At 33.9% G+C, this 144179-nt stretch overlaps 1 non-coding gene and 1 pseudogene across 1 annotated transcript; one reads left to right on the top strand and one right to left on the bottom strand.

The window, feature by feature from the left end:
• Positions 1 to 24332: 24332 nt before the first annotated feature.
• LOC111719315 lies at positions 24333 to 131607 on the bottom strand (annotated as a pseudogene).
• Positions 76622 to 76730, top strand: LOC111719317. Its single transcript, XR_002769505.1, has one exon. It is a non-coding gene; the product is annotated as a U6 spliceosomal RNA (small nuclear RNA).
• Positions 131608 to 144179: the final 12572 nt, after the last annotated feature.

Genomic DNA, 144179 nt, shown 5'->3' with positions numbered 1-144179 from the left:
CCTTGGGGCAAGCTGGGTGTGACTGGAGCTTCTGAGTCCAGGAGGATTGAGAGAATCTTGGCTGATTGGGAACATAAGGCCCAGTTATGCTGCAGAGCCATGGCCTTAAGTGAGAAGGGACCAGCATACTGGTGAGTGCAGGGGCAGTGGAGTAGGGAAGCTTCTGGTTGCTGGCACTTGCTGGAGGGTGTTGCTCTTGGTTTGGGGTTCCAGATCAGAGGACAGAGCTGAAACACTATCTCTCCCACCCCAGAATAAAAAGTGCTTACACTAATAGTTTTTATTAAAAAAAAAAAAAAAAAAAAACTGGCAAAGAAGAAAGAACCCCACTTTAGAAACATACTACAGGAACAGGAAAGACTAGGGTTCATTTTTACAGGAAAACACTGAAGTAAAAAGAGCTTTTTCTCCAAAAAATAATGTGAAATAGCTCCCTGCCCAGAGACAATTTATAGAAGAACTCAAAAAATAATTAAAGAATCAAATGAAAAACATTGAGCAAAAAAAATTTAAAAAATTAAAATAAAAACCATCCAAGAAAAGCAAAAGGATTATGAAAAAAAGTCACCCAACTAGAATAAGAAATACAAAGACTTAAAGATGAAAAGAATTCTTTGAAAATTAGAATTGGACAAGGGGAAGTCAGTGAAGCTATAAGAGAGCAAGCAATAACAAAACAGATTATAAAGAATAAAAAAATAGAACAGAATATGAAACATAAGAAAAATGACAGGTCTGGAGAACAGATCAAGAAGATAAAATATAAGAATAGTTGGGCTTTCTGAAAGTTGTGACCAATAAAAAAGAACCTTGACACAATAATGCAATAGAAATAGAGAAAATCCACTGATCACCACCTCAACGAGATGCTTTGTAGAAAACACACAGGTACACTGGAGATACATTTAGAATTCTACAAGATTTATCAACAGCCATAATAAAAGATTACAGGTCCTGAAATCATATCTACTAACAATAAAAAAATAGATCTGCAGCCAAAAATATCACTTCCAGTAAAATTATCTATAATATTGAATGACAAAAAAAAGGATATTCAATGAACTTGCAGATTTTCAGGATTTTCTATCAATCAAACCGAAAGTTAATAGACAATTTAAAATATAAGAGCCAATATCAAAGATCAGTTTAAAGGAACTCATCTTGGACTTATGTTTTCTTTTTTTTTTTTTTAATTGGGAAATGTATACCATGTTTAAGATTGACATCAACAATAGGGCAACTCAAAAAAATTGGGGCAGAGTTAAGGTAAAAATAGTGATAATGTTATTCAAATGAGGTATAGAGGAAGAATAGACACAGATACATTAGAGGGGACAGGAGGGCTTGTAGTTCTGAAAACATGCTCATAAAGGAATGGGTTAAATAGGCAACATGACATATATGCTATGAAGGGTATAGCACCCTCCAAAATCTCTAAAGAAATAAGGGGGAAGAATGAGTAGACAGAGAAGCAAAGGGGGAGGGAAGAAGACAAGGGAAAAATCCATGTCTGGGGACAGGTTAAGCAACAGCAAGGCAAGTTAGGAACAGAATTAAAGCAAAAGGTCAGCAGGGATAGAAATGATATATATATATATATTATATATATATATATATATATATGTTTGTATGTGGGGGGGTAATGTGTGTGTTATATATGTGTATATATACATATATTTACATATGTACATATACATATATATATATGTACATATACATATATTTACTATATATATATCTACACACACACACACATACACACACACACACGCACACACACACACACATATATATATACATATATATATATCCACCTTCATATATCCTTTCTTAATTATAGCCTGGTTGGGGATAATGAGAGTAATGAAAGGAGAAAGAAAAGAATAAAGTAAAAAGGTGTGCAGCAAAAACAAAAGAAAAAATAAATAAAAGATAAATACTCATGAATATAATTTCTTCCACTAGTATATATATTTTCTTGAACTGATATTTGTTGTTATATGTTTTAAATCCTCCCTAATGTTCTGCTGGGCACATGACAATGTTTTCTTTTATTTCATTTTGTTTTGTATTTCTTTTCTGTTTTTCTTTTTTTTTTCTTATTCTATTTCTTTAAATAAAATACATTTGAAAAAATAATAAAGTATCCTTTTCTTACTTTTCTTTTATCCCTATCCATAGAGATTTAAATATTTGCATTGATGACCTTTCCAATATCCTAATCTAACTCCAGGGACCTCCTTTTTCTATATGTTTCTGGCATTCACTGAGATGGAGGCAACTCAGTCAATTACTAACATTTATTAAATACCAGTTATGTGCTGGATGCTATGCTTAGTGATAGAGATACAAAAAGAGGCAAAAGAGAGTTCTGTGATCACAAGCAATATAATAGATTAGATCAAGCTCATTCTAAATTCTTCACCTATGACATTAGATTTTAAGTTTATTTCTTTGGCAAAATACTCCTGTACTACATTTTAGCAAAAAATATAAAAAGACAGAGGAACATGATTAAAGATATTGTTATTGTTCATCTTTCAGTCTTAAAGAGAAACATATCATAAGTATGATGTCTTAAATTAAATTTAAGTGAGGCAGAGTTGAGCAAGATTATCAATTTAACTCTCTCCTCCAGAGTCATCAAAGTCCAGTGTTGAGATAACTAGTAATGGCCCAGTGAATGATCTTGGCCTTTCTAAATCAGCCCAAAGATAAACTTTATTTTTATTTTTATTTTTTTTTATTTAATAGCCTTTTATTTACAGGATATATGCATGGGTAACTTTACAGCATTAACAATTGCCAAACCTCTTGTTCCAATTTTTCACCTCTTACCCCCCCACCCCCTCCTCTAGATGGCAGGATGACCAGTAGATGTTAAATATATTAAAATATAAATTAGATATACAATAAGTATACATGACCAAAACGTTATTTTGCTGTACAAAAAGAATCAGACTCTGAAATATTGTACAATTAGCTTGTGAAGGAAATAAAAAATGCAGGTGTGCATAAATATAGGGATTGGGAATTCAATGTAATGGTTTTTAGTCATCTCCCAGAGTTCTTTTTCTGGGCATAGCTGGTTCAGTTCATTACTGCTCCATTAGAAATGATTTGGTTGATCTCGTTGCTGAGGATGGCCTGGTCCATCAGAACTGGTCATCATATAGTATTGTTGTTGAAGTATATAATGATCTCCTGGTCCTGCTCATTTCACTCAGCATCAGTTCGGTAAGTCTCTCCAGGCCTTTCTGAAATTATCCTGTTGGTCATTTCTTACAGAACAGTAATATTCCATAATATTCATATACCACAATTTATTCAGCCATTCTCCAACTGATGGACATCCATTCAGTTTCCAGTTTTAGCCACTACAAAAGGGCTGCCACAAACATTCGTGCACATACAGGTCCCTTTCCTTCTTTATAATCTCTTTGGGATATAATCCCAGTAGTAACACTGCTGGATCAAAGGGTATGCACAGTTTGATAACTTTTGAGCATAGTTCCAAACTACTCCAAAATGGTTGGATTCATTCACAACTCCACCAACAATGCATCAATGTCCCAGTTTTCCCACATCCCCTCCAACAATCATCATTATTTTTTCCTGTCATCTTAGCCAATCTGACAGGTGTGTAGTGGTATTTTAGAGTTGTCTTAATTTGCATTTCTCTGATTAATAATGACTTGGAGCATCTTTTCATATGACTAGAAATAGTTTCAATTTCTTCATCTGAGAATTGTCTATTCATATCCTTTGACCACTTTTCAATTGGAGAATGGCTTGATTTTTTATCAATTAGAGTTAATTCCAAAGACAAACTTTAAAGCAGGAGTATTTAATATATTTTGTATGCCATAGGTCCCTTTAACAAACTGGTGAAGTTTATGAACTATTCATAATAATATTTTTTAATTCATATAATAAAACACAAAGGATTTTTAAAAAGCAATTATTTGAGGATAGTGATTAAAAATAAAGTAAAACAAAACACCAAGTTTACTGACCTCCCTCAATCTAGATTAAGAATCTTTTAACTAAAGATTCCACTCATACATGATTCAGAAGTGAAGAGGAAGATTAAACGAGATTTACCTTGGATTCATTGCTCTTATACACTTTTCAAAATAGTTCATCTTCTGCTAGGTTCATAATTATATGGGAAAGTAAATGAATAAACAGCTTTAGAAAGCCAGCAACAACTCATCAGTGACTTTTTGTGGTTCCCTTCACATTTCCACTGTGCTTGTTTTGTAAAAACTTTATGGAAGTCACTCAGGAGTTCTTTAAGTATTACTGTGATATCCCTGGAGTGCTGGATATTATTTGTGGCTAAGCCCTAGACTGATTTAGAACCAGGACATTGAGTCCTTCAAAGAGGGTATCTGAAAGGTGATGAAATGTCCTGTGTATGTCTGAACTAAGAGCTACTTATCTGTTTCTCTGTAGCTAAACTCAATACCTTGTCACATGAGAAAGTTGCCCTGTAGCAGGTATCTTATATGACACTTCTCCTAACCCACATTACTACTGAGCCTGCTCTTAATCTTCATCATGGCTTCTGGTTCCTGGACTATTTATTGTTCTCCTAGTCTATCCTACAAGTTTACCTTCTTTCCTTATGACATCATTTCAATGATATCTTTTCTTGTCTTAGAATCTTTCACCATCTTGATCTGTCAAATTTCCAATTCTGAATAACCCCCAATATGTATCTTCTCCTATTGATTCTCATGTGTGCAACATTATTGGAGGAAATCACCAAATTCTGCTGAGTTCACTACAGATTTGTTCTATTTTACATTACTTTGGCCCTCATGACTGCATAAAAATATTTTGTTCACTTACTGACATTCTAACCCTTTTCTTCACAAAGACCATTTCAAATCATAAATCATCCACTCTGCCTCCAACTTTCTCAATCAAAAGATACCCCCACTTCCTGTTGCATTAAGAAGATTAACACATACAATGTGGCAGCTTTTTTCTGTACCATTTCTTCACATTGCTGATGACATAATTTTAATATAGAAACTCACATATATTCTTCTCCTAGAAACTATCATAGGCCATTTTTCTCTTAATCTTCAGTTTTTTTCAGTAATGTACAATAAAATGTTTACAATTATATATGATCACTATCAGAGCCAAACATAAAACTCCCATCAAAATTTAATCCTAAATATACAATACATACAAGTATTTCTAAAAGGTGATTACCTCTCCCTGGCCTATTTGAGCTGATATCCCGATTTGGAAAATGAGGGTGGAGAAGGAAAAGAGTACTGTTTACTCCTCTGTCCATCAGGCAAAGAAAGGAACTCCTCCACTTACCTTAAGCAATTAGGGACATTTTCTACAGGAAAAAAATGTAGAATTATACTGGTCTTTGCTGTTCTATCCTTTGAGAAATGAGTAGAAATTTCAAGATGATAGCCAATCATCCCCTGCTACTCCTTTGCCCACTGGGTAGATGGAGGAGATGATACCCAGAATACTACTCCATAAAATAGTGCATTTTTAAACTTTACATATTATATGTGGTTTATATACTACAGACTCTCATGTTTATAACTGTCTTTTTCAGGACTAGAGGCAATATCATGTCTTGTACAAATTCTATTCCACCACACAGGTGAATGGGAAGCATCCTTTATGAGGGATCACAGTTTTGAATCAAAGGGGTTCTTTCCTCTGAATAATGGAAATCTGCCTCAAAGGATATGAACAGATAATTTTCAGATGACAAAATTAAAACCATTTATAGTTACATGAAAAAATGCTCCAAATCACTATTTATTAGAAAAATGCAAATTAAAACAGCTCTGAGGTACTACCTCACACCTCTCAGATTAGCTAAGATGACAGGAAAAGATAATGATAAATATTGAAGGAGAGGTGGGAAAACTGAGACACTATTGCTTTTTTGGTAGAGTTGTGGAATTATCCAATCATTCTAGAGAATAATCTAGAATTATACTCAAAGGGCTATAAAACTGTACGTAGCCTTTGATCCAGCAGTGCCATTATGGGTCTATATCCCAATCTTAAAGGAAATCTTAAAGGAGAGAAAAGGACCCACATGTGCAAAAATGTTTGTAGCAGCTTTTTTGAGGTTAGGGAGTGGAGGCCCATCAATTGGGGAATGGCTAAACAAGCTGTATTACATGAAGGTAATGGAATATTATTGTTCTCTAAAAATGATGAAAACTGATAATAGAAAGGCCTGGAAAAATTTACATGAATTTATGCTTAGTGCAACAAGCAGAATCAGGAATACATTGTACACAATAACAGCAAGAATGTGTGATGATCAACTATGAAAAGTTTGGTCCTTCTCAGTGGTTCAATGATCCAAAGCAATGTCAATAGACTTCGGACAGAAAATGCCATCTGCATCCAGAAAAAGATGTAAGAAGACTTAATGTAAATCAACACATTCTGTGTTCACTTTTTTCTGTTTTTTAAAAAAATTATCTCCCATGGTTATTCTTTTTGTTCAGATTTTTCTCTCCCAACATGATTTATAAAACAATGTATATTAAAAATAAATAAACTTGCTACAATTAAAAAATGTAGATGCTGCACAAGGTATTTCTAACAGTGTAAGGAATCTTATTAAGTAGATAGGTAGTTCATTACTTTATAATCTGGACTTGTATAGTATAAGTATGTATATATATGTATATTTCTACTATATATTTGACAGATACTTCTTCCCTAAACCATTCCATGTACAGTCAAAAAATTTAATTTCTAAATTACTAGAGAATGTGATTCTAAATTGCTTAAATTTCTTCAACAAATGTAAATGTTGCTGTATTTCTGAAAATGACTGTTCAATAAATTGTTCAAAAGCATAATTACAGCAATCCCCCTCCATATTTCCATATTAGCAATATTGCAAAAGAAAAAAATTTAAAGGGAAACAAAATGGAAAGCTGCCCATTAAATCCAGTTAATGGCATTTTTTTCTTGGGTCTTTTTTCCTATTTTACTTTCTAATTGCAGATGATCCCAATGGTTCTGTCCTCTACTTCCTTTTTTTTTTTTTTTTTTTTGTACTTGTTCCCTAATCAGTTTCATTCACTGCCATTATTTCATAGTTATTTTATGTAAATTATCATATCTATCCCCAATCCCTCACATTTAGACTCATATTTCTGAACTTCATTCCTGACTTCTATACTTCTCAATGAGGATTATTGTTCTGATGTTTCTAATTTAGCACCGTCCAAACTGAATTCATCCCATTCCCTTCAAAATCCCACTACTTTTGATTGATGGTATGAACCACATCCCTAATCCCCAAATTCTGAAACTTCAAAGTTATTTTTTATTCTTTAACTTTCATCACTCCATAGTATAATCAGTTGCTCAGACCTAGACACTGAATTGTTCAAATATTTCATAATACTAATAATACCTGCTTTCTATTCCTATTACTCTCATGTCAGGTTAGTCATTAATTACTCCTCTTAGACTGTTATAATAGCCTTTAAATAGGTCTCTGTCCATTCTCTCCTCTCTTAAATTCACTCTTCATGAAGTTGATCTTTCTTAAACAGGACCATTTTACTTCCTCAATTCAAAGACTTCTTTTGGTTCTCCACTGCCTAATGGAAAAAGTACATATTCCTCACACTAGAATTTAAGACCAACTTTTTTAGACTTATTTAATACTGTTTCTTTGTCACACACATTTTAGCAAAAATGGACTTATTTGTTCCCCGATGACATTCTGTCTTACCCTATTTCTGTGCCTTTCACAAATTATACTTCATATTTACAAGATATGTCACTCCCATCTTCACCTTTTCACTGAAGCCCAGTACATGCACCATCCCTGCCACAATGTTTTCTTCCCCAAGACCTGGCCCCTTACTTCTTGAATTTTTCAAGCTTTGTTATTTAACATATTTTTTATACTTAACCTTTTTCTAATGTGCATTATTATTGTATACAGATAATACCTGCCCCAAATTCTAATAGACTATTTCTTTAGGACAGAGACTTGTTATTTTTGTATCCTTAACATATAGTATGTCTACATGATAAGCACTTAATAACTATGTGTTCCACTATGAGTGGAAATGTGAGTTTTCATGTTTGCTACATACCTTTCCAGCTTTATTAATAAGTCACAAGATCACTTATCATTTACATGTCTTTGGAGACTTGAACAGCAGTGATAGGACCAAATTTTTACCAAGGGGATTGGAAACTGGTAAGATGAATCAGTATAAAAAAACAGAAGCTTAGTATAACTCTTGAAAGACACTACTGTCCAAGACTTTCTGATATTTTCTGTATTATAAATTTAGGTTTTTCTAATAAACTCTTTTTAAAGTGAAGATGGTAGCATGGAGAGCAAGAAAAATGTTATTTATAATCAGTAAGATTTCTTAAGTGTCATTTGTCTATCCCAATTAGGAAAAATTCTGGAATCTTTTCAAAATCCTGGGATTTAGCTCTAAATGGGTTCCATGTAAGGAGATCTTATTGTACTTCATTTCCAGCTGTTGGTGCTTAACAAAACTAAGATACTCTTGGGTACAACAGATGGCCCAATCTTGGAATTTTAAAGAGTAGAATCTCCTCTGAAACTTTTACAACCCAATTCACATTAGGCTACTCACTCCTACCTTGTTTACAGTGTTTCATTATTTTTGTAAAGAATTCTAAATAGTAACTTTGTTCTTTGGTTTGGTATCTTTCAGGATAGTATAATGTTACTAGGTACTATTTATTAATTAATCACTACACTTTATTAATTCATGGTCCTTTCTCATTTCCCCCAATCTAATTTTGGGATTTCCTTATTTTTAAAAATGCCATTAAAAGGATTAAAATTTGAAAAATTTTAAGATGAATTCATGAGATAAGAATGCAGGTTCAAACAGTAGTCAGTACCTCAAGGGAAATGGGAGAAATCCTACTGGTTTGGATTTGGATTGGAGTCAGATGGGTTTGGATCAAACTTTGGGGGATGGAGTATGGAACACAAGCCAAAAAGGATTGACTTGATATAACCTAACATGATTTTTCCATCTCTAATTTCTGAGTTTGTGATTCTTGTGGGAATATTTCAACCCATAAAATGTGCCCTTTTTCTGTCCCTGGTAATGGCCTAATGAAATAAACACTCATAAATATATTAAGTTCCCAGAGATAAGATCTGAACATCAGCATCCTTTTACCTTACAGTGGATGGATGTTTTACCATCTGAGTATATTGGTCACATGACCTTTTAAAGGTTCCCTTCCCCCAACTGAAGGTCAGAACACTTGTCATTTGATTCTTTTTAATGTTTCAAAGCCTAAGTGCCTAGTAATTAAATAAATTTAAATTTTATATACTTTCTAACACTCTGCAAAGAGAAATCTATGTTTTTATCAGCTCTCTGTGACTTTAAGCTATATCTCAGAAAATCTGATGCAGAACAAGTTCTTCTTTTGGTGGTCAGTGTTATATGGTTATAACAGGTTTAACAGAGACAATGCCATGCTTCCTTTTTCACCAAAACTACATTTAAAAAGATACAACTAGACAAATAATGAAAGACATATTTTTCCTTCTTCATGAGTCTTCCTAGACAGTTAAGGTTGCAGGCATAGGGATAGTATGTCTGTTCATAAATAATTTTAGGACACTGAACAATGCTTTTCCTCAGTCCAGGACTTAGTATATCTTTCCTATTGATAGAGTATATAGGAATATATTATTTGTCTTATTTTTCAATTTTTTGGATGAATTGTCACTGTTTTATTTTGTGACTTTTACACTGAAAATCTTTCATAGGATCATAAATTAAAAGGCAGTGGTACTGTTTCTTTTAAACTTATGCAGAATTTAGGTTCACTTTTAAAATAATTAGAAAAAATGGGCTACAGACTCTTAGTACTTGTGAATTATAGCAACAAGAAGACTACCTTTACATAAATCTGCTACACACACACACACACACACACTCTCAAACTTAGTCCTTAGGGGAATCAGGATTTATCCTAGGTGGTCTTGGAGTTTTGTTTAGCTTTTTGATACTAGGTTTTCCTCTCTCACTCAAGCTAGAAATTTACTGACAACTTGTAATCCAGATACCAATTCCATTGTTACATTTTTCTTACCTGTGAAAGGTAAGCTTCTGGAGGTAGCCTGATGTCTCTTTGCCTCCTGGGAACTTACCATACTAACCATATCTGTTCCTGATAGACTTTTTTTTTCCTAATGTGATTCAGAATTCATGAAGTCAAATGATCCACCAGACTCCTACCACAATAGAGTTTACAGAAGTGTGCCACCATACTCAGCAGCCTTAGAGAATTTTTCATTTAGTACATAACCTGGAACATAATAAACATTAAATAAATTCTTATTTTCTCGGTCCCTCTGTCCCTTCCTTGCTCCCTCCCTGCCTACTTCCTTTTCCTCCCTCCCTCCCTTCCCTTTCCTCCTTCCTTCTCTCTCTCTGTTCCTCCCTCCCTTCCTTCTTCTCTCCCTCTCTTCTTCCCTCTCTCTCTCCTTTCCTTCCTTTCTTCTTTCCATCTTTCCTTCCTTCCTTCCTTCCTACATGGGCCCTTCCTTATGGGCTTAACATTGTTCTAAATTCATTGTCTTATTTGATCATCTTCTCTTCACCTATGTTTGTCATCATAACTTTTACCTTCATCAGAAATCATGCTCCATCTCTTCTCTATCAGTTTTTTTCCCTCTGATATATTCATGTTGTAGCCTTTCTATGGGCAGCATAGTACAATAGATAGAGAGCTGCCCTCATCAATAGGAAGCCCATGGTTCCATATAGTGACTATTTGATCTCAACCTATTCATTTAACCTCTCTTTGCCCCAGACAACTCTAAGACTTTAATTTGCAGAGTGTATGCTGATCTAAATTGCTAGAGGGACTTTTCTCATGGAAGGGTTCCCCATACTAATGAAATTACAAGACCAAATGAGGGAGAGGGGGACTAACACATAGAGTCTTTCTGATATGAGAAAACAATATTCTGCCTTACTCCGCATAAAAAGTCATGGTTTGATCTTCAAAATACCTGAATCTATAGTTCATTAAAGCTTTTTAATGAGGTTCCATTAAACAGATTTTCCATTATATTTTTGACATAGCTGAAGGAACTGAGAAAGGTAGTTTATGATGAGAGCATATCATTCAATCAATATTGCTGATTACTGTCATCAGTTTACCAAGAGCTAACTTTCAGATGTATGCCAAAATCCAAAACATGAGAGAAAAATGTAGCAGAGAAATTTACAGTATTTCCTTCTGACTTCATAAATCAGAGTTTCTAATATTTGTGATTTACAAGAATAAACAATGAGGTAATGGTCCACATTGTTGTCTGGGACCAATTTGGATTTAAAAGAGTGATGGGTCATGTTCAAAAATTTTAAGTTCACATTCTGACTGGATCTTTCCAAGATATTTCAATAGACATTTAAAGTTTATGACAGTCTTTGGACTTTAAAAATTGGTCCTAGAAAGCTCATGAGAAAATGATTTTTTCATGGTATTTTTGGTAATTCTGGTTCTAGTCTATGATATAAATGGAAGGGAATAAAGTTTCTCTAAACATTTCATATGAGAGAGAGAGAAAAAACAGAGAGAGAGAGAAAGAGAGAGAGAGAGAGAGAGAGAGAGAGAGAGAGAGAGAGACTGACTCAGACTCAAGAGCTTCATTTAGCCAGAAGTTTGTGGCACAAGCTGCTGTACTTCATGGACTCTAAAGAGGACAAAAGATTTCCTTCTCATTACTCTGTATGTGGTTTTACAAAATAGCCTTTCATCCCAGTGTGAGGTTTGGCTTTCTCCAGCCACTGTGACCACTTTTACCAGGAATCTTTATGAGAGTTTGCATCAAACACTCTATCAACTACAAAATATCTAGAACCTCCGCTCTCTTGGTCAGCCAACATCCCCACATTTGAGATGTGGTTTGGAACAAATTTATGCTCTTCGTTTCCCTCTCTCTACCCTTCACTGGATTTAGAAACACAAACATAACTTTTCTCAGTGATTGTTCAGTTATTTACGGAGGCTGATCCTATTACAAGGGGAAAAATAATATTCTACTTTGTGCAAGTACATAAAGGCTGGCTAGGTCTATGTAATTGTAGGTGAAATGGAGCAGAACCAAATACTAGAGCTACTTTGATTTGCTTAGAAAGGTGGTTGTGGTAATATTATATGTACAATAGAAATGGTGTTTACCTATCTTCTTCATTTACTCTGGTCATGTAAAGGACCTATGTCAAATTAAAGCTGACCAGATGTTTTGGCTTGATCTGATTTAGCCAGAATTATTGAAAGGACACTTTCTGACTTTTTATTTTCATTTAATTCACAGGAGCAAATACTAAATAAGCTTCAGTAGATAAAAGAGTTAATTTCTTCTTAAAGGTGTGTGATTTGCTAATATTCAAGTTCTTCCTTTGTATTATTTCAAAATATGTATGCTGGAATTGTTAATATCAAGTCTCTTTCTTTAATACTGTCCTTCCATGACTTCATGAAAAGCAAGGATGTCTTATGGAGGGAGAATAATGTGCTCCTTGCTCTGTCTCAAGGAAGGGACAGAGAACTTTTGTGAAAACCACTTTCCCTATTCTCCCAAAGGTCATATGTCAAGGGACATAGCCTGGGAAAGGGGAAAGGACATATGGGCATCTTATAAGGAGATCTCAACTCTGGAACAGTTTTGCTCATGCTATGATAGGATCCATAGTGGCTACTACTATTCAGGGCCTCAAATATTTGCAAACAGAAAATTACATAAAAGGTGCTTTTTGTAGTTCTAGCAGCTGAGCAATAATCCAGTGACTATCAGGAAATTCAGGCAAGGACAGAAGAATCTTTTATTGACCTCTTGTTCCCTCATAACTGCTTTCTGCCCCAGGCTCAGCCCTAGAGGATACATTTCTTAGAGTCTCTAAGGAGGAAAAGTTGGACTAGGGTCTCTATTTCTCAATTTCTCCTTATTTGAAGTGGAGATAAATTGATCCTTGTTAGTTATTCAGCAAATATTAACTTTTGTGATTAATAGTCAATTGCTTTCACACTATTTTGATGAATATTCTTTGCATTAACTTATACTCCACTCATTTCTCTCTGAACTGGCCTAAATTTGATATTCTCTTAACATTTTCAAACTTTTTTTTTTTTTTTTTTAACTTTACAGTCTTCACTGCTTTATAATTGCCCCAAGTTATTTTGGTAGAACAATTCATTTCCCTTGTTAAGTAAAGGTTTTAAAATTTCTTTTTATCTTGTCAAATAGTCACAAATGCCAGTCTTTCTGTCCACTTCTAATTAACTTCTTTTTCTTAACCCCTTAAACTTGTATTTAATTTCTTTTGTTATTGTTGTCATAATCTTAAGACATCAGAGCCTGAGATCATTAAGATCTTCTCTAGTTCCATTGTAGATTGTTTTTTGCTTATAGATATTTAGGGAGTTTTTTGTACATTCCCATTTATGTCTTTAGTTCTCTCTTATATTTTTAATCTCACAACTTTGTCATCTTTATTCTATATACACCCAAATTATGCACAATTTAAAACATGAATGAATTTGAAGCCTTTTAATGTCACTGGCCTTACCACCCAAACTTAAAGATCTTTATTTTGACATTCTTTTCCAAATCATTGATTACTGCTGTAAACATGAGGCCTCTGAAAACTATTCCCCATGGTGCCCCTTCTGGCAATTTCTTTCTATGTTGAGAAGGTATTATTTACTGCTAGTCACTGTTTCTTGTTTTGAGCCATGTTTTTGACTAACAAGTTATTTTGCTCTAGATGGCCTGACTTCTTACCTCAGGCAATAAACTGATTTTGAGCCTTATCAAATGCTTTTCTTTAGTAGTGTTCACAATCCTCTGTATTTCTCCTGTCTGACATGGAAGTACCACCTATAAGGACCTTTAGCAAATTAGTTAAGAAAGACTTCTCAGAAATCTGAAATGTCTCAAAAAAGATATATTATGTACTTTAAGACACTCTTTAAATAACCTCTACAAAAAAGTCTAAAATTATTTTAATGCCATATGTAGAGCACAGTGATTGTGATGAGAACATACTAGCAATTCTATATACTTGGTTATCTGACACAATATCTGGATTCTTTTGGGCAACTTAGTCCTCTTTGATTCAGTCTTCTCAAAAGCACATGTCTTTACTTGTTCAAACCACTTAAATAATTTTCTCCTTCTCCCTTAAAAAATCCACTACAAGACTCTTAGTATTTTGACTCAGGATATAGGTAAATTAATAACAACAACTGATTGAAAAGTAAAATTTGCTTTGTCTATACAACACAGACTGATGTTTTCTTTCACTAATACAAGTGACTCAAACTATTCTTTTGACATATCTGAACACATCCTTTTCAATTTTCCCATATATTAACTTTTCTCTGTTTTAAAATTTTGTTTTATTTAAAAGACAGAATAAGAAAAATCAAAAAGAAATACAAAGCAAAATAAAATAAAAGAGAACATTATTAAGTGCTCAGCAGAATATCAGGAAGGATTCAAAATATATAATAACAAATTACCAGTTAATAAGAAATTCTATTCATAAGTGTCCATCTTTTCTTTACTTCCTAGTAAATTGTTCATTTGTTCTCTGCTGTGCACCTTTTAAGTTCTTATTCCTTTCTTTCATACTTCTCCCAAGAACGTTATAGTTAAGAAAGGATACAGTTAGGTATACATATGTAGATATATACACCCACACAGCTTGCTCCTCCCCACATGCACATACACATATCTTTCCTGTACCTGTTGACTTTTTATTTTAATTCTATGCCTTTTCTTACCTTGCTATTACTTTACCTCTTCTTACCCATGAATCTCTCCTTTGTCTTCTTCCCTTATTCTTTGCTTCCTTATCTGCCCATCCTTCCCCTCTTATTTCTTTATAGATTTTAGAGGGTGCTAACCCTTCATGGTATATATGTAGTGTTGCCTATTTAACTTACTACTGATATGAGTAGGTTTTCAGAACTATGAGCCCTCCTCCCCCTTCTAATGCCTCTATTTTTCCTGTGTACCTCATTTGTATAACATAATTACTATTTTTGATCTTAACTCTGCCCCAATCTTTCTTTTGAGCTGCCTTATTGTTGATGTCAGTCTTAAACATATGGTATACATTCCCCATGTTTAAAAAATATAACCAATTTGTCCATATTGAGTTCCTTGAAATTGATCTTTGATATTGATTCTTATATCTTAAATTGTTAAATTCCGGTTTGGGTAATATAAAGTCCTGAATATCTGAAAGTCCGTTGAATGTCCATTTGTTCTCGTTCAATATTATAGATAATTTTTGCTGGATATGATATTTTTGGCTGCAGGCCTAGTTCTTTTGATTGTTAGTAGATATGATCCCAGGACCTGTGGTCTTTTATTGTGACTGCTGACAAGTCCTGCACAATTCTAACTGTAGCTCCAGCACATTTGAATTATATTTTTTTCTTGTTTCTTGCAAAATATTCTTTTTGATTTGAGATTTTTGAAATTTGACTATAATGTTCCTATGTGTTTTCACAAAGAATCTTACTGAGGTGGTGATAAGTGGGTATTTTTTTTTTTCTATTTCTACTTTCCCTTCATGTACTATCACTCCAGAAAAATTTTCTTGAATTATTTCTTGCATTATTGTATCAAGGTTCTTTTTTTTTTTTTTTTTTTTTTTGTTTTTTTTTTGGTCACAATTTTCAGGCAGTGTAATTATTCTTGTTTCCTCTTCTCTGGAACTGTTGTTTTTCTTATAAGATATTTTACATTCTGTTCTATTTTTTTATTCTTTATAATTTGTTTTGGTATTTCTTGGGCTCTCATAACTTCTCTAGCTTCCCCTTGTTCAATTCTAATTTTCAAAGAGTTCTTTTCATCCTTGAGACTCTATATCTTCTGTTCTAACTGATTAACTTTTTTTACCCCACAATCTTCTTATTTTTCTAGATGGTTTTTATTTTCTTTTAGTTTTTTTAGTTTTTCCTCAATGTTTCTCATTTGATTATTAAATTCTTTTCTGTGGTCTTCTATAAATTCTCTCTGGGCAGGGAACCATTTCACATTATTATCTGGGATAGAAACTCTTTTTTATTTCAATGTTCTCCTGTAAAAATGAACCCCGGTCTTCCCTGTTCCTATGTAAGTTTCTATGGTGAGGTTTTTCTTTACCAGTTCATTTTTTTTTTTAGTAAGAGGTATTAGTGTAAGCACCTCTAATCATGGGGTGGTAGATGGTGCTTCTAGCTTCATTTGAGCTCTCCTCTCTGACCTGGAACCCCAAACCAAGAACTCCAACCTCCAGCAAGTGCCCACAGCCAGCAGTGTCCTTGCCCCCCACTGCATTCACCAGATGTGTTGCTTCCTTTTGGCCCAGAGCTGTATCCCTGCAGCCCAGCTGGACCTGGTGTTCCTAATCAGCTGAGGTTCCCTCAGTCTTTCTAGACTAAGACTCCCAACACCTCACACAGTCCAGGAAGAGAAACTTTCTCTGGTTCCTGCTGAGACTTGAGCCAAACCCAGCTCACAGAAACCCTCCCCACTTGGTGTTTCTATGGAAATAGCCTGAAAGTGTTTGCACCTCATATGGCTTAATCCCAAACCTGGGGGCTTTCTTCAGATTTTCTTGGATTGTACCTGGAGGACCCTTATTCTGCCCCAAGTCTTCTTGATTTTTCATCAGTCTATGTTCACCAGATGTACAAATTTGTTCTATTTGTGGAAAAATTTTGGAGAGCTTGAAACTTACCCCCCTACTCCACCATCTTCCCAGAATCCTCCAAATTAACTTCTCTTTTATCATTTTATCAGAAGAAACAAAATAAAACTATATCTCTTCACTTGAGGATTAATGTTTATATGATAATAACAAATGCTATTAAAAAGTCTATTTCCCTATGGCTTCATTCCTCTCTTATAATGAATCCTCCTTCAGAGCAAAGTGCTTGAAAGAGTGTGTGCTACTTTTTTATGGATTATTTTCAATGTAGTATTCTCTAAAAAAGAAGTGAGAATCTGATTTTAAAAACATTTTCCCTTTCTTGTGCCCAAATAGGCATTGGTTACCATGTAAAAAAAAGAAATGTTCCACTCCCACCTCAACCTCCATAAATGTAAATGCAATAGGAAAGACTTCTCTATAAAATCAAGACATCAACAAGGGAAAAGTAGGTTCAAACAAGTCCTAGACACTTTTATTGAATCAATTAATCAACAAAGTCCTTAATTTGGAAGGAATGAAATGCTTTGATAATTGGATTAAATCAGACTATTCACAGAAAATGTATTAAGATTAGTGGAAACAATGAAATACATTTTGTCCTCTGAATGTGTATAAATGTATGTATATACATAGATACATACACATAAGTATATTATGTATACATACATGCATATACATACACAAATTGGTTTAGAATTAGGTATTCTAGCAGAAACATTTCAACACCTGGCTAATCTTTGCTTTGAAAAGTAGAAAGATTTAGTTATAGTTGTATAGTATCCTTAGAATGGCAAGTAGTTGATTGTAGCATTCATATTGGGATTTAGGAGACCACATAGAGGGACCAACTGAAAACACTTGAATCAGAGTTTCTACCAGAGAACAACGCCTCAGGGGAAATTCTTGCAGATTCTATAAAGGGAGAAAAATATTTATAATAACTAGAAATTCTATTTTCACATGAGCTTAAAGAAGCCTAAGCCCACTTTGACCAGGAACTTTGTGTGGAATTGTGGAAGAGAATACTCCAGGCCCTCAAGCCTTAAGGGTAATAGTAGGAATCTTATAAACATTTTCTGTGATTGAAGCCTGCCAATGGAAGTAAGAATTGGGGATATAACCCAAGAGAGATTGCTGGATGTGCAAACTTGTCTTGTTTGGCAGTCCTGGACTTCATGTTCCTACAGAGAATGGGGTAAGATTTTAAGGTGTTTAGAGCCATATCAATTCTCCTAAAATTCAACACTGACATGACTGAGGAAAACTCCTATTTGTAGTAGAAGCCAAACACAGTTAAACTGTAGCAGCAGTAGGTAGACAAACCTGTTCTTGATAGTGATGGTCCTTTGATACGAAATGGGACAATTTCTTCCCTCTGCATTCAGTTCATTTCTTCATCTTCAATTTCTTCTCTGCCAACCTTGCAATTTTGCATTTCCAGTCTTACTATTTTGAATTTCTCTCTATGGTCATATCATCCTTTATTGTCATTGTCATTTATTTGTATTGTTGTTATTATATAAGAATCAGAATGACTTCATCATTAGAGAGCCATAGGTAGGAAGATATAGTTTCAATTACATCTCTTATATATTTTGTGATAAATTGGAGTACATAGAGAAAAGTGTGTACAGGATGCTGAGGGGTTTAAAAATTATGCCACATGAAAATCATTTAATGGGATTGAGTGTGTTAGAATTTTGGAAAAGTATGCTTTTTCATACAAAATACTGGTGTTCGTCATTGTTTTCTCAGTGAAGCCTTTAAAGGAACGCAATTAGTGTTAAGATGCTCTCTTTCTCTCTCTTTCTCCCTCCTCCCTCTCTCCTGTTCTCTCCCCTTCTTCCTCCCATATCTCTCTTCTCCCCTCTCTTTCCTTCTTTCTCTCTCTCTCTCCCCTCTCTCTCATTCCTCCTGTCTTTCCTTTCCTCCCTCCCTCTATCTCTTTCTCCTCTTTTTCTGTCTCTCTCTCTCTCTCTCTCTCTCTCTCTCTCACACACACACACACACACACACCACCTATCTGCAAATCTAAACCTTGAGAACCCAGAGCATTTATTTATTTATGTCACATCATTATTCCCTTGTTTCTCCATAATCCTCCCAGTGTGATGAAATGTTGGTTTTAAACTCAAGATAAAATCACCCTTGGAATTTGCATATTAAAAGTAACTTTTTTACAGTTTTAATTTTCATTTTTGAATGAGTAGGTCAGAGAGTACCAGGAAAAGTCTTCTGGCTATTGGAACTAAATGAATGACCCATCATTTGCAATATATTATATGTAGAACTTTCAGTACATAATGAATGGATAGGATCAAATTATAGGTTACTGGAAAATTTTAAGTATATTGTATCTAGGATTGCCAGATTTTTAAAACGTGTTCCACAGCACAGATAATATTGACTGATGATATCGTGACGACAAATCATGGCAGAAAAGCATTTTGTCATGATTGTGATGTGTGAACCTCAGACAATCTGGATTCTAACTTGTGGCATTCTGCGAAGTATTTGAATTCTTATTTAAAGTATCCAGATGTCTAAAATGTAAGATTTGGGTAGCTTTTTATTTGTTAGTTTATATCGTTACAAGGGTTCATTGCCTTCTTCTGATTCAAGTCACTTTCAACTTCTGAAATACATATCACATCTTCAGATACCTATTTTATCTCTTAATGGCCTATGTTGAACTCTCTTGGCTGGGTCTTGGACTAGGATTTGGTTTCCAAAAATCACAACTTTAAAAAAAAGGAAAGTAAAAAGGAAAGGGGAAAAAGGATATTTTATTTTATTAAAAAACAAAGATTACAAAGTAATTTCTGAAGTTAGAGTAGAAAGCAGTAGATTTCACACACTTTTTGATCTTTCAAAATAGTCCTTCTTATTCTACTTCCACAGTATTCAATTTCCCCTTTCTGTGCTTTTCCTGTGCCCTGTGTCTGTAATAGTATCGCTTTTTATTTCAGTTTCTTAAAGTTATCATTATTTAATGGTGTCTCCCATTTGTGACTTTTTTGGCAAAGATGCCAAAATGGTTTGCATTTCCTTCTCTAACTCATTTTATAGATGAGAAAACTGAGGCAAACAGGGTTAAGACTTCCCCAGGGTTACACAGTAAATGTTCAAGGCCAGATTTGAACTCAGGAAGATTAGACACTCTCTCTACTGTACTAGGTGTCCTCAAACTCTTTGAGGTTTCTTTCTCTGTTCTTTCTCTTTTTTTGGGGGGGAGGGTTGGTATTCCTAGCACCTAGAATAATGTCTGTCTGTCTTTAGTCCACATTATCTGCAACATGGACTCTTTCTCTGCTATGCCACATTGCCTTTCTTTGTTTTTTAAAATATTAATTATACAAAAACAAATGCATTATCTTATCCATATAGTTACTTCCAGAGTCATGGTTATCATAGAATGAATGAGGGCACAGGCATTGCATGTGTATGTGCGCATATGCGTGTATGTGTGTATGTTTTATGGTAAGAGAGAAAGGAGACCTGCTATCACTGCTTCCCTTCATGGTGCTCTCCTAATTTGTATTAATCTGTACAAATGCTCCCAGGCTACAAGGTTCAATGTCAATGTCTTCTTTCCATGATATTCCTGTCTTTCCCCCAGATGCTGTCAACTCATGTATGAGCAAGATGAGAGTTTCAGGGAAATGAGTCCTCCCCTATCCCAGCATGAAAATACCAATGGTCTGTGGGCCATATGCTAAAAGGCCTCTTTGTCCCAATTATTTTTTGGCCCATGAAATAATAGCTTGCCTTCTTCTTTCTTGCCTTTTTTCATTATTTCCCTTGATAGTTTTTTCTCATGACGAATTTATAATTTTTCTATCTCTATAATGTAACCTTTTGATAATTTAATTTATATGGCATTGGATAAGTAGATTAATTTAGGTAATATTGTCAGTTTTGCTAAATTGATTCAGCCTGCCCATGAACAAAACTCTCCAATTATTTAGGTCTATATTTCCATGAAAGGAATTTTCCAGTTGTATTCATATATTCCCTGTGTGGTTGTTTTGGTAGGTAGCCTCCCTAACTATTATATACATTCTGTAATTATTGTAATGAAATTTCTTTTCAATCTCTTACTGCTGTGTTTTGTGCTATTATATAGAAATGTGAATTTCAGTTTTTTGTGTGTGTAACTTATTTTTGTGAAATTCACCTAAAGTTATTATTTAAATTGATTTTCTTATTGTGTCATGGAATTTTCTTGGTCCATTCTAATTTTTAATTAGTTTGCAATTTGGATAAGATTTTGGACTTCATGTCGTAAGCCATTAATTCCCTTTCTAAATTTTTCCTCCATAGTACCCAGTCCTTTTCCCATTTTGTCATCTAGTGCCCTCATTTAATTTACACATATTTAAAAAAAAAACTTTTTCTAGATTTCTTTTCAGAATTCTAAATGATATTGTGGCCAAACTTTGTATTTCTCTAAGATTTTGCTTGTACTTGCCTTGGATTTTTCTCCTTTACTGAGTCTATGTTTTGGGGATTCCTATATTAGAGGCAATCCCTAAGTTTTGATTTGATGTTAAAATGAAATAAGGTATTCATACATACATCCTTAAACACGATACAACTAAATCATATGAGGTGTTTTGTTGGTTTTTAAGGAAAATTTTATTCACCCATTTTGTAGAATGAGGTGGAACCTTGATAAATATTAGATAGGTCCTTTCGTGCCTTGGCACCATAAGTCCTTTTATCCTTTTTATTTGTATTTTGATTATATGGATGGGAACTTTGTGTTTGGGCCAGGCCTTGTATATTTCTTATAGGTATCTTATGCAATTTTAGCCTTTCTTAGTTGAGCTTCTGCCACTAAATTCTTTGGGTATTAAGTGTTTTATTCTTCAAAGATCATAGGCACAGTTCAGGACAGGTAGTTGCAAATTTTTGGAGGACTCTTTGCTGTTTTATCAGGGTTGATAGCTGAATTCTAAGAAGTTAGACACTCAGCTCCAGACTTATTGCTAGTAGAGTTTCAAAAGGCAGTGACTAAACCTAGATCTATCAGCTAGCTAGATGTTTCAGCAGATTCAGAGTGGCAACATTGAGTCCAGGGAGATGAATTTAAGATCATTTCTAGGACCAGACCAATATTAACTGTTTTGAGTCCAGGGGCTGAATTGATAGTCTTGACCCACCCCTATTCCTTTTGATTGTTTTCCTGTTGGTCAAATTTGTGACCTTGAGCTGGAAAGATGGCCAACCTTGGTTTTTCCTTAGATTTCCCCAATCACTACTTGACAGTCTTTTTGGATATTTTTTTGAATAGTTTTGAAGAGTGAGCAGTACATATTGTCTCCTATTCTTCTATCATCTTTGGTAATTTATATAGGGTATCTCATTTTGGAAATAATTGACTTAAAAATGGGTCAAGAAGAAATACCTGAAAGCCATGATTATTTTTTAAAAGAATCTAGATAGCATATTTCAAGAAATCATAAGAAAAAAATTGCCCAATTAAGACAACTCTAAGATACCACTACACACCTATCAGATTGGCTAAGATGACAGGAAAAAATAATGATGATTGTTGGAGGGGATGCGGGAAAACTGGGACATTGATGCATTGTTGGTGGAGTTGTGAACGAATCCAACCATTCTGGAGAGTAGTTTGGAAATATGCTCAAAAAGTTATCAAACTGTGAATACCCTTTGATCCAGCAGTGTTACTACTGGGCTTATATCCCAAAGAGATCATAAAGAAGGGAAAGGGACCTGTATGTGCCAAAATGTTTGTGGAAGCCCTCTTTGTAGTGGCTAGAAACTGGAAACTGAGTGGATGCCCATCAGTTGGAGAATGGCTGAATAAATTGTGGCATATGAATATTATGGAATATTATTTTTCTGTAAGAAATGACCAACAGGATGATTTCAGAAAGGCCTGGAGAGACTTACACGAACTGATGCTGAGTGAAATGAGCAGGACCAGGAGATCATTATATACTTCAACAACAATACTATATGATGACCAGTTCTGATGGACCAGGCCATCCTCAGCAACGAGATCAACCAAATCATTTCCAATGGAGCAGTAATGAACTGAACCAGCTACGCCCAGAGAAAGAACTCTGGGTGATGACTAAAAACCATTACATTGAATTCCCAATCCCTATATTTATGCCCACCTGCATTTTTGATTTCCTTCACAAGCTAATTGTACAATATTTCAGAGTCTGATTCTTTTTGTACAGCAAAATAACGGTTTGGTCATGTATACTTATTGTGTATCTAATTTATATTTTAATATATTTAACATCTACTGTTCATCCTGCCATCTGGGGGAGGGGGTGGGAGGTAAGAGGTGAAAAATTGGAACAAGAGGTTTGGCAGTTGTTAATGCTGTAAAGTTACCCATACATATAACCTGTAAATAAAAGGCTATTAAATAAAAATAAATAAATAAATAAAGTGAATCTGACCCCCCCCCCAAAAAAAGAAAAAAATTGCCCAACTCTATCAGAATAAGTGAGCAAAGTTAAAATAGAAAGAATCCACTTATAAGAAATTCCAAAAGGAAAACTTCCAGAATTATTGGATTCCATTGTGAGATATGGTAAGATCTCACAAGATTTTGTAGCTATGACTACAAAAGAGTTGATAGTATCTAATGCAATATTCAAAAAAGCAAAGGACATAGGCTTATAAGCATGAAAACATATAGTGAAACTGAGTATAATTCTACATGTGAAAAAAATGGACTTTCATTGAATATGGGTCTTTGAGACTTATAGATATGTTGGACTTAATATCTTCTGGGCTTCAATTTTCTGTGACCCTGGCTTCATAATTGTTCTTTTTTATCCATGACTTTTTAAACCCATTTACTTATTTATACAAATTTGCTCACTGAATTGGTATTTTGTATTCTCTTATGAAGAGAATGTTAGGTCCTTAAATTGGTCCTGATGTGTTATAGAGCTAGAGTCCTCTTGTTATTTTCTCTGGGTATTAAGTTTTATATTTTTTAAGGATCTCAGAGCTGACTAAGGCTAGGAGCTATAAGCATTTAATGATCTATAAGCAATATTATCTAGAACTTGGTGTTTTTATTGACTTACTGGACTGAACTTGATGACTTCAAGCCCATGCTTGTATATGCTGAATAGAGATGAATTCTTACTCTTTGTCCCAGTTGCTGCCCTAAGACATTATCAGTTAGATGAAAGACTCTTGCATATGCAGGGCTATAAATTTATAATATTCCCCCAAACATATATCTACTTCCAAACCACACATTCTAGTCCCTACTCTGGTTACTCCCCCATATCAAGTCAGAGGTCTTCTCTGAGATCATACAGAGAAAGCTGAAGACCCTATCCAGGAGTATTCTGGAGACAGTTCTAACTTGATTATGAAAACCCTGGTTAAATCAGAAATCCTGATCAAGGATAGGTGAGAGAGTCAGAACTATAGGTCCAGACACAGTTCACATCTGTGAGATGAATCCAATTTTAGGATGAAAAAATGAATCACTGTGTTTTCTCCTTGAATTTCCAAATCATTGGTCCGTCTGGTACCTTCTATCTTTGTGGAAGTAGATTATGCTACCTCTTCATCTGCAATTTTTGCTCTTAGTTTTCTTTGTTTCTCTGTGGCATATCTTCCATAGTGGTATTTGACGCTTATCCTTAGGGATGTTCCTAGCTGCTTCTTCTTCCTCTTTCGGTATTTACTGTGGCACCACCTATAAAAAACAAAAACAAACCCCACAAAAAAAACCAAAAGAAAACTACAAAAACATTTGAGCAGTTGCTGAAATAGTTAAATATCCTCTGCCAATTATTATGGAAGAAATATCATTAATTCATGATATTTATAACATACAAGCTTTAAAAATTATACCCTATTTTGGTATAGTTGATCTGTTAGTTTCAAACTATTAATAGACTCAAAAGTTTCATTTCAGACATAAGTAATTACTTAATTTCTCATTTTATTTAATCTTATCTGGGATTAGGAATTAATGAATTTCTTATAATTGCCTTGAATTGATCTGGCATACTATATGACTTGGAGTCAAGAGTATTGTTAACAAAGAGCAATATGAAACTCTTGCTTATGCTGGTGAGATCTATTTACAAATTTTATTACAAATTACAAATTTATTATAATACAAATCATTAAATGCTTATAATCAGCAAAGCACTGATAGCTGCATTCCATTTCATATACATTCTTGGTTTGCTTGCTTTATTGATCAGCACCAAACATATCAAAGTATTCAGAGCAAGCGTGGTACTGGTATTTCTGTTGTATTCTTAAATACCTTGCCTTCTTACGGTACTAGATCATCAAGGTAAACTGTCCTCCACTGTCTTCCATATTATGATGATCCTCAAAATAGTTTTAAATAGGGACATGTTGTAACCCTAAGCTGCCCATAGGTTGGGATGCTCACTTGGGATGGCCAGATCTCTACTGGCCAAAACTTTACCAAGGATTGTCCTATACGTTTAGAGATGCTATACCAGTCTAAAAGAGGCAGCTAAGTGGTTCTGTGGATAAAGTGCCAGATCTGAAGTAAGGAAGACTCTCCTTTAAGTTCCAATCTAGCCTCAAACATTTCCTAGATATGTCACACTGGGCAAGTCACTTAATCCTGTTTGCCTTAGTTCCTCATTTATAAAATGATCTGGAGAAGGAAATGGCAAATCACTCCAGTATTTTTTGCCTCCCCCCAAAAAACCCTAAGTGATTTCAAGAAGAATTGGACACAACTGAAATGAGTGAATAACTAGAAAACAATCTAAATACACTCTGGATCTCTACTATACATCATTGAAATTGGAATCTCCTACATTATCATTATAGACTCTTCACAATATGGACAATAGATTGGATTTTGAGGATTTAAAATGATGATGTTATCACTACAAAGTAAAAATACTTTATCTTATGTTTGGTGTACTTAAACATATACCTGTTCACATATATATATATATATATATATATATATATATACACACACACACACAAATTAACAAAAATTAAACAAAATACCAGCTACAATGAAATTATTATTTTTAAATTACTTGGTTGAATTTGGTCAAACAATGGATGGTAATTAGTTCCTTTGAAAATAACCTGATTAAAAAAGAACTCAGTTCCACTCATTCCACATTCATAATGAATATACATATCCATTTCTGTCTGTGAAGGTTGTGTTCATTTATTGTTTTATTTTTATTTATTTATTAATAACTTTTTTATTTTAAAAATACATGCAAAGATAGTATTCAACATTCACTCTTACAAAACCTTGTGTTCCAAATTTTTCTTTCTTCTTCCCTCTCTCCTCCTTTCCTTAGACAGCAAGTTACCCAACACAGGTTAAACATGTACAATTCTTCTAAACAAATTTCCACATTTATCATGCTGCATAAGAAAAGTCAGATCAAAAAAAGGAGAAAAAAATGAGAAAGTCCAAAACAAGCAAGCAAATAACAACAACAACATTAAAGGTGAAAAATACTATGATATGATCTACATTCAGTCCCATAGTCCCCTCTTTGGATACAGATGGCTCTCTCCATCACAAGTCTATTGGAATTGGCCTCATTGTTGAAAAGACCCACGTCCATCACAGTTAATCATTATATAATCTTCTTGTTGCCCTGTACAATGATCCTGCTCATTTCACTCAGCATCAGTTCATGTAAGTCTCTCCAGGCCTCTCTGTATTCATCCTGCTGGTCATTTCTTTCTTTCTTTCTATTTACAAGATATATGCATGGGTAAATTTTCAGCATTGACAATTGTAAAACCTTCTGTTCCAATTTTTCCCTTCCTCCCCCATCCCCTCCTCCATATAGCAGGTAGACCAAAACATGTTAAATATGTTAACATATATGTTAAATACAATATATGTGTACATATCCATATAGTTATTTTGTTGTACAAGAAGAATCGGACTTAGAAATAAGGTAAAATTAACCTGAGAGGGAAATCAAAAATGCAGGCAGACAAAAACAGAGGGAGTGGAAGTGCTATGTAGTGGTTCACACTCATTTCCCAGAGTTCTTTCTGTGGGTGTAGCTGGTTCTATTCATTATTGAACAAATGGAACTGATTTAGTTCATCTCATTGTTGAAGAGAGCCAAGTCCATCAGAATTGATCATCATATAGTATTGTTGTTGAAGTATAAAATGATCTCCTGGTCCTGCTCATTTCACTCAGCATCAATTCGTGTAAATCTCTCCAGGCCTTTCTGAAATCATCCTGTTGGTCATTTCTTACAGAACAGTAATATTCCATAATATTCATATACCACAATTTATTCAGCCATTCTCCAATTGATGGGCATCCATTCATTTTCCAGTTTCTAGCCACTACAAACAGGGCTGCCACAAACATTTTGGCACATACAGGTCCCTTTCCCTTCTTTAGTATCTCTTTGGGATATAAGCCCAGTAGTAACACTGCTAGATCAAAGGGGAGGCCCAGTTTGATAACTTTTTGAGCATAGTTCCAAATTGCTCTCCAGAATGGTTGGACCCATTCACAGTTCCACCAACAATGTATCAGTGTCCCTGTTTTCCCACATCCCCTCCAACATTCACCCTGGTCATTTCTTATAGAACAATAATATTCCATTATATTCATAAACCTTGGCTTATTCAGCCATTTCCCAACTGATGGGCATCCATTCAGTTTCCAATTCCTTGTCGCTACAAACAGGACTACCACAAACATTCTTGCGCACATAGGTACTTTTCCCTTTTTTATGATCTCTTTGGGATACAGACTCAGTATCTGCTGGATCAGGGGATATACACAATTTAATAGTCTTTGGGCATAGTTCCAAATTAGTCTCCAGAATGATTGGATCAGTTCACAACTCTACCAACAATATATTAGTGTCCCAGTTTTCCCACATGCTATCCAAGATTTATCATTACCTCAATATGTACTTTTAGAGCACAGAATATGAATGAACTCTTTTTGGTGAATTGTGACTAGATGATATATTATGGTGAGCTGGTCTGGCATAAAGATTAGAATTATTTACTTTGGGTAACAGAAGAAAAGCAATCTTCCTAAAGTGCACCAATACCTTTCCCACCACTCATTCAATCACTGTTACTTCAAGGACAGAATATAAAATCATCTTATCATATTGACTGTATGACACTACCTTTCTTGCTGTTCCGTATATACAGATTTTCCTACTTCATGCCTTTTCATTGTTATCCTTAGTCCCTGGAATGCTCTCCTTTCTTAGCTCTACCCAAATAAGTTCTTCCTTCAAGACTCAATTCAAATCCCATGTTCTGCATGAGGCCTTTCCTGGTACCTCCCTAATGATTATGTCTTCCTCCTTCTAACATGACCTCCCATTTACTCACACACTCTTTGTCTTTATTTTTTTCTTTCTTCTTCCCTCCCTTTCTCCCTTCTTCCCTCTTCCTCTCTTTCTCTGTCTCTTTCTTTCTTAATCTGTATCTGTCTTGTTTTTTCTTTTCATATAGGTATGGAATTGCTTACCTTTTGTCTTCTTTAAAATGTGAACTTTTAAGGGAAGGGATCACATATTTGCCTTTTTTTTTTATTTTTTGGTAATCTTCAGAATTTAGCATGTCACCTGGTACATAGTAGCACTTAATTAATGCTTGTTGATTGATTGACTGCCTGATAAAGTGAACAGAGAATGGGCATTGGGGTAAGGAAGATGTGGATTTAACACCTGCTTCTGATATATAATAGCTTTGTTGCTATGGGCAAGTCACTCAGTTTATAGATAACTCTAAAACTAGTCACAGACAATAGAACTTCATAGACAGAGGAGTTTACATATTAGGAACTCCTTATTGAAATCAAGACCAATCCTTTCATCCTCCCCCACTTTCCCCCAAAGAACATAAAGACATTATATTTATTTACTATGTATTGTACCATGCCTAATATTCACTATGCTGAACACACTGTGTTCTTTCAATATATATTTCTTGGTTGGTTGCAATAAATCAAAAGCTCTTATATAAGCACATTTAATCATTCATAAATTATTCCCAGCAAAAAATAGAAAAATAAATAAAACTGCAACCTTCAACCAAAATTATTCTAACATATGCATCTTTTATTTGCTTCCCATTCTTTGTTGATCTTTTCCAAGATTGTCTCTTTGTTTCTTTTCCTTTAATGTATAAAATCTCAAGACTTTTGAAGATATTTTGCTGCCATCTAGTATCTATCAAAAAAAAATCCACAATTTGAAGAATGCAATATAACTAACATATTGCTGAGATAGCAACTCTGTCCCACACTACATACACCCCCTTTGTGTCTCCAAGCAATGTGCATTCTTAAAGTGATAATGGAACTAAATTTGGAGAAAACAGGCCCTTAAGTTTCAATTTATTTGTTTCACAATCAGAGCCTCAAACTGAAGGGAAAATTATGCTGTAGTTTGATAAATAAAGCACCATACATTCAAACACAAAATGCAAAATGAAAACTTTCAGAACTTCAAATAATCAGGGAGCTTAGATTAATTCCATCAGTGGTGGAGATTTTTTTTTTGGTTGTTGTGGATTTGCTGTAGAATTTAGTATGAAAGCACTCTAACTAGTGACTGATTATATCAGTGTCTCTATTTCCTCTTAGAACACACATCTGTTGTTGTAGGGGGTTTGGGGAGAGGAGGGTGTGGTTGTGGTTATTATGGAAATACGGTAAAACCAAACATTTTAAAGATGAGAAGAAACCCACAAACAGTTGGCTTGCAAATGTTGTAATGCTTTCCACACCCAAGCCAAAAGAAAAAAAAAAAAAAAAAAAACAATAACAAAAAATAACAACAACAGGAAAAAAAAAAAAAACTGGAGCAGCAACAACAGCATTCCTGGTGGCCTGTGCTTTATCTATACTGAACACTGGGCTGCTCTTGTTAGTGAAGTGACTGGAGAGTTGTTTTCTCATTTTCCCTCTTTCTTTCTTTCTTTTTTTTTTTTAATTGTTGTTACTCTGTTTTGCCTGAAAGCTGCAGTATCTCACTGTTCATTATTCCCAGTTCAGTCAAACCCTGTCCAAAATTAACCCATTGCCTTCTGGAACTACTGTCTGATTGTATTTCTACCAAAGCATGTGATAAAAGACCAAACATGTATCTCTTCATTTTTTTTAATAAAATATATTATATATCACATATATATTCATAAAATTCATGTATACACACACACACACACACACACACACACACACATATATATATAATTCTTAATTGTAAAGCTCTGGTAATTAACTCAGTGATGATTTGACCATATTGAATTTTTAAAACACTCAAATAATTAATCCTGATTTGTCACAATAAAGAATTTTTAAAGAAACTGCAATTTTAATTTTTTTTGTTTTTAACCCTGCAGCAACATGGCAAATAAGTTCAAGAGAACCCTACTTATCTCAACTACAAATAGGATCTTGAAGAAATTATAGGTTAGGAGCATATCAACTTTAGGTCTCAAGTTTTCTGTTTTAATAGAATAATTTAAAGTACCCTTCTGAGACTGGAAGCACAAACCTATAAGAAGGGAAATAAAGTCAGGAAGGACTTCTGGAACTAGTTGTTCAGATCAGCATCAAGTTCTTCAGTATTCAACTTGAATTAAGTGCAGCCATCAATAAAACTATAGAAATGGGAAGGGGCTGTTATAAATTAATGATTATTTGCTGTGAGAGTTAGTGTAGCTGTTTGTACCACATTTTATTGTGATGCTTCATTCTTATTCGGTGCAACAGTAATTGGGTCTTAAACATGATAAAGTATCTTAAAGGCTGGGTTAGTAGCTGAGTAGTCTGCTGCAGGTTTTTAACTCTAAAGAAGGTTAATCAAAGCTAATGAATCTGTTTTATCCATTGCCACTGAGTTTATCAAAAATGTGCCACCAGGTGAAAGAATTAAAATCTGGATTGTTCATCTGTGACCATAAATACATTTTTGGCATAATAATTTTTGCTTGAATCTTTGGTTCTCAGAGTATATTTTGACTATTGCCTGCTATCTCAGTCCTGCTCTAGCATAAAAATAAAAATATATCTGATGAAAATTCAGGAAACCTAGTCATAGAGCATATAGGTTCTGATATTAGCAAATCAAGACACTTTGTCTTCAGAGTTTCAGAATGTCTTTGGTCTTTATGAAAAGAATATGAGGAGCTCTCTAATAAGGCTAACTCATTAGAACAAGCATTTGTTACTAAAACACACCATGCAGGACCACATGCATCTAAGCCAGACAGTGTGGTAATTAAAGTAACCACTCCTCAAAATACTGCCTGCTCACCAACCCCTTGCAAACAGGTTTTTTCCCCATTTGAAATTTGATGAAAGAAAGTTTATATGTTCTCCTTTAGTAAACAGTTGGAGGTGGGAATCAGGTGGGTTTTTTTTTTCAATTCCAACATTATTTTATTCATTTTAAATAATGTATAGTTTTTAAATATTTTTATGTGTTCTTGTTAAGTGAGAAACAGCAAGAAATGGGTTTACTCAGGGAATATACCTCCAAGTCTGAATAACACCGTCTTTATATGTTTGGAAATATAAGGCAAGAAGTCAACCCTCAAATATCCAAATTCATAGTGGCAAAAAGCTTTTAATCCTGGCACTTAGAGAAAACATATACAGACACACACAAACACTCTGTGTGACAGGTTCCTCTCCCTTCCCTTTTTTCCCCTCCATTGGTGTTGGGAAAGGCTTTTGAATGAATTTTATAGCAAGAAGTCAGACTTAGGTTGGAATAAGAAAAAAAAAATACCTCTCCAATGAGTTACACTGGGGGTGAGGGAAAGTGTTTCAGCTTTTTCTAGTGGTAAAGATAGTGATTTTTCCTCCCCAACTTAAATAATATTTGTAATGAGGAGGAGGGGGTAGTAAGGAGAGCATGACATGAAGGAAAGCAAAAGCCCAGAGGGGGAAAAAATCCAAGGGACTAATTCTAGCCTTAGTCAGGGGAAGCCATGCATCACAGGTTTCAAAGCATATTTTTTAGTTTCACAAGCCACAGCCCCCTTGATGAAAACTAGTTGCGAAATTCAGTGCCTGTTAGGCCTCAGCTAATTAGAAAAAATGGGCTTTTTTCTTTTCCTTTCTTTCTTTAGCACCTCTTCTTTCAAGCATTTAGTCTCAGGAGGGGTATCCAGGCTCTTGGCCCGGCTGTTTTGAAAACACGCCTTTGAATGCCTCTCCCTAATTCACGCCTTTTGTTTTTCAGCTTTTGTGTTTGCCAGTTTGACCATATAACGTTATACATCTGGTGTATAGCTTGTTGGGGGCTTTTTTCTCCCAGGGATCCTATGCATTCCCTATAGGACCCTCCTGGGCTTCAATTTGAGCGATCGTGTAACATAAAGGGGGCTAAAGTGGGACCAAGGAGGCTGGGGGGTGGGGGGCAGGGTGTGAGGAAAACCTAAGAGGGGAGGAGGACTAGGGGGAAGAGGGGGGAGAGAGAAGAGAGAAATGAGTGAAACATAAAAAAAAAGAGAGTTGAAAAGAATTCTTTTGCTGTCTCCTTTTCTTCTCCCTGTTTCGACTGGACCGTGCGTCAGCCAGCCACAAGGCCTCTGTGGGAAAATGACGGGGCCACAGAATAGATAACTCATTTGAATTCCAGCAACATATTCCTAAATAAAGCAAAAGTGTCCAAGAAGGGGGAACCGAAAGGGGGGTGCTGGGAGAAGGCTCAGAGAAGCAGGCTAGTGGAGACATTTATAGGACAAGTTTTTCTGCTTTGCCCTTGCTGAGGAAATCTGAGTTGGTCAAACTAAAGAAATCCATCTACTGTCTTTCACGGGACTCTTTAACACAGCCCAGGCAGCTGCACATGTTTATTATTGCTGCTGTGATGATGCTCTTGAAAATATCCATTTCAGAGAACTGGAAACATCCATCTCCCCTGTTTTGTGCATGCAAATTACAAAGTTCAGGAGGTGCTTTCTGTTCTGATTTGAGCATACCTTGGGGCCACCCTTAACTGTACCTCATCAAGGAAAGATGTCACTCAAATTTACCTCAGTCTACTCACATTAATCTGACACTTCTTTCCACTTACCTCCCCCACCACCCATTTCCCTCCATCCTCCTTTAGCAGTTGGCTAAAAAGCTCTAATGCTTCTAACAGCAGAAATAACGTTATCACAAAAAGAGTAAACTTCTGTATCCAAGAATATAGTCGTGGGATTTCCTCAGTGTTTAAGTCAAAAGTCCTTTGCCCTTTCCCCAGTTTTATCACTAGATATGACTGAGGTACTGTTTAGGGAGAGTGTTGGTGTGGAACATGGAAATAGAACAATGATAAACCTAATAAAATGTATGTTGTATTTTTTGCTATTTGGTGGCAAATTCCAAATTCCACTACTTGAAATCCAATACATAACACATTTGAGTTTTAGTGAGCTGAAACTTAGAAGAAAAAAAAGAAATATAGCAGGTTTGTTTATTAAGGCTAATAGAGCAGCCTTTTATTTCCTTTCTTAAAGAACAAAGTTCAAAAGTAATACCAGGCAGTAAAGCAAAAAAGTCCCTTTTTGAATGCAAAGCTCATGAGTTATAAGTTTTTCTTCTTCATATAAAGAGTTTCAGGCAATCAGGGAGGCAGATAGAAAAATTGACTTTAATTATAGAAATGTGGAAACTACCAAAGCCTCAATACAGTGTTTTGAAAGGTACAGAAACTCAGGGTACAGTGTTTATTACAGATATGATATAACCTGTGGGCATAGGATTCTTAAACAGCTAAAGAATACATTAAGAGAAATCTGACTAAAAATTCCCAGTTCCTCTCACACATTTAGAATGGCAGGTTACCAGCTGATTAACCCTTTGATAATGGTTTCCCTAGGCATATATTTATGCCTCCTGTATTTTTTAGTTTACTTTCATCAGTCCAAAAACCTGAAGAGAATCACTATATTGAGAGTTAACACAATTAAATTAACAATTGTTTGGAAGGAAATGGTAAAATCGTTTCTTCTTAAAGATTTTTAAGTAGGACACTGCTGTTGCAATCAGACACATAATTACACAATAGGTTAATTTTCAAGAAATCTGTTTTTCCTAAACATTAATCAGACCAGTAGAAAATGCCTGCTATTCAACTCTGCTATGTACAGCAATTCTCTTGGAAAAGTAACCAGCAGAGCTACCTCTGGGAAATGGGGGAAATATTTCACTTAACAGATAAAGGCTTTATTTGTTTATTTCTTCTGAATTTCTTAAGGGGATTCCCCCCCCCCCCCCATATCATTATGGAGTGGGAAAGTAAGGCCATCCCCAACTGAGGGGAAAGTTGACTTCAGTTAAAGTTCTTAAATGAACAGCTAGTTTCAAAATGTGAATCTGCCCCTGCAGAAATGCCACACAGAATAAGGAAAGAAGGATTTTTGCCATATTAGAAATATTTTCCCCATGTTCCCCAAAGAACCCTAAAAGATTGTGCTACTGTCATTATACTTCTATACCTGTAATTCTCAAGGATTCTTTATTATTTGGGAATTTTAAAAAAAAATAAAAATTTTGAGGTAGTATTACCCATAGTGCTCACAGCCTAAGTCAAAAGAAAAAATTGTGTGCTTCAATAAAACTGCCTTTCCTGTTAATTATAACTTCTTATATTAAGAAGGTCATCTATAGGCAAACTTTTATGCAAAGTAAGAGCAGCAGCAAGAATGAAAAAATGTAGTTTGCCAATTGCAAAAATAACATTTTGTGGATCGATATATTTTAAATTTCAACTAGTAACATGTCATATATAGAAACAACCAATAACAATTTGATTTCAAATGACTCTAATATAACAATAATAATAATCTATGAATTAGACTGTGCTCCAGTTGACTCTCTAGACAGTTACTATTCAGTTTTTTAGTTAGTTTTTGTTTTTGAGAGAAGCCTTACCTACTTTAGAAAAAGAATGGCTTAGATTAGGAGAGAGTGTCAGAAGAAGACAAGTGAAATTTAATGTAAAAGTTTCTTTGCAATGAAGCTGTTAGACTTGGCATGAAGACTGTCATCAGCTGGTTCCTTTGACACAACTTGAGCTTTTCAGTAACTAAGACAAGCCTGAAGGATTAGGTTGTCAAGCTTGGCCTGTCATCTTCAAAAAAAAAAAAAAAAAAAAAAACCACACACACACACACACACACACACACACACACAACTTTGCTTCCCCCACCTCCCCCAGGTTGCATCTTCACAAGGTCTTCCTTGCACACTAGCTAGTTAATAGAAGACAATCTCAACTCTGCATTGATCAGGAATGTCCTGCTTTTTAAGACAAGTGAGCCAGCCAAGCTGTAAGGCTAATCACCCTGAGCAAGTATGAATTTATCTAAAGAGGATTTCATGTGGAACCCCCAGTGCTGGCCGCCAAACGGATGGCTGCACACTTTAAGAAAGTTAGTGGGCCTTCTCCCAATCAACTGTCAGGCCACATAAAAGGCCTTGGAATGAGCTGACTTAAGCAAACAATATTTAGCAGTCTAAGGATAGCATAAGGCCCGAGATCCTGCATTGTTAAAGCTGACAGGAAATATTGATACATATCAAGTAACACTCCTGATGTTAAAAGGAAGATGTGACTCTTTTCACATCCATCTCTATTTACCAAAAAAAAATGTATTGTATTTTGAAAACAAAGTGGGAGTAGGGGGAAGTCAAACTACCACTTCAGTAGTGACTTTTAAAGCTTCACTGATTCCACAATTCCATGAAACTTGAATCAAATTAACTCTCCTTTTAAAACAAGGAGGAGGATTTATTGGAATCTGCATTCCAAATCCTGGGTGTCAAATGAAAGGTAGCCTCTGACTACCAGTGAAAATAGTACTTAAATTTAGGAAATAGGAATAATTACTATGCATACTTTAATTATGTTTTTTCCCTCCTTAAAAACAACAATAATAACTACATCCAAACACGTTTAACTACCTTTAGAAAACGCCCACCTCAGATAAGGTAGACAAAAACAAACAAACAAACAAACAAAAAAACCCCAATCCTTTGAAAAAGTAAAATTTATCCATTGAAATGCAACAGTATCTTCTTTGTAAGAATCATTTCCATGATTCCAGTGATTTAAACACCCAAATTCAAATGGGTGGGGATAAGAATATTTTCTCTCACATTTCCTCAGGAATTTATGGCCCTCTGAGTTTCCACTGTTGAGTGAAGGTTGTATTACAAGGTTTACATTTTTATTTTGCTTTATCCAAATACAATAAATGTCCTCCCGAAGTAATGTTGTGCCTGAGGTGATTCCCTTGAAGATGGTAGGGGTAGCAGTGTTAATGAAATACCCGTTGGCATTACACTGAACATCCAGTCTTGATTGTAGTACTAGAAAGAAAAGCGAAATTTGTAACAGCACCATAAACAAGGCGAACTGCGGAAAGAACCTGCCTGTTCTATGAGAAAGATCGCTTCCAGTTAAACAAAGAAATTTAGGGTCGTCTGCTTTTCATGAAAATCGCATACATATGGCCTTTGAAATTTGTCACTGAAGATGGTTTTGCTCTAAGGTAGAATTCTTCACTTTATAGTTTTTCAGCTGCAAGTCTCTGGCTTTTTTTTTTTTTTCTTTCTCTCTTTTGGCCTGCAGCCCAATATGAATGTATGATCACTAACACAATAGTTAAACATCTGAGCCTTTTTGAAGTGCCTTCAATGTTACAATGATGTGATGGTTGATTGCCTAGCAGTCAGTGCAGGGGGAAAAATTCTGCCCCCTAGTGGTAGAGATGAAAGTTAAATGTCTGATTCATAATACATAATGTCTCTTTTTCTCCCATCTTTTAAAAGATCCGGCTTATGTGTGTAGGAATTACTAATGTCTTCCTTCATCTCCAGTAAAAGGTATATATTTAAGCAGGAAAACTTAAAAACTATAACAATCTGATTTACAATTGAAAAGATTATTTAATAAGGACCTTTATGCGCTTTAGTTTTTTAGAATGGAGCGTGATTATAAATGAAACAATTCCCAATGAATCATGAGAGGAACTAATTTCTGCTTTGGAAATATGACAGTGTTGGGGATTTCGTAATAAAATACAGAATTCAATTAATATATAATACATTCTCAAAGTATTGAAATAGACTAAGGAAATATTATTACAGGGGAATGGGTTGGGGAGGGGGGACAGACTTTAGGTCCTTCAGGGCTGTCCCTATATTCTTTTTTCATCTTCTGTGGTTTTATATGACTATTTTTGTACCAGAGGCAATAAAAACAATCAGTGCTAATTATAGCACCAGTTACTACACAGGTCACATCCCCTTTGTGCCTGAGTTCATAAAGAAAGCCACGTACACCCAAAGTAAGCCCTTTGACATTTTGATGGGGTTTTAATGTGGGAAATACATACCACATAAAGCAAAATGTTTTCTTTTCCCCATGGCTTATAGCAAAGTTGTAGAATGTTTTGTTTTGTTTTCATATGGTAGATTGCTTGCTTTACCAAAGGAAAAAAAAAAAAACACACATACAAAAAAAGAACCTTATACAGTCTATAAGTATATAGCCTGAATACACATACATGAAAACAAACATATATGCATATAATATATGTAAATATGTAACATAAACACAGTCACAGATTGGAATACATGTGAAAACTCACACTGGAAGATGATGAGGAAGACTAAAGAGAAAGGGGGTGGGAAGTAGTGAGTGCAAGGGACAGCTGGACCGTGTGTAATGTGTCAGTTTGTTTCTGTGCCACTATTGTGTTGCTGATGTTGGAATGCAGTGAAGGCTGCTAGCTTATTGAATAAGGAGCCATGTAAATTCCAGCTGTCAACATGTGATCACTCCTTTGGACAAAGAAAGCGATTTTCTTCATGCCCATATTTGATTTCCAGTCACAACTACAAACTTACCTAAACTCATCCTTTTCTTCCTATGCATCTGGATAACCTTTGGATTCCTTTTTAGAATGTTTCTGGAGGATTATTACCTGGTTTTAAGGAACTATGGTTGATGCTTGAATAGAAAATCAGTCATCATTCAAAAGCAATTCTGGATTTTACAATATTAACTAATTGTATTATTTAAAAAATAAAGTATTTGCTATTGATTTGATTATAACAGAGATAACAAATACTATATCCAAATAAGAATTGTCAGAAAAAAATAATTTTGTTACATGATTTTACATGTACATAAACTCTGTCAGCTGGGGTATATTCAAATCAAGTTAAATCCTCTCTTTAAAAACTACTTGAGGTAAACCAACCACATGATCTATACAAGGCCAGAAAAACACTCATATCTTATCTTCGTCTTACAGTCTTTCTGTCTAGTGCCCCATACTTTCGATGTGGTTTTAGAAATGCTGCTGGCACTTCAAAGACTTTGAACTGTGGTTCTAGAAAGCTTTATACAAACTTGGATTGGAGAAGGAGCAGAATAGAAATACATCTGACAAGCCCAACTCCAATGCAAAGTTAGTGTCAAGGGATTTTAGAGATACAAGATTTCATCTATAGTTACTAAATCAGGGTAAAACTATTGACATCAAAGAAAAGATCCCCGGGGCCAGATTATTTTAAAATTAAAAAAAAAAAAACATGAAACTTTTAGGGGCATATGGATTTATGAGAGTTTCCTCTTCTTCCTACTATGATTTTTTAACCTCTAAAAAGATTCTTACTGTTAAAATTTTAACAACCAGTAAAACAAATTATCCTCTTATTATAACTGAAAGTGCCTCATAGTTCCAAGGATCATAGATATAGATAAAGAATTGACTTGGAATGTCATTTTGTCAGCTTTCTTATTTTACAATTCTGAAAACTAAAGTAGGATAAGTGTTTTATCCAAGATGAATCCGGAATTGAATCTGAGACCCTAAGTTTAGTATTTATTCATTTACATCCAGACTACGAGCAAGGATAATTGTTTTCTATTTATTCCCCTTCCCTCCTCCAGAATCATAAGGTTATTTTAGAATCATAAATGGACCCTAAAGTTAAAAAAACTTCAAAACTTTTTTTTTTTTTTTTTTTTTCTGACAGAAAGGGAAAATGAAATTCAGAAACATTGTCATTTACTTCCAATCACATTGGTGGTAAATGTCAGGGACAGAAGCTGGATTCAAATTAAATCATTTATCTTTCCTTGATATTTAATTCCTTCTCGTATGCCAAACACAACATCCAATTGGGTATAAAAAAATCCTAGATAATCAACTGGATAAATCTGAGAACTTTGGAGCTCCTCATTTTTCAGCCTCTCTTGGGCACATTAACTAGATTTTCAGAAAGTATCAAAATATGTTGCCCCTGATCTTATCCTTCTCTCCAATAGGATTAACTCACCTTTGTAATAATTGTGCCTTCTTAAAAGAGATGTTAGGGAAACACAAATAAACTGTTATCATTATCAATAAGAACTACATAATACTTCCTGAATATGTTGCCAGAAAAACACTGGCATATACACACATAGAAAGAGGAAGAAGACATGATTTTTGGCCTTAGGCCATTTGGATGGGGAGAAAGAACAGGTAAATGTACTTTGGGTGACAATCTCTTAAGAGTTAATACAAATTTAGTTTAATTAAAAATATGCTTGAAGAATAATAAATACATAAAGCTTGACCCATTTATATATGGCTGCTTTCTGTACTATTTCTCTAAGATGCTTTTCTAATTCACCTTACTCATGACTAAAAACTAGTGCTATATGTCCTGCTTCCTCTATCTAGAAACTAGTTTATCTCAAATTTAGAACAGAGAAAAAGCTATTTTCCTGAGAACTGTCTGTCTTATGTCATTAATATAATACAATCCAAGCTCACCTATCAAATAACTTCCCAGGTGCTGAGTTTCTAATCAGGGCCATTCTTTTCTCCTTGCCATGCCAGGTAACACTCTATTTTCCTTCATCCTTCACCTGATTAACTACCCCATCTGCTGCAGATCCCTGTTATCAGTCATGTGTCTCTCCCTTATTCTGCCCTTTGGGCAGAGGATTTCCGATTTCCATGTATAGGGCAACATATGTTCTTTAGCTCTGCTGCCTCTTGTCAAGCATGGTCACTGCCAAGAATACTTGATGTGCCCTTCTTCAAACTTCTTCATTGCATATTCAGCCCAGAGAGATACAGTGCCAGAGCTGAATATAATACTGTTAACATGTGTTTACAGGGCCATTAAAGAGCAGTTCTCCACTGTTATAAACCCCTAGTGTATATGACCTAGAGGGGAAAAAAAAATGATCACCATTGCCTTTAACTTATTTCCCAACCCTATCGCAACAGAATGTGGCTTTATTTAGACAACTAAGGAAAGAGAGAGAGAGAGAGGAAAGAGAGAGGAAAGAGAGAGAGGAAAGAGAGAGAGAGAGAGAGAGAGAGAGAGAGAGAGAGAGAGAGAGAATGTGAATGAGAATATACATCTCTATTTGTACCATTTAGCTGCAGAAGAAGAAATGCAGAAAACACCTCTCAAGGCAGGAGAATACTCGAGCCAGCCAGGGTGTTATAAATTAGAGCCTGTCAGTATTACAATGTATATTAATAGTCACACCTCTTTTTAATGAGTTTGGCATTGGCAGCTGAGAGGAAATACAAGTCATCATGGCTCTGCTCATGCACACCCCGACAAAGGAATCCGTAATAAATCTTCCTAGAACAGCACTCACCATAAATATGTATCACATAAGGCATCTGTTTTACATTCTGCATATAAATCAGCATAGCGCTGAATAGCAATGAATCAGCTTCTCAATGCCTGATTTGATAACAAATCGACTTGGATCTTAGGAGAGAGAATTTACAGCCCTCACCCTCAAGACAGATAGTCAATACTTAAGACGAGTGCCAAGTTAACTTTTCTTCAGCAAGCAAGTTTACACAATGAGAGGCTTTGGAGCTGGGTAGAGGTATGGGGGAGGGAGAGGGAGTAATGAGCAGAAGTGATGGGGAGGTATCAGGATTCCCAAGTTGAGAAGGAGTTATTTTTTGAGGGTGTTTAATGATTGATTTGAAGGCCATTTCTAGATGTCTTAGCAATTTCCCCTCACTGTTTGGTTATACTTCTCACTCTTTCTCTCCTTCCTCCCTTTTTTTCTTTTCTCTTCTCTCTTCCTTTTTTGAGGATAGATTTTCCTAAAATGGGTGGATGGTGTCCTTTCAGAGTGACACTGACACCCTAGCCATTACTGAGGAACAGTGAGCTTGAAAAACTTAAGAAAGGACTTCTTGTAGGGCCTTCTCACCTGTCCTGAGCTTGCTGGTATGGCTCCCAATGCTAAGGCAGGAAGGAAAGCTCTGACCCCTTTCTTTACAGACCTTTGATAATAACTTCCTGTAAGGGCCTTTTATTCCACGCTACAAAATGAACACACGGTATTTATGGCGTGTTTCCAGCATCGTACTGTTGATGGGATCAGGTCACAAGGGAAAACTTGAATGTTTCTTTATTGTCAGAAAGCTGCCTGACATGGACATGTCCAGCCACACACAGATATGAAATGTTTAAGGACCACACTAATGGAGCAGTCAGTCCCTGTGAAGTCCTGGCCAAGATAAAGGAGATTTTTCAAGGGGGAGGGAGTTGGTAGTGGTGAAGGGAGGAATGTGAGGGGGTGAAGAGATGCTGGTATTAGTCCTGTAATTGGAAGATGGTGGAGGGAAGGTGCTAGTTTTGTAAAATTTTTATGTTTTGTTTGTTTCTCTTTTCATTAGTCTCTGTGTAGGTCATTAGGAGTGAGAATTTACAGCCCCCCCCCCCCACCTCACCCCCCCTCCCGTTTGGAAAATCTACCTTGTTTGTAATAGGAAACAGCCACTTACCACACTGTGAGATAGTCTTCCTGAATACTGGCTACCTCCTCAGGCTGAGTAATCTAGAGATTTTTATAGGCTCAGTCTTAGTGATTCTGTTACAGTCCCACATCTAAGCATGAACTATCAACCATTTCTAAGTTTCAGGGTGGAAGATTTGCTATATGGTACCTTTTAAAATACCACCTTAAAGCCTCTTTAATCACCTAAAGGAGTCTATGTTAAGGGTCTCCTTTAACTACTGGTCTCAGAAATGCTAAAGGTTATAGCATACTCTTTTGCTTTGGTGGATGAATAGAGTGACAATGTACAGAAGTCATTGTTAGTTTCAAAGTTCCTTGAAGGACGCTTTTTTCTTTCTTTTTTTATTATCTTTTCTATGAACAAATACATATAAAGCCCCTTTTCTGTATGGAATCTCATTCTAAGAAGTGGGGAAAGCATAAAGTTTTTCTATGTCTTGGTTCCTGTCATCATGAAACTTGTAGATCAGTAGGGGTTGAGAAACAGAAACTTGCCAAATATAATATGCATCTTAGCTTATCATTAGAGAACTCCATATTATGTAATATCTGAGAAGAAAAGTATTTGGTTGTTGTTGTTGTTTTTAACTAGTGGAGCAAACTTCCTTATAAGTGCAAAAAATTTGCAATTTGCTTCAATAAAAAATTGCAGAAACCTCACAATATTTTACAAGCTCTCAAACTTCTTTCAGTTTGTTGGCCAGAGTATAAGTATACTGTAGAACTTAAATGTGGTATAAATAAAGGATATATATATATATATATATATATATATATATATATAGGAAGAAGGATAGATGTATACTACATAGAGTATATCTATTCTAAGACTATATATATTTCAAGTTTTTTACACTGCAGAATGTTTATTCTTTACTTTCTATTTGTATCTTGATAAAAGGAATGAAAAGAATTAGCCCAATGTCTCTAAATTTCCCTAATTTCATATGATAAATTGAAACTTTGTGTTATTTGAATTTTTAAGCAGGGGAGGTAGGACAAAGTAAGAAAAACATTAAAACAGTGCAAGAAAAATAGGAGCAAGCACTAGCTATCCAGACTAAGATTTTTAGGGGAGTTTTCTGTTATGTAAACATCCTGTTCTTATAAATAACCCCTACCCATTGGAATGAGAGCTTTGAGGATATTCAGCTAGAAAAGCGTTCCAAAACTACTCAGGAGTTTGTGGTTTTTAAAGAGGGGAAGTGGTTAGATACCACAGATTACTCTGAGGGCTCTAAACAGCAGAGGGTGGGGAATGTTCCCAATGTTGTGCCCTACCCTCCTACTCCCCTCAACTCATTCCTTATGCCCCTTGCCTTCATGCAGAAGAGGGTGTAAGAAGTCCTTTGACTTAGCTGAGACAACTTACTTTAGGACAGTCCTTGTACAGTTAAGTAGAAGATGTTTCAAATAATGTGATGTTTCAAAAACATGCCCTATTTGGGCGCTCTGGAAATGTCACTGGATTGATTAACCAATGTGGGCAACCAGGCATCAAACTGCTTTTCCTGTGATGTTTTAGCATTGAGAAAGGAAGTGTTAGTGGGAGGAAAAGGAAGCTATGGGGAAGATTAAGGCAATCTGTGGTGGGATAGATTCTGTCTGTTACCCTAGGGCATGTCATAAGGATGCAGTTTGTGTGTGTGTGGGTGAATGTGGGTGTGTGTGTGTGTGTGTGAGAGAGAGAGAGAGAGAGAGGCACGAGAGAGAGTGAGAGAGAGAGAGAGAGAGAGAAAGACAGAAAGACAGAGAGAGAGAGAGAGAGAGAGAGAGAGAGAGCCTGAAGCAGAGAGACAGAGCAAGAAAGAGACAGAAACAGAGAGAAACAGAGAAAGAAAGAGACAGAAACAGAGAGAGACAGAGAAAGAAAGATACAGAGACAGAGAAAGAAAGAGACAGAGACAGAGAGAGACAGAGAAAGAAAGAGACAGAGACAGAGACACACAGAGAGACAGAGTTAGAGACAGACATAGAGAAAGAGACAAGAGACAGAGACAGAAAGACAGAATGAGAGGACTCAGCATTAAAAATCAGAAACTGAAAAGTAGAAGTGGCCTTTCATTGTAGCTATTAAAAATCTTATCTTCAAGATTGCAAAGAGCATGGTGTTGCCCTTTTCAGATAACTCCAAGGACAGATGAACAAGGCAGTTATGCTACATGATCTTTTAGATTTCTTTTAAATTCTTACCAATAAGACCTACGAAGATCCTAAATATGAGTATCAGTGGTTGAGAACTTTAAAAAATGAATGACAATAAAGTGTTTTTTTGAAATATTCAAGTATTTTAAATATTCACTGCAAAGACATTGCAAATGCCCAAGCATGTCTGTCTTCACATGCAAAACGAAATGAAAACTGAAGAAATTACGTCAGTAATTTGAGCCTGAAATATGTTCACCTGAACTATCTAATTAGAAAAAACATTTGTTTCTCTTTACCTCTTCAGTAGAGTAGTTAGAAGGAAATAATTGAGATTTACGCTCATAAACATTATTTTCAATTCTTATGAGATGCTTTTTTATTTTGTTTATCTCAAACTTTCTGGTTTTTATGAATTATGGACAATTTTCCAATTAAAAGAAGAACCTCTTCAATAAATTATAAAAAGGATTTGTTTCTATGACTAGGTCTACAGGTGACAAAATGATAAGTCATTTCAACTGAATAACTAGGCCACATATTGAAAAATTAATTAAAGCAATTATTAAGTGATCCAATTGGTAGTTTGGACTAATTGATCAGTTCTGTGGGTGTTTTGCACTAGTTGACCTGTATAAAATAGTTATTTCTGGTCACAAGTTGTATTTCTTTTTCCTTAGTTTGATTAAATCAAAATTCTTCCTCTATGTTCAGCTATTTCTCTGGCCTTCACTACATTTATAAGTAAAATGAGGGGTTATAATAAATGATATCTAAGGTCCCTCATAATTCTAAAACCTGTGAGTATAATGAGTAATGCTACTAAGTGTCGTAAAAATTGTATTCAATTTGCTTGACGATGAGTTGAAGTATCAATTTAAACTTTTTTTCATCTTTAATGCCCTCCTCTAATTCCCTATAAATGAATGTCAGCTAAAATTTAACATATTTACATATATGCACATATGTATATGTACATAAGCACATATATATTAAGTACCAACCAACATTAAACAGAAACAGTTTGGAAGCAATACCTTTGGTAGACACATCTGTGAAGAAAGTTCTCACAAACTACCTCTCTCCTCTTTCCCCCATTAAGATTACATAAGAGAAGGTAATATCTCTTTGGTGTGGTCCTAATGTTGCCTTCAGTGTAATCTATGTTAAATGACTGTTTATATATGCTAATGACTAATTCTAATTGTTAAGAGTTAAATGGCAATGGGTAAGCATAAAATACTTCTAGCATGCTAGGGGAAACAGGATGATTCCAATCCAATCTTGAATAATAGATCAAAGGGGAACATAAATTGTAGGCAGAGGAGAGTTAAAGGAAGAGAAAAGGCAGTTCTGTGGAAGCTGGGGACTAGAATAGACTGCAGAAGTAGGACAGAAGAATAACTTAGCTTAAATAAGGAATATGGATAGACAACATCTATGTTTTCCCTGGTGCCTTAAAAGCATTCACAGATTAGAACTAGAGGAGATCATAAAGCAATATTTCTTTCTTTCTTTCTTTCTTTTTTTTTTTAAAGTTTTTTGTTTTCAAAATATATGCTTAGGTAGTTTTCAACATTCACCCTAGCAAAACCTTGTATTTCAAATACTTTTTCTCTTACTCTTACCCTTTCCCTTAGACAACAAAGAATCCAATATATGTTAAACATATACAATTCTTCTATAAATATTTCTACATTTATCAAGCTGCACAAGAAAAATCAGATCAAAAAGGAAAGAAAATGAAAAATAAAACAAAAAGCAAGTAAACAAAAACAAAAAGGTAAAAATATTATATTGTGATCCACATTCAGTCCCCAAAGTCCTCTTTCTGGATGCAAGCTGGCTCTCTCCAGCACAAGTCTATTAAGATTGGTCTCAATTGCCTCCTTGTTGCAAAAAGCTAAATCCATCCAAGTGATCATCACATAATCTTATTATTGTAAACAATGTTTTCTTGGTTTTACTAACTTCACTTAGCATCAGTTCATGTAAGTCTCTCCCCACCTTTCTGAAATTATGCAAAGCAGTAGTTCTTACCTGGGGTCTGTGAACTTGTTTTCTAAAATATTTTGACAACTGTTTGTTAATATAATTGGTTTCTTTTTGTAATCCTATGTATTTCATATGATGCATTTAAAAGCATTATTCTGACAAGGGTCCATAAGCTTCATCAGCCTTCTAAGGGGATCCCTGCCTTAGAATTATGCAGGCCAAAACCCTTTTTTTACAATTAAGACAACCAAAGCCCATAAGAGTGAAGTAACTTGTCCAAGATCAAGTTGATCAGTTAATGCGAGAAGTAAAAGCATACCCCTGTCTCCAATGTCCTTTTGGCTTATACTAGAGAAGAGTGGAGGTCAGATCTCAAAATTGATTATACAGACTTCACAGGGGGGAAAAAATGGAAATATTGGGTAAAGGACAGATTGAAAAAATGGCAGGCATGTCCAAGAAATCTTAAGGAACTTCTACCTTCTAAGCCATCTAGACATTTAGTAGAATTAGTACTTACTTCAAGGATTTGTTATTGCTTACCTAAATATAGTTTACATTCTTACAAACCACCATTCTTATATTACAATAATATTGGCTGCATTGAAGATAACTAGCTTAAAAGTTTGCTGCTGGCAATACTTCCCTTAGAAGAAGAATATAGGAAATAATGAAGAAGACTATTTGTCATTTCAAGGTCATTATCATAGGAAAGGATCCCAAACTCTTTTGTAGTGAAACCAGAGTGAGAGAATAACACGCTTTCTGCCTCTGGAGACTAATTTCTTCAACAAAGTGACTAACAATATAAGGACTTTGTGTTGTTTACTCCCAGCATGTTTTTACTTGATGCTATCAATTCAATTTGGCCAGTTCCATTGTCCATTGAAGAGTGGAAAGGGGATTAGAGTTATTAGTTGACATATAGAAAGTCTTAAAGATAAAAATAAAAAGGATAAATATTATTTTACTTAATCAATAGTCTACTCAAAAATTGATATGGGCTACCATTATATTTGTTAAAATTAAATCAATTAGGCAATATAAGGATAAAGATTTAGTTAATCATCCTAATTATTATATCTGTTTGATGTCATATTGGGAGAGAAAATAATTGAACAAAAAAAAATCCAGATGATTGGCTGAATTTTTACTCTTATCTGGATGCTTAAAGTTAAATATATATGCTCTGAAACTATAACATATATGCATTATGATATAAAGAAATTATTGTAAATATTGAAGATAGATGATACACAGAGAGACAGACCGACAAAATATAAATGATAAACAAAAACATAAATGATAGATGCGTAGACATATGAAAGACAAATACATATATGACAGAGATAAACAGATAACAGGCAGATATATAGATAGATGATAGATAAATGGATAGATAAAAGATGATAAATAGAGACATATGATAGTTGGATAGACAGATAATAAGTAAATATGTGCTGATTGATGATAGTTATACAGAGATAGTTAGGCAGACATGTAGACAGACATAGAGTCAGACAGATAGATATTATAGATACTTAATTTGATCTGGAATTTCAAGTAACAGAAATACTCTACTTCTACACTCATTTATTATAGGGGATTGATTCTCAATGGAATATGAACTACTATGGTAAAGACATAAGTATTAGGGCTGTTTATACCAGCCAAATCTACTTTACTACCATCCACATCTTATGCTGGTTCTGGTTCCTAAGAAAGTAGTTCTGCCCAGAACTTCAGTCTAATTCTATATATATTGAAGAGGGTATGGATAATAATGCTCTCTTTTTAGGGGTAACAAGGTACCTGGAGCCTTTTATAAATTTTTCATTCTGGAATAATCACATGCTTTACATATACCCATCTTGAGTTGGCCATATTTAAACAAATTTAGGCTTAGGAAAAAAAAGTTCCTTTGGTATTTAGGAGCTGTACTTGAGTTGACTCATCATTAATTCTAGCGACTTTTGTCTACATATTTTTCTTCTTCCTCTGAGAGAAGGAATCTAATTGAACTAGAAATAACCTAGTCCAGCCGGTTATTGTAATATATACACCTATATATGTCTATAGTTCAGATTTATGAAACAGAGTAGGATGTAGTATATAGAGAGCCAGCCCTGAAGTCAGACTTTACAAATTCTGTCTCTGACATATGCTGATTCCATGAAATTCATTTACTTTCTCAATACTCCAGACAACCCAGGAGACTTTTCAAGATTTTAAGGTAGTGGACAATTAAACTTCCTTATCAGAATTTTTTTTACATTAATGAAATGCATATTTTTATGTATATGCATACATGTATATACATAAAACCACAGATAAATAACATATTCTATTATATTACACACACACACACACACACACACATATATATGCAATTAATATAAATTTTATTATGGTCTCATATGATATACATATACCCGAAACATTGAGATGGCAAATGACCTGCCCAAGATAACATATTCAGCAGTATGGGATATTTTGACCATTCTGAAGCTGATGACAACCCTCTGTCCTTTCTCTAGTTTTATGCCATTAGTTATAACTGTCCCTAATAATAACTCCAGTTCTGCCTGACCAATAAAACCCTTTAAAACATTGTCAACAGGTGGGCATCCAGCCCCCAAAGTAAGAAGAACCCATAAACATGGGACTATTACCAGTTTTTAAAAATCAATATTTAGTTCTCTCAGTGTCCTGGCATTCTGAATGTATCAGTATCCTTCTTAATGTGATTCACAGAACATAGCAAAATAATCCATATGTGATCTGAACAGGGATAAATATGGTGATACCCTGCCTCATATACTGTAGTCTAGAATATTATTAGCATTTTAGGGGCTGCCATGCCATAGTTTTATACCTGACCTTAAAGTTCGCTAAAATATCTGAAACTTTATCACAGAAAATACTTCCACAGAAAATCTTTCTTCCTTCATCATTTTATTGTGAAGCTAGTATTTCTTTTTAACATGCATGTAGAACTTTTTGTTTATCCCTATCAAATTTTATTTTATTAAATTTGTTCTATCATTTGAGATTATTAAGATTTTTCTTGATACTAGCTCTGATATGTACATGTAATTAATATCTCACAACTTCATGTTCTACAAGTGTACCATATATACTTTCATCTAAAACATTGATGGAAATGTTGAGTTGATGAATCTTTGGGACAATATACTCAAAAATTGATCCATTAACGATTATCCTTGAGCTTCTGGTTAGTTTTGAATCAACCTAATTGTAATGTCATTGAGTCTTGTATAAAAGAAACTAGTATGTAATTGGATTATATTCTAAGTTTACTATATACATATCTTCTATTCTATCAGTCTACTTACTCTATAAAGAAAAATAAGACTAAGCTGCTTGTGACTTGTTCTTGATAAAGTTTTACTGATGTTTAGGATTAGTGCTTTCCTTTCCAATGTTCACCAATCATCTTAATAAAATATACTCTGTAACATTTCTAAGACACAAAATTAAACCCACAGGTCTTTATTTTTATCATTCAGAATGATCCTGCTTCCTTTTTTTGTATATAACAATCAGGATATTTATTCTTCTCTAGTCCTTCAACATGTCTCCAATTCTCCCTAGCCATTCAAAGATCACCAGCAGTGGCTCAGCATGCACATCTGCTGTTTTCACAAACTTAGTTATTCACTCCATCAGGGCAAATTGCAGCTCATCTGTACCTTCTGTGTCTCTTGTGATGCTTGTCCGTGTTTTCCATATGTTCTCCATAAAAGATCTACCCAATGTGCAGTAGTAGACCTTTCATGTATTTTTTTTTATAAGATTGAGTCTCTCTGTCTTGCTCTAGCTGGAAGTGCAGTGGCTACTCTTGGACTCAATCCCAATTCCGATTGATGCAGAAACTTTAATCTATTCTATTTTCCAATATGTACCAGTTTGTCCCTCCTTAGGTAGCCTGGAAGTTCTTTGCTCCTAAGGATTTACCATATTTGTCCTAGATTTAGGATGGTCACCCTATCTGCTATAGCCTTATCCAAACTCATCCCCTCCCAGGGATTATAGGGATTAGCAGGGATTATAAGTGTGAGCCACCACACTCATAGCCAACTCCTCTGGCTCTTTTAATCATTCATGAATATGTACCAGTGCAAAATCTAGACTGTGCAACATGTTATGCATTTCTCATACTTGCAATGTGAAAGACCCAACTCTTACTCTGGTTATAAATAAAGTCAAAGATTTGGATCTGGAAGAGAATTTAGAAATTTTTTAGTTCAGAGCCCTTATTCTATATTCTACCAAAAAGATTAAATGCCTTACTAAAGGTTACATAGGGAGTAGCAAAGGTGGGATGCTAAACTCAGGTGCTATGGTTCCAAATTCATTATTATTCCATGCTATCTCATGTCTTTTACAGTACTTTTCTGGTTCAAATCATTGTGACTAATAAAATGCATCCTGCTGCTGCCCACTACAAGTCTTTCTGCTGCTTTTTGGGTCCCTTGCAATTGTGATTAAGACTCAAGATTCCACAATTTACAGCTATATACCATTGATCCTCTGTGGTACATACTATTCTTGGTTAAACTTGATATGCCACAAAATCCCTGGTTGTTACTGTATTTACCTTGCACAGATGAACTCTTTCACTGTCTTGGAAATAATGACTCTGAGGTTTATTTCTCCCACTTGAAGGAATTATAGTTCCACTTGTCCTTATTTCACGTGTTCTTAGACAAGGAGGCCTGTATGCTCCATAATTCTGGTCTGATGCTTTGTGAGTTAGGAAAGTGAATGGAAAAATTCTAATGCAGTATTTGAAAATGTAAACTCTATTTAAATGTAATATTTCACCTATGATAAAACAATAAATCCTAACACTTAGGATGTCTTATGTACAGGTTTTTAGATAAACTTAAAATAAGCATATTTGGACATAGAATGTTTTGGGAATCCTGGAATAGTTGCTGAAATATTTTTTTAAAAATCTAATTCTCTAAATCAGAGTCTAGGAGAGTCCCTAAGCCATGAATGATCCTCATGGTCACATCATACAGATGATACATACAAAGATGATCAATAGACCAAGGATACATGTTATTGTTTCCAAGGAATTTACAGGCTTTCTGAGACCATTTATTCTCCAGAATAAAACTTTCTGGAGTTAATGGGACCCTGACCAGTTATTGCGATTGTTCATCCATTTGAGGATCCTTTTCCTATGCTCATGATATCTGCTAAAAAAAAAATTCTTCAGAATCTAACTCAGTTTCAATTGATCAATGATGGACAGAAGCAGCTACACCCAAAGAAAGAACACTGGGAAATGAATGTAAACTGTTTGCATTTTTGTTTTTCTTCGGGTTATTTTTCCCTTCTGAATCCAATTCTTCCTGTGCAACAAGAGAACTGTTCAGTTCTGCACACATATATCTAGGATATACTGCAACATATTTAACATATATAGGACTGCTTGCCATCTGGGGGAAGGGGGTGGAGGGAGGGAGGGGAAAAATTGGAGCAGAAGTGAGTGCAAGGGATGATGTAAAAAATTATCCTGGCATGTGTTCTGTCAATAAAAAGTTATAATTATTAAAAAAAAAAAGATGTGAATGGAGGCCTGGGGAGGCTAAGAAATTTACTCAAAATCAGACCAGTAGTAAAAATTAAAGGTGGGATTTGAATCTCTGTAAAAAGAAAAAATTCTTCAGAGCTCAGTGCTAATGTGACTTTTTAAATGAGATCTTTCCTAATTCTTCTATTCATTAGTGGCACCCTCACAAAAGGTACCTTTTATAGTTTGTCTATATAATTATAAATGTATATATTATCTACATACTTACATTCTTACATTCTGACAGAATGTAAGTTTCATGAGAGCAGGGTCTGTTTATTTTTTACTCTTATATAACCAGTGTCTGGTACAAAATAGGCCCTTGGTATATGATTAATGATACATTGAATGACTGGTTGTTAGTAGTAATTAAGCAGACATTATATAAATAGATATCCAAGTGGATTTTCTATGATCTTTAAAACACCCAAACTACGTCTACATTTTATTTTTCATTCAATTATATCATCATAGAATAAAAATGGAATATTCACACTGTACATTTTTAAATCTTTTTTTTAATTGGACAATAAAGAAACTCTAGCTCTACTAACAGAGAAATGTTTCTATCTCATTTTCATGAGTTAAATGGTAGAATTTTTTTATTTCCTGCTTGCATAATTGTTCTTGTTCTAAATACACTTAATCATCATTTTTTCAAGTTGCTTGATATTGTTTTATAACTATGAAAGTTCCAGAATTTAAAGTAGATAATAGGGATGTAGACATTTACTTTTAAGAGAACCAAAAAAAAAATATTTAAACTATATTGTTTCTTTTTATAGTACTGTTCACTATCTGCCAAAGCCAGGGCGTTCTGTTCCTGCCAAGAAGAGTAATCTGTCACCTCTAGGGATTTAAAAAAAAAGAAAGAAAGAAAGAGAGTACAACTTCTCCTTATGAGACTCATTAGACAAATGTAATATCAATTTTAAAGGAATAAAAACAATAACAACAATAATAATATGGGTAAATCACAAACTGATAATACCAAGTTTCCCTCCCTTTTTGCCACCTTACAGGATATCCTGTCTAGCAGCATGAACAAAACATGGAAATGAATCAGTCAACAGAGGATTTTCTCCTATTAAAGATGTTAGTGATTTTGTCCTGTGCAAGGGGAAGTTGCACATTGAGATAGATATTCATAATCTTTAGGGACAACTGTCCTCACTGTGGGACACATTTTTTTTTTTTGGCTAAAGGATGTCACAGCAGTTCAACTATGCACAATGAGAACTGGTGTCATAAAATCTGCTTGAACATTTTTAACCCTTTTTTTCTCAGCATCAATTGCTTATATTTTCCCCTCCCTCATCCCTTTACCCCAGCCCATTTTTTCTTACTATAAGAAACTATAGCAAATTACCTCTGGAACATATATATGGGTTTGGGATGACATAGTAGGTGGAGTACTAGATTTGGAATCAAGAAGAAATAGATTCACATTCAATCTCTAACAATAATTGTATTACTCTAGCCAAGTCATTTAAACTCTCTGCAACTTAGATAATGCACTTATCTACCAAATCATAGGTGATTGTGATTGGTGTTTGTAAAACTAATTCCCAGACTAGAAGATTTTGATATTGAAGAAATGACAGTCTTCTTATATTTGCATGAACACATAGTAGTGTGTGTGTGTGTGTGTGTGTGTGTGTATGTGTAAAATTTTAAAGATATGGTTATCAAGTCATATAGACATATAAATATATATACTTTGATACTTTAATTGACTGTTATTTCATCAATGTGAATATGCCTTCCAGCCATACAGATCTTAAACCATCCATGTCACATACATAAATGTGCATATGTTTCCATATGTTTATTATATTAGAGATATACCAAAATATCAAGAAAAATGTCAGCTTTCATTTGCCTAAAAACATGTGTGATATGCTGAGCATATTGCTGTTTAAAGAGGGGAAAGGAATGGGTTGCTCAAATTAAATCTTAAAATAAGGAGACAGGGGGAGTCATGATATTTTCATTCCAAACAGTTTTCAAAATGTTAGAATTTGTTCTATTGTTTTTTGCTAATTTTCCTGACCAATTAAATCTGTAATCAGTTCTGTACTGGTAATATGCCTGAGATAGCTCTTCTCTCTGTCCCACTTCTGACTGTGTTACTTTGGCACTGTGTGCATATAATATGTCTAACAGTGAGAAAAATTGAAGGAATAAAGGAAAGTGTAATATAAATATAAGGCATTTCTATAATTTTGGCCATCATAAGCTATCTAGGTATCTATTAAGAATTTCCAATGGAGGCACTCAACCAGACCACACAAAGTGCTGACATCTCTCATTGACCCTTTCAAAGTAATTGTGAGCTAATGACTTTGTTTTCAGGTTTGGAACTGAACTTTATAGGGACTGGTTCCAATCCTGGGTGGTGCTGGGAAATTTCAGCCTTACTCACTAGAACTTGGCTGAGACCACCAGACTTGTTTCATGTGAGGGCCCTCTTCCCATAATCTGACCAGAATAGTTTATGAGTCTTCTGAGGAACTAAATGCAGGTCCCATAGACAGAGAAAGATCCCTGTACTGCTCAAGTAGTAGACCACACAGTCATGAGCTTTCCCCTCTGAGCATTTATACTCAGGAAAGCTATACCACCCCCTTTCTTTCAGAAGCTAAGGGTGAAAGTGTGTGTGTGTGTGTGGGGGGAATAGAAACACAAATTACATCCCACAGCTGAGAAAGCCTCACTCTCTAAAAAGTTTTAAATAAATAAATAAATAAAGGGGAAAACCCAAATGGGATCACTCTTCAAACATACAAATGATCTTATGTTAACAGTTGGGATTAAACATCTGTCTCGTGGTTATGTGATCATAACAGATGCTGTGTGCAAACGTTTCCTGCTAGCTTTGTTTTGGTTATTGTTATTTGGGCTGAATTCAGCTTAAGGGATACAGGTTTTTATGGTCCTTCTGTGCTGCACAGCCAGCTCTATCACTGCTTTAAGAGAAAAGTGGGCAGGGATTTGGAAGAGGAAAGGATTGAGGAAGGGGATGAAAGGAGTGCTATTTGATGTCACAATGGAATGATGTCATATCTATGAAATCCCAACACAACAATTCAAACAATTCAAAGCCACTTTATAGTTTATAGTCTTCCTTAGGTTGCCTTTGGGCCCAGTGGGCAATGCAACTGAAATTAAATGTAAAAGTGTTGAAGTACCTTATGATGTAAAACTAACAGTTCCTAGTACTGTAATTATTCTTTTCTCTGTGTGTGTCTGTTGCTCTCTCTTTCTTTTTTTATCTTAACACACACACAAATACACACTTCTCTAGATGTAAAATGTATTGAATCATATTTTCTGGAAAATGTCACTAATGTCTGGGAATCTGAGATGTCTAGATCTACATAGAGGAAAAGTGAAATAAAAAAATAAAGCAGTTACTGTAATTACCTGGGGCTTTTACAGCAATTTTTTTTGAATTTTATTAATGCCTTTCTTACCAGGGTTATTTTGGCTCAAAATTCACCAGATAACTATCACTTATTAGGATTTCTGTGCCAGAAGCAGCTGATAGTACAGCATACATGAGCCCTACGCCTATCATAAGGAAATCCTGAGTTCAAATGCAGCTTCAATTACTCATGGTGTGACTCTAGAGAAAACCATTTAACACCTGTTTATCTCAGTTTCCTCAACTGCAAATTGGTGATGATAAAACACCCACCTTGCAGAGTTGTCAGTGAAGATCATATGAGATATTTGAAAAAAGCATTTAGCATAGTGTCTGTCATGTAGTAGCTACTATATAGATGTTTCCTCCTTTATTCCTTCCTTCTGTCACTTCTACATATTAGACAGGCTTTAAGCTTGAAGAGATCTTAGAAATCATCTATGGCTTATTATATAACAGGAACTCCAGACCTTTATGAGCTAAGCAATTTGCCTAGGGTTAGTAGGTAATAGTAAAGTCTAGGCCAAGATTCAACTTATAACTAGATTTCTAAACAGATTTTATTTTGTTTTTTAACTTTCACAAGACTTTTAGTAAAATAAAACTGTAAAACTTTCCTCAATGTTTCTTTTTTCTACATATTCTGGAATTTAAAACAAAAGAGACAGAATTCTTTACTTAGTAAATCTAATCACAGCATTTATTGATGCCCTGATAAATATTCTTTGGCAAAAATACAATAAGGTTATAAAGGCACTTTGGCTTCATATACTTGACTGCCAATCATATATCAATGCTAGTTCTGATTCTAAGAGGGTGAGACAGAACATATACTGGTCCTAGGACACATTCCTTCTCAGAATTTTAGGGCTATTCTAAGTAGTTTAGGGGTAATGATACTTTATACTTAGAGGAATAAAAGGAGCTGCAGCCTTTTATAATTGCACCAATCTAGGGTAAGCACCTTTGAATACACCAATCCTGAGTAAGTCAGATAAGACATTGTTAGAATTCCTTTGATATTCATGGGATGTACTTAATAGACTCATCAGTCATTCTAGTTATTTCTGTCTGCAAGCCAGCCACATCTCTCCACCCCCCCCCCACACCCCACCCCCACACTCACACCAATCTCTGTTGAGAAAAGGCCCAATCTAAACAGACTACATCACCCTTAATTTCCTTAATGCCATGAAAGTGGCAAAAACTCTATTTCTGGGCTCCAGCTGTGTGGTAACAGTATAAGACTAAGTGGGTTGCATTTTTTATTTCTAGACATAGGCTATAATCATAACTATATCTTAGCATGAGCCTAAAGCTGACCTATGACTACAATTGTGCAAAAAACAATCAAATATTTGAGTATTGAAGGTGGGAAATGAGGAGTATTGTAGTTCTGTCTACCCCTTACACACTTCCCCATCATCTGGTACCTTGGATATAGGTTTAATCTGCTTCATGGTCCTTGATTCTTTTAAGTATATCTCTTTCTGTAGCCACCTTTCCCCTGTCTACTAAATAATATGGAAATTTGCCCATTATGAGATAGATTGCTATTACTTTAAAATGATAATTAGGGGATAATGACATTTCTGTGTTAAAAAAGCTATCTTAATTGACAGACTAAAATCAGGTCCACTTTTGTAAGCTAGAAATATGCCAAATATTAGATCTATTTTTGTATCTTCATTCTATGTATATGCAAACACAGGACTTTCCTCCATATTGTAATTTAGAACCATAAATAAGATAGTCTCCAAAGGAGTCAAATCAGGATGAGTAGGTATTTTGAGGCCCAGTTGAAGGAGATGGGCATATTTAGCATGGAGAAGATAAAATTCAAATGGGGCATGATTAGGGTCTTCATTTTTTGGAGGAATGTGGGTTAGATTTTAAAAATTTATCTATCAACATATTTATCTGTCTTTCATCCATCCATCCATCCATCCATCTATCCATCCATCTATCTATCTATCTATCTATCGGTTTCCTAATCATACCCAGGAAGCACAGGAGCTACTAAGAGGTTTGATCCCACTAATGATCAGGCATGAGATCCCTTGTAATGTACCATTTTCATCCTGTGCTGGTTTACTTCTCCTTAGGCAATATAATGGATCCCAATGTCAGTGGTTCATCATATTGATGACAAACAATGCAAACATCTGAAAGAAGATGTGAGAGTCTCAGTCACAAGTACAAAAGAGTGCCCTCATATTTTGCAGGAATCAGATTTGTTAAATTCAGTTTCAGAAAGTGAAACCCAAAGCAATGTTTAGAAACTTCAAAGAAGAAAATTTAAGATTAAATGTCATATCTCCCCCCCCCCCCTAAAAATATTCTAGCCATTCATGCTATCTAAGAGTAAAATGGTAAGGAGGTTTCCCCTTTTGGAGATTTTCAGAGTCTGTGTAACCACTTTTTAAATATATTATAGTGGGGATTCCTTTTATGTGAGTTGGAAGTAGATGACTGCCAAAATCGCTTCCAACTCTTAAATTCTGTGCTTATAGTTACAATTAATCAGTGCTGAAACAAAAGGCCTTGTGAGAAAACAAGCCTCAGAAAACCTTGCTGTCTTTGTTGACATTACTTCACCACTACTAACCTATAAAATATTTACCATAGTTGTCTGCAATTATTCTCTTAACTTGGTGGTTCTCATTTTCAAGCTTTTTCTTACCTCACTTGCCTTTAATGAGTAAAGCACTCTCCTATTTTCCTCTTCAACTTTATAGCCTGAATCAAATTATGCTTCTTGCTCTTCCATTTTCTTTAAGAGCTTCCCTTTATCTTCTTTTCTATTGCTGGTTGAGTCTACATATTCAGTTCGTCTCCCCATACATTTGCCATAAAGTCTACCCGTTAAACAATACTCATATTAGGATTTTTAAAGCTCACCCATTGACATTTGATAATTTTTGTATATAAGGGGAAAGATACAAGAAAATTCACAATAATTTAAGAGATAATAGTTTTTCTCTCTTCTCATATGGGAAAAGAAATGTTTCATTTAGTCCACGACCAGGTCCATAAAATTAGTCTTTAGAAATGTAGCACTTATATTGAGATATTTCAGCTGACACTCTAGGTTGCCTCTTATTAGGATCTTGTGAGAACTATAGCAGCCAGGGACTTGGATGAAGATTGAAGAGCATTACCCCTGACTCTATTTGACTCCTTTTCCTATTTTTCCTTTATATATTTTGTTTGAATTTTTTTTTGATTTGTCAGCCCACTAAAATTGTGAACTTGAGGACAGTGATTATCTTTTGCCTATTTTTGTATTCCCAGTACTTAGCACAGTACCTGCCATATGGTAGATGTTTAATAAATATTATTTGATTAATTGACAAGTCACAGGATACATTTTCTTATAGAAACAAAATTATGTATCATAAAGCTCCTAGAATAGTCCATTAAAATGTGACTGATAATATGGCTAGAATATTTTTATTAAGACCAATCTTGACCTATGCTTTGGCACTGGACTTTGAAAACTCTGGAGGACAGAGTTAGATGGAAAATTTTACATAGCCCTGTTTCACTTAAATCTAATTCACTGGCAAGTCAAGACATCTCCCTCCTAAAGTCATTAGTCCTCTTTAAGAACAAAGGATAAACAACAACAAAGAGCATATTTCAAAGATGTTATGAATTTAATGGGTAAGAATTCACTTTTACTATCTGGTAAGTGTCTGAAGGCAAATCTGATTGAATTCTCAAAGTCATTGTAGTACAGTATCAAGAATTCCAAGCTTAAAATCAGAGTAGGAGCCAGGTTTAATTCCCATCTGTGATAGCTACTGTGTTTCTCATCTGTAAATGGGATATAGTAGATAGAGCACTGGAATGGCAGAAGGCCTGGGTTTACCTGGGTTTATTACTTTAGATACCACACACAAGAGTTAATCCTGAGTTCATCACCCAACCCCTCAAACCAATGTCCTTATCCATAAAAAGTTGTAATCATATTTTCATTATCTATCTTTCTAGAGTTTTGTTTGTTTTGTGGGAAAAGTACTTTGTGACTCCTAAGACATTATATAGGTGTGAGACAGTAATCATAGTATCATAGTAATATTATCTATCTCTCAGGTTGATAGTGAGATTCAAATGAAATATAGTGAATATAACTTAAAATACTATGTAAAAAAGAACTATTATTACTGCGATTATTATTTCTCTAGACATGAATTACCTTTAAACGTATATGGAGTAAAAAAATGTCCTCTATATTTTCTCAACAGTTTAACATTTTATATCTTATAATATATCAGTATAGCCAAATGGTAACCTATCTGAGAAAATCAGAAAAAAAAGTATTAAATGTTCTTGCCATTGTTTGCACCTGGGCAGCAAGGTGATACAGTGGAAAGAATGTCAGATCTAGAATCAAGAAAAACTCACCTTCCAGAATTCAAAGCTAGCCTCTGACACTTACTAGCTGTGTGACCCTGGGTAAGTTCCTTAACATTGTTTGCCTCAGTTTGCTCATCAGTAAAATGAGATGGAGAAGGAAATAGTAAACCTTTTGAGTGTCTTTGTCAGGAAAACACCACATGACACAATGAAAAGTTGGATATAAGTGAACAACAGCAAATACTTTTTCAACAGATTGACATTTTATTATGAACCAATTGATATTTAGTCTGAGAAAGCCAAGAGAAAGTCTCAAATATTCTTGCCTTTTTTTCCACTAGATCATTGCAAGTGGATTTAAAATAAGTAGCAGCCTTGCAGAAAATGTTCTCAAATCAGTGGATTTCTTTTTTTTTTTTTTTTTAATAACTGAACAAACCTATATCTTTTGCACTTAGGCTATAGTACGGAAAATATATGGAATGGTTTGAAAGCTAAGTCTATGTTTTATCTACATCGTTAAGAAAATAAGAATTTATTTCTGGACTAGTAATTCCATAGAGGATTGACTGGCCCAAATTTTCAAAATGCTTCTACCACACTTCCATTTTCTGTGAGTGCAATTAGATGCAGGTACAAAATTTGGAGCAAAGAGGCCTCTGGTGACCAGTTGTGCCTGCAGTTACCCAACTGTGGCTGCAGGTTTTCAGTGCACAACTGATTGCACCCACAAAAAGAAAGGCTACACTTTGAAAATGTGTCCCTTTAAGACAGTTGGGGGAATGCAGGCTTCTGGTTGGCAGATCGCAATAGTTATGGGAGTCACAGCCATTGCTTCATCTCTGACTGCACATTTGAAATCCAGGTTAGGAGTAGCTATTGAAAGAAGCTCCTTTGTTAAAGCTTCTGATGTGTATCTCCTCCCACATAATCCTAACCAAGATTAGGGAGGTCAGCATCAAAAATCAGTATTTCTGAGTTCAAATCTCCAGGATAGCTTGCTGTGGTGTTTCTAAAGGGTTTGAACTGAGACCCTTGGTCAAAATGTCAATATGACACTTTGAACTCACTCTTTATTTGCTTCAAAGAGACTGCTTTGAAGATTGACTTTTGTAAAGTGACTTCATGTACATTATAGCAATGGCCGCCATGTGTTCAACATTATTATTAACTGTGTCACTTGAGTACATAAGAAGGTTTTGGAAAAAATTCCAGTCAGATCTGTTAATTCAATAATCCAATAATATAAAACTGAGTAATAGATATTAAGACCATGTTCAAAATACAATGACAACTTTTATATATCTCTTTTGTAAACAAAAAGAGCATGCATTATAAGGTTTCCTGATGAAATAATAAAACCCATTCTCATCTAGAGAAAAAGAATCATTATAGGAGGATGGTAATTTACTTTATGTGACCTTCAATTGATTATATTGTGCTGGCTACACAAATATCATAGGAGCTATTGATCGTAAAACCTACCAAATAGATCTCTAATAGCTTTTACTGGAGAAAAATAATTATGCTAGCACTGTGGTCAAATACACATAAACCAATGTGAAGGTATTAATGTAGAATATTATTACCTATCTCTCTAAGAAGTATGTAGAAGACACTTCACAGAAACACACTATGTCTAAGCATCATGAAAGTTCAATATCTGAGCCAACAATTACAGCCAGTTATGCTGAAAAATTTATCACTGTGAGTAAAAACTAAGGTTAGAAAGCAGTGACTGAGCTTGCTTAATAAAAATAAAATAAAAACCACAAAAATCCTAATTGAAGAGGAATCCCACTGTCTTATATATATAGTTAAAAATTGAATTTTCCTATGGTACCAGCAGCAGGGTAACTTTTTCAGAGTCAAAAGCTTTCTATCCAGCCCAGATCAAGATCAATGATCAACACCCGTAAAAGGTCATGGTGTCTAATCAAAGAACAGATCATCTATCTCTGAAAGAAAAGTGTACAACATCATCCAGAAATTCAGCACAGCCAGCTACAAATGGCAAGAAAAACTGGGGGGGGGGAATTTCAGTTCCACTTTTGTGAACAAGAAGACTATTTTCATACAAAAACTATAGCCGATTTTCAGACTGTCTAAAATGCATCCAGAAGATCCAAATATGAATGATCAAAGAGTACATATATAATAATTGAGATGCCTTCACTTCAGTGGAGTCTTAAACAAAATAATAAAAAGCAGAGAAATTCTATACAAGTTTTATCAAATTAAAAACAATAATTTGAAGAAAAAAACAAACCCAGAAACTTGTTTTTCTTTTAATGAATGAATTATGTCTCCAATCAAAAGTTAAAAAAGAAAAGTCTACAGACTCAGGGAATGAAGACTAAAAAAGAAAGTCAATTGCTGTTAAAGCCAGGAGAGAACATAGAATGCCTACATTTCCCAATCTGGCTTTTAAACTATAAGGTCATACAAAACAATTGTGTTATAAGATCACTGTGAATGGGCAAGGGTGGCAGGCAGAAGGAGAATAAAGGGCAAGGCCTTCTCACTTTTGGAGAGACATCCCTAAAATGGAAATTCTAGACACCCAAGTGTGAACGAAACTAGTCCTTTAGGAACAATATGGTTCAAGTGTCAATTTCTCTTCCTTTTTACTCTTACCAGTTTCAGCTATTTAAGGACACAACACTCAAAGACTGGAGTCATAGCTATCTGGGTGAATAATTTATAATTTAGAAATGAGAGATAAGATATTTCTATGGGAAAGGGGAGGGGTTTCTTTTTAATTGTTCATGCTATTTTTTTTTTAAAGAAGCAATCTCTTCCCAGAAAACTAGAGGCTCCTGGCAGCTAAGTTACATGCTTATATTGCCAATGATTGCATTAATGCAGTTAAACATATAATGTGTCATGCGTGAGAACAAGAGGACATCAAAAATCTGTGTTCACACAGTTAGCCTGAAACCACACCAGAAGCTAGATGGTCTTTGCAGAGACTAGAGTTTGGGCTCCTTTAAACTAGGGACATTTAAAAATAAGTAGGTACAAAATAATTAGTGTGGCATTAGTGTTCATTATATCTTACTTTCTCAGAAAGGACAAAGAGCTCATGTACTGAAACACACACACATAAAATGATTATTTTGTGTGGTTGAAAAAAACAGAAAGATTAGATTTTTTAATGTTGTATTTAACTCAGGATAATGTATCTTTAATTGTAAAAGTTTTAGGTCTGAGAAATATTCCCAAGACAAATATATGCTTGAAGTCTTTCTTATTAAAAAGCAGTTGTACAAAGTTTAATTCTTAACTTTTTCGATAATAAATGTTATTTGTCTTTCACTTGTATGGTGATAGACCATATCAAACCTGTTTTCATAGGAAAAAAATGCAACTTGTTCATTAAGTCAACTATAGATTCAAATGGACATATATGAACCCTCGTTATGAGGGGATAGGAAGAAACAACAACTAGAAATATAGTGGTCCAGTTATCCTTCAATGTTGCAACATAGTAATTATAATTTTATCCTTTTTATAACTTCATTATGTAGATCAATTATACCTGTGCATTGATGGTTAAGAGATAAAACAGTCAATTGTAGTCAAATCTTATAAATAACTATTCCAAAGGAAGAATATGTCCTAGATTTTGTGTGATTCCAATTGTATTCCCATATCTCTGGAACATAGATGTACATACATTCAGAGCTTATAGAATCTCACATATTACTTGACACATACCTGTCCACCTCATGTTCTTTTCTCTTTTAAAAGTAAATTTAGTAGATTACAAGGACACTATTAATAGTGTTATTCTTGCACAGCTAAGAGATTGAAAAGGAAGAGAACACACTAGCATTGGGTCAGGGTGCAGGGGGCTTTCCTGCAGGTTTCAGTCCCACCTGCACTCCCTGATTGGCTGAGCTTGCTGTCGGAGTCGTTGAGTGCTCGGCAGGAGGATTTGGGAATGATTAATTGCCCTGTCTTGTGAGCAGAGAGTTCTAAACAGCAGGGTTCTCCGCATATGTAAATACAAGTGGTCTCAGCGCTCTAACGGTACCAAATGAAATGAACAAAATGACTTAACAAAAGGACTTGACTTGGAATGTTTAGATTTTGAAGATTAGTTTCTATTATATCCCTGTGGGAGAAAAGAATATGTTGTATGGGAAACTGGATAGGCTTAGAATTCCACATAACTTAATTCATCTATCTCCGAGCTGATATTTGGTTTGTGCTAACAGGAAAATCAGTTCACCATCAGAATTCATTTTTTCCTCCTCCTAACCTCCAAACCCCAAACAGATATTTAAACACAATTTTAAACCACTATTCATATGATACACAAATAGCTCATGTTATATGTCTAAGGAATTCAATACATTTGTAGCTGAACAACTATATTCCATTTTTGCAATTTTAGCATAGATTTAGAATTATCATAAAAAATGAGGAACACTTAAAGGAATTTTCTGGTCAAGTATATTTATTTAATGCTACTGAAAATTTTCCTCAATTTTTAAATAAAAGGTGAATATTCTCTGAATTTATTTTTGCATAACATGTGCTAATATAAAATTTCTAAGCCTTAAGAAAACAAAAAACAAAAATAAAAAATTTCATTATGATCAAGGATCACTTGCAATTCAAAAGCATTCTCTCTACCTCTATGCAAATGTATGAGAAGAGATATGGGGGTTTATCTATCTATCTATCTATTTATCTATTTATCTATCTGTCTGTCTGTCTATCTATCTATCTACCTATCTATCTACCTACCTGTCTGTCTGTCTGTCTATCTATCTATCTATCTACCAATCTATCATTTATCTGGAACCTTATCTTCACAAACTCAGTAGACCCTCAAAGATTCTTGAAACAAAAAAATTAAAGCATAAGAATATGTAAATTATAATATAAAAAATTTAGAGATGGAAAAGACTTACACTATATCAACAAATCTATCCCCTAGACTATTGAAGGACTGGCCTTTCTTTGCATTCTCAAGCATTTGGCCCAATACAAATTTACCCGTGAACAGACAATATAACTAATATCAAGGAATAAATTAAATATTTACCTTTTATTTAACTAATTTACTTTTGATCACACATTACTTTGGTATTTTTTAAAAATAAAAATAAATTATAATTAATTTTGCTGTAGAATATGCTTGCCCTCCCCCATAGCAAATAACATGTTCAGCAGAAGTTTAGGTTTGAAAAAAATCTTGAAGTTTTCTTGTTTCTGAGTAGGTCTATATGGTGCTTTGAAAATATATGTTCATTGGAAAATGAGAAAATGAGAAAAAGAAAAACAGACAATAAGCCAACATGCTCAAGGAAGTTCTTATGTGTAAATTGTTCTCTTTGGTAATTTTTTAGGTGGCTCTAAGGTCAAGCAATTAAAAAATAAAATTGCATTTCTACAAAATTACTGTATGCGGAAATCTCTTGAATATTTTTTCCTGGTACTAGATTTAGAACTAAAGCACCGAGTTAGGAAAATTAAGACAAAGCTGTCACTATTACCAGTGCAAGAGACCTCTGCAGTACCAGGTGGATTTGTAGTTTGAAATGATCTGATGAATAAACTGATCCAGTGAGCTCCTGCTGTCCCCCCATTGTGGCACATAAAATTGCATTATCATCCGTGAAATGATCCCAGACATTTAGGGTACTTTATAGTATATTATTTTCTCTTGTTAGAAAACTGAGAATCTCTGCTCCTTTCACTCGCTTGCCTGTTCCGGAAATTTGTGCTGCCTTCCTAAACTGTGATATGGTGGTTTTAAAATGCTTTCGTGTTTTTCTGCAGCTTTTGCAAGCGCACCAGTGCCCAGTAAATAAAGTAGCAGCCCATGTCCCTTTTAGCAAAAGCTATATATCTGTTCAGACTTGTAATTTGCTCCGTTTATATCCTTTGCCCTTGAACTCTGGTTATTAACGCAATGTTTCTCCAAATGATGCCATATAACTCTGCTCCAAGCACATTCACAGTGACAACACACCAACATCTGAAGAAAGGACCAGAGCTAGCTGAACAGAAGGAAAACTAAAGCTGAATTGGGGAAGTGGCAGTATATTATTCAAAAAGGAACTGGCTATGAAACCATATTGGCTGATATTTTCATTGCTGCAAGACCATCTTTAACTAGACATATTCAAAGTTCTCCTAGAGAAGGAATTGGGCCTTTTTGGTTTGATTAAAAGGAAACAACTTGAATGAATCCTCTCCCTAGAACTGAGCTAAAGTTATATCACAGGATTTGAAAAACTCAGGTATCCTAACTGTATGGTTTTGAAAGAACATGGATAATAGGACCAAAGAAGAAGATAGGGGTGAATTTTGATTAATTATGAAAATTAATGCTTTTTTTTAAATTTTGAGGGTGCTGTTTCTATGCCATTACTATGAACTTGAGGGGGCTACTCTAATTCTTTCATTATTCTTGAGACTTAATTCTTATAATATTTAGCATAGAATGAGTAGTTGATTATCTGAAAAGTTGATTGTCTGGGGCTTAGGATATTTTTATTGTCCAGCAAAATATGATTAATTCAAACTTTATGAGAATTTGAATGGGTGCTTTAGTACTATCTTTGGGTTAATGAAGTAGATTTACTGTACTTTAGAAAATACACTCTTTTTAAATCTTTTTGACACATAATTGCCTGCAAATGATCTGTATTAAGTGATTAAACATTTGCTCTAAGAAATTCCAGTTTTATACAGTAACATTATGAAAAGTAAATAAAAAGTAATAAAACTTCACTTTTTTACATTTTCTATAATTTTAAAAATAATTCCAGGCAAGCTTTTCTCCTAAATTAATTAAAACTGTTGAAATTTAATTATAAATAGATTTTTTTATTAGGATGATATTTATTATAATGATATTTAATTTATAATAACTCCCCAACACCATTAAATAGACCATTAAATACTATGCAATATATGTGACAATTCAAATGTACTGATGATGATACTGACAACAAAATAATTAATTCTGCATATCATACAGAAACTCATCAAGAATGATAGAGTCCCTTGAAAACTCAAGGCAAATTTCTACATCACTGGAGCAAAGATTATGTTGTTATATTTAAAAAACGTTGATCTCTCTAATGACCATTTCTATCTGTGGAATACTATTTTTATTATTTTTTCCTTATCACTGTAAGAAAGACTAAAATTTTGTCCATCATCCCTCTTTCTCATTAAAGATATCAATGACTACTTTTTTCAAAAATCAATGACTATAAATCTCTAAATGGCACAGGTACCAAAACTAAATGCTATTGCATAAAACAGTTAGGGATGTTGCAAAATATATCATCATGTTTGAAGTTCTGTTCATAGTTGTGATTGCAATAATTTTTAACAATACATTAGCATTTGCAAACAACTGAGTCACAGACTTTCTGAGCATAAGAATGGGGCTATCTGGACTTTTGTTATAGTTGTATTAGGAATCTAGTGTATTTGTGATGTCTGTATTGTGATTATGGTGTTTATATGTCACTATACATATACTCCTATATAACAGAGGGCCCATTGCCCAGTTGTTAGTGTTTCAGCTTAAAGTCTAAAGGAACTGTATTCAAATATTATCTCTGACACTAAATCTAAGTGATCTTGGGCATATTATTTAACCTCCCTGTATTTCAAGCAATCCTCTAAGATATATCTACTAAGTCTTAGCTGGGCTGAAATCTGCATTGTTAACATAGTTCCCACACAGGAATTCTTCATTTGATGAAATTATATATTAATCTCTCATATAGGTATATGTAGTTATCTGTATGTATATATATGTATATGTATAAACATATATAAAAATCCCATAATATTTCCTCCCAAATTTTCTTTCCATAATTTGTATCAATATGAGGGATTTTAAAAAAAATAAGATTAACCATTCCAACAACATTTTGTTTGGCAGCTACTCAGCTGAATTTCATGTATATATAACTCTTTCAAATGGATTCTTTCATTTTAAATAGTTTTGTGGATTAATATATCATTTAATCCTAAATAACTGAAAGGAATTGTATTTTACATGTTAAAATAATTTATATAAAGGAGTTCTAGAAAACATTGAAGTATTAGAATTTTTACTTTTAAACCCACCAAGTTGCTTCTGCATACTTCAGCTAGGAAATTAAGGTGCAATGCAGAATAAAAACTAGGCTTTGAAAGACCTTCACTATTATTTCACTGATTCCTAAGTATCTAGGAATAAAGAACATGTATTTGGAACAAAAATTTAAGGACCACTGGCTGGATTAGATTTTTTTTTCATTGCTTCCTTATTTTTACTGTAAGAAAATATTTTGCTCTCAATCCCTTGTCTTGAACACGGGAGTTGGGTGGAGAGGAGAAAAAATATTCTTTCTCACAAGAACACTTGGAGCATTTCATTTGATATTATTAAACACTTTATTCATTATTTTACATTTTTGACAAGACAAAGTAATATTTTTAAAGATTACTTTCTATCTTTATAAAAGCTTATTTATTATCCTAGAATTCTCAGTGCTCCTGTGTAGTGAGCAGAATGCATACATTATTTTAATTTTATTTCATTGAAAGTAACATTTTATTAATTTTTTCAGCAATTGATCACTCCTAAAATTAGGAGAGGATGAATATGAAAGTAAAATGGGCAGAAATAAGTGATGAAGCATTTAGAATTACATTTTTTAGATGATTTAACATATTCCTTTTCTATTGTGGGATGTTTGAAAGGTGTAAATTAAAGTAGAAAAAAAGAAGAGTAGAAAAAAGATTCATAATTTACTATGTAAGATTTAATTAAGGGAAACTTGTTCCAAACTCCATCTCTCTGTATAAAAATCTAATCAGCCTGGTATAGTATCATGAATGAGATTTCATGAAATCTTAAAATAAAACCTATTACTCAGCATTTCAGTTTTAAGGGAATTATACATAAAGTGGCAAAGCTTTCTGACTTTGCTGGAGTATCCTCAATTAACCTTCAAATTAACAAGATATCTAAGAATATCATTGGATCCATGAATTCTGGGTAGGCATGTACACAGAGTGGATCATAAAATAAGATTTTTCTTTAAATATTACCAACTTTAATATCATTCTTGCAAGCTTCACAAGTTCAATGCAATATATTTCAGGACTATGAAGGTCAATACAAGATGACAGATTGAAATACTATACGTGACTTGCAAAAGTCATTTTTGGGCAAGCTGTTTTCCAGGACTTAAATTAAATTAAAACATACCTTACATCAGATGATTTTTAAAACCAGATTGTGGCCTCATTCTCCAAAGAATATCACTTTTATCCCTAGTTGTCAAACAGCTATTACCATCAAGATGATAAGGTTGATGACATGCTGCAAATACTGATTAAGGGGATACTGCAAGTGCCGTTCCTCTTCCTTGAAGGAGTAATTTTCCTGTCGGCATGATAGAAAATAAAATGCCAAAGGTTTTTCATATGAGTTGAAAACTCTCCTTGAAGTTGTGGATGTTGCTGTTTTTTTTTCCCCTTCCTGCCTGGCTTCATAATTTGCGGGACTTTTTCTTCTAGGATCATTGAAATTAGAGATCATGAGTCTTGAAATATTACAGAATCATTGTTAGAAGTATTCTCAGAAACAGATTCACACTAGCAGTTTTTGTACCCATGGAAGGCTTCAAAAAATGAGTACTCAATTCAGTCAAGTGTGGGAGGTAGATAGTGATGGAAGCAATCCTTTAAAAACCAGGAGGCTAGGGAAGATCTTTCCTTGGGAGCCACCATCAGTAGAGATGGGAGTACAGAGAGAAGTGACCCCTATCTATCTGGTAGTTTCCAATTTTCAGTTATTATTCATTCTAACGGGGCATAAAGGTCATTTGTTTCTATTTGACTATAAGGGCCACCTAAAATTTAGGTACCCTGGGGAAAAGGCCACATCATTATGACTAAGTTATGGATCTACTCAGAAACTATCTATCTTCTTGGACTTCCTTTTTCTTGTTACTCTTCTCTATATACCTGCATTGCCTTATTCTGAATTTGTATAGGTATATTCATGGGAGGGAAGCAGTACAGCCACATTTCTGCTTACCTCATGATACTGTCTCAAATTTGTTTCTGAATATGCTTTTTAAATTTATTTTATTTGTGGATCTGTTCTCCCTTCTGCCTTGTGGATTTTGCTTCTGGTTACTTGTTTGCCCTGCTGACGCCCCCTACTCTCCTTGGACTCTGTATTTTGTCACACCTGTTTGTTCCACCCAGATTAATTCCACTGTTGTAATAATTGTGAAAATGAGAACTCAACAAAAACAGGTGCCTGCTAATCTCCTATATATGTCTGGCTCCTCAGCTCTGGGCTGTTCTCTAGTTCAGCTGAGACATGACATCCTTGTTTCACTTGATATCCCCTATAGATTCAACAATGGCAGGAAAATTATTTGCAATGTAAGTGCCTCAATTGAAGGCAATAGAATTTAAAGCCTTGGGCTCCATTTCCTGGCAACAGTTGAGCCAAACTACAGAGAGAAGTGCCACCTTCTGGGGGAGGTTCATGGCTATGTAGAAAAAAAAAATAAATGGTATTGGGAGCAGACCAATCAATATAGCCTTACTGTCACCTCCCTCCTTGTCCAACCACAAAGATACAATGAGTGGGGTTCGGTATAAATTAGACTATTGCCACAACATTCTCTGAAACTCTAAAATGGCTAGGCAAAGGTGGCTTTTGTTATATTATGCTTAACTGGGTAGATGCCTCATTTGCCCATGTCCTACCTATCAGGAAATATCCCGCTACTGAGTAATACTGAAGAGATCTCTTTATGAGTTCTGTGAAACTTTTGATGATTCTCTAGATTAGGTGTTCTTAAAATTTTTCCACTAGTGACCCCTTTTTGTTTGAGAAATTTTTATTTCTCAATATAGGTACATATATATATATATATATATATAATATATATATATATATATATATATATATATATATATAATAGGTTCATAAATCAAACATTTACTGATAATAAATCACAATTTTGTGAACCCTGCATTCAGTTACATGACACTTCAGGGGTCGATGACCCATAGTTTAAGAAGCTTTTCTCTAGAGGAAGGATCTGGAGTAAAATTTTTTGTTTTTAAATAAATTAACCTTGGCAATTCATTTATAAAAGACTGCTAGTTTCTATTTGCCATGAATAGCCTTGAGTAGATTTGCTCCCAGATGTACCAGCACTCATACAATGATATGCATACAAAGTTATTAATAACTCATATTTCTATAGTATGGTGAGGTTTTTAAAACTTGCACTGCTTCCCCTTCCTAGACCAAGACAGTAATTACAATATTTCTCCCACTTGTCCACAAGAATCAAAGTCCAAATTGTATGTAGAAATCACTCATCCCCCAAGCATTTATTGAGTACCTATTATATCCCAGGTATTGAACTAGCTAGTAATGATACAAAGATAAAATTGAAGTTGCCCTTGCCTTCAAGGATCTTACATTATATTGGGGAGTGAGGACATAAAAAGCATATAAATAGATACATAATAAAACAACAGAAGTTAGGAAGTTATCTCTGGGTGGGAAAGCATAGGGGTAAAGAAGTGATGGCAGAACAGTCCGCATGTAAAAAATGCTATGTAAACTGAATCTTGAAAGAAAACAAGAATTCTAAGAATCAGAAGTAAGAAGGGAGCACATTCTAGGCATGGGGATTAAATGTTATGGGGTTAAAGGCATAGGAATTAAAACTTGATGTGGTTAGTGAAAAAATAGCAAGAATACCAGTGTGGCTGGATCCCAGAGTATCTGGAAGATATTAATGTAATAAAATAATAACTCTGGAAATCTTCAATGTGACCAGGATATTGAGTGCTTTAAATAACAAACATGAGTGTATATTTGATTCAAAAGCTATTCGGGAATGATTGGGTTTTATTGGGCAAAGGAAGTAATATTGTCAGACTTGAGCTTTAAGAAAATCACATAGGTGCTTCTGTAAAATTTGATTTAGAATGGAGGTAGTCTTGAGGAAAGGAAACCAGTTAGGAAATTGGGGCAATAGTAGAGGCAAGAGGAGTTGAGGACCTGAAATAGGATGTTGACTATGTGAAAAGGGAATATATTTAAGTGATAATGTTGTGGTAGGACTGATATCATTTGGCATCTAATTGAATATATTGGGATGAGTGAGAGTAAGGAGTTACATGACATCAAGATTTCAAATCTGGCACTCTAATGAAATAGTAGGGCTGGATTATATAGATCTGAGAGTCACCTGAATATAGTTTATAATTAAATAAATAGGAATTGATGCTATCACCAAGTGAGAGTACAGGGACAAAGAAAAGAGAGTACAGGACAAAACTTTAAGGTATGTTAATAGTTAGTGGACATTCCTTGGATAATGACTTAGCAAAGACAAGGAATGAATGTTCAGATGAAAGGAAAAACCATATATATATATAATATATATATAATATATATTATATATATAATATAATATATATAATATTATTATATTTTAAAATATAACCATATATATATATATATATATATATAATCATAGTGTCACAAAAACATAGAGAAAAGAATATCCAAGAGTAAAGTATGGTCTACAAGATCAAAAACTGTATAGAGATCAAGAAAGATAGAGGCTTAGATCTGGCAATTGAGAAATCATTAAGAACACTGGAGAAATATTTCAGTTGAGTGAGGAGCCTAGGACATAGATTGTATAAAGTTTAGAAGAGAATGTGAAAACAAGCACCAAACAAAATGAGGGACAGCTTTTTCAAGGAGTTTCACTGAGAAGTGGAGGGGGGATAGATCACAGGGATGACTGTATATATTAAAGGTTTCTTTTAAATATGGGAAAAGGAAAAAAGTAACCAGTAAGTAGGGAGACACTGAAGATTAGAGAGAAAGGAGGTGATAGTAGGATAATCTGGAGGAGAATATTAGAAAGGATAGAAATAGGGCAAATATAAAGGTTAAAGGTTAGATTTACTCATGGGAAAGGCCACTTCTTCATTAGAAATTGGAATAAAGTTGGAGAGAGGTGGAGATGACTCAAGGATTTGTGTGATGAGAAGCAGGAAAAAGGAGCTCATGGTGAATGGCCTCAGTTGTCTTAGGAAAGTTTGAAATCAGATCTTTAGTTAGGAGGCTGAGGAAGAAATCTGTGTAATTTCATCATGAGGATTGGGGGGAAATGAAATATTGACCAAATTAGCTGAACATGTAACAAAATAATTGTATGAATACCATGGAAGTACTTGACATATCTACAGAAGATGCCCCCTCAAGAACAGAAAAGCTGATGCAAGGAGAAACTTTGTTTCTTGCTAAAAGGGACCCTAATTTGACACCCTGTATACTCAAGTCTCATCACTACTTCTGAACTGATCTGCTTCCCCAAGAGGCCCCTCTGTTTTCAAATCATGAAGTAAGAAGGGTAGTGAGGCAGCATGGTGTCATGGAGAGATCAATGGGTTTGGAATTAGGATGCCTGGGTTTAAGTCCTGGCTCTAACATTTGGACAAATTGGATGACATTAGCAAGTCATGTTGAATTATCATTCCTCAAATATAAAACAAAGAAATTAGATAAACTACATGGCTATCTAATGTGTCCTTTTCAGATTTTTTTTGAAAAGAATCATTAGCAGGGGTTCATCTAGCTAGCAATCTCTTCTTCTGGGGCCCTAAAACTACTTATTTAAAAAAAAACACAACATAATTTGAAGTAAATCTATTATATTTAATGGGCTTTTAATAGCATGAACATCCATGATGATAAACCCTGCCCCCTCGTCCTTGATACCCCACTCAATAGATCAAATGACCAGAGTATCATATTCATATAATTGAAATTAAAAAGTACAATATGATACAGATCCAGACAGAAGTTAGGAAGTAAATAGCTTCACAAATTGAATACAACTAGAAGTTTCAATGCTATGTTATACTATTTGTTTCCCCACTTTTAATTAAGAGGGTCATAAGCTTATGTTTTGGATCAAAGGGCTTATCTTATCTAGGAAAAAGGAATGATATTTCAACCTATAGTTCCATCAATATTAGATGTATGAGGGAAGTATGGCCAGCATGCTACTTGCATGATGCTGACATGATGTGATCTTAGAGTAGACTGAATGAAAATCTCTACGAATGGCACTCCATCTCTACCATCCTCTTAATTTTCATCATCTTGCTACTGTTTCATTGTTTGAAAAAAATCTGTTTTCTGTTTTTTTTTTTTTGTTTTGTTTTTGCTTTGGAACTCACTGGTTTGGATATTTGATCCGTTTTATTATTGTAGTGAGTATCACAGAAGAACAAAATTCCCAGGACTTCATTTCCCTGATACTCTCTGCTACAGGCACCATTGCTCATTGGGGAAAAAAAAAATATCCTGTACTACCCTTACCAAGGAGCCTGCTGTGTAGCCACAGAATTGAGGTATCATTCTTTGCTGGAGAATATTCTGAAAGCAGGTTGAGTTTGAAAAAAGCAAAATTGCTAAAGTAGTAAGTCAAGTACAGAAAGGCAAGGTTGTGGTCCTAGTAGCTGTAGGCTAAAGATCATGATGCTATTTCCTCAGTTGATCTCATTTTGACTTTTTATTTGGTCACCCTGAAGTGATTCTGCTTTTGTTGATTAGATTGTAGCTGGGAAACCTACCTGCTAATTTTTTGTACATATTTAGCTTTCCTGCCCTGCCCACCAACTTCTCTTATTTCTGCACGAATTAGGTAGGACAACTTGTGCTTGTTAATTTTTTTTCTGTTCATTCAGTTCTAGAGTGTTTCATCCAAACATTTGGTAGGTTAGACAGAGTACAAATTTAACTTTTACCTTTTACATATGTGTGTGTGTGTGTGTGTGTGTGGGTGGGTGTGTGTGGGTGGGTGTGTGTGGGTGTGTGGGTGTATTTGACCTAATGTGTTTTGCTATGATCAATTTCTTTTCCTCCTTTGTTACAATTCTTCATCTTTCCATAGAATCAGTAATTACAATATGAGAGAAGTCAAATTAGACAGTGCTGAATCAGTTCTTATTGATCTAGTCTCATTAAATTGCCCTGACTGGTATTTCACCAATCAGGTGAATATCAGAACCTTAGGATTGGAAAAGACCTGTGAAGTCATCTAGTTCAATCCATACTTTAAAAAAAAATATCCTCTATAATATCCTGATAAGTGGTCATCCAGCATTCATTTGAAGACCTCCTGTTGGGGGAAATCCATTATCTCTGGAGGCAGCCCATTCTATTTTTGGACAGTTCTAATTGTTACAAAGTTTTTTCCATATATCAAGCCTATTCTCTTTCTGCACTTTGATCCATTGGTCCTATTTTTAACCCTCTGGGAACCGTGGAATAAGTCTCATCCCTCTTTTACTTGACAGATTGTCCAATACTTGCAATCATCTCTTTCTTAAGTCTTCTCTCATCTAGGCTAAATATACCTTGTTCTTTCATGGAACCCTCATCGATATGTTCTTCAGTCTCTTCAGGGTTTTTATACTATATTAAGTCACATAAGCAATCACTCTTTAGGCCTTGATTATATCTTATAGCATAGTAGCAAGGGGGATTTGACAGTTTTTAGATTTGAGCTAAGTAGAAGTAATTTGCATAATTTAGATCTTCAGGAAAATTAAATATTTATTCATTTTTGTTATAAATTATATTGTCCATTTGATTCAAAGCAATGAGCATTTATTAAGCACCTACTCTATGCTAGACACTGTGTTTGCTCTTTGACATGTAAAGACAAAAATCAAATAGTCCTTTGTTCTCAGGAACTTAATTTTTACTGAACAATGTTGATAATTACGAAAATTTTTAACTTTGTCCTTTTAGGTCCTTCAAAATAGTTTTATTATTTATTCAATTCTCCTCAATGGATATTGTAAATGTGTTCTTAGGAAATGTGGCCTTAGTCACCATGAATCCACAATTTTAAAGTGGGTGATTTTTGTTTTTGTATTCCAAGGATTTGTGAGCATCCTCCCTTATACCTACTTTCATATGTCAAGATCTGATTTTAAAAAGTGGCACAATGGGTAAATCCTTGAATCTGAACCTCAAGAAGATTCGAGTTCAAATATATCCTGAAACTTACTACTCATGTAATACTAGGCAAGTCACTATAACCCCTTTCTTCCTAAATTTCCTCATCTATAAAATGAGAATAATTGCCTATTTCCCAGGATTGTTGTAATGATAAAATAAGATAATATTTGTTAAGTGCTGTATTAATATGAATATAATGGTGATGATATTGACATCCATTGGACAGATAAGGTCCTATTTTCCAACCTTCTTTCCAGCATCAAAACTTACCTGATTCATGTCTCTGTATGACAACACTTAGTTAAGGTGATAAATTGATTCATGAAATAAATGCTACCACTTCTGGTTAATATGATTATATTTTAATAAATTCCTTCTAAAAATTATACATCAATGTGGCCTTGATTATTCAAGTCTAACAGCTATTTAATATAAAAGACACAGACTAAGAATGTGTTTTCGATCAAATTAGTAGTATATAGGATAGGCAGTATACTGAAGGTAAATCTAAGATAAAACAGGTAAGTCAGGAGATAATAATGAATGAATGCATGGATGAATAGATGAACGAATGAATAAATTAAAAGCACTTATTAAGTTCTTGTCATTGGTCAGTAGCTTCAATGATGTCTTACTCTCTGTGACTATATTTGGGGATTTGGGGAAAGGATACTGGAGTAGTTTGCCATTTCCTTCTGCAGCTCATTTTACAGATTAGGAAACCGAGGCAAACAGGGTTAAGTGACATTCCTAAGTAATAGAGCTAGTAAGTAAATGACTAAAGATGGATTTGAGCTGAGGACTACGAATGTCCAGGCCCAGCACTTCATCCACTGAATCACATAGCTACCTTATTTTGCACATAGTGAGCAAATAGTAGACACTTACTATCTAGGCAAATCACTTAATCTTATTTGTCTCATTTTTTCTCATTCACAAGTGGATTCTCTTTCCATACCATCTGCTTTAATCTGTGCTCTATCCTTCCTCATCATTTGAGTCTTGAATCCTTAATTAGGAATAGCCTTCCTATTCTACAGTTCTCTACATGTCAAGTCTTAATGGCTAATAGTTTATTGATATACACGCTAAATAGGGAGTCAGTAAGAGAGTTCCTTTGATGAGTTTAAGTTGCTTCATCCAGATGAGTTATATTCTTGTGTATTGAGTCAATTACTGTTGAAATATCATGAAGAACAGGAAAAATGCCATCATGCTATAGAGAAAAATATTACTTTTAAAAAAAGGGGGATTACTTAAAAAAAAGTCCATAAAACATAGTCCAATGAGCTTGACCTTGATGCCTGGCAAAATTTTAGAGTGTATTATTGAAGGAATCTTTAACGAGTATCAAGAAAAAGAAGCAGTGATCACAAAGAGTTAGCAGGAGTTCATCAAGAGTAGATCAATCCAGTGCTCACTTCAGCAGCTCACATAATAAAATTGGAATGATGCAAAAAAGATTAACATGGACACTGCCCAAGGATAACATGCAAATTCATGTTTGAAATTCAAAGTGATTCACATTTTTCAACTTGTGTTCAAATATCTTTTTCTCTCAGGCAAATATACTTTTAAATATTATGTATTTTTCTAGTAAAATTTCTGCAATAAATAATGGTCTCCAATAAAACTACATTGTAAAAGATGGGAAAGAAACAGAATGGCAAGCATAAGAAAGTATAGGAAGCAGAACCTGAGGAGCTTATGATGGAGAAGATGTCAGACTAGCAAGTGGGGATGGGAAAGTGGAATTTTTTTTAATGGAAAAGATTTAAAGAATGCAATAACACATGGGGAATCCAAGGAAAATTAGATTATCCAAAATTAATTGAAACATTTTTGAATGTTGGTAAAGAAAAAGATGGAACCAAGAAAAAAGAATTTATCTGATTGAGTCAGATGATAGCAAGTCAAAGATAAAATGTGAATCTGCTAACAAACCACGGGACTTTGATCCAGAGAGAATTATTGGTGGATTGGTACTACAGACAACAGTAGAGAGCTGTTGTTTCTCATAAAGTGGAAAGATTCTAATGAGGCCAAATTGGTGCTAGTCAGAGAAGCAAACATGAAATGGTCTCAGATATTCATTAGCCTTTTATAAGGGAATGAGTGATTTGATATTCTTTTCCTGAAGATGAAGCATAATAATAATTTGTGTTGTTTTAAAATATATATTAACATATATATTAAAATAATATGATTTAATTATATAAATCAATCAATATAGTAATCATATTAAATATTAATGCATTAATTGAAAATGCTAATACAATATAATTAAAGTGATGTATTAACATATTTATATATATATCTCTATATTATGAAAATCTGTATCTTCATTCCATTCTTTAATTTGTTAGCAGTGTGATCACCATTTACATCTAATGAGAAATGAGGTGAGTAGATTTTTAAAATGGGTTTTTATTTTTATTCAGTTTGCTTTTCATTTGGACTGGTTTTATTTTTCATTAACAGCACTAGTAATTCTGAACAAGTAAATACAAGCTTTCTGCATTTACTTAATATTTATCACAGAAGAAAACATATGATGCTATGGAATTAACTTATTAACAGTAGACAAAAACTTTTATAAATACTGATTAATATCTCTGTGGGCATTACTCTAAGTTCTAAGAAATGTTTAGTAACCATGTAAATGCAAGGTTAGCTGTCTGAGAAAATGTGTCCTTGTACAATTTTGACATTCACTTGAAACCCAACTTATTAATAAAAGTTACATTTTATACCTAGAGGTAAATCCATTGAAAGATTGCTTCTGGCAGCCAAAGATGGTGAGCATCTTCTCTGTGGATGTAAAGGGACCTCAAATATACACAGTAGATGACAACTCCATGTTTAAACAAAAGAGATTCTCTCACCAAAGCTTCATTGGTCAGATCTGGGTAGACAACAGCCCCATTTGTCAGTTTATCCTTTCATTGCATAGAAACATGAATGGGTAAATGTTGTCAGAATTTGTTTGAACATTTACCTAAAATGTTGAAATAAAACCATTTTTGGCCTCTATTTTCAAAGAGAAAAATTTGGACTTCCTTCTTCATAATGGGACAGGTGTGTTCCATCTTATTTTACTAAGCAAAGGGTCCTCTTTTAATCATGTAGTATCATCTCCATCTGTTGGAACATAAATTCTCCCTAAATGACAGGCATTTGGGAGGGGTGTAATTGGGGGAAGCAAATGTACCCACTTTATGTAGTCCCATATACTCTTAACATGCATGTTTCCCCTTCTTTAAATCAAACTGTCCCTTCAACATGTAGGGCCAGTCTTTTGAATATTTGGGTTACTTAGTTTCCTGACAAAAAATAACTATAGTTTTTGGAATATTATACAACTTGTATACTATTTACTTGATTGTAAATACTGTTGAACAGTAGTCAATAATTTTATATTCTCCCTTTAAAAAAAAGAGTAGGCCATTCCAGATAAATCACATTTCACTTTTTACAGATTCCTCAAGGAAATGTTTATGTGAACTTTATGTGATTTTAGCATAGCTTTTGGCAAAGTCTCTAATGCTATTCTAGTGGGGGAAAATGGAAAAAAAAAATATGGTGATTTCAGGACTTATTGAAGATTTAGACCCAAAAATTAGTCAATGATACTACACAGTCGACTTTGAAAGGGGCCTCTAGTGGGGGGTTCTTGGGGGAGAAATTTATGCTTATATAAATAGCCTTGGACTGTTTACAAGCTTTATCAAAGACTTGTACATGAGCATAGATGTTATGCTTATTAGATTTCCTGATGGCACAAAGATGAGATGGATAGCTAACATATTGGATGATAGAATTGGATCCAGTAAGTTTTAGATAGGAAAGACTATTAGGCTGATACTAATAAGATGAAATTTAATAAGAGATAAGCAGATATGTAATAAGAGCATGGTGGTAAATTGCAAAGCCAGGTTATTCAATCCCCAGTCTGTTTGCACATATGTCACCCCACACTTTTCATTTTTTTTTTTAACAGATAAAAGAGGAAATGAACGAAATATGGTATGAACACTAATGCAATCTCAGACTGCATTAAGAAAAATCTAGCATTCAAGACTGGGAAGATGATAGTTCTGTTTTTTGTTTTGATCAGGCCAGATCTGATATATACTATCCTTTACTCCTAACACACCACAACAAATATATGGTGTTCAGAATATATTTTAAGCAAGTACATTTTAGCAAGTACACTGAGAGCAAGAACAGGAAAGCAACTTCAGGACAATAAGCAGATTTGGGAAGAACTTTAAGGCAATGCCTCTTATTGGATGAAGAAACTAGGGGTGTATAACCTGATGTAGAGAAGGGCTGGGGAGGAAGATAAGATAGTTGCCTAAAGACAACCACAAAAAAAAAACAACACAACACATTAACCAGCTAGCATTTATATAGCATTTTCAAACTTGTAAAAGCACTTTACACGTATTATCTCTTGATCCTCACAACTGCATTGCAAAGTGGGTGTTCTTTTTAATTTCTAAATTTGTATGTTTAAAATGCACATAATTATTAGAACAGTAAAAGTACACATATAAAGGATTTATGATCAAAATTTTTATCAATTGAAATGTATGATTGAAAAAAATGTTTGGAGATAATTGATCTAGACAATTATCTAACAGTATAAATCACTGAGAATATCCCAATCTCTATTGGTACAGGAAGAATATCCCAATCTCTATTGGTACAGGAAGTTTCTCAATGGAATCTTCCTACACTAATAAACTCATAGATCTAGTTTAAAAAAAATAAAAATTCAGAATAGCTCTATGAGGGAAATAGTTCAAATATTATTATATTATTCTTCCTTTATTACTGGTAAGAAAACTAAAGTTGAGCAAAATGTAGTGAAATGACCATATTCATATAATTGTGATATTAACAGAAACCCTTTGTTTCAGAATGAGGACACTGTTTAAGCAACTTGCCTTAAGATCACACTTTAGTAGTAACGGTAATAGCTGCTATTTATATAGTACCTGAAGGTTTATAAAATACTTTATACTTATGAGTTCATTCTCATAAGAATAATGTGAGGTGCTTCATGTTTTCCATTGAGCCTTGAGTCTTGTTGTTACAGACCAATTTCACCATGGTAGTATCTTTCAATAATAATCTTTATGACTTAATCCACTCTCCTTCATCCAGCTCTATCTTGATGAAAACATTGATTTGTGTCTTTACATATATTCAGTTCCTCTGCAAGCAATAAAGCTAAAGATAGAGGAGGTGTTTTACTTAATTCTACAATTGTAGAACAGATTCAGATCAAAGTGCTTTTATAACAAGGAACATTATTTAACATTTTTTCTGGAATAAATCAAGAAATTTCTCTGGTAGGTGTGCATTTATCTATGGACTTGGGGTACTAGTGAAGGGATACAGGGCTATTTCTTTAATATACAGATCCTTCTTCCCTTTTATGATCAATGTGGATGGCAAGGCATTTATATATCTTTCTAGATTTGAGTGATGCTAACATCTTTATTTTTTCTTGTAATTTTCCTTGGTGAGATTTTGAGTCTCTTCCCTTTATCTCAGTCTCTGTCTCTCCCTCTCTCTTTTGATACAGGCTACCTCATCTACCATCATTATTCCTTATAAAGACTGTATTGATATACACATGAAGAAAATGTCAATATGAGATATTATCATTTGTCCATGATCATACAACCAGTAAGATCAGAAATGAGACTTTAATGTCTCTTCTGACTCCAAATATTGGCTTCCTTCCTTTATACGAAGATACCTCTTGTAGTAATTCCCAAATGGTTGGGAAGAGGATATTCATTATACACATATATTTAAAATATGTTATTTAACATTTTTCTTAGCAGTATCTTGTTAATTCCTGAGAATGGAAGTTTTTTTTTAAAATAATGAAAACAAAACAATCAAAGTGCATTAAAATTCATCATTTGGAATTTTGCTATATGGTTTTAGACAATAATCTCTTTGAGTTTCGGCAGGTAGTTTAATAAATGCTTGCTTGCTTGCTTGAGTCATTAAATGAAGAAATAAGACTATAGGTTCCCTTACGTCTCTTATCATTCTGTTGTTCTTTGATTAATTAAAAAATATATTGTTGAGATCATGTTTCTCATTGGATGATTCAGATCTTAAGAAAAAATAAGTACAGAAATATTAACTAAAGTTAATGCTTAAGACAAAAAGTACTAAAACATAGTTAGTGAGATGGAAAGTTTGTTCTCTAGAGAAAAGTTTCCTAAATATTACTTGAGCATGAATAAGAATGTAGAAATATAATCCATAAAATACACATAATATAGTGATAGAAGGCATAAAAGATAGAGTGCTTGATCTGGGATCATATAGACGTGGGTACATATCAGTATGAGACATTTATTAGCTATATGACTCTATCTCAGTTTTCTCATCCATAAAATGGAGATATTAATTTCACAGGACTTAGCCGGTAAGATTGTTGTCAGGGTCAAATTAGATAATATTTGTGAAGTGTTTTGCAAAACTAAAGCACCATAAATGCTAGTTTTTATTAGTAACAAGAGTGTTGGACTTGGCACCAGGAAAGATATAGATTTCAATTCCAATTCTAACACCTCTTTAAGCCTTAGTTGCCTTATCTGTAAAATGAAGAAAAAGACATTTACAATACTGAACTCAAATGGTTGTGCCTGAAAGTACTGTGAAAATCCAAATGTTTTATAAATGATAGTTACTAAAATATGTTAACAATTTAAAGAAATTAACCAAGCAGTTAAGAAAAAACATTGATAGCTTAATAAGTATTTTAAAAAATATTATAACAAACCTGCATACTTCTATCTATTAGATAAAGGTTGATAACCAAATAATTTCATATTGAATGTATCTGTATTGTCTGATAAGTCAGAGACCCTAAAAGTAAAGCTTTTATAGAGCTAAATGTTGTGAGAAATAAAGTTCCCAATTCTTCCATTGTATGCAGATGTTAAACAGATGTAAAACACACACACTAGAATGTATTTTTTAAAAAATCATTTTCCTTCTCACTTTTTCCCTCCAATTTTTGCATAATACTTATTTCAACAATGTAAGTTCTCCATACATTTATTGCCATAGTCTTTTTTATGTCTGCAAAAGTTTTCCTGAAAACATATTTTGGCTTTCACGACTCCACACAGATTAAGTCTGCTGCCATAGCTTTGTCTCACACACTCTCTCCCCAGGAGTCTGAACTAAATGCATAATTTAAAGAGCCCTTAATCTGCAATGTCATTCCCATTTGGTCAGAGGCAGGCCTCACTTTATGATGTTAACTTTGCTCAGAAAAGGGCAGTGGTGGTTTTCTGAGGGTGCACTCAGAGACAGGATCTCATGTCAACCATTTATTTGGGAAGGTCTGACATTCCACTATAACACTGGATGTCAATGAATAACCTTCAGCCAAGGTTTTCATTCAAGTTATGTGATTGCCAAGGAATACTGAAAGTAACTAACAGAAACATGCAAAATGCATGGGCATATGTGATTGGGAGCTAAACTCATCTGCCTTCGTTATGGATTTTCTTTGAGTTTAATCAGTTCAGAAACAAGATTAGAAATGAAAAACGAATAGTCCTAGTGCAAGCAGAGGGGTGTCTTTACAGTAGTAAGAAAGTGAATGAGAGGGGTTGGGGTAACCCAGGTTGCCTTACCTATTACCCTTGATTCCACTTCTTTAAGGCTGGGAGCATCAGGAACTTTTTGATTGGCTGCTTTTTCCTATTAATATGCATCAATTTGGATTTCACTGGCAAGTCCTTTTTGTACTTGGGGAGAGGAGGGAAGAGGAGTAGTGAAAGGAAGATTGTGATAGGGACTGTCAATCTTTAAACGGGGAGGGCTATTTCCTTTTTAATTAAATTTCCAGACAAGCAATTTGCTTTTTCCAATGTATTGGGTTTTTCATCAGTTTTTTTTTTTTTTCTTGTGTAGTGGCAAATCACGAATGGCTTATTACAGTAACAATCACACAAGGGGATGTTCCATTGCCCCACTCATCCCAAAGGCTGCATTTTAAGCATGTGAACCACATGAGTAAAAGACTTCAAGCTAAAAGTCAAGGTGTTAAAAGGACTAGGAGGGAAATTTTAACTCCATAGTTTTAGCCATTTGGTTAGTAATTTATAAGAGACAGAAATAACCACATTTTCAAAGGGGAATGGGAAGGTTTCCAATAGTTTCCTCCATGGCACAGATGTAAGACATCACTGATCAATGAGCTTTAATTTAATATCACATAATTTTTAAGAGTGAGCATCACGTAGAAAATAAGTCTGTTGCTAAAAGTCAAAATGGCTCAATGAGTGGCTGCAGAAAATAAGAGTACTGGGCCTGACGTAAGGAAGATCTAAATTCAGATCTCACCTCAGATACTTGCTAGTTGTATGAGCTTGGGTAAGCCATTTTGCTCTGTCTCAGTTCTTTATTCATAAAATGAGCTGGAGAAGAAAATGGCAAACAGTTCAAGTATCTTTCCCCCAAAAAACCCAAATGAGGTGTTGAATAATCAGACATGATTGAAATTACTGAACAACAACAAAAACAACATGTCATGATGATCTTGATGGCAAAACAATTGTTTAATCAGTCAATGAAATAAGTCATTCAATTCAACTATTAGTTCAAGTATTTGTTAGTATACAAGTTATTTGTTAATCACATAAAACAATATAACTGAAAATTTTATTTTCTCAATCAATTTTGCAGGTTTCATGACATATATAAAGTTTCCAGGAAATCAGATTACAGAGATATGGAGATATGCAGAGTGGTTATTTGTGCTGTTGAACTTTTCTCATTTCCTACAAGTAATAGAGAAATAAATCTCTGTGGCACACTTGCCCTTTGACTCCAGGATTCAAAGTCCTTGGGTGGATATTCAGTTTGGAATGTACACAAGGGGCACACACTCACACACAGAGCAGGTTCAACGACTCATAACAACTTGGAAATTAGTTATTTCCTATTCTTAGAATCTAGTTCACAGCTGGCAAACACAACAAAAAGGGTAAAGCCCTCTGTGTCGACCCACTAGGCCATCCCTTTTTATGGACACAAATTGAGGATAAGATCTAGTGATGGAGTTTCTGGCTACAGCTTGAAACCAACCCATCAATGTCATGTTTCGTTAAGTACCTGATGCCAGCATTTTGCTGCAGTTCCAGGGGATAGAGGTTCTGTCAGGGTCATTGTTTCAAGTGAAGTTCAGGCTCTTATTTGCCATAAATGAAGAAGATGGGAAGTCAGCTGTGAGATTTCAGAATAATATTTAGATAATTGTGATTTATCTCATCTTAAGGTTCAAACTGATTGAACCAGAGCCGAGTTTGAACTGGGCTTTGTTTACAGGGCCTCCTTCCTCAAAGCTTGGTGTTTAAAGAAAGAATAAATGCAAGGCCAGGGGTTTCCGTCTGACCTTGGAAGAAGAATGACCAATAATAATAACAACAATAATGATAATAAACAATGAATATTGCAAATACAACTCAAGAACAGAAAAAAATTAATTTCCTATTTGAGGCTCATTCACATAAATACTCTTAATGGCTTATTTAAATACAGTCTCTGTTAAATCTTAAGAGCAAAGTACCTGTACCAAGAGCAAGAGTCTTGCATTTAATCGGTTACTGTAATAAACATATAAAATTTTTTTTTCATGAGAGGACAGAGCAGTGGCTACATAAAAGGACATCAAATGACACATCCTCCATCTCCCAGCAAATAAAAAAGCCATCAGCTCATAACAAGGCGGTGATAAAAGGTGCTGAGGCCAGTAAGATTAAGACTTTGTAATAAGGTTCGGGCGCCAAAACTGACAGCCATTTTCTTTTATATTTATCATGTCTTCACATTGGGGTGAGAAGCCATGGCTCTGTCCCATTGCTGGCTAGAATTTATAGCAGCTCCATTATTAGGAGATTGCAGTGAAATGGGGTAGAGGTATGGTTTTCTGAGAATGTTACGATAGCCTCCTACATTATACACTTGACAGGTTTGTCAGCTCTTAGTAACAAGCCTTGTAAAGTACTTTAATATCATTAGCACTATTTTCTTAATGTGTCTGCTCTCCTAGCAGCCTGAAAATATCATATATCATAGGCTGGAGGGTAGCAGGAGCTGCTATCTCCCCTTTTCTAGGTTCTTAAATTTCATTTTATTGTAACATTGAGGGTTGATATTTTAATCAAAATAATGCATCCATTTTCCTTTATTGATTATCAAGTAAATATGTATAAATATGTAGTTAGGGATGGGCAACCCTTTTAGAAGATATTGAAAACAATGTAATTAATGGCTTTCTCATGTAATTGCCACACACGTGTTATATCTTCCTGTTGTAGTGCAAAAGATCTTTCTATCCTGCCCTCCTCATCAAGATATCTATGGAATTCTCTTGCAAAGGGATGAAAATATGGAATTTCCTTTGCTTCCACTTTATACATCCACCTGAACATACATGTTATCATATGCAGTTCTAGTATGTAATTCTGGATATAGGCAAAGAAATATTGAAAACTTTGGTGTCTTTGAAATTAGTCCTTATTGTCTCCCCATGTTGACCCACTCTACTTTCTAAATGAGGTATTATTTACAACATTATTTGTTTTCTATGCTGCTTTCAAAAGATTTCAAACCGGATTGGAAATGCAGAAATCCTATAAGGATTGTACTTCCTTTCAAAGATAAAGATATTGACAAATGAATATCCATCTACAATGCTAATGTGGGCATGGAGACAATAAGCCTGTTCACTGTTTCAACAATACAAGAGCTGTTTATATATTTCTTATTTCAGAAAATAAACACTTATTAAGTGCTTTGTAAATGTATTAAAATCATAAATGTGGTTTGGATCTCAATTGGAAACAGGATACACTGCTTAAATAGGGGTCACATTTATCCCTGACATTGTAAATATTCTCATGCATGACCCTGGATCATAAAAATTCTACCACTGTAAACAACTGCACTAAATCTACACAAAAAATGGAATCAGGGCAAGGAAAACAAATATGTAAATGAACCTCATCAAAAAGAGTTTTATTATCTTAAGTATGACCTCAGTCAAATGGCCTTATATCTTAGAACATTGTTAGAGTCAAGCACACAATTTAATATGAGGCTAGAGTTCAGACTAAAATATCAGGGCTCATTTAGCCAATAGCTGAATGATTTAACTATAAAGACCCCAGAATTATATATTCCTTTTCTGGTGTTTAAATCCCCCCTCCCCCGGCCCCGGGTTTCAGTTTTGTTTTAAATGCCATGTCAAATAAGGAATCAGGAAATATAAGGGTTCTTTTTACCCTCTTCTTTTAACTTATGGATACCATTAAATTGATGGTTAAGAAGTTGCTCTACTTCCTTATCATTTCAGGTCAGGATTTCCTGTCTCTGGCTGCTAAAACCCATTGTTACCTATAGGAAATAAAAAGAGGCATCAAAATCCCAGAGGCTGCAAGAGATTGCACTAAAAACTCTCCATGAAAGCAAAAGCTAGGGAAGAAGGCTGACCAAATATCGTAGGAATTTGTTCAATTTTTGTATTCTGAATAAAATAGGACAATTTTTATTTCTTCTTTGCTGGAAAGATTTAGGTTTACCTTGTGCTACCAAGATGATAATGTTATTTTTTCACTGGTCTTTATCTTTATATGAACACTCCCTCTTTATTAACCTCTTCCAAATACTGTCCATTTGTAGTTGCTATCCTCTTAACCTTCAAACTGAATCAAGAACCTGGGCAGCTGGACAACTTGATTCTTTCTACGTGAATAGACCCCTAAGAGAAACATCCTCTGTGGGTGGGAAGACAAATGCTGAATCTGGGTTCTATTATTGTGACAGTTTTTGAAGAAGCATTCAATGAATCATACTTGATTTTCCTGGGATATAGATAGAAAAGTTCTAGAACTAAATCTAGAGATGAATTGGGAGAGTGTGGCTATTCTCAAAGATTGTAGATAAGAAGTTGCACTTAGTTTATTTGTTGTGAAGAAGAAAGTATGGACTATTAATATGAGTGCCAGATTAAAAGTAAAGAGAACCTGAGTTCTGAATCAAATACAGTGAATTCATATAGACTGATTCTAAGAGTCAGTGTGGTGAGGATGAACAGAATACAATTGATTTGCAGTCCAAAGACCAAGATTTATGTTTTGTTTCTTGTAACTTTCTTCTATGTCAACTTCTCTAGTCTTCTGTTTCCTTATCTTGTGTCACATATGTATTTCATTATTCACTTTTTTCTGCATTTTTTATTCTATTTTAAAATATATTAATTACTCTTGGCAAAGAACTGGAACCTGAGTCAATGCTTATCAGTTGGGGAATGGCTGAATAAGTTATTGTATATCAATATTATGAAATATTGTTGTTTTATAATAAATGATTGGCTAAATGATTTCAGAAAGGCTTGTAGAGACTTAAGTAAACTGATGCTAAGTGAAGTGAGTAGAACCAAGAGAACATAGGGCATAGCAACAATAAGATTGTATGATGATCAATTCTGATGGATGTCGTTCTTTACAACAATGAGATGATTCAGGCAATTCCATTAGAAGGACAGAGCCATCTGCATCCAGGAAGAGGACTATCATGACTAAATGTGGATCATGACAGAGTATTTTCATATGTTTTGCTGTTGTTTTCTTGCTTTTTTGTTTCTCATTTTTTCCTCCTTTTTGATCTGATTTTTTTTTTGTAGCATGATAAATGTGGAAATATGTATAGAAGAACTGTACATGTTTAACATATATTGGATTACATGCTGTCTAGGGGAGGGAAGGGTAAGAAGGGAGAAAAATTTGGAATATAAGGTTTTGCAGTAATGAATATTAAAAACTATCTTTGCAAATATGTTGAAAATAAAAACTATTATTAAAAATAAAATAATATACACTACTCTTAATATATCATGGGTTCAATTATGATCTTTACTACTTACTGTCTATATGATATTGGTCAAATCATTTAAACTCCCTGGATCAGAGTTTCCTTATCTTTCAGTCAGTCAGTAAAGTTTTTTTTCAATAAAATATATATCATGTTCTGTGTCAAATACCAAAAGTACACAGAGGCAAAAGTAAGTCCCTGTTTTTGAAGAACTCACAGTCAAAATGGAGGAAATAACGCGTAAACAAATATCTGTGAAATGAGGACATCCAAATATGACCTTATATGTTTACATTCTGAGCAGTATTGGTTAAGTCTCTTAAACTTTCTGGGTCTTAGGTCCCTTATCTGTAAAATGAGGTTGTAGGACTAGATAGTAAATGATATCCCTTTTCACTCTATAGATTCCCATTAGCTCTTTTTTTCCTTTCATATGGCTTCTGTCTTTCAGGCTCATTACTAGAGAGGCCAGGAGGAGATGAATTGGGAGACTACAGCAATTTTCAAAGATTGTAGATAAGAACTTGCACTTGGTTTATTTGTTGTGAAGAAGAAAGTGTGGACTATTAATATGAGTTCCAACGAGCCTCTAAAATAGTGTGGCCCTTAATAAATCACTTAACTTCTTAGGCTCAGTTTTTCATTTGTAAAATAGGTATAACAGTTCCTATACACAAAGTGATTGTGAAGATCAAATGAGATAATACATGTAAATGTTTTGAAAACCTTAAAACAATATATTAGCTTATTATTAATAATGTAATTATTATTTATTATTCCTAATATAGATTTAATTTATTGAAGCTATTGAATAATCATTAATTGGCTTGCTTTTTGGTATTATTTTTGATTATCCTACAATATTCTCCTAAATTTCTACTGCATTTATCTAACTGAATTGCTACTGCATTTATCTATCTGATTTATTTCACTGTGTTGTGAACCTGTTACATCATTAATATGCCATATTGGCCAATCAGATTGTAATAGTGTTGAATCCATCTATGTGTCTGTTTTCATACAGGATAACAGTTGCAAAGAACAGCTCAAATGTTCAAACTAGATTGGGTGTTGTTGTTGTTGTTTTTTGTAGGCTAGTTCAAAAGATATATATATATATATATATATATATATATATATATATATATATATATATGTGATCCCAGTCTTTCTCTCTCTGTCTTTCTCTGTCTCTCTTTCTTTCTCTCTCTCTTTAGGTCCTTATACTTTTCTTTTGGCAGGGAAAATTAATGTGACATACTGAGGACTTTTCTAGTCAATGTGAAATAATTTTAAAAGTCCTTACTTTTGCATATATAACTCCAGTTGGATTGGTGTATTATATAGAGAAAGACATAAACTTACCAGCCACATTTATTTTTTAAAATAATTGAACTGGTTGACTAGTTTTTGAAACTGATTTATTGATGCTCTATTTTTTACATCAGTGCTATTTTTAATTGATCTTTCTCCTCTTATAAGACTTTAATACCAAAAAGTACTGTCAAGCATGAAAGTTCAACTAATAATTTAAGTCTGAAAACATATATCTCATTTCACAATTTTACTCAACTTTCCTCTCTGCTGAGAGACAGGAAGACAGAGAGACAGGCAAATTTCACCATCATATTCATCATCATGATTAGTTATTGCAATGATCAGAGTTCTGGAGTCTTACAATGTTGTTTTCTTTTGGCTTTTCTGGCAATTGTAGAAATTATTCTGCTGCTATATTTTACTCTTCATTAGTTTGTATAAGTCTTTTCAAGTTTCTTCATATTCATCATGTCTTATGGTATAATAATATCCCATTAAACTCATTTACCATAATTTGTTCAGTTATTCCCAAATCAGTGGCCATACACTTTCCTCCTACTTCTTTGATATTACAAAAAAGTGCAAGCAGCTTACTTTTAAAGTTGATAAAATTCAGTAAGAAAAATTAGAAGTGGATTGGTGTTTTCTAGACTGAACAACTGATTACATGATTGAAATATTTACTTTAAACTTATGCTGGAACTCTGTAGAATAAGATATTTTGGAGGTGAGAAAACTGAAGCTCAGTGAGGTTAAATGATTTTCTGAAATGATATGATATATTAGTAGCAAAAGCAGAACCAAGACCCACATTTTCTGATTTCCAATTCATTCATTTTCCCCACAGCTCTTTTATAAATAGAATAAACAAATTCATTTGAATAGCTTATTAGTATCTTTGTCTATAGGATACTGCCAGCTGGTTGAAAATAGTTCCTAAACTAGTTATTTTGTTGTTCAGACTTTTTTCAGGCTTACCTGATTATTTTTGCATCATGACTTTAAATATTGGCTCTACCACTTGCTACTTTAATCTTGGACAAATAATTTTCCTTCTCTTTTTCTCAGTTTCTAATTCTTGAAGTGAGAAGCTTGGACTCAATGTTCTCTATGATCTTTCTAGGTCTAATGGATGGCACTCTGTAACAACCACAGAAAATTCCTGAAATAGGCTTTTGCTCTTCTTCATTGTATATCAGTGCTAAGTTCCCCCAATTATTTTATAAGCTCCTTGAAGCTCTGCATGATCTTTAGCTTTTTTTTTTTTTTTTTTTTTTTTGTATCCCTAGTGCTTAGTACAATGCCTGGCTCATGGTGGGTGCTTACTAGATGTTGATTAATTGACTGAAGAGAATGAATGTGAAGAGCTGCAAATAAAATAAAGCATACTCTACAGATAACATGAGTCTAGCCCCACATCAATGCCTAGTGAATATCAGATTTGGAGACAGATTTGCTGCAAACAGGCTTATACTTCTAATATTAATATAAAGGCTCCTTTTAGGTCTTCTCCCAATGTACTAGGAGTTATTTTATTTAGAATAACTGTTTATTTTATTTAGAATAACTGTTATTTTTATACAGTTATCAAAAGTCATTAATTTAGTTCATTATAATACATATTAAGCATAATGTCAAGTGAGGACATAAACTTCTGAATTTTGATTAACAATTTGTATTTTATAATTTTTTAGGAAACTGCCAAATCTCAACTTAGAATTGACTCACAAATCCATTTTAGGATTGGAGTATGTACAAATACATACATGCAGAGTTCTATATTATGCAAATTAGAAGATTAAGATAATTTTAAAAAAATATTTATTTCCACTTGTATTTGGTTAAATTTTCAAATTAATCTGGTCAGTTAACTCTTTTTGTACAGTTATTGCCTGGTTAGATTTTAATCATTACCAAATTTAATTTAAAGAGAATGTTAATTTGTATATAACTATATGTACACACATATACACATACATATATAAATGTACATATACATATACATATGTTTAAAGTAAAATTCTGTTTCAATTGATCACATAAATAAAATACAATCATGCTTTTTAACTTGCATGCCAATTATAACTTCCATCCTTATCAGTCAGGACTCTACGATATTCATCAGCTAAAATAATATTGAAAGACTTCTTGTATTTCACAGATATGAATCGAAAATCATAATATATCCATTTCAAATCAAAATTGGACATGGGATTTTTAGACTACATATATTCCTAGATGATTTTTACATATGTTTAATACTTACCATGCATGTATTTTGATCACTTCTAATTTTACAATCAGTTATTTAAATATCATAAATAGCTCGATCAATAAAGTGTTCATTTGTTCAGATTCCTTTCACATTTTAAATTGATTTTCCTTGAATAAAATAAACATTTAAAAGGAAATAAAAAACATTTTTTCTCATGCTTATTCGTTCTACACTTTTATGATTGTTGGCATCATGCACTGTAAGCTGATTTCTATTAGAGCAACCTAGAGTTGTTTATTTGTCTCTTACAATTAAAAATATTAGCAGGACATTAATAGCAGCAAAATTTGATTAAGAGAATTTTTATCTTCATGAATTTTAGAAAGAAAACTTCTGTGTATTTTCTCCATAGAGTATTTAATTAAAAATGAAATTTTAAGAACTCCATAACAAATAACAAGACTTTGGTAAGAAGGAGAGGAAAAGGAATTTATAGGGTATCTAGTTTATACAGACAATAACAAAAATAAAGAAAAATAAAGCTTTGTTGATGGAAGAAAAGAGTAATGGCAGACCTCTGATGAAAGAGACTATCATATTATCCTTTTCTGGATATCCTCCATGTTTTCCCTGAGTGGGGAAAAAAGAGAATATTCTCATGCTTACTGCAATAACTGAACTCTGGGATCAATGCAGATAGGTAGAAGGCAGGATACATAGTTTATGTATAAAAGGGATTATGATGTCCCCTCACAAAAAATTCTTTCCGCTTATCCTTTTTTGCTTTCTCTCATCCCAAGTTCCTTCCTGGCAGCATTTTATTTTAAGTTCTCATACCTCCACTTATGATATAATTTTCCCCCTCTAGTCTCAGTTCTGCAAAGTCAACATAAGCTTATGAAAATCAAGTTGTATTCTGTATATTTAATAGATCATCTCTAAGAATAATCATTTGAGAATCTGGACTTGTTTCTGTTATCTAGCTTAGTTTGACAATGATTTATGAACCAGAAAACAAGACAGCTTCATTTTCATAAGGCAAACTGAACCTTCTGGACCAGGAAGAGCTCTGAAACTTGTTTTGACTAGTAAACTGAAACAAACATGACATAAAAGTCAATACAACTGCAACACTGGGCTCTCATTTTACAAAATAACTTTTTTTCCCTACTACAGAATCATGACAGTTGAAATGCTTCCCCATCCAATACTATTTTGTAACTTCACTAATTATTGGTCTCATGTATTCGCTATATAGGATAGTGAGAAAAAAGGGAAGCAATTAGCATATGACAGTCACCTCCACAAAATATCATTTTAATTATGAAAGGCATGGTAGTAGCAGTTTTTCTAAAGGTTTTAGACAACATGGCTCATAATCTTCACAAAATCATTTAATGAAAATAGCTGAAAAGTTAGGCATTGTAGTTGTACAATGTAGACATAACAGGCCTTGACAATATGTTAATAATTATTTTATGTATATAATTTTTCTTTTGTAATACTGCATGAAATATATCTGGATACCTTTATAAAACATGTATACAAATAGCCATCTAATGTGAGTTTTGGGTTCTTGAGGGAGTTAGGTGCTACCATGAGTAGAGTGCTTAAAAATAATTAATTGTATATAAATTAAGAAATTCTTGCAGATCCTTATCTATCATCTTATATAATCTCCTCATTCTATTATGGGGAAAAATAAGAGAAACAAGGACTAAGAAAATTAATACCTCGAAAAAGATAGTAGAGATGACATGCTAAGTAGCAGAGCAAACAAACTACTTTGCATTCTCTAAATCCAATTCATTTTCTACCATACTTTGCATCTGCATAGTAACATAATACCATACATGGAATTTACTAGTGTAGTCAATACAGAGATAATGGGCATGATGGTGGTGATTTTCTTAAGAAAACCGCAGAAAAGAGAGATAAATGCAGAGATTCCTTTTAGGACACATTAGTCAGATTTATTGGACCACAACCATGTGTGAAAAAATGTTAGTAGTAGTGTTTTTTGTAATGGCAGGAAACTGGAAACTGAGTGGATGCCTATCAGTCAGACAATGGCTGAAAAGTTATGGTATATGAATGTTATAGAATATTATTGTTCTATAAGATATGATCAGCAGGATAATTTCAGAAAAGCCTGGAAAGACTTACATGAACTGATGCTGAGTGAAGTAAACAAAACCAGGAGAACATTGTACACAAAAACAGTAAAATTATATGATGATTAATTCTGATAGACAGAGATGGCTCTTTTCAACAGCAAAGTGATTCAGGCTAGTTTCAATGGTCTTGTGATGAAGAGGACCATCTGCACTGAGATCCACCCAGAGTGTGGATAACAACATAGTATTTTCACATTTTTATTGCTGATTTCTTGCATTAATTTTTTTCTCATTTGTTCCCTTTTTGATCTGATTTTTATTGTGCAGCATGATAATTGTGGAAATGTGTATAGAGTAACTGCACATATTTAACATATTGGATTACTTGCTATCTAGGTGAGAGTTACCTAAGGAAAGGGAGGAAAAAATGGAACAAGGGTTTTGAAAGGGTGAATGTTGAAAATTATCTATGCATATGTTTTGAAAATAAAAAAAAAGCTTTAATTTTTTTAAAAAAGGAATATCTGTTGCACAAAGCAGTATGAGATAGATGGTATACCAAGCTAAGGATTTTATACCTATTCAGTAGTAGATGAGGAAACATGAATTTTTGACCATCTGAGTCATGTGATTGAAGCTAATTATTGGGGACAGAGGAAGTTTAATATGTAAACAGAATAGAATATGGAGAGAAAAGGAAGAAATTGAATAGAGAGATATTGGTCTGTATATTGCACAAGTACAGATGAGAGACTATAAGAATTTTAGCGTAGGTGGTGATAATAAGGACAGAAATAAAGGATGAATGTGAAATATATTGCCTATCATAGAATCTACAGGCATTATTTTTCAAAATAAAGTAAATGTCTAGAAAAGGAGGTAAAGGAGTCTGGCTAATTGAAAAAATGGTGGTCAACAGAAATAAGGAAATTCAAACGAACAGTAGGTTTTGGGAAAAGGATGATAAATTGAATTTCAAGTACTAGAAGAAAATTCAGATGGAGATGACTGGTAGTCAGTTGGAAATGTCTACTTAGATTTCTAGATAAAAGGAAAGAAAGGAATTCAGATGTGAGAGTCACCCAAACAAAGATAACTGAATAGCTAGCATATAGTAAGCACTTAATAAACTTTTGTTGGTTGAACAAAGTTATTGGAGTAGATGAAACTTACAATTTCATTGTAAGAATGAACAATATACATTAATTACATTCTATTCCATCTCTTTGGGACATAAATTCATTCCATATCCTAAGTAAAACTTTTTCAAGGGCAGATCTTGTGTCAAATGTGTTCTAATTTACAACTAATTATTTTAACACCATGTCTCATTGAAGGTAGATATTATCTTCTAGCAAAGAAATAGTATAGGAAATATGTAGCTGAAGATTTGTAATGATTTCTTTCCTTCACTTCCCCCCTCCAACTTTTTAAAAGGTAAGATAGATTAATTATTTTAATATATAAAAAATGTCACAGATTCCCAAATATCAGGAAACATTTATGTCTCCTGATGAGGCATAATGATGTCTCTTAATGAACTCAGTCTTCTACAAAATTGTACTGTTTTTTGATTCATAAAGAAAGACTATATCTATGCAAAAAAAACCATAGAATAGCTAAATGGTACAGTGGATAAAACATTGGCCCTAGAGTCAGAAGGACCTAAGTTCAAATTTGAGCGCAGACATTTAATACTTACTAGCGATGTGTCTTTGGGCAAATCACTTAACCCCAATTGCCATACATGAGAAAAACAACAACAAAAAAAAGATGTAAAATTTGTTCTTTAATTCATTTGATTTAAATAATATTTAAATTGTTAACCAATTAAGATTTTCAGCACAACTTTTTATTTTTGTTAGCATTTTAGAATATTTTAAAGATGATTTATAATTATTTTAATTATCTTTTTCTTACTAGATCTGGAAAGTATTAGAAAAATATGTTTAGTTAGAAAACTTAAGTTTTCCCTTAAGCCCAATACTTCATTGAATATAGTTCAGTATGTTTACACTTGGACTTTACAAATATTTAAAAACTAATAGATACAATCCACTTTCATATACTTTTATTACATAACATGTTGGTGCTTAGCTGATCAAGAAAAGTGAGATTCTAAGAAACAATCAATAGAGAAGCCCTGCATGATTTATTTTCTATTATGTATACCTTACAGGTCATTGAGTCAAGTACTGTGGCAAGATTTTTAAAAGGCTGGTGATTTTTAGGAAAGATCATCAATAACATATGTAGCTGTGCAAGCTAAAATAATTACAATCAAATTTCATGCTTCAGGGCATAAACTGATTTCCTGCAAGGGTCAGAAAGGAATTATTCTGCCCTCATTCAATGTATACTATGTGGTATAAATGACCAACATACTTTTATTTTGGCTTTCCCTTTTTCTGAATAGAATTATGAGCCTGAACTTGTTCCTTTAACAATGACATAACCAGACCTATTAAGTGTATTAGTACTGTTATCCCTATTTTGGTAAATAGTATTATTCTCCAAGTAATCTAGGATTGAAACTTGGGAATCATCTATGTTATCCTTTTATTCATATTCCAAAATGCTGCTTAGTCCCACGGATTCTGACTTCATAGTGTGTCTTATATCTACCCATCCTTTCCATACTCTAAAAATGCACTCAAATTCAGGTCTTTATTCCTCATAGCTGAACTGCTATTATAACTGCAGCCTAACATCTCTTCCCAAACTCCAATTTATCCCCACACATCTCTTTCCCCCTTCTCAGCCCCAAATCTTTATAGACCACCTACTGCTTATCAAATAAAGTCAGAAATCAGTCTGACATTCGACTGTCCATAACTAGTCCTAAATACACTCACACTTATCCTTATCACATATGTTATGTGATGGATGAATTGGATTATTCATCAATCTTTGAATTTCTTCCCTTCTTCCCTTTCTCTCTCCTAGTCTTTGTATTATTTAACCACAACAAGTCTAATTTTTCACCCTTTAAATCCTTATTTTCCGTCAAGGCCCAATTCAATTTCTGCTCAATAACTACCACCTGGCTATAATTTTCTCAACCTAAACTTTTTGTTATATAGTTTACTTCTCATATTTGTCAAATTTGCTACATTTCTTATCTCTCCTATTACATAATAAATTCATAAAAGGTAGAAGTGATTTAAAAATCATTTATTTTATATATATACACATTTATAATAAGCATCACATTTTGATATTCCATGGTGGAAAAGAAATATTTAGATAAGACAGTATCTTAACCTAGGCAGGTGGTAGTCTAGGTAGGTCTGTAGTTGAATGGAGTGGTGAAGAGAATAGAATATGGAGAAGAGAAGGGATGGAGGATAGAAAGCAGATTGAGAAATGTGGCAGAGGTAGAAGAAAGAGGAACTGGTAACTGCATATAAGAGATATGGAAGTATATAGAAGACTAAGCAAAGATATATCACGGTCAGAAATAGTAGAGATATAAAAAAGAAGGTATCTGAATGGAAGAAATCAGCTTAATTCTGAATAGGCTGAGAGTCTGATTTAGTAATGGAGCATCCAGGTAGCTATATTCTGTAGTCAGCTTAAAAGAGATGTCATTCCTGGAAATATAGATATGAGAGGCTTTGCATAAAGGTGGTAATGAAAACTACATAAGTAGGATTGCCAAAGGAGAGAGTTTAACTTAGATTAAAAGGTCAGGACGTGGAAAAGGATCCAGCAAAAGAGAATAAAAGAAGGATTAGAGAAGAAAGAGAAATCAGAAGGCAAAGGAAGAAATCCTGTAAAAGTTGATCTCTAGTTAACAGTTATATGCTTCTGTGGAGTAAAAAGAAGGTCTACTGGTGAAAGGACTTTAAACTTGGAATCCTTTTTTTTCCCCTTATAGTGTTTGGAAGTGTGTTGCTTGTGCATGGGGGATTGGTCAATTAGAATCCAATCTTTAGAGCATAGACAACATTTGATGCCTAGTTTCAGGCCAACATGTGGAAATCTGGAAAGGTTTCTTTTGGCTGTGAAATGTCAGATGGTTTATTGTTGTATGAAGAAAAAAAAATGGTTAGCTTTAGAGTTAGAGTAACTGATGAGAGAGCCAGAATTAGGTTTCCATACAAAAGGATTAATATATCCCTAATATATCCCGGCACTTTTAGACCTGCTTTTATTCTCTAAAACTTTTCAAGTGAGGATTATTATGGGCCACCAGGTGAGGTCTATGTCTATCTTTCACCCTAACACCATGTGTCCATGAAAACAGTGCCTGAATTTCTTTTATCTTTTATTTAATCATTGCTGATGTAGGTGACTGAATGAAAAAACTAAATTGCCCAGGTCAGGATGTTAGGAGTTTTGATGAGATAGAAGTCCATCAGAAGTTCAGCAGCTGCAATTAATGGAACATCAGTGAGGAACTCACTAAGTTCTAAATATGCATGCTTGATCCAGTTTTACCGTGTTAGTCCATCATCCAAAATATTATGTCCTGTAAAGAGTTAGCCCAAAAGAGCAAGAGAGGGTCTTGGCTTCAAGCAAACTTTGTGAAGACTTTTTGGAGGGAGAAATACTCCTGGGGCCAGGAATTCAAGTTCAACTCCACCTTGTTCCCTGAATATACATTTCTAGATCATCGTGTTTCAAATTTGAGCCCATTTTCCTCTGGAAAGGTTTTAAGCCCTTCAGTCTTTACCCTGATGATGGAACCCTTTGGAGAAAAAGAGCCAATTATCCTCTGGGGATCCAGTAATTCTCTGTGAGGGTCCATGGAAGTGGGGATGGGAGGAGAGGATGTTACATTTGCATTTGAAATTTAAGAATTATTAATTTAATTTAATTCCTTTGGCTTTTTGGTTTACAGTTTCAACCTATCTCTGCTATCTCAACAAACTCTATGCTTCTTTGGCTTAATTTTGTATGTTTCATTTTTTTTTTAAAGGAGTCACTTGTTTGTCATGAGATAGATGTCACAAACTCTATGTGCCAGACAAATTAGTCCACTTGCTACTTCTCATACAAAACATTCTACTGCCTACATTTATGCCTTTAAAGAAACTGTCTACCATGTCTTACACTCCCAACTACGCTCACCTCTACCTCTTAAAATCTCTTGCTTTTATTTAAGATTCAGCTCAGATATTAACCAGAAAACATTTTCCTTGAAAACTTTAGTTGAGAGTGTTCTCCCCCACCAAAAATTACTTTATATCTTATTGTAAACACTTTTCATTTACTTATCTTTGTATCATTTCAGAAAAACATAAAGTCTTTGAGAACAAAAACTTTTTGTGTGTTTTTATAACCTAAGCCTAATTCAGTGGTTTGTATCTATTAAGAACCTAATTAATTATTATTTGGTAAAGTGAACTGAATCTATATTTAGAGTTCTACCAATTAAATTAATGCTTGTCAACTTTCTAAAGCCTCTATGACTCTTTAAGCAGTGATATACAGGATGCCCTAGGCCAATAAATAGAGGTTGGATTCTCTATTGACAAAGGAGTTCAATGGTTGTTCCTTTTGGTACTCAAAACTATTGTACTGATTACACTGAAACATTATAAGAACTTCTAAATAAACTTTATCACTCAAGAGAAATTGATTTAGTCATATACATAGGAAAATTTAAATACATAATTCCCATATTGCAATTGGATGGGCAACCCGTCAGTATATATGTTGGCAAGGTATTACAAATGAACAGTATGTCAAATCTAGAATTGAATAAGAGGAAATTAGCTTCCATAACATTTGGGAAATTGTAAAATTTCCTTCAATAACCTCAACGCTACTCTTTGACACAAAGTTTTCTTTGGATAGGAGAATCCTATCAAGGATACTCTCTGACTACAACATTATAGAAGAGCATATTCCCCATATAAAAACAAAATTACCATTAAATTGAAAACAGTGGGGAGGGAAATGTTTCCATATCACTTTATCTCTGCACACCTAGGTAAACAGGTCGCCGCATATCGTCAATTATGTCTTACATGTAAAAAGTGGCATAAAAGTCACATAGAATAATATATGTAATGGAGAAGTGGAGGTAGACTGGTTTTGAAGTAAGTCTAAGAAAGAATCTATTTTCAGAATTTCAGAATTTTTATAATTCTTTGATATGTTGATTTTTGCTGATTTTCACTCCTTGTCCCTTTTCTTTTTTCTCCCTTAAAAAATTATTTGTTTTATGAAATGGCTCTCTGGAAGCAGAGGGGACAGAAAGTGGAAGAAATTTAGCTGATGTAAAAACAAAGGTTATCAATAAAATGCATTTAAGTTTTTTCATCAAAAAAAAAAAAAGCGTGAGGAAGAATAAATGAATAGCTAAAGTGCTACTCTGGTATTAAAAGGATTTCAGTGCATTGAGAGGATTTTCAACCAGTCAGTCAACAAGCATATATTAAGTAATTATTATATGCCAATCACTGTTCTAAGCACTGGACATATAAATAACCACACTTCAGCGACAGGTTTGATTCCAGATACCATAATAAAGTGAATGTTGCAATAAAGTGAGTGATGATATTTTTTGGTTTCCCAGTGCATATAAAAGTTATGTTTATACAATACTGTATTTTATTAAGTTTGCAGTAGTATTATGTATAAAATGTATATACCTTAAATTAAAAACACTCTATCGTTTAAAAATAATAATCATCATCTGAGCCTTCAGCAAATTGTAATCTCACAAAGATTGTGGAGGAGCTTGCCTCGATGTTGATGGCTGCTGGCTGATCAAGATAGTAGTTGCCAAAAGATGGGGTAACTGTGGCAATTTCTTAAAATAACAATGAAGTTTGCTCCATTGACTCTTCCTTTCATGAATGATTTTAGCATGTGATGCTATTTGATAATGTTACCTACAGTAGAACTTCTTTCACAATTGGAGTCAATCTTCTCAAATCCTGCTTTATCAACTAAATTTATGTATTGTTTTTCGATAATTTTGTGAGTAGGAAAACCTAAGGAAAAGAAGGGAGATGGGGAACAGTCAATACATGGGACAGTGTGAAAAAATACAACATTTATCAATTAAGTTCACTGTCTTATAGGGTATACTTCATGGTACCCCAAATCAATGTCAATAGTAACATCAAAGAGCATTGATTTTGGATCACCATAACAGAAAAAATAATGAAAAATATTGAAATGTGCATATTACCAAAATGTAACAGACATGATGTTAGCATATCTTTTGGAAAAACAGCTATGATAAACCTGATTAATGCAGAGTTGCCACAAACCTTAATAACAAAAGCCATAACTACAATAAAATATAAAAAAAGTGAAGCTCAGTAAAACAATGTATGCCTGTACAAGCAAAATAAAAGGCATCCTTGCCTGTGAGGAGCATATATTCTAACAGGAAAGATAAGAAATTAAAAGAAGCCAAAAAGCAATGGTGAAAGAAAAGGTGCCCAATATGGGAATCATGATAATAAGTATCAGAATGGACCATTGCAGCAAACGAAGCAATTACTATTGTGGCATCCTTCTTAAATGAAGATTCTGGAAGGAATCATCCAAACAGAGCAAGAGGCCAAGGGAGCAGAAAGTATTTCAGGCTGAAGAGATTTCTGGGGAATAATAGAGAAGTTAAAAGTGTAGTCTGGTGAAGAACGTAATAAGTAAAAGAATAATGTAAAGATGGAAACATTAATTTTATAAAATGAGAGCCTGTGATGGATTGAGATCTGCAGTAGTTAAGGAGTGTCTATACCAGTAAGGCAGAAATTGTTCAGCTTTATGTTAGAACATCAAGTAAGAAATATATTCTTCCTAATAATATACCTTTCATAAATTAGAAAATCTACTTCTGAGAGTTATTAAAATCAAAATCTAGAATAACAGGAAAAAGAGGAGAGGGGAAAGCTGAGGAGGGAAATATGAAAACAATCCATTAAAAGTTCAGTAGATGATTTGGGACTACTTGGGTTACAATATATCCTATTTTTCTTGTTCAGGTATTTGTTATATCCATTACTTCATGATCCCTTTTGGGATGTTCTTGGAAAAGATATTGGAATGGTTTGCCATTTTCTTCTCCAGATCATTTAATAGTTGAGGGAACTGAGATAGTGTTAAATGACTTGTAGCTAGTAAGTGTCTAAGGCTGGATTCTAACTCAGTTCTTCCTACTCCAGATTCATTATCTATTATCTATTGCTTCACCTTTCTAACTAGCTTTGGAATAGGATCTCTAATTTAAAATCTAGACACTTTAACATGTGAGAACTTTTGTTACAAATGGGCTCCAGCAAAAATAACTTTAGCACTATTAACTACTTTGCCTTTATTTTGGGGATAGTTTTGGGGGCATATATGGATTGGTGTTTTTATTATTTTGTCTGTGCTTCTACTACAAACTTTGCTCACAGGGCTTTGAACTAATTATATTCTGTACATCTGAGCAAACTCATAGTGTTTCATGCTGACACTCAGATACATCTGGGCCTGATAACAATTACAAATACTTCGGGCATACTTTTAAAAGGGAGCTTATGTTACAATGTGAAACAACATGTTTTACAATGCTCATAATCATCCGATAAATAAAATAGCTCCAAGTCTCTTTTCTAAAAGCTTTTTAAGAATTATTTTGTAACATTTCATTTAGAGCAGGAGTCCATCAAGAAGAAAAATTTTGCTGCTGACAAGTAGAACATTTGACCCTTAGAAAATGTTCCTTTTTCCCAACAGCTGCTTGAGGTAATGGGCAAAAGAAGACTCCTGGTTTCTTTCAAAAGTGTTGGCAGTTAGATGATAATTGTCTCCCAGTAAGATGGACCTTTTTGGGGATTTCTCTCCTGTTGAAACAGCAGAAAGAAAAAAAAAAGTGTGTGGGTTCATGTGTGTGTGTGTGTGTGTGTGTGTGTGTGTGTGTGTGTGTGTTGGGTGTGGGGAAGGAGAGGGGAGAGACAGAGAGAGAAAGAGAGAGAGAGAGAGAGACAGAGAGAGAGAGATATGGAGAGAGAGGTACAGAGAGAAACAGATAGACACACACACAGAAAGAGAGAGAGAGAGAGAGAGAGAGAGAGAGAGAGAGAGAGAGAGAGAAAGAGAGAGAGAGAGAGAGAGAGAGAGAGAGAGAGAGAGAGAGAGATTTTTAATGTGTTACATTTTGAGCCCTAGAAAAATAGGAAATTGAGAAGAGCCTACAAATGACTCAGTTTTTGGACAATGGATAAAAGCCTAAATGTGGAACAAACCATTTGAATTTATTTAGTTGCTGTCTTTAGGGATAGTTCTAATATATTGACTCTGCCAGTTTACTTTTCCAAAAGATTTGTTAATGCTTCAATGTGACGGACAGAGAAAGAAGAAAAGAAAAATAGCTCCCCAAGCCAGAGTTTTACATAGGATTGTAGCAATTGTCAGTCTCGGCTATGTGAAAAGCTCCCAAGCAAGCCCTTATGGTAACATAGATTGTATATAAGCAATCATCTGTCTTTTCTCCATAAACAGTTGAGTGATAATAAAATTAAATGATAAAGCTGGCTTTAACCTGGCAAATTTCCCCATTTCTAATGTTTACATTTTTTTAAGTATAGATTCATCAAATGAATATTTAATATCCCTATCTTTTCATTTAGCATCCAGTAAAGGAGACACATATACACACCTATGGCACCAATTTCACCCAACCTTGCTTCTATTCTGCAGAGAATTGTTATTTAAAAGCCTTTTGCTAATCACATGTTTACCTTGAAGGCTTGAGGATAGGAAACTGGGATCCAATAGAAGATATCTGTTTTTAAATCACCCTCAGTTTAAAGATGTGGGGAAAGGAATGAAGTAAAAGAGAAGCCAAAAGGGGTGCTATGTACATGTGCACCATGGATCTGTGTAAACCATAGATCTTCTAGCATGTATGTATCTGAGATAGAATCTGAATACATACATACATACATCTTATTCAGTGGAGCTAGTTACACCTTTCTTTTCATTTTCTTTAAAATATATTATTGGTCTTCTTGAATAGTCAATGAATTTAAAAAGACTCTTTGTCTCTCTCTGTCTCTGTCTCTTTGTTTCTGTCTATGTCTCTCTCCCTGAAAGTGTCTTCTGAAGGCAAAACATGTCATTGGGTAACTTTGGGGCTTTGTTTATTTGTTTATTTGGTGGAGGGGGGATGGGTTTCTTTGGAAAGCCAGCTCCAGTGTTCTCAGGGGTTATAAAAATGGGAATCATTTTTATTGGCAATCCACTGGAATAGTGCTGAGACAAATGGAAACTTGAAGATAAGGATCCTCAGAGGTGAGAACATACAGCTGTTGGGAATTGCGAGAGAATCTGACCAATAAAGGAAGTCACTATTTTTCCAGGCCTGAAGTGAGTTATAGACCGAGACGGGTGTTGTATATTTATGTAAGGCTGCAGCAGGGAGTTTAAGCGGCTGTATATTGCTGAAAGAGCATCATTCACATTCAGGCCGAGACAAAAGGTGGAAATGAAGTAACATCCTGACCGAAGAAGGGCTCATGACAGAATAATAACATTTCAGAGAGGGGGGCCATGTGCAAGACTGTGGATAGGCCTCAAAATGAGGAAATGATCAAGATGCCTTGTCAGGTCTTCAAAAAACAGATACACACACATACTCTCTCTCTCTCTCTCTCTCTCTCTCTCTCTCTCTCTCTCTCTCTCTCTCTCTCTCTCTCTCTCTCTTTCTCTCACTCTCTCTCTCTCTCTCTCTTTCTCTCTCTCTCACACACACACACACACACACACACAAATACACATTCATGAATACGGCCTGGCCAAGTGTCCTTGGGAAGGCGTGCCATTTATCTTTCCCAGAAATGCGTACACAATTATTTGCAACCTTCATCAGTATAGTCAGCAAGATAGGTTCACCAAAAATCTGAGAAAATACATATATCAATATACATATTTCAGTTTGGGCTTTATTCAGTATTTATTATGTTGCAATGCTAGCTTCAAAGCATTAGTATGGGTACTAATTCAGAAAAATATTTGAAGGACTAAGTATTTTGGGCTGTTCAAGGGAAGCAAAAAAAAAGTAGAAAAAAAGACATCTTCTCTGTTTATTTATTGTGTCCTTTTGTTTGAAGGAAGTTGTAAGTAGAAGAAAAGGGTCATGAAATTACACTCCTCTAACAACAAATGGTGGGAGGGGAAGGAGTCAGTTCATTTTAGAAAAATGATCCAAAGAGAAGGAAAAGAGTTTTAGCCCTGAAACAAAATATACTTTGTCAGCCTATTGAACTATATGAAAACATTGTGGCTCAGATTAATATAAATGGTGTACTGTATACACAATTTGTTAATTTTTTAGAACATTTATCAAAGCATTTATTGTGGGTTGTTGCTAAAATGACAAAAAACTTCTGTCTTCTCAGCACAAAAACACATCCTGAAAAGTAAAATGAAAAGGTTCAAACAATACAAGGACTTTGCAGCCCAATCTTCTTTAAAATGATCATTTTAAAATGGAGTCTTGGCATTTGCTTCTCTCCATCCCAATTAAAAAAGTAAAAACATTGAAGTGAGGATCTCTAAAACTTAAGTAATATCCTTGATTTATGATTTCTCATGTTAGCATTAGACTCAGAAAATATAAGCTAACTTGAAGATATTGTGATGAGGGAAAATAAACTACCATATTTACAATCTCAAGATCCTTCAAAGCCTTTAGGACAGAGTTAGGAATCATTGAATTCGAAGAAGCAGTAGCTTTCATCTTCTACCTGTCCTCTTCTCATTTATATTTTGATGATATTACATTTCTAGGAAATACTATTGAAATGTTTGGCTTTCCTAAATGTTGACTATGTTTTAAAAATATTTTTTACTATTTTACCTATTTAGTACTAGAATCATAAATGCTATTTAGTAATATTTCCTTCTCTTCACTCTTCTCTCAATGGATATCCTTAAAGACAATCTATTGGCTAGCTAGGAGCAGTGGTTCTAAATCTCTGGATCACTTCTAATAAAATGTATCATCCCCAAATGCATAGAATTCATACTCACAAATGCCACTCATGGGTGGCATTGTCAATCACTTTACTTAAATCAAAGATTTACAAACATGACAGATCCAAAACACCCTCAAAGTGATTCCACATGCCAATTTGCTATTTTTTTTTTTTTTTTGTAGAAGGGTATCTTATGAAAGTCTCAAGCCACATAGAACCATCTTTGGATTTTAAAAATATCAGGTAAAGGAATACATACCAGAAGTAAGAGTTCAAAATTTGTTAGACAGTTGTTTTGGTCTAATATGAAAAAAAATTTCATTATATGTCTTATGACATATTTACTAAGCACTAAAACTTTCCAATTAAGAACACATTGTAACAGTTTTTCACTGAATCAAATTGATCTGGAAAAAATACGATTCCCACAAAAATTGAGCCCTCAAAAAAAATGATATCTTAAACAGAGCTCTTTCAGAGATTTTTTTTTTTAAAGTATAGAAGTAGAGAGTGCTTTTTGGCTATGGAATTACCGTTCACACCTGCAATGGTACATATGAAGAGCAACAGCTAAGGGAAAATCAAGTTTATGCCATAAATGTTTAAAGAAAGTGTAACTTACTACCTCATATAAATAATCTGCATGATTCATACCATATAATAGTATCATTTTATGTTGTGTTATATATTATGTACAATTAGCATATTATTTATGCTTATATATTATATTTACATCTATTACATGCATATGTTCTGATATATATATATATATATATATATATATATATACACATGCATATTCTGATCAGTTTCAAGTAATCATGTGTTGTGCTTGTTAAAGCATATTAAAGAATTTAAACAAAGATTTTAACCTTTCCACCTTAGACTCTTACATTTTTCTTACCTTCTGTTCAAAGCATTTAGGTAAATTAGGATGAAGTCTCTCCATAAAAATGCAAGAGGATCAGTAAAACTTTCATCTCTAATTTATTCATGAAGGAAAGAGGTCTTGCCTGGTCATGCTGTGCATCATCCTGTCAGAATGACTTTCCCTCTTGTTGAGATGGGATAAAGAAAGATGGGAAATCAGGGTTTGGTCCTCACTAGTAAATGGTAAAAAGGGGGTGGGAGGAAGAATTGTCTTTGCTTTCTTCTCTTTGAATGAATGATGATGAAAGTTTCTATAATAGATTAGAATTTGAACTGAAGTGCCTAAAATATATATAAATAGATCACCAGATTGTATGTATACATGTGTCAATACTTACACATGTTTTGCATTATTGTACATGCATTCCATGTAGTCAATGTATGAGTTGATTCAAATATTTATATAAATGTAACACATGTGTAAATTACACTTATAAATGATCCTGTTTGCTGCTCTACTATGTTGTTCTTAGATGAATCATCAATTGAAAACTTCCCTGGGATGAGCTGCTTGTGTTTACCATGTGAGATCAGTTATTTATCTCTTTAGGTCTCCAATCTATGCATTATATAGGAATGAGCATGAGTATGCAGTAAGTGAATCCGTGAATACACATAAAAGGTACAAGAATTAGTTTTTTTTTTTTTACTTCAATACTGAGTTTAATATGTATGATGTTCTTTCTTAACCATGTGTAATTAAATATAAAGCATACTTTTTATTTGATGTACTACATTTTCTGTATCTTTTCTCCCTTTTGGGGGGTTCATTTTATGAATACAATTTTCATTTGGAGGTTTGTGGGAAAGGGGGCAAGAGTCTTGTTACGTGAGTGACCTTATTCTGGTTGATGAATAGGTTCCTAAGGGTTGCCATCCCCACCCCCAGTATTCAAAAATTATCATCTTTTATACATGTTAAAAAAAAAAAAAGCAAGGGGGTAGAATCTGGCATTAGTCCTTTTAGTCGTCAGGAAATTACAAAATGTACACTTGCGGAGTAAGCAATTTTTGCAGTCTGCCGGCACATCCATCTTTTTAATGAGCCTTGTTTATAACCTGACGCCATGTTTCTAGTCACCTACCCTGTTTACATCTTTGGCCCCTTTAATTAAGAGAAGAACCAGTTAAAAGAAAGTAAGAAGAAATATTAATATGATCTGATTAATTCAGCTAGCGGGAGGTTATGGGGGACCAAGGTTATTATAACCTATAAAGGCAATGTGAGCAAAGCTGTGTTCATTTGTAATTTTATTAGGCGGAGCAAATTAGTGAGCCTGCATAGCAATGACAAAAGACATCTTCCCATTCTCTCTTACCCCCTACTGCAAGGGCCAGACGCCCAAAGTTAGGCCCCATATTAGGCAAATGAGATCTGATCAATCTCAGCCGCACATCTAATGAGAATCTCCAGAGTTAGGGCTGTGCTAATTTGAAAAGATTAGCTGGGAGTTTTGTGTATGTGCAAATGGTTAAAGTCTTATGAAGTGAAAGCAGTACTAAAGGAAGAAGAACTCAAACTTGTGAAGGGTTAAAAACAAAACTGCATAAATGTACCAGAATACCCAAGATAAAAATAATTGATATTAGGTATATCATTAGAAACAGAATAACATTAGCGATTAAGCAGAGTGAAATTAAAATTCTATTTTGTGCATAGAAACATTTTTAATAATAAAGAAATAACTTGGAGAATCTCCCAACACCATCTATGTATTTTATTTTCATGGACAGCTCTTTCCTCCAATTCCCCAAAAGTTATAATATCAGTGATGCTATAATATAGTGAGCTGGAGGGATTTCAAGGATATTCCCAATGTTTTTCTATCACGAAAGGTCAAAGTGAATGAAACTGAGTTGCAACAACAGTGTTTCAATATGTGTTCAAAGAGCTCTTTTAAAGGAGAGTTCTTTCCTGAGTTTTGTTATAAATAAACCAGGCTGCATTCTCTTTCCTGAGATAATGCCTGATCATTTTTGGTTCTTTTAATATCCAGAGCAAAGATGTCACTCCTGATCACATGGAAAATTCTGAACTGCTAACAAACTCTCTTAAGTGAGAAAATATGCCTCACACCATTAGTGTATTCCATTTAGCACATACTTTAAAATAAGGCAGAATCATTCAGTGAATAATATTAGCAATACCTTGAAAAGAAGTATATCCAAAATCCAATGAAATAGTAAAGGGGCCTTCTGCTTAAATAGGAACTCACACTTTGGTTCTAATATTTAAATATTTTAAATAATGTTAGAAAACAGCATGAAATATATCAGGAACCCCCTTTTTGATGATTTGAGAAGAAATCTCTTAAGAAACAACCTCAGAAAAATGAATGTAAGAATGAATTTGATAGTCTTCATTATTCTTCAACAAGTATGATGTGATGTAAAACTTAAAAAGCATCAAAAAACTTGCAATGGCTTCTTTTTAATTCAACCTCACCACTAAAAGTTTTTACAGTGTATATAAAGATAAATTTATGAAAACATAATTTGGAAAGGAGCATGTAGCCTTTTTTAAATGCCCATTATACCATTAGATATTATGGCTTATAGTTGTCTAAAGCTTTCAGTGGGCTCCTAAAAATTCTCTTAGTGACAGCTTGTTCAATGTAAAGTATCCATTTTTTTTTGTTTTGTTTTTTGTAATGCTAACATAAGTGAAAAAAAAAAACTATGAGGATTTCTGGCGACTGCTTCTAGACTTATTGATTTCATTAAGGTCTGCATATATCATAGGCAGTATGGTATAATGGTGGAAAAAATCCCCAATGTATTTGGAGGCAGAAATCCTAAGTCTATAATTTTTAGTGGTTTGACCTTGGTCACTGAGGCTATTTCCTCCTTTGTAAAATATTTGTAATCTCTCTTCCCTGAGGATAGGCACTACTTTGATTTTTTATATCTAGGACCTAGCCCAGTGGCTGGCACATAGGCACTTAAATGCTTGTTGAATTGAATTGAATATGTTTTGAGAATCAAATTAAATAAAGTAAATGAGAGTACTTTGTAGTCATATGAGTGCTAAAAGATTGGAAAGCATTATTATTCATAGTTGGCATGTGTTTATATGTACACACAGAATAGAGTTTTTCTACATTAGAACAATAATATTTAAAAAGAAAACTATCACAGGTTAAAATTCTGATTTGATTTTCATCATGAGCATCATGAGCATAAATTTTCATGTTAATTTTCTACTGCTCTTTTGTATGCCATCATGTAAAAAAAATTACTTAATATGATGAAGTTTTATCAGGATAGTAAATTAATATCCTTTATATCATGTAATATTATCTTCCAAAAATATCATTAATGTCAATCAGCTAACAAATATGAATTAAATGCTTATGTAAAAGATATAATGCTAAGTGCTGGGAATAAAAATACAAATAAATACAAAAAGAAAGACAATTCTTGCCCACAGGGAGTTTATATTCTAAATGAGAAAGATAACAGACATAAAAAGAAGCTGAAAAGGGAGTGTAGGGAAGCTGACTAGCAGCAGAGGAAGAAGGGATTAGGAAGAAGAGAGTGTCATAGTGAGGAAACCTGCAGTCCAGCCTGGTAAGAAATGAAGAGATATAACTTTCTACAACACCATCCTTAAATGAAGGTTCTGAAGAGCTCCATTGGATCAGAGGTTCTTCCTATAAGTGCACTCCAGTAATTAACTGATCTTCAGGGTTGAAGAAGATCCAAAATGAACACAGCCAATAACATGTTGACAAAGAAATGTCAACCAAATGGCAGAATAGAATGGATTTATTTATGGAAATGGCTTTTTGAGGGCAATCCCAGATCATGTTATTGCCACAAGACATTTATCTTTAATGAGACTGATCTTAGTGATCAATGTAGATTATTCAAGGATACACCCCTATCTTCCTATATTCCTAGGAATATTTCCTATTTCAATTCTGAATTCTGCCAAACATGCTTCTAATGAGCCTGTAGAAAATGAATTTGTATCCTAATATTTTCATTCAGTTACAAAAATCATCTTAGTCATTTAATCTGTTCATCTGTTTAATAGTCAATAGAATATATGAATATAAATAGAATACCAAATATAAATATCAAATAATATGAATTACAAAAGAATAATAGTACGATTTGTTGTAGGAGTATTTCTCTCTGAAACCCATCAAAAAGGTGAGGATATAATAATAATGATTCATCCCATTTCTATAACATTTTTAGGTTCATAAAAGATTTTTTCTCACAACATACCTGGAATGTAGATAATACTATATAGCATTTTCTTAAAGTTTTAGTGCAGTTACCAGCTTAAAATTGAATTTAAGCACTAATTTTAAACTGCACTTATACTTTTGGGACATTCTGCATAATTTAATCTTTTAAGGTCTTAATTTCTGTATTGCTAAAATCCATAATTTTTTTCTTTAAATTCTACAGAAAGATTAATCAATCTCTATTGCATATGGAGAGTTTTGAATGTGGGGATGAAGAGGCTGATTGCTTTACATAAGCAAACAAAAAACTCATTGTCTGCATGGATATTTCTGTGCTTATTCCCCTACCTCTGACCTGGAACTAGGGGATCTCAGTTTTAGCCTTGAAACTACCACTTAATAGCATGTGACTAAGTATTTCATTAAATTTTTCTCTATATTTTTCTAAATAGCAATATTTGTGAACCCATCCCCCAAAATCATGCGAAGATAAAATGAGGTAATATAGATCAAGCTATTTTTAACTTTGCTTTGAGCCTTTCCTCATTGCTCTTAACTCTTCCTGCTATCTCTTCCTCTTTCCAGCTTCTGTGTCTCCCTTTCCTATGTCCTATGCTCTGATTTTTCAGTCTCTATTGCAATGATGCTCACAAATCTCATAAAAGATACCAAAACTAAATTGTGTTTTTATAGAAGATAAATATGTCCAATGAAAGCCAGCTTTCATGTACACTAATAATGAAGAAGAAGAAGAAAGAAAAAGAAGGAGGAAGAAGAAGGAAGAAGAAGAAGAAGGAGGAGGAGGAGAAGGAAGAAGGAAGAAGAAGAAGGAGGAGGAGGAAAAAGAAGAGGAAGAAGAACAAGGAAAAAGAAGAGGAAGAAGAAGAAGAAGAGGAAGAAGAAGAAGAGGAAGAAGAAGGAAGAAGAAGAGGAAGAAGGAAGAAAAAGGAAGAAGAGAAAGGAGAAGAGAAAAAGAACAAAAGCAAAAAGAAGAGGAAGAGGAGAAGGAAGAGAAGAAGAGGAAGAAGAAGAGAGGAGGAGGAAGAGGCAGAAAGAGGAAGGGTAGTGAGAGGGAGAAATAAAAATAATTACAGCTTCTCTATTTAGTTGGAATATTTTTGGCTTGATTGCTTTTAATATCAAATATCCATGAATAAGAGCCGGAGAAGACATAATATGATGCGAATATGTTCATATAAGGGATACCTTAAGAATTGTTTAATAAGAAGTTCTATATGGGCTAAAAAATCTCATCCTCAATGATACTGGCTCAAAAGAATGGATAAACTTTGGTTAACCATCCAAATGGTTATTTTATTTAATTAAAGCTTTATTTTAATTAAACATGATTGTTAAATCTTTTGTCATTTCCCCAGACTCCAGATGAATTTATTTACTTATGCTTTTTAACCTGAAACATTTTCAAGTGTTTGAAGATCATTAGGAGACAAAGAGATGTGGATATATAATATTGGAATGGACTCATTCCAATCTGTGAAAAAGGAAAATTATTTTAGATAATGAATTCTCTATAAAAACAGGAAATATTTCTACATTGGTATGCTCCAAATTCTGAGTACATTGTTTGTTCTTGGAATATAATAAAGGTGATATTTTCCTATCTCCTTTTACAGTTAATGGAGTTTGAGTATAAAGTCCATTTTAGAAAGAAGAATCAGCTACCTTTGAACTTTCATAAGTAGATCTCTACTTGTAAGTATTCATTACTTCCATTTGCAATGCTAAAAAGATTAATTGATTACTCAATAAATTATCACTTTACAGATCAGGTTAGTGTCTTGAACAAACCACCAATCACCTTGTTAACATGTAGATAGAAATGAATTGTTTTCAATAGGATAAACACTGTCCCCTACCTAGGTGGGGCAATTAGATTATTGATTTTAGGTAAATGTCTTGTTAATTATGCAGTAGGCTTCACTTCTCTTGTTAATGAAGTTACTGCTCTTTTGAGTCAATAAACTATATCCTCAGGAGAAAGAAGACTCCCCACAAATAGCTTCTAAGAAGATTTAGAGAAGAGGCAGAATAATGTGTATTTTCTCTCCTTCAAAACAAAATCTTAACTATGTGAGCAATTGTAAAAAAAAAAGTTATTATAGCAGAGAGAAGAATACTTAATTTTAAGTTATAGGACCTCCATTCAAATTTGACTGCTAATTATCAAGTGTTCCGCCTTTGGCATAATTACTTAAATTCTCTGGCCCTCAATTTCCTCATCTGTAAAGTAATCATTCTGCTATAAGAATCCTAAGGAATATTCCAACTCTGAGTTCTTCTGTCTAATGCCTAGAATCATAGATCTGGAAGTGGAAAGGGTTTTTAGAAATTATGTTATCCAATTTCCTTATTTTTAAGATGAATAAATTAAGATCCAGGGATATTACATAGAGTACTCAGTTGTCATACAGGTAGTAAATGATAAAGGTGAATTATGAGACCAGGCCATCTGAATCTAATGCCAATATCCTTTCCATTGTGCTATTCCATCCCTACCATTCAAGATGATATTCTGAGAGTCACAGGACCAATGATAAAAGGTTACAGGAACAATTTATGACCCTTTCTCCATTTCCTAGCTCATTATAACCAAGGCCCAAAAGGGACAAATATAATTATTTGACCTTTCTATTATATTGGTTCATTCAATTCCACAAATATTTATAAATAGTCTTATGTGCACATACCACAGTGGTAGTTTCTGAAAGAGTTAAAACTTTTAGCTGAGATGCCAGTTCTGTCCTGATCAGTTCTGTCTGATCCATAAAATCTATGGATCATCAGTCTAAAGGAATGGAAATGTTTACTCTAGGAAAAAAATAATACTCATTGGAAACATAATTGCTGTCTTCAAGCAGAAAATTAATTTAGACTTTGGTCCATAATAGCTAGAATTTATATAGTCTTTTAAGGTTTATAAAGTTTTTATAAGTATGTTTTCATTTTATTCTTGAAATAGTTTGGGTAGTAGGTTCTATTATCATCTCAATTTATAGATGTAGAAACTGAGACAGATGAGTTAAATAATTTGTATAATTTCACACAGCTAATGTCTGAGACCTTATTTGAACTCAGGTCTTCCTGACTCTACCAAGGATCCAGTATTCTATCCACTGTGTAACCTATATGCATAAATTACAAGCAATATGTGGAAATTGCACAAATAAAGCATATTTTGACTCAATGTAAGGAGGGGAGAGTCTCAATAATTATATCTGTTCAAAAATGAAATGGTAAATCAGTAAGGCAGTGCTATAGGTTTCTCCTCACTCAAGAATTTCATATAGAGGTTGGATGACCATTTAATAGGTATTGCCTTTCAGGTATGAAATGGACTTGGATGATCTCTGAGAATCTATTTAGGAGCAGCTAAGTGGTACAGTGCATAAAGCACCAGCCCTGGAGTCAGGAGGACCTGAGTTCAAATCTGGCCTCAGACACTTAACACTTCCTAGCTGTGTGACCCTAGACAAGTCACTTAGCCCCAATTATCTCAGCAAAAAAAAAAAGAATCTATTTAACTTAGAGCTCATATATATGTATATATGTATGTATATAATATGTATTTGCATAAACTAAATTATTGCTTTCAAATTGTACCCTAATCCATATTATTTAGAGGACCACTTCCACATATTCTACTGCACCAATAATCAGCATTAACTATTCTTCCTTTCTTATGTAGCTCATTAATGAATCTGAATTACAGGTAGCTCTGGGACCATTTCCCTTCTGTACTCCCTCCCCTCATATTTCATACATAGAAATATATATTTTTTCAACTCAGTAATATTTAATGTCTAATACAAGAATATAACCAATAGTCACAAAATAACAGTGATTCATTTATCCATATAGCAGGCTGACTTCCCTTTTAGAAAAATTGCTACCTTTTTTGGTGAAGAGAGCCTCAATATACTTCCCTACCAGTAACTATCTAACTTATTGTAAGAGTACATTTTTTTCTCTAGTTGTTTATAAATATTGTTTGAAGGGAAAATACCAGAGAAGGGCCTTTCTAAGTAAGTCATAGAGGAATTAATTTTAGGAAGAAAACTATACAGTGAAATTATGAAACCTTGAAGTGAGTATGTACAAGGCATTGTTTTAGGCCCTGGGGATACCATGATGAAAAACATCCTCACCTCTCCCTCATAGAATATTACAATCTACTGGGGTGAATAAAAACCATGCAGATAAACATATGACATGCAAATTAGAGTGTGATAGGCAAAGCACCACAAAGTGCCATATGTGAAACATTGTGAGGAAAGATCCCTTTCAGTATTAATATTCATAATATAATATAAGTAGAGTTGGAAAGGATATTAGCATTAATTTAATCCATTCTGCTCTTTTCACAAATAAATAAACTGAGGCCATTTGAGGTAAAAAATCATTCCAGAAAAGAGGTTACTTAGGCTCTAAGTGGCAGAGCTGGAATTAGGACCCTGGTCCTCTAACTCCAAATTCAGTACTCTTTCTATATTCTCATTTAGTTCAGAATATGAACACTTAGCATTCTCTTTCGCTCACGGAGTGTGTAGACAGAGAAAAAGAAAGAGGTCCCAATGCAGAATATTGGGGGGAGCCCAAAATAAGGAACACAGATAATAATCTAATGGCTAGATAGGTAGGATAAGAAAAAAAAAACAATGTTACAAAAAATCAGGGTTGAATATCCAGGTGGAAAAAGGGTGGCCAATTATATGCAATGCTAAAGAGAAATGAAGGAGTATAAGAATATAGGACTAGAATCAGAAGACCTGGTTTAGTCCTGCCTCCAATATTTATTAAGTTGTATGACCTTGAATATAGTAGTTTATTCACCTACAAAGTTGGGATAATAATATCCCAGTAATATCACGAAGTATTAAAAGCTTGCTGCAAATTATTCTAGGCTTGGGGAGGGGAGGATGGGATAAAGTATATATACATGATAAGTATCCATAGACAGAATTTGGCTGAATATAACAACATCGGAAGGGTCATGATTTTATCTGAAATATCCTTACATGACAAAAGTCTTAATTAGAAGGAAAATCCTAAATTGTATTTGGTCTAAAAATAATCCCCAAATAAAAACTGGTAAAAGTTGTGATGAGGATTGCACTGAGCCTGTTAGACATAATTTTCTGAAGCTGTTTTCAATCATGCAAATGATTTTTTCCTTTGCAATATGCTAATGCAATCTGATTTATTTCAGTTGTAAAAGTTAATTACAATGTGTTTGTGAGTCCCTAAAGATGATGTATTAAATGTTTATAACCAGGATTATTAAAATGTCCTGTCTCGATTACAGTGCTTCTCTTTCAAACACTAGAACTAATTGTAGCCTTAAATCACAACAACCTCACCGTTAAAATTAACACAAGGGCAACATTGCATAATTTTAATTAATTTTAATTTGGCCAAAGCAAATTAATTTTTGTTTTCTAGAAGGACAGCTAAACTCTTGCAGCCCGCTTCCACTGAATGTGGAGTTCATAAACTTCTCTTCCTAAGCATTTTAATTCCTCTATCATATATTTATGCTTTTGAATAGTGTTTCAATTCTTGTTTACATTTTAGCTCCTACTTACATATTGGTATTTGCTTTCATTTGTATTTTTTAAATATTTAAATAAATGAATGAGGTAGAAAGTAAGTCCTTCATATTTTACTTTGGAAGAGACATAATTATGATCTCTGATACTAATGGTCTTCTGATTCAAAGTCTTTCTAAATAATGCTGTTCAATACAAAAACAAATTGTCCAAGTCACTTTTCTTGAGTGGGTGTCCAAGTCACCCACTACCAACTACCACCAGAACTTCCAATACTTCCTAACAAATTCTGAAAAAACAATTTTCCAGGTTCCTCACATTTAGGAGCATTCATTTCAATTTCTCTCCCCACCCCGAGAGTTTAGCATTTGGACCCATAACCGATCAGTTTTCATCTCTCAAAGATGCTTAACCTTCCCTTTGTCACCTATTAATGGATTATGGTAAGAAGAATGGGATATCAAAATAAAATCTCTCATTGGATCAGCAAATTGTGGAAGATTGATTTTCTGGGATTTATTGTCTTCAGGTATACTAGAATAAACTCTAATTCTTCTAAATCAAATGACTACTTGCCAGATAAGGATGGAAAGTAAAGTTGCTTTCAAATTTTAGGTAGCCATTGGTAGAAAATGCAAAGAAAAATTCTTAAAACCAGATTGTATACAAAATACCACATGAAAAGGGGGAAAGTTATTTTTTGTCATTTTAAATGCTTTCTTTTCACATTTCTGAATCTTTTGGACATTTGGATATTTTTTTTAAATCTATTTTTTTCATCCAATTGGAAAAGCGCAATACATAGTTGGTTTTGTAAATTTTCATCACAACACAGAAATTTAAAGCATTCCTTTCACAGCATAGTTTGGACTTTCATAAAAATGATTAGTGAACCCATAATGATTGATGAGATCATTGAAAGATTAACTAGAGGTAGAGGAGAAAAGAGTACCAAGTGAAGAACTTTTGGAGATACCCAAGGTAAGGGACAAAGATAATAATCCAACAAAGCATACTGAGGAATGGCTGTATAGGAAGGACAAGAACTAAGACTGTGATACAAAAACCCAGAGGAAGATATTTAGGTGATCATCTGTATTAAATGCTGAAGGTTTGAGGAGTCAATTTATTTTATTTTATTTTTTTAGAATGAAGGAGTCATAGGAAAGTTTAAATGACAGGGAAAGAACAGTAGACAGGGAGATCCAGGGGAAAAATGAATATATAAGTGAAGCATATCATGGGCAATAGGATTAAATCGGTGGGCCCCTGATAAAAGTATACATCTTTGAAATATTGAAATAAGTTGGAAACAAAGCTTTCATCAGACTTCACTTAAATTCTGGGTCTCTAAAGGAGTTGTAACAAATACACTGGACCACAATCAAACAAAGGTATATTTTACATAGCACTTTGGACATTTTATAGTTAATAATGGCAAAAATAATTACAATGAAAGATATGTCCACCTCAAAAACAAAGTCTACTCAAGAAAATCATCATATCAAGCAATTATAGGGCTTACTTTTGAGATTGTTTTTCCACTTAAATTAGAATATCCACTTAACATATAAGTTTTACTTAGATTCAGCAACCCATTCTAGATTACAGGGAATAGAGATGCTACAATAATCATTTCCTTTCTTTCATGCATGATTAGGAAACATCATTAGAAAAGTATTCATTTTAATACAGTTAATATAGTTTAATTTAGTTAACACAAACAACAAGAAAAATGCATAAGGCCACAAAAGCCATAATGTAAGTCCACAGAGTTTTGAAACTGAAAGAGTTTTGAAGTTGAAAATATAATTTGAAATAGTCAAATTATATTTTCATCTTAGAACAGATGTAGACTGAACCACTAAGAAAAAAAAAATTAGCATTTAATTTCGACATCTCTTCACGGACAGAATTTTCTCTAGATTTTGATGGTATTTTTTCAGTAGTCCTTTCAGAATTAAATTTTAAAATGTTTCTCATAAAAGCAAAAGGAAACCAGTAGGTAAAGTTGAGTTCATCATTTACATATTCCCTTTTCTTTTGCTTCTTTCCCCCAATTTTTTTTTTATTTAATAGCTTTTTATTTACAGGATATATACATGGGTAACTTTACAGCATTAACAATTGCCAAACCTCTTGTTCCAATTTTTCACCTCTTACCCCCCCCCTCCCCTAGATGGCAGGATGACCAGTAGATGCTAAATATATTAAAATATAACTTAGATACACAAGTATACATGACCAAAACGTTATTTTGCTGTACAAAAAGAATCAGACTCTGAAATATTGTACAATTAGCTTGTGAAGGAAATCAAAAATGTAGGTGTGCATAAATATAGGGATTGGGAATTCAATGTAATGGTTTTTAGTCATCTCCCAGAGTTCTTTTTCTGGGCGTAGCTAGTTCAGTTCATTACTGCTCCATTAGAAATGATTTGGTTGATCTCGTTGCTGAGGATGGCCTGGTCCATCAGAACTGGTCATCATATAGTATTGTTGTTGAAGTATATAATGATCTCCTGGTCCTGCTCATTTCACTCAGCATCAGTTCGTGTAAGTCTCTCCAGGCCTTTCTGAAATCATCCTGTTGGTCATTTCTTACAGAACAGTAATATTCCATAATATACATATACCACAATTTATTCAGCCATTCTCCAACTGATGGACATCCATTCAGTTTCCAGTTTTTAGCCACTACAAAAAGGGCTGCCACAAACATTCGTGCACATACAGGTCCCTTTCCCTTCTTTATAATCTCTTTGGGATATAATCCCAGTAGTAACACTGCTGGATCAAAGGGTATGCACAGTTTGATAACTTTTTGAGCATAGTTCCAAACTACTCTCCAAAATGGTTGGATTTGTTCACAACTCCACCAACAATGCATCAATGTCCCAGTTTTCCCGCATCCCCTCCAACACTCATCATTATTTTTTCCTGTCATCTTAGCCAATCTGACAGGTGTGTAGTGGTATCTTAGAGTTGTCTTAATTTGCATTTCTCTGATTAGTAATGACTTGGAGCATCTTTTCATATGACTAGAAATAGTTTCAATTTCTTCATCTGAGAATTGTCTGTTCATATCCTTTGACCATTTTTCAATTGGAGAATGGCTTGATGTTTTATAAATTAGAGTTAATTCTCTATATATTTTGGAAATGAGGCCTTTATCAGAACCTTTGATTGTAAAAATATTTTCCCAATTTATTGCTTCCCTTCTAATCTTGTCTGCATTAGTTTTGTTTGTACAAAAACTTTTCAGTTTGGTATAATCGAAATTTTGTATTTTGTGATCAGTAATGATCTCTAGTTCTGCTTTGGTCATAAAGACCTTCCTCTTCCACAGGTCTGAGAGGTAAACTATCCTGTGTTCCTCTAATTTATTAATAATTTCATTCTTTATGCCTAGGTCATGAACCCATTTTGACCTTATCTTGGTGTACGGTGTTAAGTATGGATCAATGCCTAGTTTCTGCCATATTAGTTTCCAATTTTCCCAGCAATTTTTATCAAACAGTAAGTTCTTATCCCAAAAGCTGGGGTCTTTGGGTTTGTCAAAGACTAGGTTGCTATATTTGTTGACTGTTTTATCCCTTGAACCTAATCTATTCCACTGATCAACTAATCTATTCCTTAGCCAATACCAAATAGTTTTGGTAACTGCTGCTCTATAATATAATTTTAGATCTGGGGTACAGCTAAGCCACCTTCATTTGATTTTTTTTTCATTAATTCCCTTGAAATTCTTGACCTTTTGTTTTTCCATATGAACTTTGTTGTTATTTTTTCTAGGTCATTAAAATAGTTTTTTGGGACTCTGGTATAGCGCTAAATAAATAGATTAGTTTAGGTAATATTGTCATCTTTATTACATTTGCTCGCCCTATCCAAGAGCATTTAATATTTTTCCAATTGGTTAGATCAGACTTAATTTGTGTGAAAAGTGGTCTGTAATTTTGCTCATAAAGTTTCTGATTTTCCCTTGGCAGATAGATTCCTAAATATTTTATATTATCAGTAGTTACTTCAAATGGAATTTCTCTTTGTAACTCTGACTGTTGGATTTTGTTAATGATATATAAGAATGCTGATGACTTATGTGGGTTTATTTTATAACCAGCAACTTTGCTAAAGTTGTGGATTATTTCTAATAATTTTTTAGCAGAATCTCTGGGGTTCTCTAAGTATACCATCATGTCATTGGCAAAGAATGATAATTTGGTTTCCTCATTGCCTATTCTTATTCCTTTAATCTCTTTCTCAGCTCTTATTGCTATAGCTAGCGTTTCTAACACAATATTAAATAGTAACGGTGATAGTGGGCAACCTTGTTTCACTCCAGATCTTATTGGGAATGGTTTTTTCCCCCAATTTCAAATCAATTTGGACAACATAGATTTTGTGACATCAGTCAGTTTGGGTGGGGGATGAGGTGAGGACAGAATCTGAAGAAAGCAAATTTGCAGTGGAGACAGCTAGGTGGCACACTGGATGGAATGCTGGATCTGAACTCAGGGGAAAAAAAAACTCAATTCAAATTTACCCACAGTCATTTACTAATTGTACGACTCTGGGCAAATCATTTAACCACTCTTTGCCTTAGTTGCCTCAACTGTAAAATGGGGACAACAATGGTGCCTACCTCCCATTGTTGTTGAGAGGATCAAATGAGATAATATATGTAAAGTACCTGGCACATTATAGGCCTTTAATATGTCTTTGTTTCCTTCTTTCTACTGCTTTTTTGTGGTGGTTTTTTTCATTATGTTCCTTGCTATGTTGTCAAACAAGAAAATGCATATTCCTTATCAATTTTCTATCAGAAAGTCCTCTAGCTAACTCTTGTGGAACTACTATATTCTTTATTTTCCCAAAGATTTTTTTCTTTAGTCATGTCAAAAATTTTGAGAAAGTTTCTATGTTCAACCAATTTAAGGCTTTTAAAAGTGTAATTGCCATACCAAACAGATGAACCCTTTCAACGAAAGTAGTTTAATTAAGCATCTAATCTATGTGGTTGAATTTGTTATAGTTTTATTTGTGCTTCAACTAAAGTGATTTGAATCGATCAGTTGACTTGCCATCATACTGGTAATAATCCTTTTAAAAGGTGGGTTTAATTACCCCCCCCCCCCCAGATATTACCACTAGAAAATGAAAAATCACCTGACAGAATATTTTTTTCAGAGTCTATCACAAAGTTCATTTGGAGGAAATTAAAACATTGCATCTATTTGCAATAACAAAAACCCAGGAGGTATTTAACTACAGTAAAAAAAGAAGACCTGAACTAGTATTAAATCTTTCTCAGTTTGTTTCAACTCATACTTCATGAGAGGCAATAAGTCTTGCAGTAACTAATAGACTAGCTTTAACAGCTAGAAGACCCAAGTGCAAGTTCATGGGCAAATCACTCTACTTCTCAGTGACCTAGACAACCCTATAAAACTATAATTGCATCTCTCCATTACTGGATGGATTGCCCCAATAGAAAAAAATTACATTTTAGTCCAAAGCAACAACAACAAACTAAAACCCACTCTTATGAAAAGTGCTTGGGATAATTGGTATTTGTAAGCCTCAGTTTATCCTTCCTGAACCTCATTTAGGAAAAATTCAATGGGTATTGTTCTGGGTAACAGTCTCAAAATTAAATCTAAAATAACCCCCAATACTTCCCTTCCTCATCCTTGAATGCTTTGGTAAGTAGGAGTTCCTATTTATTCTAGGAATCAGAGATTGCAGAGAGGAAATTCCTTCTTTTTGAGAAGCTTCTTGAAGTTCTCTCCAAGGTGTTAAAGGATCATTAACATTCGAAGAGCTGTTAACTTGCAACTTTCCCCTTCATTTCCACACATTTACACTCCAAGAGCTATGAGTGAGTAAGAGAGCTTGTTTTCTAGCCTCACAGTTCAGGTTTACTGGCACATATGTGTGCCAGTTTATCCAGTTTGCCTCCTCCATACATTCTCTCCTCTCTTTCTCTCTTTCAAGGAAACTGGTAAGAAGAATGAACTTGCTGCTTGATGCAGACACCCATTGACTAGAGATATAAATCTCACTTTGGCTAAATATGCTAATAATGAAACTGCATTCTTCAAGTACTGTCAGTCTCCTGACTTCCATACTAACCCTTGTGGTGGACTAATGTTTTAGACAAGGCTAGGTTTATAATAAGAAAGGAAAGACAATGGTGAGATCCAACAGTCAGAGTTACAAAGAGAAATTCCATTTAAAGTAACTACTGATAATATAAAATATTTAGGAATCTATCTGCCAAGGGAAAATCAGAAACTTTATGAGCAAAATTACACACCATTTTTCACACAAATTAAGTCTGATCTAACCAATTGGAAAAATATTAAATGCTCTTGGATAGGGCGAGCAAATATAATAAAGATGACAATACTACCTAAACTAATCTATTTATTTAGTGATATACCAATCAGACTCCCAAAAAACTATTTTAATGACCTAGAAAAAATAACAACAAAGTTCATATGGAAAAACAAAAGGTCAAGAATTTCAAGGGAATTAATGAAAAAAAAATCAAATGAAGGTGGCTTAGCTGTACCAGATCTAAAATTATATTATAGAGCAGCAGTTACCAAAACTATTTAGTATTGGCTAAGGAATAGATTAGTTGATCAGTGGAATAGATTAGGTTCAAGGGATAAAACAGTCAACAAATATAGCAACCTAGTCTTTGACAAACCTAAGATCCCAGCTTTTGGGATAAGAACTTACTGTTTGTAAACAATTGCTGGGAAAATTGGAAACTAATATGGCAAAACTAGGCATTGATCCATACTTACTACTGTACCCAAGATAAGGTCAAAATGGGTTCATGATCTGGCATAAAGAATGAAATATTAATAAATTAGAGGAACACAGGATAGTTTACCTCTCAGACACTGTGGAAGGGAAGGTCTTTATATCAAGCAGAACTAGAGATCATTCGATCACAAAATAGAAAATTTTGATCATACCAAACTGAAAAGTTTTGTACAAACAAAACTAATGCAGACAAGATTAGAAGGAAACAATAAATTGGAAAATATTTTTTACAGTCAAAGGTTCTGATAAAGACCCATTTCAAAATATAGAGAATTAACTCTAATTTATAAAAATCAAGCCATTCTCCAATTGAAAAATGGTCAAAGGATATGAACAGACAATTCTCAGATGAAGAAATTGGAAACTATTTCTAGTCATATGAAAAGATGCTCCAAGTCATTATTAATCAGAAAATGCAAATTAAGAACAACTCTAAGAGTACCACTACACACCTCAGATTGGCTAAGATGACAGGAAAAATAATGATGATTAGTTTGCAGGGATGCTGGGAAAACTGGGACATTGATGCATTGTTGGTGGAGTTGTGAACAAATCCAACCATTTTGGAAGAGTAGTTTGGAACTATGCTCAAAAGTTATCAAACTGTGATACCCTTGATCCAGCAGTGTTACTTACTGGGATTATATCCCAAAGAGATTATAAAGAAGGAAAGGGACTTATGTCAGAATGTTTGTGGCAGACACCTTGTAGTGGCTAAAAACTGGAAACGAATGGATGTCCATCAGTTGGAGAATGGCTGAATAAATATATGGTATATGAATATTATGGAATATTACTGTCTGTAAGAAATGACCAACAGGATAATTTCAGAAGGTGGAGACTTACAGAACTGATGCTGAGTGAAATGAGCAGGACCAGGAGATCATTGATATACTTCAACAACAATACTATATGATGACCAGTTCTGATGGACCAGGCCATCCTCAAGCAACGAGATCAACCAAATCATTTCTAATGGAGCAGTAATGAACTGAACTAGCTATCCAGAAAAGAACTCTGGGAGATGACTAAAAACCATTACATTGAATTCCAATCCCTATATTTATGCACACCTGCATTTTTGATTTCCTTCACAAGCTAATTGTACAATATTTCAGAGTCTGATTCTTTTTGTACAGCAAAATAACGTTTTGGTCATGTATACTTATTGTGTATCTAATTTATATTTTAATATATTTAACATCTACTGGTCATCCTGCCATCTAGGGGAGGGGGTGGGGGGGTAAGAGGTGAAAAATTGGAACAAGAGGTTTGGCAATTGTTAATGCTGTAAAGGTACCCATGTATATATCCTGTAAATAAAAGGCTATTAAATTAAAAAAAAAAAAAGAAAAAAAAAGAAATAAGGAGGCAGAAGTCACATCAATGGAAAAATGTTGCAAAGAATTATGTTTTAGTTTGATTTGGGTTTAGGTAGGTTAAGAAACTTTTTTTGCACAGAATATGGTGACTTTATTGATAATATACAAAATAGGGGGGCAGATCCAAGATGGCGGAGAAGACACAAGCGACTTTCTAAGCTCTTCTCTTACCCTCTTTATCAATATTATATCGAGCTTTACATGATGCTGTCATAGAAGAGACCATTAAAAGTCTCAAAAGAGAGTTAGAAGATAAATGGGGAAAGGAAAGAGAAGCCTTACAAGAGAGCAACAACTTCCTGAAATACGAATTGGAAAAGTTAAAAAATTCCCAGGAAGTGCAGGGAAACAAAATTGGTGAATTGGAAAAAATAAAAAAATCTCAGGAAAGTAAGAATTGTGAATTGGAAAAAATAAAGAATTCACTAGAAAGTAGGATTTGTGAATTGGAAAAGACAAAGAACTCGCAAGAAAGTAGGATCTGTGAATTGGAAAAAGAAAATAATTCACTAAAAAAAAAAATTAGTGAAATGGAAAAAAATTCCACAGACCAAAACAATACATTCAAAAACTCAATTGGACATATACAGAAAGAAATAAAAAAAGCTAATGAAGAAAATAATTCTTAAAAATTAGAAGTGAACAAATAGAAACTAATGATTCATTGAGACAGCAAGAATCAGTCAAGCAAAAACAAAAAAATGACAAACTGGAAAAAACCACGAATTATCTACTTGCAAAAACGACAGACTTGGAAAATAGATCTAGGAGAGATAATCTGAGGATTATTGGACTTTCTGAAAACTATGATGAAAAAAAGAGCCTAGATACTATTTTACAAGAAATCATCAAAGAGAACTTCCCAGATGTAATAGAATCAGAAGGTAAAATAGGCATTGAAAGAATTCATCGAACACCTTCTGGAAGAAACCCTAAAATAAAAACCCCAAGGAATATTGTGGCCAAATTTCAGAACTATCAGATGAAGGAAAAAATATTACAAGCAGCCAAAAAAAAACCATTTAAATACCGAGGTGCCACAATAAGGATCACCCAAGATCTGGCTGCCTCTACATTAAAGGAAAGAAGGGCCTGGAATATGATATTCCAAAGGCACAAGAACTTGGGATCAGCCAAGAATAAACTACCCATCTAAGCTGAGCATTTTCTTCCAGGAAGAAGATGGACATTTAATGAAACAAATGAATTCCATTTGTTTCTGAAGAAAAACCAGAACTAAACAAAAAATTTGATCTCCAACCATAGAACTCAAGAGATGCAGAAAAGGGAAAAATAACTCTTGAGAATTGTATTTCTGTTGTGGATATACAAAAAGAATATATGTATAATTTGATTGTACTGATATAACATAAAAGGGGAGTAGATATGGAAAAGGGATGATGGCAGAATAAGATGGGAAGGAGGGATAAAGGAAACCACATCCCACAAAGAGGCAAAGAAACATCATATCTGAGGAATTTAGAGAGGGAGGAACATTGTGAATCTTACTCTCATCAGAGTTAGCTCAAAGAAAAAAAATTGACATTTGTTTTAGAAAAATTCTCTGCCTCATTAAAAATGGGGGAAGGAAAAGGGAAAAGAAAAAGTAATAAGGGAAGGAAGGAAAAGACTCAAAGGGGAGGGAGGGATTATAAAGAGGGTAAGCATCATTGATACAAAAGGTACATAAGTTTAAAGGGGGAAAGAGGGTTGGGGGAGGCAAGAATAAGTAAAGCACAATCTGGGGTTATTAGGATGGTAGGAAATACAGAGTTAGTAATTCTAACCGTAAATGTGAATGGGATGAACTCCCCCATAAAGAGGAGGCAGATAGCAGAGTGGATCAAAACTCAGAACCCTACAATATGTTGTTTACAAGAAACACATTTAAAGCAGGGAGATACATATAGAGTAAAGGTAAAAGGCTGGAGCAAAATCTATTATGCTTCAGGTGAAGTCAAAAAGCAGGGTAGCCATCCTTATCTCAGATCAAGCAAAAGTAAAAATTGATCTAATTAAAAGAGATAAGGAAGGAAACTACATCCTGCTAAAGGGTAGCATAAACAACGAAGCAATATCAATATTAAACATATATGCACTAAGTGGTATGGCATCCGACTTCCTAAAGGAGAAGTTAAGAGAGTTGCAAGAAGAAATAGACAACAAAACTGTAATAGTGGGAGATCTCAACCTTGCACTCTCAGAATTAGACAAATCAAACCACAAAACAAATAAGAAAGAAATTAAAGAAGTAAATAGAATATTAGAAAAATTAGGTATGTTGGATCTTTGGAGAAAATTGAATGGAGATAGAAAGGAATATACTTGCTTCTCAGCAGTTCATGGAACCTATTCAAAAATTGACCATATATTAGGACATAAAGACCTCAAAATTAAATGCAAGAAAGCAGAAATAGTAAATGCTTTCTTTTCAGATCATGATGCAATAAAAACTACATTCAACAAAAAGTTATGGGTAAATAGACCAAAAAGTAATTGGAAACTAAACAATCTCATCTTAAAGAATGATTGGGTGAAGCAGCAAATTATAGATACAATTAAAAATTTCACTCAAGATAATGACAATGATGAGACGTCATACCAAAATTTTGGGGATGCAGCCAAAGCGGTAATAAGAGGGAATGTTATATCCTTACAGGCTTACTTGAATAAAACAGAGAAAGAAAAGATTAATGAATTGGGCTTGCAACTAAAAAAACTAAAAAAAGACCAAATTAAAACCCCCAATCAAATACTAAATTGGAAATTCTAAAATTAAAAGGAGAAATTAAAAATATTGAAAGTAAAAAAACTATTGAACTAATTAAAAAAAACTAAGAGTTGGTTCTATGAAAAAGCCAATAAAATAGATAAGCCTTTGGTAAATCTGATTAGAAAAAGGAGGGAGGAAAATGAAATTAGTAGTCTTAAAAATGAAAAGGGAGAACTTTCCACCAATGAACACGAAATTAGAGAAATAATAAGGAGTTATTTTGCTCAACTTTATGCCAATAAATTTGACAACCTAAGTGAAATGGATGACTACCTCCAAAAATATAGACTTCCCAGACTAACAGAGGAGGAAGTAAATTGCTTGAATAGTCCCATTTCAGAAAAAGAAATAGAACAGGAATTAAACAACTCCCTAAGAAAAATCCCCAGGACCAGATGGATTTACATGTGAATTTTACCAAACATTTAAAGAACAATTGGGCCCAATGCTATATAAATTATTTGATAAAATAGGGAATGAAGGAGTCCTACCAAATTCCTTCTATGACACAGACATTGTACTGATACCTAAACCAGGTAGGTTGAAAACAGAGAAAGAAAATTATAGACCAATCTCCCTAATGAATATTGATGCTAAAATCTTAAATAAGATATTAACAAAAAGACTACAGAAAATCATCTCCAAGATAATACACTATGATCAAGTAGGATTTATACCAGGAATGCAGGGCTGGTTCAATATTAGGAAAACAATCAATATAATTGGCCATGTTAATAACCAAATTAACAAAAACCATATGATCATCTCAATAGATGCAGAAAAAGCATTTGATAAAATCCAACATCCATTCCTATTAAAAACACTTGAGAGTATAGGAATAAATGGACTTTTCCTTAAAATAATCAGCAGCATCTATTTAAAACCATCAGTAAGCATCATATGTAATGTAGACAAACTGCAACCATTCCCAATAAGATCTGGAGTGAAACAAGGTCGCCCACTATCACCGTTACTATTTAATATTGTATTAGAAACGCTAGCTATAGCAATAAAAGCTGAGAAAGAGATTAAAGGAATAAGAATAGGCAATGAGGAAACCAAATTATCACTCTTTGCCGATGACATGATGGTATACTTAGAGAACCCCAGAGATTCTGCAAAAAGTTATTAGAAATAATCCACAACTTTATCAAAGTTGCTGGTTATAAAATAAACCCACATAAGTCATCAGCATTCTTATGTATCACTAACAAAATCCAACAGTCAGAGTTACAAAGAGAAATTCCATTTAAAGTAACTACTGATAATATAAAATATTTAGGAATCTATCTGCCAAGGGAAAATCAGAAACTTTATGAGCAAAATTACAGACCACTTTTCACACAAATTAAGTCTGATCTAACCAATTGGAAAAATATTAAATGCTCTTGGATAGGGTGAGCAAATATAATAAAGATGACAATATTACCTAAACTAATCTATTTATTTAGCGCTATACCAATCAGAATCCCAAAAAACTGTTTTAATGACCTAGAAAAAATAACAACAAAGTTCATATGGAAAAACAAAAGGTCAAGAATTTCAAGGGAATTAATGAAAAAAAATCAAATGAAGGTGGCTTAGCTGTACCAGATCTAAAATTATATTATAGAGCAGCAGTTATCAAAACTATTTGGTATTGGCTAAGGAATAGATTAGTTGATCAGTGGAATAGATTAGGTTCAAGGGATAAAACAGTCAACAAATATAGCAACCTAGTCTTTGAAAACCCAAAGACCCCAGCTTTTGGGATAAGAACTTACTGTTTGATAAAAATTGCTGGGAAAATTGGAAACTAATATGGCAGAAACTAGGCATTGATCCATACTTAACGCCGATACACCAAGATAAGGTCAAAATGGGTTCATGACCTAGGCATAAAGAATGAAATTATTAATAAATTAGAGGAACACAGGATAGTTTACCTCTCAGACCTGTGGAAGGGGAAGGTCTTTATGACAAAGCAGAACTAGAGATCATTACTGATCACAAAATAGAAAATTTTGATTATACCAAACTGAAAAGTTTTGTACTAACAAAACTAATCACACAATATTAGAAGGAAGCAATAAATTGGGAAAATATTTTTACAGTCAAAGGTTCTGATAAAGGCCTCATTTCCAAAATATGAAATTAACTCTAATTTATAAAAATCAAGCCATTCTCCAATTGAAAAATGGTCAAAGGATATGAACAGACAATTCTCACATGAAGAAATTGAAACTATTTCTAGTCATATGAAAAGATGCTCCAAGTCATTATTAAACAGGGAAATGCAAATTGATACAACTCTAAGATACCACTACACACCTGTCAGATTGGCTAAGATGACAGGAAAAAATAATGATGATTGTTGCAGGGGATGCGGGAAAACTGGGACATTGATGCATTGTTGGTGGAGTTGTCAATGCAATCCAACCATTTTGGAGAATAGTTTGGAACTATGCTCAAAAGTTATCAAACTGTGCATACCCTTTGATCCAGCAGTGTTACTACTGGGATTATATCCCAAAGAGATTATAAAGAAGGGAAAGGGACCTGTATGTGCACGAATGTTTGTGGCAGCCCTTTTCGTAGTGGCTATCAGTTGGAGAATGGCTGAATAAATTATGGTATATGAATATTATGGAATATTACTGTTCTGTAAGAAATGACCAACAGGATGATTTCAGAAAGGCCTGGAGAGACTTACACGAACTGATGCTGAGTGAAATGAGCAGGACCAGGAGATTATTATATACTTCAACAACAATACTCTATGATGACCAGTTCTGATGGACCAGGCCATCCTCAGCAACGAGATCAACCAAATCATTTCTAATGGAGCAGTAATGAACTGAACTAGCTATGCCCAGAAAAAGAACTCTGGGAGATGACTAAAACCATTACATTGAATTCCCAATCCCTATATTTTTGCCCACCTGCATTTTTGATTTCCTTCACAAGCTAATTGTACAATATTTCAGAGTCTGATTCTTTTTGTACAGCAAAATAACGTTTTGGTCATGTATACTTATTGTGTATCTAAGTTATATTTTAATATATTTAACATCTACTGGTCATCCTGCCATCTAGGGAGGGTGGTGGGGGTAAGAGGTGAAAAATTGGAACAAGAGGTTTGGCAATTGTTAATGCTGTAAAGTTACCCATGTATATATCCTGTAAATAAAAGGCTATTAAATTAAAAAAAAGATAATATACAAAATAGAACTCTAAGCTTCTCTTTTCCTTTTATAGGATGAGTAAGGCAAGGATTTTGAATGGGTTTAGGTCCCCATTATAAGAAAATAGATAAGGAATTTGGATTCCTCAGGGATAGTACTCCTTTTTTGACTGGAAATAAAGATCCATGGCCTTCTACTTTACTCCTTAGAATTCATTTAGACCATGAAGTTTACTTTGTGGTGTTGTTCAGTTGTTTCAGTTGTATTCAATTCTCTGTGACCCCCCTTTTTTCCCCAAAGATAATGGAGTGATTTTCCATTTCCTTCTCTAGCTCATTTTACATATGAGAACCTGAAACAAACACGATTCCACAGCTATTACATATATGAGGTCAAATTTGAACTCAGGTTTTCCTGATTCCAGTCCTGTTGCTCTATCCACTAATGGCACTACCTACCTGTCTCCTGAGATCTACTACATGGTTGCTACAACTGCACTCATCATCTTACCTAGAAATACACTTGACAAAAAAGTCAGTGAAGGCAATATCAGAGCCAGCATCAAAAATAGAAGAGATGGTTATTAAAGTCACAGTATAAAACTGGATCCTCTGTGTTGTCTAAGATAATTTTCAAGGATAACACTCAAATTTGCTTTACCACTTTATTGATATCATTATATACAGTAGGTTTCTCCTGGAATAAGTAGATACATTGGGATTAAGAACATAGAAGGCCTTGCCCATGAGTTTCCCATTCATCTTTGATATGACATTGCTTATAACCTTAGCAGTACCAGAGGAAGCAAGGAGGATATTTTGGACAGCACCATGCCCATCCATGCACAGCTTGCCAGAGAGGGCCATCTACTATCTTCTGGAAAGTAGTGGTATAGATAGTGGTCTTGAGTCCTTCCAAAATGCCAAAGTCATCATAAATGGCTTTGGCTAGAGTGGGGAAGCAGTTGGTGGTTCAGGGGACATTACTGGTAATCCTAAAGGAATTATCATATTTCTCATGGTTTATAGCCATCAAAAACATTAAGAGTATTAGTAAAATGGGCAGAAATAGTGACATGCTTAGCTTCTCCTGTCAAATGAGCTCTAGTCTTTTCATGATGGTAAAGATATCAAATGACTATTACATAGTCAAACTTAGCGTCCCCGCATTTAATATCTGTGCCCAGTTTATGGTCTTCTGAGCTCATCTTGGTCTGATCAACTGTAGTTGGACAAACTGTACATTGACCTTGACATCATGTTGTCATCCTGGTCGTCTTTGAATATGAAGCATAAAAAGGATAACTAGTGAGATTGCACTCCAGGAAGATGATAATGATTTTTTGATTTATCTTCATTTTTGTTTGACAATACCTCTAAATGTACTATGGATAGATCCATATTATTACAAAAAAGCCATGTAGTTGAGGTCAATGAAGGGGTCATTGATAGTCACAACATCCACTCTGCCTGAGGCGAATCCAGTCATGAAGGAGTCAAATATGGCTAAAACCATTGATTCTTACCATCTCTATTTTGTCCCAGGGATATGGCTGAAGTAGTGAATCCTGGCACAAAGCTTGAGAGATGTGAGAATCAATAGGAAAACTTATTAATCATTACAGCTGTCTAAAAGTACAACAAATAGTAGTGGGTACCCCAGTATTGGAGATCTTTGAGCAAAGGTTAGATGACTACTTTTATTGTTTATGAGAGGGTATGCTACAAAAGGAACATGGTTTGGACTAGATCAGGGCTTTTAAAATTATTTCCACTTCTAACCCTTTTTCACTGGAGAAATTTTTACATAACTTTAAATATGTAAAATATGTATATTTATCAAACATTTAGGGATAATCATAATTTTACAACTCTCACATTCAGTTGAGACCCCATATGAGGTCATGACTTACAGTTCAAGAATCTGGGAACTAAATGATAATTAAGGTGCCTTGTAGAACTATAAATCTGTGTCTGTGTGTGTCTCATTTTAGTGATCTCTAACTTATTACATCACATTTCTGAAAGCTCCATGTGGTTTAAGAGAGACAGTGAAGTTTTATGATTATTTTTATATGCATTTTACAATCTAATAAGATATTGATACAAAAATCCAAGATCTCTATATACTATACCCCTGAATTCCTGTAACTGTTTTGAAGTCTTTGGTTGGAAAATCCTATATTATAATATTGATTTGTTAAAAATGATCGATTTAAACATTCAAGTCAAGAAATGGTTTTTTTCAATGCGTACTAGGTTCAAAGGTATTGTGCCAGGTGCTGAGGCTATAAAGAAATTCCTGTACCTCAGCCCAATTTAAAATGATAGATAATATGGAGTAAAGGTTATAAGTAGTGGGGATGGTATTTGATCTGATTCACTTTAGAAGTGGAAAAATGAAGAGTACTGTGAATAGAAGAATGAGAGAAAATAATTGAAGAAAGGAAATGTGATAAAATAGTCTAATTGTGGCTTAAAAGAATAGAAACTAAATTATAATATATAGCTATATGGCACGCTTATGTAAATGAAGCACATGGTATTGAATTAGGCTGTGGCTAAGTAATTGACTCAACACAATGGTCTAAGTCTAACTTCTCAAGACACTTACTGCAAAGAGTCACAATTTTTATTCTGTGACTCAGGAATTCTAAAACTGAAATGGCTAGACACTGCTAGAGACTGTGCTTTTTAAAAGTCATTACATAATATAGTGGAAAGAGCACAAAAATCTGATTACTATCAGGGTGCTGGCTAAGCTCCAGTACTTCTCAGCACATTTCTTCATCTTTGTATTCCTCATGTGGAAAAATGAGACAAACATTGAATTATAAATTTAGAACTATAAAACTCTCAATGATTGCCTTAGTTATTATATCTTCATTTTATAGCTAAGGAAACTGAGGCACAGGAATGTCAAGTGGCTTCCCCCAAGAAGTTCCAATGCAGGATTTAACCTCTTAAAAAATCTTATAAAATTCTTATAAACATCTTCACAGGGTTGATTTCCTATTCAAATGAGATAATAATAGGCCATTTTAATAAGGATTAAAGGAAGAAGAATTATCATCACAATTATTGTTACTTTTATATAGTGCTTTAAGTTTTATAAATAGGTTTTTTCACAGAAATCCTGTCGTTTTAAAAAAAAAAGTCATTGAACTCATGTCCTGATATCTTAGATGAAAAATATGATGTTATACCCAGTGATTTAAAAGTTTTTTTTTTACCTCTGTTGTCTCACTTCATAATATATAATGAAGATTTCTATAGATGTAAATTCCTGAATAAATATCAAGTATTTTATTCTAAATGAGAGGCATTATTTAATGTTTTAATCTAGCTAGATCCATTACTACTATTACTAGTAACACAACCAACATCTCTACATCACCACCACCATCATCATCACTATCACCATCACCACTAACATCCCTATCACCACTACTACTATTACCAACACCATCATCATTAATACAAGTATGTGACACATAGATAAATTGAGTGAGAATGAACCTTCCCCTTATGCATACTTTAAATCCTTTTATATTATAACCAGCAGAAGCTAAATGAAAGTGAGTTTGGAATGGAGAGAGACTAGACAGAGAGACTAGTTAGAAGCTAGGTTGTGCAGTGGTTAGAGCACCAGCCCTGATGTCAAGAGGACCTGAGTTCAAATCTAGTCTCACACACTTAACACTTACTAGCTGTGTGACCCTGGGAAAGTCACAACCCCAACTGCCTCAGAAAAACAAAACAAAACATATAAAAAAATATAAGATGGTAGAAATATGGCTAAATGACCATAATCTGACAGCTTTAGTGGATAGCAAGTTCAAAATGAATCAGCTCTGTAAGTAATCAAACAAGTTAAGGGGACTTTGGACTTCATAAAGAAATGTATAGAAATAAGGACTGTATCTGCACTGACAATTTTACATGTGAAGTATTGTGTTCAGTTCTAAATATGACATTTGAAGGAAACAGGATATCATCCAAAGGAAGGAGAAAGATGAGGATATAGACCTCAAATTCATGACATGTAAGGATACACTTATAAAACTGAGGATTTTCAGCCTGGTGAAGAATTAGGGGTGATATGATAGTTATCTTCAAGTATTTGAAATACTGCCATGCAGAAGAAATTTGGTCTTCTTGGCCTCTGAGGACCAGCCTATAAACCTTATATGAAAGTTGTAGAGGAACCAATTTTAACTTGATATTATTAACATTTCCAAACATCGAGAGCTGTCCAAATATGTTTTGAACTTTCTCAAAAGGCAGTGGGTTCTCCTTTGCTAGAATCTTTTACTCAAAGGTTGATGATCACTTTTTTTTTTTTAAATCAAGTGTCTACACAGGAAGGACCAAAACAAAGAAAGGAAGTTATAGACCTGTGTCTCTAATTAATATTGATGCAGAAATCATAAATAAAATATTAGTATAAGAAAATATGATCAAGTAAGATTCACACCAGGAATGTAGGGCTGGTTCAATATTAGGAAAATATCAGTATAGTTGACTATATCAATAATCAAACTAACAGAAATCATATGATTATCTCAGTTGATTCAGTAAAAGCATTTGACAAAAATATAACACCTATTCCTATTAAAAACACTAAAGAGCATAGGAACAAATGGAGTTTTCCTTAAAACTATATCCTATCTAAAACTATAATCTATAATCTATAATATTCCTATCTAAAACTATAATCAAGCATTATATGTAATCAAGCATTCCCAATAAGATCAGTACTATTCAACATTGTACTAGCAATACTAACTTAAGCAATAAGAGAAGAAAAAGAAATTGAAGGAAGAGTAGGTAAGGAGGAAACAAAATTATCACTCTTTGCAGATGATATGAAGGTATACAGAATCGACTAAAAAACAACTAGAAACTTTAGCAAAGTCACAGGATAGAAAAAAATACCCACAAAAATCATTGACATTTCTATATGTTACCAACAAAAATCCAGCAGCAAGAAACAGAAAGAGAAATCCCATTTAAAATAATTGTAGAGAGAGTGGAGCCAAGATGGCAGAGTAAATCCAGGAAGCTGCTCAACTTCTCCCAGCTTCCTTAAAAAAAAAATCACATGAAATAAAGCCTTTGAAAAGTCTGATGAAATGAAACCACTCTCCAATTCAAGAGAGATATTAGAAAAACTTCAAGGAAGGTCAGTCTCACTGGACTGAAAAAGGTGTTCAACCCAGCTCAGAGAGGCTAGTGACAGGGTTTTAATCACAGAAAATCACCAACTAAGACCTTCAGTCCTGGCTCAATAGAGGAGCAAATCAATGGGGCAGTTTCCAGTCCCAGCTCAGAAAACCAACTTTGGGTAATCAAGTTGTTTCATGAAAAGAGCATTCTACAAATACAAGAAGCCCCTGTGCTCAAAGCCCTCTTTACCTCAGGAGTAGAGCTCAACCATAAAAGTAAAAAAGAGGAAATAACAAAAGTAAAGGAAAGAAAATGAGCAAAAATCAGAAAAGAACCTTGACCTTAGAAAGCTACTTCGATGATGGGGCACACCAAAATGCAAACTCAGATGAGGATAAAATGTGCACAGAAGAAATGACAAATGATATGAATGGATCTCAAGCTTAAAAAGGCTAGAAAAAATGATTAAGGAAATGAAAGGTATGTGTGAGATAGTGAACAGCTTGGAAAAGAAAGGAAAAAATATTGTCTGAAGAAAACACCTTCAAAAGTAGAATTAATCAAATGGAAAAAGAGATACAAAAACTAATTCAAGAAAACCACACATTAAAAATTAGAACAGGGCAAATGGAAGCTACAGGCTGTAAGATTGTATAATAATCAAACAAGCTAAAAAATGAAAAAAATAGAAGAAAATAAAATACCTCATTGGCAAAAATCAACAACAACAACAACAACAACAACAACACCCCTGAAAAATAGATCCAGAAGAGACAATTTAAAAATTATTGCCCTACTTGAATGCCATAACCACAAAAGAATCTGGCTAGCATTTTTCAAGAGCTAATTAAGAAAAACTGTCCCATCACCTTCAGAAAGAGATCCCAACCAGGAAAATCCCAAGGAGCATTGCTATGCAACTCCAAAACTATAATCTCAAGGAAAAAATACTGCAAGCTACCAGACAAAAAACAATTAAAATATCAAGGAACAATAGTCACAATTATCCAGAATCTGGGAATTTCTACAATAAAGGATAGGAAGGCCTAGAATACCGTATTGTGGAAGGCAAAAGACTTGGGATAACAACCAAGAAATAACTACTCAGCGAGATTAAGCATCATCTTTCAGGGAAGGTGATGGAGCTTCAATGAAGTAAAAGACTTTCAATCACTTCTATTCAAAAAACCAGAACTAAACAGAAAATTTAATTTACAAACACAGGACCCAAGAGAACCATAGAGAGGTAAACATATATTATTTAAAGATTAAATTGTTTATATCCCTAGATGGGAAAATGATATCTGTAACTCTTGAGAACTGTTTGTCACTAGGGCAAAGAGAAGAGTCCATCACATGGACTAAGGGAGTGATTATGAATGGACTCTGATATAATAACATTAAAGAAAAAGACATTAACAGGTGGGAAAAGGTCTGTATTTGAAAAAGATGAAAGTGGAGGTATAATGGAACAATTAGATCACATGAAGAGGTGTAAAAGACCTATTACAATTGAGGGGAAAAAGGGAGGACGATGAGCACTGTCTAAAGCTTTATCTCACCAGTTTGGTTTTACAAAGGAATAACTTAATCATTGAGTTGGGGAATAGAAATTTATTCAATCCTTATAAAGAAGGGAGGAGAAAGAAGAAAAACAGGCAAGGCTATGATAGAAGGGAGGGCATTAGGGAAAAGGTAAGCAAAGGAAAAGGAAAAAAAAGGAAAAGGGGTGATAGAAGACAAAATAGTGGATGCTGTGGGTTAAAAAACACTACTAAGAGAGGGGGAAGAGGTGTTAGGAGATAAAGAATAGGTAATAGGGATGGGTGGGACAGGTAAAGGACTAAAGACAGGATGAAAAGAGAACAAAAAGATATGTATGGGAGAAAGTAGAATGAATGGAAATACAGAACTAGTAATCATAACTGTGAATGTGAATGGGATGAACTCTTCCATAAAATAGAAATGAATAGCAGAGTAGTTAAAAAAAAAACCAGAATCCTGCAATATGTTGTTTACAAGAAACACATTTGACACAGAGAGGCACGTACAAAGTAAAGGTAAAATACTTCAGCTTCAGCTGAAGTAAAAAAATCAGAAGTAGAACTTCTGATCTCAGATAAAGCAAAAGTAAAAATAGATCTTATTAAAAGAAATAAGGAAGGTTTATCTTGATAAAGAATATCATAGATACATAAGTAGTAATGATACTAAATGTGTATGCACTAAGTAGTAGGGCAGGGAAATTCCCATAGAAGATCTTAAGTCAATTATGGGAAGAAATAGAAAGCAAGTCTATATTAGTTGAGGAACTTCAACTGTCCCCTCTGAGAATCAGTTAAATCTAACCACAAAATAAGCAAGAAAGAAACTAGGGAGGTTAATAGAATCCTAGAAAACTAGAAAACCTGAGTAAGATAGACCTCTGGAGAAAATTGATAAGGGACAGAAAGGAATATACCTTTTTCTTGATAGTGTATAGCACCTTCACAAAATTTGAACATGTATTAGGAAATAAACACCTCACAAATCAAAATCACAAAACAGAGGAAGAAATAGTAAATGCTTCTTTTTCAGATCACAATGCAATAAAAATTACATTCAATAAAGGGGCAGGAAAAGATAGACTAAAAATCAATTGGAAATTAATCTATTTTTTTAATAAGTAGGTTAAAAAACAAATCACAGAAATCATCCATAATTTTATCCAATGGAATGACAGTAATGAGACAACATACCAAAATCTACGGGATGTAGTCAAAGTAGTTCTTAGAGGAAATTTTATATCTCTAAATAGCTACATGAATAAAATAAAGAGATCAATGAATTGGGCAAATAACTAAAAAAAACAAGAAAAAGGTCAAATTAAAATAGCTGTAGATACTCTAAAATACTTGGAAGTCTACCAGCCAAGATAAGGCCAGGAACTATTTGAATACAATTACAAAACACTTTTCACTCAAAAAAGTTAGATCTAAACAATTTGAAGAATATCCAGTTCTAATGGGTTGGCTGAGCTAATATAAGAAAAATTACAATTCTACCTAAATTAATGTACTTATTCTAGGGCCATTCTAATCAAATCACCATGAAATTACTTAATAGAGTTAGAAAAAAACAATAGCAAAATCCATGTGGAAGAAAACAAGATCAAGAATTTTAATAGAATTAACAAAAACATGCAAAGGAAGGCAGCCAGACTTAAAACTGTATAACAACGTGGCAGTCATCAAAACCATTTGCTACTGGCTAAGAAATAGAGTAGTGAATTTGTAGAATGGATTAGGTTCACAAGATGAAATAATCAGTGACTATAGTGATCTAGTATTTAATAAACTAAAGACTCTAGCTTCTGGGATAAGAATTCACTATTTGTCAAAAATGGGTGGGGAAACTGGAAAATAATATTATAGAAATTAGTCATTGATCAACATTGAGTATCCTATATCAAGATAAGGTAGAAATTGGTTCATGATTTGGATATAAAGGGTGATACCATATGCAAATTAGGAAAACAAAAGATAGGTTACCTCTCAAATCTTTGGAGAAGGCCAGAATTTATGACCAAAGAAGAACTAGAGAATATTATGAAATACAAATTGGATAATTTTGATTACATTAAATTGAAATTTTTTTGTACAAACAAAACCAATGCAGCCCAAGATTAGCTGGGAATCAAAAAGCTGGGGAAAAATTTTTACATTTAATGTTACTGATAAAAAAACAAAAATGTTTCTAAAATATATAGAGAAGTGACTCAAATGTACAAGAATACAAGCATTCCCCAAGTGATAAATGGTGAAAAGATATGAACAATTTTCAGATGATGAAGTTAAAGTTATTTCTAGTCATAATTTAAAAAATGCTCTTAATCACTATTGATTAGAGAAATGAAAATTACAACAATTCTAAGGTACCATTTCACATCTCTCAGATTGACTAAAATAAGAGGAAAAGATAATAATAAGTGCTGGAGAGGATGTGGGAAAACTGGAACTATACCTAAAGGATTCAAACTGTGCATATCCTTTAAGCCAACAGTGTCTTTACTGGATTTGTATCCCAACATGATCATAAAAAGAGAAAAGTATCCATATATGCAAAAATGTTTATAGCGGCCCTTTTTGTAGTGGCAAGGAATTGGAAATTGAGGAGATGCCCTTCAGTTGGGAAATGGCTGAAGAAGATATGTTATATGGTTGTAATGGAATATTATATTTCTATAAGAAATAATAAACAGGCTGATTAAAAAAAAAACTGGTTACATGAACTGATCCTAAGTAATGTAAGTACAATTAAGAGAACAATATATATAGCAACAGCAAGATTATGTGATGATCAGCTGTGATAGACTTGACTCTTTTCTTTTTTGTTTTTAATTGAAGCTTTTTATTTTTAAAACATATGCAAGGGCAAATTTTTTAACATTGACCCTTGCAATACTTTGTGTTCCAATTTTTCCACCCTTTCTCCTGGATGGCAAGTAATCCAATATATGTTAACAATTATAAAAATATATGTAAATGCACATAGGCATGCATATTTATAAAATTATCTTGCTATGCAAGAAAAATCAGATCAAAAAGGAAAAAAATGAGAAAGAAAATTCAAACAAGTAACAACAAAACAAGTGAAAATGCTATGTTGTGGTCCATACTCAGTTCTTACAATCCTCTCTCTGGGTATAGATGGCTCTCATTATCACAAGATAATTGGAACTGGCCTGAATCACCTCATTGTTGAGAAGAGCCACATCCATCTGAATTGATCATGATAAAATCTTGCTTTTGCCATATACAGTGTTCTCCTAGTTCTTCTCATTTCACTTAGGTAAGTCTCTTCAGGCTTCTCTGAAATCATCCTGCTGATTTCATAGAACAATAATACTTCCTAACATTCATATACCATAACTTATTTAGCCATTCTTCAACTGATAAGCATCCACTTAGTTTCCAGTTTCTTTCTACTACAAAACAGGCTGCAACAAAGATTTTTGTACATGTGGATCCCTTTCCCTCCTTTAAGGTATCTTTGGGATATAAGCCTAGTAAAAACACTGCTGGATCAAAGGGTATGAACATTTTGATAGCCCTTTGGACATAGTTCCAAATTGTTCTCCAGAATGGTTGGACCAATTCACAATTCTATCAATAATGTATTAGTCCTATTTTCCCCACATGCCCATCCAACTCTCATCATTATCTTTCCTGTCATCTTAGCCAATCTGAGAGATGTGTAGTGGTGCCTCAGAGTTGTCTTGATTTGCATTTTTTTGATCAATAATAATTTAAAGCGCCTTTTCATATAACTTATAGATGGTTTCAATTTCTTCATTTGAAAATTGAGTGCTTATATTCTTTGACCATTTATCAATTGGAGAATGGCTCCAGTTCTTATAAATTAGAGTCAATTCTCTATATATTTTAGAAATGAGGTCTCTACTGGAACTTTTCAATGTAAAAATGTTTTCCCAATTTATTGCTTCCCTTCTAATCTTGCCTGCATTAGTTTTGTTTGTTCAAATTTTTTTAACTAAAAATAATCACAATGATCTATTTTGTGATCACTAATGAACTTCTTCCTTCTTGGTCACAAATTCCTTCCCTCTCCACAGATCTGAGAGGTAAAGTATCCTATGTTCTTCTAATTTGCTTATAATGTCACTCCTTTTGTCTAAATCATGAACCCATACATCAATACATTGTTGGTGGAACTGTGAATGAATCCAGCCATTCTGGAGAGCAATTTGGAGCTATCCAGAAGTGTTTCTATTGAGCCTATATCCCAAAAATATCTTAAAGGAAGAAAAGGGACCCACATGTTCAAAAATGTTTGTGGCAGCCCTTTTTATAGTGACAAGGAACTGGAAACTGAGTGGATGTCCATTAGTTGGAGAATGAGTTATGATATATGAATGTTATGGAATATTATTGTTATATAAGAAATGATCAGGAGGTTGATTTTAGAGAGACCTGGAGAGATTTCCATGAATTGAGGTTAAGCGAAATGTGCATAACCAGGAAATCATTGTACATGGCAACATCAATATTATAATGACAATCAATTCTGATGAACATGACTCTTTCAAACAATGAGATGATTGATACAAATTCCAATGATATTGTGATGAAGAGAGCCATCTTCACCCAGAGAGAGGACTGTGGGAACTGAATGTAGATCATAATGTAACATTCTCAGTCTTTCTGTTGTTTGCTTTTATTTTGTTTTGTTACTCATTTATTTTCCTTTTTGATCTGATTTTTCTTGTGCAGCAAGAGAATTGTATAAATATATTTGCAAATATTGGATTTAACATATATATTTTACATGTATAACATATATTTGATTGCTTGCCATCTAGGGAAGGGGTTAGGAGGAAGGAGGGGAAAATGTGAACCACAAGGCTATGCAAAGGTCAATGTTGAAAAATTATTCATGCATATGTTTTGAAAATAAAAAGCTTTAAAATAAAAAAAAAAGCCATGAACCCATTTTGACTTTATCTTGGTATATGATTTTAGCCATGAATCAATGCCTTGTTTCTGCAATGCTAGTTTCCAGTTTTCCCAGCATTTTTTTTTTTTTTTTATGAAATAGTGACTTCTTATCCCAAAAGCTAGGGTCTTTGAGTTTGTCAAACACTAGATTACTATAGTCTTTGACTATTCTATCCTATGAACCTAACCTATTCCACTAATCAACTACTCTTTTTCTTAGCCAGTACCAATTTTCTTGTGCAGCTAGATAAGTGTATAACTATAACTATATGTATATATACATATATGTGTATATATATATAATATAAATATATATATATATATATATATATATATGATTTAACATATATTTTAACATATTTAACATGTATTGGAGAACCTGCCATCTAGGGGAGAGGGTTGGGGGAAGGAGAGAAAATTTGGAACACAAGGTTTTGCAAGGGTCAATGTTGAAAAATTACCCATGCATATATTTTGTAAATAAAAAGCTGTAACAAATATTTTTTAAATGTATTTACTATTTCTGCCTTTCTACATTTGATTTTGAGGTCTTTATGCCCTAATATATGGTTTTGTATAAGTTTCACAGACCCAATGAGAAAAAAATGTGCTCTTTCCTGCCTCCCTTCAATTTTCTCTATCTATCATACCTAACTTTTCTAAGATTCTGTTTACCTCCTTAATTTCTTTTGTATTTTGATTTATCTAGTTCAGAAAGCACAAGGTTGAGATTTCCCTCTGATATTATTTTGCTATCTATTTCTTTTTACAATTCTCTTAATTTCTCTAGGAATTTGGATGCTATTCCACTTGGTGCATATATGTTTAGTACTGATATTACTTCATTATCCATCTCTTTTATTTTTCCTTTTGTTTGATCTGAGATCAGGATGGCTACCTCTGCTTTTTTAATCTATCATGCTGCTTTAAATTTGTTTCTTGTAAACAATATATTGTAGGATTCTGGCTTTTGCTATCCACTTCCATTTTATGGGAGAGTTCATCCCATTCACATTCACTGTTAGAATGACTACTTCTATATTTCTTGCCATCATATTTATCCCTAATTATGCTTTTCTCTTTCCTTTCCCCTCTTTCCATCCTTCCCAATATTTTGCTTCTGACCATCCCCTTCTTCAAACATCCCTCCCCCTTTATAGCCTATCCTCCTTTGTTATACTTTTCCTCTACTACTTCTGTTTTCCCTTCTATTAGCCTGCCTCTTTCTTTTCCTTTTCCCCTCCCACTTCCCTATGAGACAAGTTTTTCTGTGAAACAAAATATGTCTAATATCTTCTCTTTGAGCCAAATTTGATGAGAGTGAGATTCACACAATATTCACCTTCCTCACTTCTTTTCCTCAATTACAAGAGGTCTTCTTTGCCTCTTCATGAAATGTAATTTCTTTCATTATACCTCCATTTTCCTCTTTTTCCAGTACAATCCCCTTTCCAACTGTAGTTTCTTTTTTATATTATTACAATAAAATCAAATTATACTTGTGTACTCTAAGCATACCCAAAACAGAGCTATAGTTCTCAAGTGTTATTTCCTTTTTATTTTTTATTTTTTATTCTTCTCTTGGGTTCTGTATTTAGAGATAATTTTTTTTGCACAATTCTAGTCTTTTCATCATAAATAATTGAAATTTACCATCATTAAATATACATCTTCTTTCCAAAAAACAATGCTCATTTTAGCTGGATAGCTTATTCTCGGCTGTAAACCAAGTTCTTTTGCTTTTTGGAATATCAAATTCCAGGCCATCCTTTAAGGTGGCTGCTGCTGGATTCTAGGTAATCCTGATTGTAGCTCCTCAATCATTAGATTGTTTCTTTCTGGCTGCTTGCAATATTTTTTTTTTAGTTCAATAGTTCTGAAATTTAGCTACAATATTCCTTGGAGTTTTCATTTTGGGGTCTCTTCAGGAGGGGATAGGTGAATTCTT

This window comes from Sarcophilus harrisii, chromosome 2, assembly GCF_902635505.1.
Source record: "Sarcophilus harrisii chromosome 2, mSarHar1.11, whole genome shotgun sequence".
Lineage (NCBI taxonomy): Eukaryota > Metazoa > Chordata > Mammalia > Dasyuromorphia > Dasyuridae > Sarcophilus > Sarcophilus harrisii.
The sequence above is the reverse complement of the archived record's forward strand: the minus strand, read 5'-3'. Positions and strand labels throughout refer to the sequence as shown.